Genomic DNA, 108,290 nt, shown 5'->3' on the forward strand with positions numbered 1-108,290 from the left:
TGGGAAAGGAGAGAGGGTGGGAGGAGAAGGAGGGAGGAGGTGCTGGCAGGGGGCCCGGGGCTGCCTGTGCTGGGCCCGCTCCTGGGGAAGGTGGTGCCAGTCTCGGCGGTACCAGCTGCTCCAGCGGGCGCTCCGGGGCTGTCCCAGTGCCATCAGCCTCTGGGTGGCCCCTGTGTGCTGTCTATCCCTGGGTGGCCATCGCTCCCAATGCCGTCCATCCCTGGGTGCCCACCAGTCCTAGCACAGTCTTCTGCCATCCCAAGGGCTCCCTGGTGGCCACCGTGGGAGAGCAGCCCCTGACTCCCCCATCTCACTCTGCACAGCAACGCTGCCCTTTGTGAGGACTCCCAAGCCAGGCTGGGATTCAGAAAGGGGCAGAAAGCTGTGCTGTGCCAGGCTGGGATGCAGGGGGGTGTGTGGGCACACTGCCTTGCGCTGCCCATCGTGCCTGCTCTGGGAACAGCAGCTGCAGGGAGAGGGCAGCATCCCGGGCAGGAGGCCAAGCCCGCAGAGAGGGGCTCCCAGGAGGCTTTTCCCATCGGAAACACGGAACTATGAATCACCCCGCTCCTGAAATAGATTTCTTTTAGTTAAAATATAAAATTTAAAAGACATTTTAAAAAAATAATTTAAAGACTTGTGTTTTAATCCCTGCTGTGCTCCTGTCTCCTGCTCATGGCTCAGATCTAAACGGGGGGCAGCACCACTTCACTGTGCTCAAATCTTCACCAATTTTTGCCCCTCAGCAGACTCTCATCCTGGCGAGGATGAGGAGGAGGAGAAGGCTTGGTGGCACAGCCGAGCTGCCAGTGCCTCGGAGTATTTGTGAGGAAAACACGCAAAATTTCGGCCAATTTCCCAGCAGAGCCTGGTCCCAGTCCAGCGCGTGGGGAGAATTTGCTGCCATTTATAGGGAATTTTACAGAAGGCTGTTTGCTCACGGCTGGGCTGGGAGCAGTCAGGGGGAGCCTCAAGAACAGGGGTGCAGATCCTTGGAAAAGGGTGAAGGGCAGGAAAACCCTGGGCGGCGCAGGACCCGCTCGGGGCGATGGCACCGGGAGCTGCCGCCTCCCCGCTGATGCTCCGGGGGGTTGCGGCAAACCGGGGGCTTTTCCCTCCTCGGGCGTTGGTTCCCTGCCCGTGACCCAGCGAGGGCCGGGCCCAGCCGGGGCGGCGGCGCGGGGCTGTGCCCTTCTCCGGGCACCGGGCAGCTCTGCCCTTCTCCGGGCACCGGGGCACCGGGGCGGGGCCGGCTTCAGCGCCGCTACGCGTGACGCACATCCGCTCGGTAAGGGGACGTGTCGGTGCGGACCGCGGTGGGAGCCGCCGCCATGGAGGAGCCCGCGGCGCACAACGGCAGCGCCGCCGGGGCCGCGCCCGGGGCCGGGACCCCCGCCCGCCCGCCCGCCACCCCCGAGGGCATGGCGCTGGCCTACGGCAGCCTCGTCCTCATGGCGCTGCTGCCCATCTTCTTCGGGGCGCTGCGCTCCGTCAGCTGCGCCAAGAGCAAGGTACCCCCGCGGCTCGGGGCAGCCGGGCCTATGGGCCGAGCCCCTCCCCAAGGGTCCCCTCCGGGCGCCCCGGTCACTGCCCCGTTCAGCTGTCCCGGACCGGCAGCTGCATGTGCCCGGCTCCGGCCCTGGTTCTGGAGACGCAGGGAGCTCCGGGGAGAGAGTTGGCTTCCCCCGGGGCTTCTCCAGCCACTCCTCAGCGCCCCGATAAATTCACGTGCTGCAAAACACAAGCGTCCCTTGTCCCTCCTCAGGAGGAGCTGTGCGGGGGGACTCGAGTATGGCTGTGCCCCGCGGCCCTGGGGCTGGTCCCGGGGTGCCCTCCTGCCTGTACACCCTGTTCTGTCCCGGTATTCCTCTCGCCGTTCTCTGCATTTCATACCAGGGACTTCTATGCCAACAGTTGGGCTGCTGTAGCTCAGGAGGAAGGACTGGTTTACACGGTCTGATCTATTACTATTTTTAAAATCTCCTTGTGTGCCCTTAAGCCTCATATCAGAGGTTTCAGGTGATCTTGGGGGGCTTCTGGCAGCCCAGGCAGTGGGGGGCTCTGAGCAAAGCCCAGCCGTGGTTCAGGGTGGGGGCTCTCATCCCTCACTCTGCAGGGAGCAGCAGGAATTTGGGCACAGCGTGACAATTGCCGTGGCCAGGATAAGCTGCACGAGGGCTTTTGAGGTGCCCTGGATCTGTGCTGGCCGCAGGTGTCTGCCTGAGTGAGATTAGATCTGTGAGCAGCAGCCAGCTGGGCTTGGAGCGGGCAGGGAACAGGCAGAAAACAGGCACCCCTCTGCCTCCTCTGAAAGCTGAAGGTCTCCCATGGGAAATGGCTTGAAAGGGGCTGGTTGACATGGTGCAAAGATGGCTTGGAAGGGGATTATAAATTTGGGGCTTTTGAGCACGAGAAGTGTCCCAAGAGCAAGGTGAGGATGAGAAGGTGGCTGGAGAGAGCCTCGTGCACGGGGTGATCACAGATGGTGGCACAGATGGGGCTGGCTGGGCGTGAGCGGTGAGGGAGCCCAGCTTCCCTCTGGGCAGAGGAGAATAGAACAACGCTAGAACAGGATTTTTTTCCTTCTCCAGGAGGAGAAAAGCAGTAAAATTTGGCTGCCCTGGGAAGGACAAGTGCAAGGTTTGTGTTTTCCAGCTCAGGCTCTGCCTCTGACACAGCCTCACCTCCGGATATAGCAGGGGCCAGTGGGTGTTTTGTCCCTCCCAAGATCACTATGGAGTGTTGTGTCTGTTCCCCCCTGCTCAGGTGTGAAACTAGGGCAGGGCTGATCCATTCCTGTTCTGTCCTTCTCTCCCCAGAACTCCTCGGAGATGCCAGAGACCATTACCAGCCGAGACGCTGCTCGCTTTCCCATCGTTGCCAGTTGCACCCTCCTGGGGCTCTACCTCTTCTTTAAAGTGAGTGAAGGGCACTGGAGCTGGGGCAGGACATCCTCCTGCCTGGCAGGAGCTCCCATAATGGGGTGACTCTGGTTTTGGCCCTTAGTGTTGGGACAGAAGGTGTGAGGCTGCACAGATCGAGCTCTTCGGTGTCACCGTGCCGAGGACGTCAGTTCTTGCCTGAATTGTCACAGCTTGGGGGAAATCAGAGCCTGTTTGTGCACAGGTTGTTTCTGGAGAGCTGCCGAGGAGCAAATAGCCCTGAGCTCTTCCTGCCTCTGTGGGCCAAGCTGACAGGGCACAGGCTGGAGCCAGAGGGTGCCAGGGTCTCTGAGGGGCAGATGCTGCTGGCTCTGTGTTGTGTTCCATGCTGTGCTCCTGGAGCCATCTCAGCTGCAGGCATGGGGGAGCCCCTGTGTGATCAGGTGAAGACTTAAAGATGTTCAGAGCAGTCAGATGACCTGAAAAAATGGATGGGAGCTCTCAGCAGCTTGTGCTTTTGGTGGTGTGGAGAAGATGTCTTGGCCTCAAGCACCTTGGGCTGCCCATGCAGGTCTGGCACATGGCTGAGCTCCCAGAGGGGTCTGGGGAGCTGCAGCACAGAGTGGTCCTGTGGGCATGGCAGCTTCCAAGCTGCGCTGTTTTGAGATCCCTGCAAGGTGCCAAGGTGCTCCTGCCTGGCCAGGAGGTGAGCGTTAAGGTGCAGAGGGTTTAGGTGCAGTTCAGTCCCTTCTCTGTCAGTAGCTGTGTGCCATGTGCTCTCCAATTCCAGCATCCCCCTTCTAGGAGGGCACAGAGGACCCCAGGATCCCTCCACACTGGTTTATAGGGGTGTGATTCAGCAGGGGAGTGTGTCACTTGGAGGGCAGGAGTTTTAGTAATGCCCTGTTTGATTAGGGCAGGGGATGCTGCTGCTCCCCTGGCCCTGGGCAGCCCCTGGGAGCAGTGCCTCTCTCCCTGCTCTGCAGGGGAAGCTCTGGCCTCCTTTCTGCAGCACTGGAGTTATTTTTTGACCTGAGCAGCTCACAGATGCGCTACAGCTCAGGGGCCCATTGTGCTTGTTCTTTGAGCACATGGCTATTTCCAACATAGTCTCCTTCAGCATGCAGGAATTTGGGTTAATCTAGCTATTCTTCTTATTTCCCTGGAGGAGCACTGACACAGCAGCTGCCAACAGGAGCATGAGGATGGGAGGATGCTGTGGTTACTAACCCCTCTGTGGTTTTGTCTTGCAGATATTCTCTCAAGAGTACATCAATCTTCTGCTTTCCATGTATTTCTTTGTGCTGGGGATCCTGGCCCTGTCCCACACTATCAGGTACAGCACAAGGATGGGTGTGACTGGGGCAGGGCTACCTAAAGCTTCATTTTATTGGGAGAGTTTTAGAGCACCGCTGCCCTGCAGCAGAGCCAGGTCTTTGGGGTATTTGCCCAACCTATTAGGGAGCTGTCCCTTGGTGGTGGGAGCCAAAGCCCTGCGGGTCCTGGGAAGCCAGCATCCCATACACCAGCACTGGAACAAGGCAAACTCACCCTGAGGAACTTCTCTGGCTCAGAATCACAGAATCAGAATATCCTGAGTTGCAAGGGATCCACAAGGATCAAGTCCAACTTCTGACCCTCCACAGGACAACTCCAAAAATCCCACCATGTTCCTGAGAATGTTTTCCAAACAGTTCTTGAAATCTGGCAGGCTCAGGGCCATGACCACTTCCCTGAGGAGTCTGTAACAGTGCCCAGCCACCTTCTGGGTGAAGAGCCTTTTCTTTATATCCAGCTTAAACCCCTCTTGGCACAGTCCTTGCTGCCCTGCCGAGAGGAAAGCACAGCAGCACCCTTACTGGGATGGGTGACCCAGGCAGCTGGAGCTCCTGGTAGTGTCCCTGGCCTCTCATGGCCATGTGTGGTACGAGATGTTGAAAGCTCAGACTGTTTCAGTAACTGAAAAAGTTGAACTGGTTTCCTGTTTGGTGAGCTCTGTGGCGTTGGGGACCAGATGCTTTCCCTAGACTGGTGCTGGGCAAGGGCTTTGCTCTGCTCTTGGCTCTGCAGCAGAGCCAGGCAGTGGTGGCACAGCCACTGCTGGGTACCCAGAGGGTTGCTGGGGGGCATAGGGCATTTGCTGGGGTCTGGGGTGGCTCCTCCTTTATTGTGGGCAATGCTCTGTTTTCTTGCCTGGAGGATTTGGGGGACTGTCACGTGTTGCCAGATCAGATCTCTGTGCAGGATGAGTTGCTGTGGCTCCTGGCAGTCCCTGATGGAGCAGATGGTGTTTCCCCTCTTGGGAGGGGGTGTGGGGCCCCTCAACCACAGAGGTGCTGGGCAGCTTGTGGGGTTTCTGTCGAACTGCCCTTCTCTACACCTCTCGTTTCAGCCCCATGATGAACAGATTCTTCCCTGCAAATTTCCCCAACAAACAGTACCAGCTCCTCTTCACCCAGGGCTCCGGGGAGAGCAAGGAGGGTACGTTGGCTTTCCTGTCTTTCAGGGGAGCCTGAATGTTTTCTGCCTTTACTGTTCCTTTTTTTTTTTTTTTTTTCCTTTTTTGGTCTTATTACTCTCAGCCCATTGAAACAACCTTCTCAAAGGCTCGCCTCTTGCTCCCCACTGGGCTTCCATAGCCACTGTGAGCCCCACGTGTCCCTGCAGAGCTGGGCTGGCACTCTGTGCTGCCTCTGCCTGGCAGGGAGAGCCCAGAAACACCTCCCAGAGTGCTGTGGGGATGGAGCTGTGGCTGTCGTTAAATGCACAGCTTTTATTTAAGCCCCTTGGAAAGCATAGGCCTGACTGTTTGTGCTGCCTTATCTGGGCCAGATCTTTACACTGGCAGAAGATGCTTTGATAAGTATCCTGCCCTGTAGTAGCTTTACTGATAAGGGAGTATTTCTGGTGATACCATCAGGAGTTAACTGGCACAGGAAGAAGGAGAAGATTTGTCTCTCCCTGCCTTAGGCAGTGCCTGAATCCAATTTCCTTATTGACAGCAGGAACGTGGATGGTGTCCATGTGCAGAGTCTGGCTGAAGGAGAAGGTCTGAGCTTTGCAGAGCCCCCTGCTCATTCCCAGGCAGTTCACACATGTGTACCACGGGTACAGTCCCCTTGTTTGGGACAGAGCACTGAGCTCTGGGCTCCCCAGCTGTGGAATCACTCATCTCAGCCCTGTGTGGGAAGGGGAGCTCCCAGCCTGCCCCAAGTCTGACTTCTCTGTTTTCTTGCAGAAATAGTGAATTATGAGTTTGACACCAAGGATCTCGTGTGCCTGGCCTTGAGCAGTGTTGTGGGGGTCTGGTACCTGCTGAGGAAGGTAAGTGAGGCACAGCTGGGGGCTGGGCTGGATCAGACACTGACTCATTTCCATGCAGGGTGGGGGTTCCATGTACAGCAGGACCCAGATCTCCTTTTCCTCTCCTTCTCAGCACTGGATTGCCAACAATCTCTTCGGGCTGGCATTCTCCCTCAATGGGGTGGAGCTGCTGCACCTGAACAACGTCAGCACTGGCTGCATCTTGCTTGGGGGCCTCTTCATCTACGATGTGTTCTGGGTAAGCAGGAGCATTCTGCAGGCCACTGGTGGAAGTGTGTGCCTGGCATTCTGCCTTTCTGGAGGCACCACGCTGGCTGGACACACACTTGGAGTCACAATTTTTGGTTTCTCAGCCCAGAGGGTGTGGCAGGGTTGATGACAGAATCCACAGAGGCAGAATGTGGCTCATCAAGTGTGTTTTCTTTTATTCTCTCACTCAGAGAGCCCAGGGCTGGCAGGGACCTCATCAGAGCTATTGTGGGGTACTCAGTGTGTGTCATATCTGGTCCTGTATTCCCAACTATGGTCTCCCCAAGGCCTGACAGCTGTTGGGTGGGTTGGAGGCTGCTCTGGGGCATGCTCAGCCTGCCTGTATGAGCTGTGCCTTGGCTCTGTCATCTGCTGGTTTCCTTAGTGTCCTTCTGTTCTCTTGCACAGAGGACCAGACCCTGGAATACCTCCAGTCCCTTCTCCTCAGCCAGTGCTGCACCCTAACTTTTTCATTTTGAGGTTTTCCTTATTTCTTGCAGTGCATTTGAGCTGCTTTTGTAGAGGAAAGGGGGTGGGGAAGGCAGGAATGCAGTCGTGTGCTCTGCTCCATGCATGAGAGAATGCTTCTCCTTGTAATGTCTGTGTTCCCCAGCCCTTCCTGCTGCCTCCACCTTCTGAATCACCATGTTTCCAAATGTCTGAGAGCCTTGTATACACTGAGGTCTGTCCAGCAGCTCTGCAGCTGCCTGTGTAATCCCTCCATATTTATGCCTGGCTACTGTGGGTTGTTTTGTCCTTGACTGGTGGTGCCTCTGTTTCCCAGGCTCGTTAACAGTCTGGGCTCTGTGGTTTTTTAGCCTGTGGGCCACTTCCTGTGCAGCTCTCAGCTGGAGAGGCTCAGCCTTCTGCCTTAGTACACCTGGTGCCCCAGGCCCTGCTTAGTGTGTGAGTGTCTTCCCAGTGCTTTGGGGACACTGAGTGCACCCCTCTGCTCTCCACTTGCTGGCTGTGTCTCACCTTGGCTTCCCCATGGATCAGAGTAGTGCTGGAGACTTAGGGAAGGGCTGCCTTGAAGTGGAGGCCCTGGTACTGTGCCCCTCTGCAGGAGCTGGTCACTTGGATCTTGGCATGGATTCAATCATAGTGGCAATCCCAGGAGGGTTTCAAGGAGGAATGAGATCTCAATGGGTTGATGCTGTTGCCCCCACATAACTGGGGGATACACATGATGCTTTTCCCTGATCCCAGTGTCGAGTCCTGTCACTCCATGGCAGTGCTCAGAACTTGCTGCACCTTATGGGAGTTAATCTGATTCTTTAAGATTTCCCTTTAATCCAAAGCCCCAGGATTTTGCTCACCCAGTGCTAACCAGCACCTGTTTTTGTGCCTGCTGGACTGGAGGCTTAGAGATGGCAAGGTGCAGAGATCAGAGTGGCTGCCCTCAGTGTTTACAGTCCACCCCCAAATGCTGCCAGTATTTACAGCAGACAGGGCCATGCAAGTAAATGACCTCAGAGCAAACTGCAGCTCATCTGACACTTGCCCCTGTCCCAGCTGGCAGCTCCTGCCCTCCAATTGGATGTTACATGGAGCTGACTGATTAAAGCTGAACTGAAGAGGTGCAGGGCTGGTGGTGGGCAGCAGCTCTGCCATGTGAGTGCTGTCCCCATGCTGCTCTGAGAGCAGGACAGCCGTGAAGCAGCCACCTCCCCCAGACTATGGGCTTGCTTGCAGGGCTCCTGTGCCCACATTTTGGCAGGTCAGTGGCTATTTTCTGCCACTCCTGGCCCTGGGGTGAGGCTGTGAGCTGAGCATTGTGTGTGTGTGTTCCTGTGCAGCTGTGGTCACCTTGGTCTCCTTCTGCTCTAGGTCTTTGGCACCAACGTGATGGTGACAGTTGCCAAATCGTTTGAGGCCCCAATAAAACGTGAGTAGATCTTCTCTGTGTGCTGGGGTCCTTTTTGCTGCAAGCCCTGCCCCATGCACCCTCCACCTCTGGGGACAGTTCAGGCTGGGATGTGTGCAGGAACATTCCCTGCTAGTGACCCCTCCTCCCTGTCACTGGTCAGCCTCAAGCCAGGGCAGGTCTCTGGAAAGGGATGGTTTGCAGTGCCCTGCTCTGTCTGGGTCACTCTGTATCTTTGGAGTGTGCAATTCCAACCTACTTACAGAAACAGTCCATACCAAATTAAAAAAAAAAAAAAAAAAACAACAAAACAAAAAACAGAAAAACCCCACAGAGCCCCAAAACAGCAGAAGGGCTGAACTGGTGCTGTTGTGGTGAATGCCGTAGTTTGGTTCCTGGTTTCTTGTTCTGGAATTGTCCCAGAAAGAGCAAGGAAAGCTACAGGGAAGGAGGGTGCTGAGGGCAGGGACAGGTCCCTTGCCCTGCTCTGGTCCCTGTTTGCCAGGCCCGGTGGGGCTGGGGTCTGCTCAGTGGGGACAGTCCCCTCACTGTTCCTCACTCTGCTCCTGCAGTGGTTTTCCCTCAGGACCTGCTGGAGAAGGGGCTGGACGCCGACAACTTCGCCATGCTGGGACTGGGAGACATTGTCATTCCGGGTGAGGACAGGAGAGGGGGAGGACGGGTCTGGGGTCTCCTTTCAGGGGGCTGCGGGGAGCCGAGCAGTGCCTGGCTGTGCCCTCGGCCGGGCGCGGTGTCCCGGTGTGTCAGGAGTGTCCCCGCAGGTCCCGGAGTGTCCCGGTGTGTCGGGAGTGTCCCCGCAGGTCCCGGAGTGTCCCGGTGTGCTGGCCGTGTCCCCGCAGGTCCGGGCGCTGTCCCGGTGCCGCGTGCCACGAGAGGGCACTGTCACCCCGAGCACGGCACCGCGCGCCGCGGCTCCTGCCCTGCCTCCCTCAGCCCGCCCTGCCCCTCCAGCCCCTCGCCGTCCCTTCCCTGCCCCTCCAGCCCCTCGCCGTCCCTTCCCTGCCCCTCCGGCCCCTCGCCGTCCCTTCCCTGCCCCTCCGGCCCCTCGCCGTCCCTTCCCTGCCCCTCTGGCCCCTCGCCGTCCCTGCCCTGCTCCTCTGTCCCTCCTGTGCCACTTGCAGCCCCTCACTGTTTCCTTCTCCCTGCAGGGATCTTCATTGCCTTGCTGCTGCGGTTTGATATCAGGTGAGCAGGCAGCAGGGAAGGGTCTCTGGCAGGTTGGATCTTGCAGCATATTTGAGCTGCTTTTGTCGAGGAAAAAAGGGAAGGGGAAGCCAGGAGTGCAGTCGTGTGCTCCCTTCTGGAGTTGGGTGTGGAGACACACCAGGGGTGTAAGGAAAAGCTCTTGGAAGAGGGAGCTGGCTCTGTGGGTATGTCCTGAGCACTGGGGTTAGTGGTTGAGTTCAAGCATAGGGATGGGGACCAGGACAGCAGCACACAGCAGCCCCCCAGAGCCTCAGCAGCTCCCTGGAACCAAGGAGTGCAGGGCAGTGACAGTGTGGGAAAGAACCAGGAGTGCTGGCACCTGGGAATGCTTATGTGGATGCAGATGGCTGCCTGGCAGTGCTGGCTGCCTCCAGGTCCCACTGATGTTGGAGGAAGCAGCTCCTTCCCACGCAGGGAAGCTGCACCTCCAGCTGGGCTGCAGCAGTTGCCCCACACTGAAAGGCTCTGGGGAGCAGGGTGCTCTGTGACCGTGGTGGTGTGGCCCCACTCCTGCTGCTCTTGCACAGACCAGAGGGTCTGTGCCAGCTCTTCCAGGTGTTACCACCCACATCCTGCCTGCACCTGCTGAGAATCCCAGTTCCTGCAGCCTGCCCCATGATAAAATAGTAACTGCTGAGAGCCAGGGACAGGCTTCACCAAGACAATGGGACCTGCTCCCTGGGTCCTAGCCCTAATTCCTCCCTTCCCAGTTGCCATCCAGCAACAATCACTTGCCTTCTTCCCTTCCCCAGCCCCTCACCTGGGTATTACTGCCTTCAGTCCCAGGGGCTGCACAGGCAGAGCATTGCTCTGCACACTCCATTGTGGTGGGAGATGCCCAGGAGCACCAGGCCAATTGCATTTTGGCCACTGACATTCCAGACCAGAGGTCATTGAGCTCTTCCCTTTCCCTACAGCCTGAAGAAGAACACGCACACGTATTTCTACACCAGCTTTGTGGCCTACATCTTTGGGCTGGGCCTCACCATATTCATCATGCACATCTTCAAGCATGCCCAGGTGAGCTCCACCCTGCTGCCTCCTGTGGATGCACATCCAAGTGGGTCAGGCCAGCTTGGCCACAAAGTTCCTACATCCTGCCAGAAAAAAGTGGATTTATTTCTTCTCTTGGCTTTGATTTTCTAGTGCTTGTCTGTACCTTTCCCTTCCCAAAGCTCCTGTGCCCAGCTGGGACAGAGCCTGCTTGGGGCAAGGCTCCTTGTTTCCAACAGCAGCCCCTCAGCCAGGGGCCCTGTGTTTTTTGGCTCTTTAGCAAAGCTGCCCTGAGCACCAGGGCTGTGCTGCAGGGGGCTCTGGGAGCCCATACACTGTGGTCTGCACAGGGGCTCTCAGTGTGTTCATGGCCCACTGGGACCTCACAGTGAAGATTTTCACAGAATCCCGGAATGGTTTGGAAAGGGACCTCAGAGACCATCTTGTTTCAACTCCCCTGCCATGGGCAGAGACACCAACCACTAGACCAATCTGCTTCACGCCCTGTTCCAGCCTGGCCTTGAACAATTCCAGGCACTGAACATCCACAGCTTCTCTGGGCAGCTTGTGCCAGGATCTCACCACCCTCACGGGAAAGAATTTCCTCCTAGTATCCAATCCAGCTTCATGCTGCTGCAGCTCTAACTTAGCTCTTGGAGCTGCTTTTTGGGGTGTTAGCTCCCTGTGTAGCCGAAGGGATGCAGGATTGTGGGTGCAGAGGGGACAAGGCCATGAGCTCACCTTGCACTCTTCCCTCAGGGTGATTTGTGGTTTGGTTTAACAATTGTTTTCCTTCCCCACAGCCTGCGCTGCTCTACCTGGTCCCTGCCTGCATTGGATTCCCGCTTCTGGTGGCCTTGGCAAAGGGAGAAGTAACTGAAATGTTCAGGTGAGCCTCAGCTGCCCTTGGAGCTGTTTTGCCGGCGGGCGGGAGCCCGTGAAGCGTGCAGATGTTCCCACGGCCGGGCACAGCTGGAGGGACGGGTTCATGTGGGCACGCTCTGGGTGTGCCCCGGCTCGTGCGTGGGTGGAGGGAACTGAGCTGTGTTGGGACACGCCGGGCCTGGCTGCAGCCCCTCCCAGGAGCTGTGCTCTGCTACCAGCAGGCAGCACCTGGGATTGCCTTACGCCCCAGTGACAGACTCTTCCCATGAGCTGGCAGGCAGGGGAGGGTGGGACTGCACACCTGGTGTGGAGATACTTGGTCATTGTGTCCCAGGGGCTGTGGGTGGGGAGATACGGAGCCAGAGCAGGCTGTGAGAGCAGCCAAGGCTGGTTGGAGCACATCCCAACCTCCCCAACTGGGCACAGTCTCCTGGTTTGTAGTATTCTCCCTGCCCCAGAGATTGTGGGTACAGAGGAGGGGGGACTGGGCTGTTGTGCTCAGCTGTTCTTGGAGCCTGCCCAGGCTGTCAGTGGGCAGCTCTGGCCTCCTGCCTGGGAGCTGTTTCTCTGTCATGCTGGAGACTTGGTGGTGGCTCAGCACAGTAATGATGGTTGATGCAGAGGAGGGAGGGGAACATCCTAAAGCAGGGCAGTGTACCCTCCAGCCTCCCCAGTGCCCCAGTCTGGGGAGTGTTCCTGAGCTCCCAGCCTCCTCAGAGGGAAACTGGAAGCCAGCTGTCCTCCCTCCCCTCCCCTCCCCTGGGAGATGCAGGTATGCATGTTCCCAGCGGCTCTCAGCTGGGCCGTCCCCAGCCCTGCCGCACCTGCCCCTCCTTTGATGTTTGCTTCTGACAATCGCTGCTGCAGGCACTGAGTGTCCTGGGATCGTCCTTCCTGTGCACCTGGGATCCTGCAGCCGCTTTCCCCAGTGCTGTGACTCACCAGCTGACAGCAGCAGCAGCTCCTGCCAGGAAACTGGGGAGAGATGAACTGTGAGGCTGGGCCCACTGGGCAGCAAGGAGCGCAGGGAGCCTGGCAGCCAGGGGCCAGTGCCCTCCCAGAGCAGTAGCACAAGCTGCTCCAGCAGCAAAGTGTTGCCAGGGCAAGAGCAGGATGCTGGAGGGTTGCAAACTTGATGGCCCCAGGGGGCCAGACCTCCCTTGAAGTGGCTCCAGTTGCAGGCAGAGGAAGTGGGATTCGGAGAGACCAATGCCTGGAGGGCAGTGGCTCCCACCGCAGGAATCCCACCAGGTGTAGGTTGCTCTGCTGTGGTGCTTTGGTGTGCCCTGATCCTCCTTGGAGCTGTCAGTTCCTCTGGCCTCTGCCTGCACATGGTGTCTCACAGCAGTGAGGGTCTGCAGGCAGGGTGGGAGTGAGCAGGTCTGTGCTGCAGGCCCAGGGAAGGGGTGCTGGTGGAGCAGAGGTCGGTGACATTGGGATCAGTTCCATGGCTCTCAGCCTTGCCAAACCTCCCTAGGCTGGGCAGGAAGCTCCCTCAGCAGTAGAAACCCATCCTGCTCCCCACATCTGCTGTGGGAACGCTGTCCTCGAGTGGCAGGACGGGGTCTGCTGCATCTCTCTGTCACCTGCCCAGTCACTGGGCTGCTCCCCTGCCACCTCCCCACTGCCCAGGCTTGCTCTCCCTAGGTTCTGGCTGCCTGGCTCTGCTCATGCCAGTGGGAGCTGTCTTATCCCTGAGTTTCAGTGCTCACTTTTCCATGCTGCAGCCCTGTCCTGGAGTCTGCAGGCAAGGAGAGGCCAGGGGGTGCCAGCAGGTGAAGGGGGATGCCAGGCTTCCTGCACAGGGCGGTGCATTCTCGGCGCTCTCACTCCAAAACTCTTCTGCTTTTTCTCTCTCCTCCCCTCCCCTCCTTTCTGTCCTTGTCTTTTCCCTTCCTGCTTCCTCTCTCTCCTGCAGCTATGAATCCTCTGCTGAAATCTTGCCTCACACACCAAGACTTACCCACTTCCCCACGGTGTCTGGCTCACCGGCCAGCCTGGCTGATTCCATGCAGCAGAAACTGTCCTGTCCCCGCCGACGCCGGCAGCAGAGCCCCAGTGCCATGTAGCACTGCCACCAGGGCCCCTTATCTGTCGCTCTGGCCAGGTAGGGACAGTCCTGGCTCTCCCTGGCCCAAGCTCTCCCTATTCCCAGCTCCCCTCACTCTGTGGGCAGAGGCTGGAGCTGTTGCTGTGCTGCTGTGGGCCGGCTTCTCTCCCATTCTGAGAGAGAACACTGGGAAGGGCAAAAAGATTTGACATCCCAGACTTTGTCCTTTCTGCTTGGAGCAGCATTCCCATCTCCTCAGCCAGAGCCCTGGGGCCACTGCTGGAGGGGGTTTGCAGCCAGAAGAGTGAGACCCTGGGAGGGAACGCTGCTGTTGGTCTTGCTGCAGTTCCCCTGTTAACCGGCCCCGCTGGCACCAGTGCTCAGCCAAGGAAAGCATGTGCTATCCAGGATATCCAGTAGTGCTCTTGGGAGCAAGGACAGATCCCTGGGCACAGAGCTGGCCCCTGGCTGGGTCCACCCTACCCTTGGAGGTGTCTTGGGGGGATGCAGCCCTCATCTCCCTGCCTGGGCTCTGCCCCATGGGGCTTCCTGTGCTGGGTGCTGATGGCTGGAGCCCACCTTGTCCTCAACAGCAGCAGGGCAGAAGCTGAGGCCACAGGCTGGGCTGTCCCCATGTGGCACAGGGCTCTGTCCCCAGGGAAGAGCTGGCCCCACTCATGTCCCTCTTGTCCCCAGCTACGAGGAGAGCTCAACCCCCAAGGAGGCAGCAGGAGCTTCCAAAGAAGAGCCAACAGACGCCTCCAAGAAGGAGAAGTGACCTTGCCTGTGGGCTGTGCCTGGTGCTGCTGGGCTGGGGCCCTTCAAGACCCTTTGCAAGTGACAGACGACGAAACAATTGTGCAAGAGCATCGTGTTGTGTGTGTCGGAGCAGCCACCCAGGTGGGGTATCGATGTATGCCGGTTTTTAAATTTTGTATTGTGCATTTGCTTTCTCTCATATTAAACCATATTGAAGGAAGGAGTGCTGGTGTGGCCGTGCCCCTGCTCAGCCAGCACTGGGATTGGCATCAGTTTACCTGCCTTCTCCCACTGGAGCTGGTGGCTATTGTCTGGCTGTTTCCAAGTGACCAAGTGACCGTCCCCTTCCCCCTCCCACTTCTCTGGCACCAGGCCTTCCCCCAGCCTGGCGCCTGCTCTGCAATACCCAGATTTAGGGCTGGAGCCACTGAGCCCTGTGTGGGTTTGAGCTGGGATCTGGCCCCAGAGAAGGGTGGCTCATCAGGGATTGGGATGCAGGAGCCCCACAGGATGGGAATGTGCTCTCCCTCAGCTGCTGGGGTGCTCAGTGAGCTGAAGCTAATGCCCCATAGCCTGGAGGAGCAGAAATGGGAGAGGTAAGAGTGGGTAACCTCAAACCCAGCCCTGGAGCAGGGTGAAGACAGTATGGATTGTCCCCCAGCCTTGCAGGGAGCCAGGCACAATCCTGCACCCTTTAGGGCTGGGATGGGCAGAGAATGCTGGTGCAGGCATGGGGGCTGGAGGGGCTGCAGGCAGGGGCAGCTCCAGCATCCACCGCAGCTTCCACTGGGACCAGCTGCCCTGTGTCCTGCAGCACTGGCAGTGTCCTCCCTACCCCTCCTGGAGGGCCACATGTGGAGGATCGTGCATCCCTTCGGCCATGCCCACTGCCAGAATAAATAGAAAGTGTTTGCTGGCTTGGCAGCTCCTCCACAAAAGCCGTATTGAACCATTATTCCCTGCGCCGGCTGCGAGCACTAAAAGTGGCGCCTCGCGTTCTGCCATCTAATGACCCTTCGCAGGCTCCTACAGATGTTTTCTATGACTTACAGCTCCTTTTCCAACAGCCCTGTCCGCAAAAACAAGAGGGGCCACTTTAATTCCAATTAAATACCTCCAGCTAAGCAAACAGTGTGCAGCAGGGTCTGGGTACAGCACGGCCGCCAGGCCCAGCCCACCGAGTCACTGAGTCTAGACTCCAGATGTGATTTCACCAGCCTCCAGTGTTCCATGGAGAAGGACTTGGGCTCTGCCGTGGGGTGCAGGACCCTTCCCTCAGTCAGGACCCCACTCCCCCGCCTGGTGTGTCCCTTGGTGTGCGGCTGGCACTGTGTCCTCCCTGGCTGTGAGTGGTAGGAGCTGCATCCCCGTGCAGCCTCCAGAGGCCCCAAGAGGGCAGGAGCAGCCTGGGGGGTGCACAGGGTACCCCTGGTGCCACCATCACCCTCCTGCCCTGCAGAGCTCCCAGCAGCTCCTGCCTGCTGTAGGTGTGGTGGAAGCATGGCCGAGAGCTTTCCCAGGGCTGCAGGGAGCGGAAGGGCTGGGAAGGGGAGAGCAGGGTCACCCCTCACCCTGCCTGGCCGATGAGCCGGGGCCGGCCGGGAGGAAGGAAATGTGCTGGGCCCTGCAAGGAGCCGCTGCTGGAGCCGGCACTCGGCGCTCCTGGGTTCCCTCACCCGCTGCACCTGGGCCTGTGGCACCTCCGGTCCTGGCAGGGCTGAGGCCACTCGGCTCCGCTGTGTCTGCGCCGCTGCTGGGCCAGGTCCCCTCTCGGCAGGGTCCCTCCGGCCCGGTGGGGGCTGCGGAAACGGGGATGTGCCGGCTCCAGCAGGAAACCTTTGTCCACTCAACTGCGCCCAGCTCGGGCAGGGGCCAGTGCTGCCTGTTCTGCTGCCAGCACATGTGGGGTTTGGGATGATCATCGCCCACCCACTCACCCATGGCACCTCATGGCAGGGTTGTAGATGCCCCTTAGCCAGGGGAGCTCATGGGCTCACACCCCTTGTGCCAAGCTCCCACCAGGAATTGCAGTGGGGTGGGATGAGCTGAGCTGGAGGTGCACAGGGTGCAAACACCAGGCAAGGGGAGGGTGGTTTCATGTTTTGGGAGTGCTGGTGCCTGGTGTGAGGGGGGACACATCAGGGCTGCTCGTCTTTAGAGCGCTGTGGAGCCTCCCCACCTCAGCAGGGTTTCAGCTGAGTGATGATGGGTGATGGGTGCTGCAGTTGTACCTCATGCTCTACCATGCAGGGTGGGAGGTGCTTTGCTGTGATGGTGGGTGCTGGTGGTGAGAGCTGGGGTCCCATGGAGTGGTGGGGTCTGGTGGTGGGAGCTGGGGTCCCATGGAGTGGTGGGTGCTGGAGGTGAGCTCCGGGGTCCCCTGGAGTGGTGGGTGCTGGAGGTGAGCTCTGGGGTCCTGTGGAGTGGTGGGTGCTGGTGGTGGGAGCTGGGGTCCTGTGTGATGATGGCTACTGACAGTGGCGCCCGGCCGGCGGCTGCGAGCAGGGAGAGGAAGCAGCCCAAGGCAGCCCCAGTCCCGGTCGGCCGGCGAGGAGGGGCAGGAAGCTGGAATAAATCCCAGGAAGGGCTGCCTGGCTCCAGCTGGTCTGGGCTGCGGCGGATGGAAGCTGGGAACGGGAAGGGAGAAGGCGGGAGGGGAATGCGCAGGGGCTTTCTCAGGCCTCGGCCCCGCTCCAGCTGTGCCGGCGGCCCCGGCACATCTGCAACCCTGGCTCAGCAGTGTCGTGCGGACGTGGGGGGGTGGAAGCTCTGTGTAGCCTCAGGGGTGACCTGCGGATGGCACCGGGAGAGGGGATCTGGCTGGAGCCCAACCCAGCCAGTTTGGGAGCCCTGGTCACTGCTGGGGCCCAGCCTGACCTGCGGTGTCCGTGCTGCCTTCCAGCCCTGCGTGCCGGAGTGTGGGGCTGGGTGCTGCCGCTTCTGGGGTGCCGCCTGTCCCCCATTCCCCCTCACAGCAGCACAGGCAGCCCCCCGGCCCCTCGGCGGCCTGGCCGGCCGTGCCCTGTGTGGTCCCGGCGGGGCGGGGGCGGCCGGGGGCTTTGATGTGCTCGGCTGCCGGGCAACCCCTGCTCAGCGCAAAGCAGCCGCCCCCCGGCTGCCCCCCCGGCCGGGCTGAGCCCCGCCAGCACCATATGGCCGAGGCTGCTGTTACCGCGCCGTGAGCCCCGTTCCCAGAATTGAGATGGAAATGAAGCTCTGTGTTCTGCCGGACAACACTGCTGCGCCGGCCGGCTCGCCGTGCCAGGCCGGGACCCCGCGGCCAGCTGTGGCCAAGGCAGCGTCCCGGTGCCACGCTGGCAGCCCCGAGCCCCGCACCCCATCCCCAGCACCCCAACACGCACAGGGATGGGGTGAGGGTGTCCCGCTCTCGGGGCATCCAGTGGGCTGGAGCAGCTGGAGTGGCTGTGCCAGGCTGGCTGTGCCCTGTGTGCCGTGACACCCACCACGACCACGAAATGTGTCCCCGTCCTTGTCCCCCGCGCCGCTCGGGGTGGCCGGTGGCAGGGGCGCGGGGTCCGGCTCGTCCTGGCATTGTTGGCGGCGCAGCTGGCGGTGGCGGCGGCCGGCCGGCGGCCCTGAAAGACATTCCTGTGCACAATGTCCCCGGCCTCCCGCCGCGGCCCGGCCACTGCCGCCAGATGGGGGCTAATTAGCAGCTTTGAGAGCCGCGGTGGGAACCGGGCAGCACCGGGCCCTCCGCCGAGCCCTGAATGGAGGGGGCGACCCCAGCGCCGTGCCCACCCTGGGAACCGCCACCGCACCAGGCTGGGGACACAGGGAGGAGGGACAGAGGGAGGGACAGGGGGATCCAGCTCCCCCCAGCCAGGCTGGCAGGGCTGGAGTTCATGCATGCTCTCCAGGATTGCTGCCCGCCCCAAAAGAGGAAGAAGAGGGGAGGCCTTCAGCTCCCGAATGCCTGGGGACGTGCGGCAGGGTCTGGCCCTCCCAGCCCAACCCCATAAAGGGCTGGGAGAGCTGTGCTGGGATTTGGGCACACATATTGGTGTGCAAGGCAGGGTGTACGTGTGCATGAGCGTGCATGTGTGTACACGTGTGTGTGTGTACCTGTATGTGCGTCCATCCGCGTGTGCCTCTGTTGTGTGCAGGTACTTGTGGCTGTGTTTGGTCTGCACAGGGTTGTGTATGCGTGTGAACGCTCCTGTGCACATATTTGGGTATGTCCCACACATATCTGTGTGTGCAAGCACGTGTGTGTCCACACCTTTGTGTGCACACGCACACCCACCCTGCGTGTCGGTGTGAGCACACACCCGGGAGTGTCTGAGGCTCGGCTTTCCCTCCCTTTCCACACCGTTCCGTGCTGCTCGGGGTGTGCCGGGGTCTCGCTCGGGGGCCCTCCCCGGGCGCTGCCTGCCCTTCCCGCAGGTGCGGGGTAATTAGCAGGAACGCTAATTACAGCCCGGACCAGAAACCCTTCGGGGCAAGGACCGGCTGCCTCGCACAGTAGCGGGACCTCAACGGGTTTCTCCCGCGGCAGAACCGTGCTCGCAGCCCCGCGCTGCCCCACGCACCCAGCGCTCGAACCTCTGCCCGCCCCTCGGGTGGTCCCGGACCTGACGCCCCCCGCCCCAGGGGCCGCCACCGAGCAGCTCTGCGGAGGTTTGAGCCCCGGGAGAGAGGGGGAACGGGGAACTCCGAACTTGGGCCGGGGGGCGCGGAGCTGTCCCCTGTGGGGATGCCCGTATGCCTGTGCCACCGTGGGGCCCCGGTGTCCTCGTGGGGGTGCAGATGTCCCCCGGGGGTCCCTGTGATTCCTGTAAGGTCCCGGTGGCCGTATCCACGAGAGCATGCCGGTGCCGGTGTCTCCGTGGGGTGCCGGTGTCCCGGTGGGGATGGCGCTGTCTCCGTGGGGGTCCCGGTGCCCCCCGTAGGGGCTGCAGGTGTGTGGCCCCGCCCCGCCCCCGTCGCCATGGGCACCGCCCGCCCGGCGCCGCGCTGACAGCGCGCGGCGTTTTATGAATGGGTGACGTCACGAGCCTGGCGTCTCACGGTCTGAGCCGCCGCGGGGCGGGGGGGCCGCGGGGAGAGCGGGGGGGCCGAGCCCGGAGGGGCACCGGGGGCCTGGAGGGGACACGGAGCGAGCGGGGAGCCCGACACCAGGAGCCCGCGGGGCGAGCACCCGCCCTAAGTGCGGGCACGGTGGGGGCTCCGCACCGCTGTAGCCGCCGCACCGCCGGCGTCCCTGCCCCGCAGCCCGAGCCCGTCCCGGCACTCCCTCCGCCATTGCCCCTTTAAGACGCTGCCCTTTGGGGCGCATGAATGGAGTGGGCGGGGCTCTGTCCTCCTTTTCCGCGCTGCCATTGGCCGAGGGGTCCCCGCGGCCCCGCCCACCCACCGGCGGTGCTCTATAAGAGCGCGGCGGGGCGCGAGCTCCCTGTCCGCCCGCCGCGTCCCCGTCCTGCCCGCCGTGCTCGCCGCCTCTCGCCATGAAGGTCGCCGCTGTCGCTTCTTCGCCGCTGCCCGCGGGCGCCGGTGGCCCGCTGAAGGCCGTGCGGCCCGGGGAGACCGCTCGCTGCGGGCCGGTCCCGGGGGTGTCGCCGGTGGCGGCGGAGCAGGCGGCCGCCGCGCTGCTGTACGATATGAAGGGCTGCTACTCGCGGCTACGGGCGCTGGTGCCGACGCTGCCGCGGCACCGGCGGGTCTCCAAGGTGGAGCTGCTGCAGCACGTTATCGACTACATCTGGGACCTGCAGCTGGAGCTGCAGTGCGGCCCCCCTCGCCCCGCCGCTGCTGGGGACTCCCCCGAGGTGAGTGCGGACCCCGCGGCACCGGCTCAGAGCCGCGCTCCTCACGGGCAGCACCGGCGTTCCTTGGACTCTCCTTCCCCCGATCCGCGCCCTCTCCTTCCCGGGGATGTCTCTTCCTCCTGCCCCTTTCCATCTCCGGCACCTCTGGCAAGTATTGACCGCCCGCTTCGTGTCCCTTTCCGCAGGCTCCGTGCATTCCCGCTGCCGATCGGATCCTCTGCCGCTGAGACCGCTCTGGACCTTCCACGGACATCGTTCCCGGGATCCCGGTCCCACCACGGACATCATCCCCGGGATCCCGGTCCCACCACGGACATCGTTCCCGGGACCCCGTCCCCGAGCACCGCGGCTCACCCGCATCCCTGGTTCCCCAACCCCGCAGCCTGGGCAGGGGGTGCTGTGGGCCGGATCCTTCCTTCTCAGATTGCTGAGAGCATTCCCCGTATTGTATATTACAATGATTCTGGAGAATATTGTTCTACAATAGCTGGAGTTTTGTTATTAAACAAGCCCTGATGACCACACGTGCGTTTTCTTCCTGCCGCCTCCCCAGGGTTTTGGGCGTGTTTTGCTCCGGGGATTTGTGCCCCATTTAACAGGGGGCAACTTATGCAGACCACTGTGGGCTGGGTGGGTATGTTGGGGGTACAGGGTCTGGGACCCTGTGGTGGTGCTGGGGAAGGGATTTCTCATGGGCTGGTCTCAATTTCCTGTGTCCCAGCACTGCCCACACAGAGCCTCTCCCAGTGATTCCTGAGGGGTTTCATTCCCTAGGCTCAGTGGGGTGTTGAGGGTCAGACACAGGAGGAAAGATGGTTGGCACCCTATATTCTGTGGTGGGATAATGCAGCAGCCCTGGGATGCATCTTCCCGTGATTAGGCACCTAATGGGATGATGACACAGAGGGGACAGTGCTGTGAGCCAGCTGTGGGGTTCTGTGCCCCATGGGAGTGTGGTTTCCCCATTTCCCTGGACAGTGGTGTGTTCACAGCCTGGAATTCCCTTCCCTCCCCTTCCCAGCTGGGCCACCTGCACCCAGCAGCCTTTCCAGGGCTCCCACGATTGTTGCTGTGTCAGGACTGGGGGATTGCAGGGCTGATGATGCAGGGATTGTTCCCTTCACAGGGGAGAGCAGATACGAATCCTGGGGTGCTTCTCTCTGTGGCCTCGCCCCGTGGTTCCTGCTCTTCCTGGTGCAAACCCTGCCTGTGGGGACACACAACGCTCGGGACAAGGAAATTGCATCAGGGCTTGTGCAACCCCGAGGGCTGGGGGTGCCCCGGGCAGCTGCCGACCTGAGCTTCCCTGTGACTCACAAACACCCCGGGGATCTCACAGCCTCCTGTCCTGGATCTGTTCAGACCTCCCTATGGGCCTGGCAGGGACAATCGGGGTGCCTGGAGGGGCTCTTGTTGCTCCGGTGGGACCCTTTAGGCTCTCCCCCTCCCCAGGGTCCTGCAACCAGGGGATTTGGGGCTGGAAGGGGCTGAACAGCCCCAGGCACAGCCGTGTGCGTGTGTGAGGCTGTGCACACCTCTGTGTGTGTCTGTGTGCTCACAGCTGTGTGTCCACGCGTGTCCACTCGTGCTTTCCCAGCCCAGCAGGGCCTGTGCAGGGGACAGGTGACCTGGGCTATCCAGACACTGCCTCGCTGTCCACTCGTGTCCGGCTGTGACAAAGCAGCGGGGGACACGCAGGGGGGCCGGGGGCTCTGGGTGATGAACTTGTCCATCCTTGGATGGGTCCCCTCCATCACCCCCCGGCTCCTCCTCATCGTCCCCCCGGTGTCTCCTACGCCGCCCGCCCTCCTCCCAGCTCCGAGCGCGGCGGGACGGGCCGGTGGGTCCCTCTCCCGGTGCCCGCTCGCAGTGCACGGCTCGGGCCGCCCGCCTGGAGCAGCCTGGAAGGTCCCGGGACAGGAGAACCGGGGCTGGGGGCTCTGCTCGGGCCGGGGGCGGCGCGGGAGGCGCTGGGGCTGTTCCCGTGCCGTGTTCGCGGGTGCCGTCCTTGCCTGTTCATTGCTGCTGATGTGGAAGCTCCCGCCGGAGCGGTGGGGAGACGGGCTCCGCGTGTGTCCGTGTGTGTCCCCGGGTCTCTGCCTGACCCCTGTGTGCCCCACAACGGAGCCCTCGCCATGCAGCCCTGCCCGCCATCCATCCCCTGCTCAGGGGACGCGGGGTGGCACCCCCGGGTACCTGGGCACCCCCGGGTACCTGGCACGGGAAGGGGCTGCGGGGCCAGCCCGGGCTGGCAGCGGGGCTGGCAGGGCCGAGCCCCTGCACGTGTCGGGATGCCGGATGCGGCAGCTCCAGGATGCACCGGAGAGCCCGAGGGAGCGCCCAGCCCGCGGGCACCTGCGCCCCAACCGGTCCCTCGGTGTTTTCGTGGGACCTGATTCATCCCGGAAGGGATTAGGGACGGGGGAAATGGGTGACGTTGTGGTGTGACCAGGACCCGGGATGGACATTGGCGTCAGAGCTGGTCCCTGCTCTTCACTGCCACGTACAGTCCTGGGACACGCAGGAGCCGGGACCCATGGCAGGAGCTGCGGGACCCATGGCAGGAGCTGCGGTGTGGGGCACGGCACCCACCGGGCACGGTGAGAGCTGCTGAAGGGCAGGGGCACCCTGGGATGGAGGGGCTTTGGTAGGCATTGGGCTGGGGTCACTGCTGGGGGCTCTGGTCGCTGCTGCAGCCGTGGCTGGTGGCACTGGGCATCCCAGGCCAGGGGGCAGCTGGTTTCAAGACCTCCATAAGGTGCATTATGTGGGCTGTGGTCCCTCTGGTGAGGCTGCCCCTCTATGTGGGCTCTATGTGCCCCTGTGGTGCTGAGATGAGGCCCTGGCCCTACTAGAGGTACCTCTGTGTCTGCCAGGCTGGATCCAGGAGGGCAGCTGGAGCCCTGGCACTGGAGGGGCTCATCCATAGCCCAGGGCACTGGAGGGGCTCACCCCAGCTAGGGGACGGTCTCTAGGGTTTGACACTGTGGGTGGCTCCTTCCCCACCACTGGGGTTTTTTGGAGGGGATTGCACAGTTCTGCTCTCACTCTGACTGTCCCAACTTTTCCATCACTTCCTTGGGGGCTGCTTCTATACACCCCAATCCCCACTGACATGCTGGTAACCCTACACAGGGTTCCCAGAGCCCTTCCCAAGGTGGGAACAGCTGCTGGCCCCTGGTGCAAATGGGCTGAGCCCCCTGGACCAGCTCATTGCGTCCCTGTCCCCCACTGCTCCGTCGCTCCCAGGCAGGGCACAGCTGAAGCCCTATGTGGCCTTGCCCCAGCCGGGTCTCTGTGTGTCCCCACATGTCCCGTGTCCCTGTGGGGAGCCCCAGCTGGTGTCCCTGGCTCCTGTGTACCCCCAGGGTGGGGCTGGCAGGGCTGCTGTGGGACCCTGCATTGCCCTGCTCCCACGATGGGGCTTCCCCTTTCAGTCACGGTTGGGCAAGGCTGGGCTTTCGGTGGCTGGAGCACTGCGGTGTCCCCATGTGTGCTGATGTCACCCGGGGCTCCCTGTCCCCAGTATAAGTCCTGGCTGTGCTGGTGCACAGGGAAGGGGTCTCTACACCTGCTGTGTGTCCCCCAGCCATGTCCTCTGCTCCAGCCTCCAGGTCCCAGCCTCGAGGTGCTGTATGGCTCTGCCTCTTGCTCCTGCTGCCCACCTGTGTCTCTGCCACCACCACCAGCCCTGGCATCAAGGTCTGGCTGACCCAGAGGACGCTGGAGTTTGGTGAGTCTGTGCTCCTGAGTAGGGAGGGATGGGGGGGACAGTGGGGGATGATGCCCAGACTGCCAAGGATGGGGAATGAAGGGAACCAATGGGCACCCCCAGGAATGATGGCAAGTCTGACAGGAATGGGGGATGGAAGGACCATCCTGGCCCTGGATGCTCACTCTGCTGACACCCCAGGTACCCCAGCCCCTTCCTTGTGTCACCCCAAATTCCCACTTTGCCCCAGGCCGGCGCTTTGGGCTGGAGCTGCTCCAGTCGATGCTGCAGAAGGAGCACGAGCTGAACCTGACGGGCTCCTACAACACCCTCCTGGGAACTCTCACCTACGCTGTGCCACGGTAGGAGCCACCCGTGGGCTCCCTGTCCCTGTCCCCATCCCTGTCTGTGCCACAGCCACAAGCACAGCTCGCCTGTGTTGTGCAGGATTCGCATCCACGAGCTGCAGATGAACGAATCCACGCTGGACTTTGCCGAGGACGTGGGGCTGAGGCTGACGGTGCAGCGCGCCCGGGTGCAGCTCAGCGCCGACTGGGCAGCGCAGCTGGGAGCCGTGTGAGTGCCCATGGGGACAGGGACAGCACCCGGGTGGCGCAGTGTCCCCGCTGTCCCCGCGCTCACCCGCTCTGTCCCCAGCCAGGACAGCGGCTCTGTGGAGCTGGGCATGCAGGACGTGGCCGTGGCCGCGGTGCTGGGTGTGAGCGAGGACGGCAGTGGCCACCCCACGGTTTGGAGCGCCGGCTGTGACACCCACGGCACCGACCTGCACATGGAGTTCCACCGTGGATACAGGTGATGCCAGGCCCCTGCTCTGTGCAGGACTCCTGGTGCCCAGGCAGGGTGGTGGGCTGGGGGAGGCTGGGTGGGGGCCCTGAGGTGATCTGAGCACCCCACTGTGCCCTACAGCTGGCTCTACAACCTGCTGGCACCTCTGCTCCAGAGAACCCTGCGGCAGCAGCTGAACAAGCAGGTGGGTGCTCAGCCCCTGTGCTCTGGGGTGTCCCTGTCCCCCCCAGCCCAGTGAGAGGCTTGGAGACCCTCATCCCTGACACCCTGCTCTGCTTCCAGCTCTGCCTCGTGCTCCAGAGAGGCATTGACAGGCTGGACACTGCCCTGAAGCGCATGAAAGGTGGGTGAGGGGACCCCAGGGTGGTCCTGGGGGGCTGTGGACAGGGCTGGTGCCCAGCAGGGTCTGCAGGACCCCCCTGTGGGGCTGGATCCTGCCAGAGCCAGGCTGTGGGAGGGGGCTAGGGGTCTGACTCCTCACATCCACTTCGGTGTCCCTGCAGTGTCCACCCAGCTGGACACCATTGCTGCCATCGACCACTCCCTCCTGGCACCGCCAGCCTTCACAGAGGAGTATGGGGACATTGCCCTCAAGGTAATGCCATCCTGGGCATCCCTGGGCCACATTTGCGAAGAGGGGAGCCTGGCTGATCCTCAGATCCATCTGTGTGTCTGTGCAGGGAGAGATCTTCAGGGTGGGCACGTACCACCAGAGACCCTCAGCGCTGCCTGTGGCGCTGCCTGTGGCACTGCCCATGGCACTGCCTGTGGCTTTGCCCACGGCCCTGCCCACCACACCGCCCATGGCACACGAGCCCACGCTGCTGCTGGCTGTCACCGAGTTCGTCGCCAACTCGGCCGCCTTCACCTACTTCACAGCCGGGGCCCTGCGCAGGCTCATCTCCAGTGACATGGTAGGGGTGGCTGCAGAGCAGAGCTGTCCCCACCGGGCTGTCCCCATGCCCACCCCTGCTCAGCCCCAGCCCCTGATCCCTCCCTGCCTTCCAGGTCCCCCGGCGGTTCCCGCTCCAGCTGAGCACCAAGAGCATGGGGATCTTCTCCCCTCAGGTGAGTGGCATGGGACACAGGGACAAGGGGACACAGGCAGGACATGGAGTAGGACAGGATGCAGGTGGGATGGGACATGGGACACAAGATGGGATTGCAGGAGGAACAGAAGATGTGATTGAATGCTGGAGAGTGGGAATGAAATGATGAAGGAAGGACAGGAAAGGGATGGGATGCAGGAGGGAAAGGTTGCAGGTGGGATGGAACATGGGATGGCACAGAGGTCAAATGGGATGCACGAGGGACAGGACAGGGAATGGGGTGCAGTGGAAACGGCAGGTGTTGCAGGCAGTATGGGATACAGGCAGAAGGGAACACCCCGGGACAAGGAAATGGGCAGGGCAGTGATGGGCACACAGGACCTGCTGGGGGCATGGCCAGCATGGCTCTGTGCCACCCCTGCCCTGTCCCTCCCAGCTGCAGGAGCTCTATCCTGACCAGCCCATGGAGCTGCACCTCTGGGCCCGCCAGCAGCCCCTGCTCTCCTGCCATCCTGATGCCCTGCACGGGACCCTGCTCAGCTCTGCCGAGGCCTTCGTGGTGCTGCCCAACGCCACCCGTGCCCCTGCCTTCCTGCTGAACATCGTGAGTGGCTGCTGCTGCCACGGCTCGGGGAGCCAGGGGACCCCAAAGGGCCTGGCTGGGGCTGGTGTGCCTGTGCTCCTGGCTGGGGCCAGCTGGATGGCACTGGGGGATACTGGGGCCAGCTGGGGGATACTGGGGGCAGCTGGCACTGCCCTGGTCTCTCCAATGCCTCTCCCTGCTGCAGGATGCCAACGTGACGGGGAAGCCGACAATCACCAGGAACAGACTCGGGGGCACTGTGAGACTGACAGGGTGAGTGCCTGACCCTGAGCTGGGTCTGAGCTCCCCTAGGACATACCTGGAGAGCTCCCCCACTCTCCACCTCTGTCCATTTGCCTCCCTGAGACCTGAATTACCTGCTCAGACCCCATCCTGCCCCCAGTTCATATCTGTGCCAGCTGCCCTGGCAGCAGGTGCTCAGCTGGACCTGCTCTGCTGGGTCCTGGTCCCACCATGGAGCTCAGCCTGTCCCTACCCTGGCACGGGACAGTTCCCATCCCTGTGCCGGGCCCTGACCCCGTTCTTGTCCTACAGGCTCCACATAACACAAGTGGCATCAAACGTGGGCCCAGTGGAGGTGAGTGGCTGTGCCAGGGAAGCCAAGGGGAGCCCTGGGGGGGAACTGGGGGGCTGTGGACCCCATGCATGGCAAGTCTGGCAGGGGGCTGAGCCCTGCCTGCAGCATGGACCCTCTGCCTGTGCTGAGCCGGGCTCAGGGCCTGCCTCTCCCACAGGTGAAGCGTCTGGAGACCCTGCTGAAGTTCAGTCTGTGGCTTTTTGGGGTTCCCCGGGCAAACAGTAAGTGCTGTCCCCGTGCTGTCCCCCCATCCTCCCACAGCTGCACCAGGGCCATCCCCTGCTACGACTTTGTCTCCCCACAGAGTGGCTCCAGGCTGGCATCGCCCTGCCCCTCCCGCATGGCCTCAGCCTGCTCAGACCCCGGCTCTCACTGCACCAGGTGGGTGTCACCACTGTCCCCTTACCCAGGGGTCCCCCATGTTCCCCATATCCCCCATGTCCCCCATATCCCCTTTCTCACCCTGACTCCCTACAGGGCTTCGTGCTCATCGCCACGGACCTGCAGTACGAGCCGTGAGACACCTGCCTCGTGGGAACCCGCCAGTTCTGTCCCCATCACTATCCCGGGTGTCACCGTGCCCCCGTGGCTGGCAAAGCGCCCAACCTCGGGAGCCACAGCCCCCATGCTCGGCAGGGATTAAAGGGGAGGTAGCTCAGCCCTGTGTGCTGTAGGTGTCTCGGGGAGCCCCCTCACCCTGTCTGCCGGGCACGGTCCCATTCCCGATCCACCACCGGGCGTCGCCGTGTCCTCTGCTGCGAGAGGCTCTGCCTGTGCCCTGGTGGGCTCCGTGCCCTCTGGGGGGCTCTGGACGGTGGGGACGGGGCTCTTGGTTCCCTCCGATCCCCGCGGCTCTGTCGGTCCCGGGGGTCCCTGCGCTGCCGCTCCCCGCAGCCGCTGCGGCCGCAGCTCTCCCGCTGCCCACGGGATGGTGCTCGTGTCCGCGGGCTCCCGCCGCTCCCGCCGCCCCACGGAGCCCGCCGGGGCCCGGGGCCGCCACCCGCTCCGGGGGTCCCCGGAAAGGACAGGGGAGGGGGGCTGCGGAACGCTGAGCTGGGCGCGTGGGAGGGATGTGGGGTGGCTCGGCGTTCCCCATGCTCGTGACATCCCAAAAAAGCCGAGTGTTTGTGTGGTCCAAACCGTGCTGGAATGAGCCTTGCACAAAGGGAAGGTGCTCCTTTGAATGGTAGCCCCGGGAATACGGGGGGCTGGGGGTTCCAGTGAGGTTGTGAGTCCCCTGCCCTCCTCATGGGTGCTGAGCCCCTGTCCCCAAAACCAGCACCCCCTGCCTTGGGCTCTCCTCTCCCCACCACCCCTTAGTGCCACCCCACCCCACCACCATCCCTCTGGACCACAGCAAACTGCCCTTGGAGCACCCCAACCCTTCCTTGGGCAGAGAGAGGACCTCATTCCCATCCATCCATCCCTCCCTCCCTCCCTCTCTCCCTCCCTCCATCCCACTGAAGCCAACTCCTTTGGCTCACTCAAATTCCCAATGACTGCAAAGACCACAGCAACAGCAGCAGCTCGAATGACAAATTTATTTGTGGATTCACCTCCACCTGCAAACCGAAGCGTTCAATGGGCTAATGCTAATCCTCGTGCTCCCCACGTGGGACCAGAGTGGCTCCGACATGAGGAGCGCGAGGCCGTGCTCAGTGGCCAAGTGAGCCCCTCTGGAACCTCCGGTCCTCCCCTCACCTCCGTCCCTCCCAGCTTGGCCTCTGCAGGGAGCACGGTCCCACACATAAATACGGACAGACAAGATAACAAAAATAGCATTAATAGTATTCACAAATGAATTAAAAACTACTTGTATATGTACAGCAGAGCGCGGGCAGTATGTACATGGACAAGCTGTGGACAGCTGTGTCTGCCCGCGGTGGGCTTCGAAGGATGGGGGCGTTTATTGTGGAAGCTAATTTCAGCTCAAAGGCCAGAGGTTCCCTGCTCCAGCAGCAGCAGGAGCAGCGTGGGAATGAGGGGGAGGGAAGGCAGACACCTCAGTCACTGCATGCAGCCATCACAGCCACGCATGGGCACTGCCTGCACTACGGGACTGGGAACGCGGGGAACAGCAGTGGAGAGGCCAACAGCTCCTTTGTCCCCAAAGAGGCTCCCCAGAGGTGGAGATGGCTCTCAGCCAGTGCCAGCCCTCACTTCCATCTCCCCTGGGCTTGCTTCCCTGCTCATCTCGTGAATCAGCTGCTCCCTGGGCTTTGCCACCCCTGTGAAGGTGCTTCCCCTGACCCTTCCAATCGCCAGCTCAGGATCCTGGACACCACAGCCCCAGCTCTCTGCAAAGCCCTTTATGCCAGGGACAAGCACTCTCCCCCTCTCCTGCCTCCTTCCTCTGCCAACCCAGAGGAACAGGCTGGGAAGGGATGAGCACTGTCCCACAGCCATCTACATTTGGAGTGAGGAGGAGGAGGAAGAGGACAAAGAACCCTTCAAATCATGCACAGCCCTGGGCCTGGCACACCATCCTCACATGGGACAGGCCGCAGCTCCCAGAAACTGCAAATGCGGGGAGAAAGGAATTCTGACCAAGGGCAGAGCCCCTCACCTCTGGCCTCTGCCTCCTCCTCTTCCTCTCCCTGCCACAGGGATGAGCTCTGACTGGAGAAGCAAGGACAGGATAGGGATGCTGCAGGGAAGTTCCTGCCTCTCCCTGGTGCCTGCGTGTGCCAGAGACGGAGGCACGGAGCCTGACCCTTGCTCTGGCTGGGGAACTTTTATATTAGTGACACATCTACACACACGCACGCACTCACACATGCAAAAATAAGTCTGTTTATTCTCTTCCAAATTATTTGGAGAACCCTGCAGGGCTGGGACACCTTCTAGCCTGTGCCCCCCCGCCAGCTGCCTGGATCTCCCCAGCGCTGGGAGCTGGTGGCTGAAGTGCTGCATTGGCCTCAGCGCCTTTTAAAACACAACGGAACAGTAAATAAGACGGGCTACAATAAAAGGAGCTGGCGGCACGAGGGAGAGAACTCCGTGGAGCAGGGTGCTCGGCCGGGATGGAGGGGCTGCCCCGGTGCCGGTGCTCGGGGGCGGAGTGTAGTGGATGTGGCGGTGGAGGCGCAGCCGTCCCGGCCACGGAGGCTCGGCGGCGGCCGCTCACTTGCGGCTCAGCAGGGATCCCAGCAGAAGCACTCCAGCCACTGTCGCCCCCGTCAGGAGCCATTTGTTGAAGGTCTCCTGGCCTTTCCTCATCTCGGCAGCAGCATCGTTCCCATAGAGGTCCACAAAGCGCTCCTGTGGAAAGAGGAGAGTGGTGAGCACGGGGGTGTGAGTGGAGCAGAGGGAAGGGCTGGCAGGAAAGCGGTGGTGGGGACTGGGCAGATGACAGATGCCTTGTGCTTCCTCGCTCTGAATCATGCACACAGGGCAAGGGGACAAGCACAGTCATGAGAGAAGAGGATGCCAGAAAGGATTTGTGAGGAGAACACCACGCGGGCAGGGCAGGGGATGCATCACGTGCCCTTGGCTCTCTAAAATTAGCATCCAAGTGTGATAGAAATCATTGCAGTGGGAACCCGCTGGGCTCCATTCCCTGGCCAAGGCCTGTGCAAGCAGCAGCAGGGCTGGTGCCCATGGCTGCGGAAGCCCACACCGTGCATCCCCCCAGTGATTTTGTGTCCACAGTGGAGCCTTCCACCTCCCACTGCCGCATCCTGGCCCTCGCAGGTTACTCCACAACACGAGCTGGATTTCACAAATCCCTGTGGCGAAGGTAGACATTGGGTCGCCAAGCTACTGCCTTCCCACGGCTTCAGGAGAGCAGGCCAAGCACGAGGCTTGGCCAGGAATGCAGTCACTCCGGCCCGGCCCGTCCGAGCCGGCTGCCTCCAGCAGCAGCAGGAGCTGGGAAGACCTCAGCCCATGGTAAGGAGGGCTCTTGGGGTCCCTGAGCCGCACACGGCAGGGCAGGCAGCAGAGAAACACGTGGCCAGGATCTCCCAGGTTTATCAGGGCTGAGCAGGAGGCTCAGAGCTGGATGGAGAGGAAGCTGTGAGCTCCAGGCTCAGGGATCACCAGCAGCTCAGCGTCAGCAGGGGCTCGATGCTGTCGCACCTTGAGCCCATCTTCCAGCAAGATGCCCGGGTTCCTGGTAAGTGAGAGCAGTTCCAGTAACCCAGCTGCTCTGGGAAAGCAGAGATAAGCCCTGCTGACGCTGTCACGCCTCGCCACAGCCGCTGCACAGGCAGGGGGAGCACTCCTGGCTGCCTGCTCTGCCAGCTCTGCCTCCCACACCTGCCCACAGCCTGTGCCCGAGGGCTGTGGGGGTTTGGTGCCCAGGTCATGGCTGGCATCCATGTGCCTCTCTTCCATGGAACATGGTGCCAATTCTCCTGGCTCCCACCAAACAGCCCCAGGATGGTCACAGCTTGCAGGGTATCTCCTCACTTGCCACATACCTAAGAGCAAGCTCAGACAGTTTTTCAAAGCAGGGTGTGCAGCAGACCTGCATGCTTACTCCCAGGGAGCTGGGCTGTGTCCCTCTTTATGGCCACAGGGATCCTCAGGCCAGGGGATCGGGTCCTTGATAAGCTGTGCACCTCAGCACCTGCCTCTGCCACCAAAGCTCTTCTCCATGTCCCACCAGACACCTCCCACAGCTGCCTTCCACACCCCATGACCATGAGGAGGTACTCACAAACCCAAATGCAGAGTGTTGGGACACAGGGACTTTGCCAAGTCACCCTGGAGCATGTCACTGTTGCCACCTCACTTAAGAGTCCCCTTGAGGGGTATGACAGTCATCCCCATGACTCCCCCACCCACACAAAGTGGCAGAATGCAGCTCACTTCCCACCATGCCTGTCAGCTAGCAGAGGATCTATGGAGGTGTTGTACTGTGTCCTGGCCCTGCAGGAATGGGCAGCATGGAGCTCACAGGCAGATGCTGTCCAGGGAGGAAGGTGAGGGCTGCTGCCTGCTGCCAGTCCACTCACCCAGAGACAGCGAGTGATGTGCTGCAGGAGAGGGACAGGAGCAGAGCCCAAACCCAAAAAGGAGATATTTTAAATTCTGGTACAGGAAATCCTTATGCTGATAGGTGGTGATGAGTATGGAGCTGTGACAGGGCATGGCAGTGGCAGCAAACTGAGAGCAGGCTGGCAGGGATGGGGGGCACAGGGAACTGGGGCAGAAAGCACCTGTCCAAAAAACACCACCCCTACAACATTTGTGTCTGGGGAGATTTAGGCTGGATATTAGAAAAAGATTCTTCACCAGGAGGCTGGCTGGGCATTGGAACTGGCTCCCCAGGGCAGTGGTGATGGCACTAAGCCTGAACCAGAGTTCAAGGAGTGTTTGGACCACACTCTCAGGCACATGGTGGGATTGCTGGGCTGTCCTGTGCAGGGCCAGGAGTTGGACTTGATGATCCTTGTGGGTCCCTTCCAAGTCAGCATATGTTTTGACCTCTCAGTGCCAGGGCCCTTGCTCCAGGGATGGTCCTTCCCTTGGACACACATCCCAGCTCACAGCACCTGAGGCTGCAGAATGCTCAGCTGGAGGAAGGTGCCTGCATCCCCCAGATCTGATTTCCTTTGGGGATTCATTGGGACCTGCCCCACTGAGAGTCCCACACATCTCCACAGCAGGGATGTCCCCACTGTGCCCAGCAAGGCTGCAGGGCTGGACAGGGCCACACATCCACCCAGCCTCTCCGTGGGGCAGGCACCAGGAGAGGCCCATCCCGCAGGGCAGGGAGCCAAGGAGGGCTGGCAGCCGCCTCTCCACGCTGCTTTTTCCATGGCATGTGGTGCCTTTGGGGAAAGGCAGTTCCAAGAAGCCCTTGCTTCCAAGAAAAGGAAGTGTTTGCTGAAGGAGAGATAAATGGCGCAGAGTGAGCGCGGAGCTATCGGGCGCTACAGGCGGAGAGCAGCGCAGCCAGAGCCCAGCACAGGCAGGGAGGGACCTGAGCCCCTCTGCTACCCTTGGGAAGGGAGCAGCAGCTGCTGGAGCCACAGCTGGGGGCTGCAGGGGACCCGAGGACAGTGCCTTGCCCTTCCCCAGGGAAACTACCCTAGGAGCTGGGATAGCTCAGCCTCTGCACAACTTTGATCCCAGACGTGTCCCCTGGGAACCAGATCCCAGACCAGAGGGAGTGGGAAAACAGGCAGAGAACGTCCTCCCTGCCCATGCTGGGGCTGGGTTGAAGGTTAGGGAAAGGCAGCTTGCTCTGTTCCCACACCATCCCGGCCCCTCTGCACCTGAAGCCCAGCACTGCCAGGACTGAGCCCGACCTCTCTGGCCTGGTGTTTGGATCTCAGGCTTGCCCGGACACGTCCAGATATTTCTGGCCTCCCCCAGTCACCTTTATCTGAGAGGAAATATTTGGAATTCCTGAGCTGATCACAAGGACTGTGGTAGCAACAGCACGTCAGTGTCCCACTCTGTGGGCCTGTTCCAGCCGAGAGCACAGGCTGTTCCATCAGAATGGCGTCACATCCCCTTCCCACCCCGGGTCACTGACACGGCCCAGAGGAGGATGCTCCAGAGCAGGCAATGAGTAAGCAGAGATCTTATTCCTGTGCAAGAGGCAATCCCCTGCCTTTGTCTCTCCTCTCCAGAACTGGAGAAGGAATGCTCATTTTCTTGCTGGAGGAGCTGGGGCAGGGCATGCTTCCCTCCTGCTGCACATGCTGCTTGCAGGAGGCAGAGAACCTGGAGAGTCAGGCTCCACCACCCCCCAGAGCTGGGGCAGGGAGGTTCCGCAGTGCCAAAAGTTCTCTGGACACTCACAGAGCCCCAAACTGCAACCCAGCACTGTGGGGGATGCAGCAACCATTTAAACACTGCCCAGTGCCCACACACAACCCTGCGGCAAAAAGGCAAGAGGAGCAGGTCTGACCTGAAGTACTCTGTCTCTAGTGGGAGAGCAGCCCAAAGAAGCATGACTTCTGACTGAGACACTACTCACATCCTAGCCTGGGAAGGAGAACACCAAAATTTGAGGCTCTCATTGTTTGGTTGGTTTCATTCACAGGGCTGCCCGTGCAGGAGGGGGAACAGTTGCTGGATCCCATTCAGGGCGAGCAGAGCAGAGCAGGTTCCTCTTTCAAGATAAGCCCCAGCACTTGGGGAAAGAGGATTCGGTGACACTGAGCCATGAAGGCAGGTGAAGGAAGCAGATGTGGGCAATAAACTCCCATCTGGCCTCTGGTGAGGCAGGAGAGCAGAGAGGGGAGGGCTCTGGCAGTTTGGGGCTCAAAGCTTGCCCTGCACAAGGGGTGAGGAGTATGGAGGTCACTGAGATACCAGGACAAAGCTCTGAAAATCAGCAGAGACGATCCAGGCTCTACTGAGAGTATGCAGGTGAACTTGGTCCAACTTTGACATGGAGACTTGGACTCCAGCAGGAGCTTTGGAGCTTCCCCAGGGCTCCAACACCCAGCCAGCCCAGTGAGACACCCCCAGCACCCACCTCAGCATGCACAGCAGCCTTTCCAACCCAAGGACCCTGATGCGTTTTAGCAAAAATGATCTGGTTCCCCAGAACGCCCCCATGGGACAAGTCAGCATTGCTCCCAGATGGATCAACAGAGCTATGGGGAGGTTAAGTGCCTTTCCCAGAGCTGTGTGCGAGCCAGCAGCATGAGCCACAGCATCTGACTCCCAACCCAGGCATTCTCATCACGAGGCAATGTTTCCCTTGAAAACAAGGCTGTTTCTGTTTTACCTTCACCAAAAGTACAGCTGTGTTCCTGCTCAGAGGTCTAACAGCAACCACCGGCCGGGAGCAGAGTCATCTGGATGACCAGACATTTGTTAATGAGATGCTGGGAACAGTTTTGTGCTGAGCAGCAAGACAAGGAGGGAAAAAGAAAGGCAGCAGCTCAGCACAGACCACAACAAAGCCCTGCATCGACAGCAACCTGCTCCCAGAGCCCCTTTGGGCTGCCAGCTCACCACATGGGGCTGGCATATGTGAACCTGGAGGTGAAGCACAGGGGAGAAAAGGCAGCTGAGAGCTTTAAGAATAAAAGAAAACATAAGTATTCCCAAAGGCTGCCACTGGGATCCTGTAAACACAGCTCTGTGGGTCCCTTTGTGATATGAATGGAAGAGACATCCTAGAGGTTCTCCCTCTGCCATGCTCCCCCTGATGCTGTATCCACATGTGGCCCCCAGCACTCCCAGCCCTGAAAGGAGGGCAGCAGGGACAGAGTGTGACTGCAGAGGTCACAGGACTGCCTGCAGTGCTGGGCAGTGGAGGTCAAAGTGAGCACCTGACTCAGGAGCATAGCAAGGGATCCTGCCATCCAAGGCAGGTCTGACCTTCCCCATAGAAACACACAATTCCCTATAGATCCTGGAATGGTTAGAGAGGACCTTAAAGATCACCTAATTCCAGTCCCCCTTCTATGGGTAAAGAAGATCTGCAGCTTCACCCCACTGGTCCCCACCAGCAACCCCAAGCAGGCTCAGAATGGGGTGGGGAAGGGGCTCTGGGACACAGAGAGAGGAAGGGGCTCTGGGGACAGCAGCTGCAGGTGCAAATACTCCAGAGACTCAGCTCTAACTGTTATGCAAATGGTGACCTCCAGGGAAGCAGCTGCTGATCTCCATGACAATGGCAGGGAATGCCACCCACCCACTGCCCCTCCTGCCTTTCCTGCCCTTGGAGCTGGTGCTGGGGTGTTGAGGATCCTGGGGTGCTGGCCCTCCCCAAATTCCAGGGCATTCATTGAAACCTGAGACTGGGAAGGAGGCAGGCATAAATTCAAAAGAGGCAATTAAATAAGAACACCCCCTCTTCTTTCTCTCCTCACTCGGGCTTTGCTGTGGGACCGTAGCTTGGGGGTCCAGCAGGGAAGCTGTCCCTTGGGCCAAAGCCCAACAGACCTGCAGGGCTCCAGCCTAGCCCAGGCCAGAGCCAGCTCTTTTCTAACCAGAAACAAACCCTCACTAGCACATTCCAGCCCTAATCCTTGCCTCGGCAACCTTCTGTCAAACTGGTTTCATCACCGGCTCCAGGGAACCTGCAATAACCCCACACCATTCAGCACAATTTCAGCGTTTTCCAAATACATGAAAGAGGCTACGGTGACAGCTGTAACCCCCGTCCCTGCCCCGGGAGACTGCTGTGCACAGCACGAGATGGAGAGCAGGGAATTGCGCTCTCCGTTCCAGAAATCTGCTGAAACATTCATGTGTATTGAAGCCGGAGACGATGTGAATGACTAATCCATTTGCATCCATCTTTCATCAGTGTTCCTCCCAGAGCTAACCAGGCTGAGGGCTCCCGAAGGTGCCACAGCCCTGCCCAGCACCGGGCTGCTCTGGGAGGGCAGGCAGGGATGGCAGGAGACACGGCTCTGCTACAAAGGCACAGCGAAGAACACATTGGCTGAGCCGGATCCACTCAAGAGATTAGCACCTGCTGGGAATGGGATTGTTTTCCAAAGGGCATTAAGTGGAATAGTCCGAGGAAAGACGGTCTCTCTGATGCTTGTCCCCACCGGACAGATGGTGTCTGAGCCCCGCAGCAGAGCAGCCTTTGTGCGAGGGGCACGCTCGGGGGGCAGGGAGGGCTCCTGCTCTCATGTCCTGGTTATCTGCCACGGAGCAGAGGGACAGCACCACCTCAGCAGGGCCACTGGCACCCAGGGAACAGAGCTCAATTTTCACCTTGTCACTGCTCTTCCTGGACGTCAGAGCTCCTGTGCAATCGTGCCCTTGTGTAACCGTGGGGAAACCTGTGCCGGGGAGACGAGCCATGCTCACGTGTGCCCGGCTGCCGAGCCACGTTCCCTCTGCCAGGGGGTGAGTGGGCGATGCTGACAGCTCTTTCTGGCCCTCACCCGCACCGAGAGCCTCACCAAAGCCACCCCACAGGGAACGATGGTGTTACCAGGGCTCAAGGGAGCCAGCTGGGTGCAGGGACGGTCCCCAGAGGAGACAGATCCTGGGGGGGAGCTGCCTGATTCTCCTGCCTCAGCCACTCGTCCACCAGCATCCTGGAGGAGCGACAGCCAAGCTTCACCACTTCCCACTTCAGCCCCAGCACCTCACGAGGCTGCTGTAATTCTTACATGCCACTTGAATGAAAAAGGGGAAAGGGTGGAGGTGCAGGAAGAGGAGGAAGATGTGCTCATTCTGTTTTCACTTCCTGTTAGTTCCATGAAATCTGAAATTATTCAAGCCACAAAGTCCCTTTTAGCAAAATCCTTGCTGACTTGAGGGCAGGAAGCACAGTAGGCAGCTGATGCAGCAAACGCGAGAGAGAGCAGTGCAGCATGAGAAGGAGACTTTGTGCTCTGCCCTGGGCTCCTCCATGCATGTTGTTGCATGAAATAATCACTGGCTGGTGCACTGGAAGCTTCTAAATGAGGTCAGTTGCTCTATTAAAAGACATTAGCTCTCCAGCAAGTTTAATACACTGGTGAGCCATATGAGTATAGAATGAAGGCACTTGCAACACTCCATGATGGCTGATTTACAGGTAGCAACACCTTATTTTCTCCATATATAAGTCATATGTCACCCAGGCACTACCCAGGGCCACACACATACCCAGCACCCACATCCCAGCCCAAACCCTGAGCCAGCTCACCACAAGTCACACACACAGAGTAATGCCACGTACTGCCACCAGACGTGCTCCCTGCACAACACAGGCAGTGTCCCCAGCCCTCCACAGCTTCCATGGTGGCACAAACCAGAGACATGGGCAAATGGCACTGGTACTGTTCAGAGAAGCAATGCAGACATTTCCTGCTCCACCTGATCATGGCACTAGGTGCATTCAAACTAAACCAGCTCCATGCCAGACTAGACCTCTTCTCTGAGCTTCACCAACAGCCCTTCATCCTCCAGCATAGAAAACCCTTCCACGCTCCTTCAGGAGGCAGCCAGCTCCAGCAGCTCCCTTTAGAATCCCACCCCAGGAACCAGGGCACTGCATGGCTCTGCCCACAGGCCCCTTGCACAGTCCCGCTGTGAACAGCTCTAGCTCCTGCTCCAAGCCCTGCCTGCTGCCAGCTTGCCACGTTTTGGAGTATTTGATTTCACTCTTAAGAGCACCTGCCTGGCAGCAGTACAGGCAGGGAGAACCTGCCTGCTCTTTGTTCTTGGCCAGGCAAAGGCACCTGCCTCGGTTTCCCTCTGAGCTCAGGTGCAGGGTTGTGAGCTGGGGAACTCTGGGTCCATCCTAGATCAGGAACAGGGGCTGAAAGGCTGAGCCCAGCTCTGCTCCCACCGGAGGCTCCTCATCTCCAGGGCTCATCTCCCCAAGCAGGATACTGATGCCAGGAGCTAGCTACTAATTGGATCTACTTAAATCAGCAGCTACGTCTGCAGACACAGCTGAAACACAAGCTTGAGCAGGAAGGAGGATAATGCAATAAATTCAAACAGCTTTCCCCAAGGGAATCGCACAACCCCCTGAAACTTCCCTCTTTGCAGATACAGCCCATTACCCTTCCCTAGGCCTGCTGTGCCAGTGTAGAAGCAAGCAGCAGTCGAAAAAGTAACCAGCCCAAAGCCCCCTGAAACACCAAACTCCCCCAGCTTCCTGCTCCCAGCAGCAGAGGGAAGGCAGACCAGTTACAGCACAACACTCAAACAGTCCCTGTGGCCACGGGAGCCTCTCTGGTTAACGCTCCGAATCCCGCTCCTCCCTCCCTCCCTTGCTACCCCGGAGGCAGGCAGCAGCGCTGAGTGCACTGGGTTTCCCATTAAAGAGATCCTGAGAGACAGCACTGGGCTGGTACACGTGAGCACGTGTCCGAGACAAGGCACGGGCGGCTGGAGGGATGCACGGAGCTGCAGCGGGCGTTCTCGCCTGCAGGCAGTCCTTCCCAGCACTGCTCAGCCCTCAGATTCTTTTTTTTTTTTGCTAACTAAATTAAACATGAGGATAAAATAAGCAAAATACCTAAAAATAAAAAAATAAACCGAGCATTTCTACAGCACAACTAGGTCACAGCTCCCCAGCATGCGAGTTGTGGCAGCCACGGCTCAGCCCCTTGAGCCTCCCGGGTTCAAAACTGACATCTCTCTTAAAAGGCTGCTCCCGAAACCCACACCTGCTCTCCGGTGAGCCCAGCTGGAGCCATCTGCTAACGGCTCAGCCCTCAGTACCCTCGTTCCGCTGGGCTGTTGTGCTGTGGCAGAGTAACCCTCCTCCCCACCTGACCAGGATGGGTGCCAGCCGTGCCCTGAGCCTGCCCCGCTGCCCCCCTCCATGGCTGCGCTGTGGGAGAAGCTCTCCCACGCCTCTGGAATGCATGTTCCTTAACTTGAGCTCTTGGCATCTCAGGAATGAATAGGAGCGGGACTTCAAAGAGATCTCGCACCAAGAACTCATCCCGCACATCCTTCCAGGTGAGGAGCAGGGAGGATGAAATTTCCCTGTCCAAGGTCAGGGCAATAAAGCAAGGAATGCCCTGGCACCGAGGGACTCTGCTTCCCTTTCATGTCTCCACTCTGTGCGTTAATCTTTAGTGGCTCAGAACAATAGTGTTTAAGGGCAACATCCCTCCCTTGTGGGAGGGTGGAGCAGGAGAGCAGAGGGTGGAGGAGAGTGGCTGCTCTCCTGCCACGGCAAGGCAGAGCCACCCTCGGTGAATACCTTCTCTCTGAATCAGCAGGTAGGTCAACATCCTGGCTGCTCTGGGGTCCCCAGAGGGGACAGAGCAGCTGCCCCCAGTCCCCTTCTGCTCCCACAGCAGAAGCCACCATTAATCCCTCGCCTCTTGGTTCAGCAGGTCTGCAACACTTCTACAACTGATATCCATCCCTTACCTTCCCCCAGCTCCTCCTGGGAATACTCTGGCTTTCCAGCTAGTGGGGAAAGAGCTGCTAGAGAAATACTCCTTGTAATGTCAGGATGGGACTGTGCTTACAGCCATCAGCCTGGTAAGAACCAAAGGAAACCAAACCTTCTCAGCTTCAGCAAAGGTCTCAGAGCACCACATCACCATTCAGCTGCACCCAGTGTGTGCTGCAGGCGTGTTGCTGCTCCCGGGGGGAAACCATGTACACAAACCACACCAGAGCTCCATGGAAATCAGGCACAGCAGCCCAGACACACACAGAAAGCTGCAGCTTCCACTTGGAAAAGAGAGCTCCCACCCACCCTTTCTGCTGTGCTGGGACACCCCACTGCTGCTGAAGCAGAGAGAGACCCTGGGCAGCACTCCAGGGACACGGCTCCAGCGTCAGAGAGGAGCAGGATGAGCAGGCGGAATGGCATTACTGAGAGCAGCTGTGAACACAGAGCAGCAAGAAACAGTTTGTTAATTATTTCACAGGTCTTTTTTTAAATGACACTCAGCTCTTCGGATTAAAGAGCCTCGGAGTGCTTTAGGAATCAGAGTTGCCAGTGGCTCCCCTGGGAGTGAAGGAAATGCTATCCCTTTCGCTCAAAGACCCCGGGGTTAAGTGGGCTGCTCTGAGGCACGGCCAGCCACGGGCAGGAGTTTGGCTTTCCAGGCGCCTGCTGTAATCACAGATCTAAGGAACGTAATCAAACTGCACCACACACCGAGAGGCAGCAAGGAAAACAGGCAGGGCCCCAAAGAAGGAGAACGAGGAAAGGGGGTAAAGAGCAAAGCTCTGGAATCAGCCTCTGCACTGCTCTTGGTCTAGCGGCAGGAATGCTGCTGTGGGCCGGGCAGGAAGCTGCAGTGGAAGTCATTCCAATGGCATTTCCTGGAGAGCACTGCAGAAAAGCCTCCCAGGTCGAAGGCTGGGTGAGGAGCTGCCAGGGATCTGCACACTGAGCCCGATCTCCAGCTGTCAGTGAGGATACAGCTACCTGGGCTGGCTGCTCCAGGCAGGACAGCCTGAGTCAGAACACTGCTGGCACCTCCCACAGCCAGGGAGGAACACCCAGGACAGTGAAGGGACATGGGGAACCCCACTGGCAGGAGGACAGCACTTTTTTCACCCCATGCAGGTGATGACAATGGGGCCATCGTCTCAGCTGCAAGGGATCAAGGCTGTAAAATAATTACTGAGGACAAAGTGCAAAGCAACAGCACAGCTGAGCACCACAGACCAGGCTGCTCAAAGCCCCATCCAACCTGACTGTGAACACTTCGAGGGATGGGGCAGCCACGGCTTCTCTGGGCAACCTGTGCCAGTGTCTCATAAACCTCACAGGGCAAAGAACCCTCCTAATATCCAATCTAACTCTGCCCTCTGTCAGTGGGGAGGAATTCCCCCTTGTCCTGCCACTCCATGCCCTTGTCCAAAGTCCCCCTCCACCTCTGCTGGAGCCTCTTTGGGCACTGGCAAGGAGCCCTCTCTTCTCCAGGCTGAACAACCCCAATTCTCTCAGCCTGAAATGAAGCCATAGGATTAATCTTCAAGACAGCAAAGTGTGGCCTTGCCTAAGCTCAGTAATTTCCAGTGAGTCAGTTCTGCTGCACGTTGACCACCACATGGAACAAATGGCTGTGATCTCAAACAGGATTAGAAGTGCTGGGGCATCCCCAGAACCCAACCTGTAACACTCAGAAGGGCAGAACTCCGGCAAACCACACTCCCAGGAAATGTGGTAGTGGCAGGGACAGCTTGTGCAGCATACCTGGGACACAAGGCCAAAAAGCACTTTCAAAGAGCTGAGAATCAAAGTCTAACTCTCAACCTGAAACCATCGAGGAGCCTGGAGCCAGCACAGGATGAAATCCCAGCTGTGAGCTGTCATATGACCCAGGCTGAGTCATTTCCTATCATTCAGAAAAAAAAAATTGAAAAGATAAAAATGAGCTTGCTATATTGACACGTTCAAAGGGTTTTCCCCAAAGAAAATCACAAGCTTTTAGTCCTCTGCAGGGTGACACAACACATGTCCCAGCACACCAAGTCCTGTGTGGTCAGGGTCAACTGAGAGCCCAGGAAACACTGAGCCATTGCAGGAAGTAGTTAATTCTCCATCAGCCTAGCACAGTTTGTTGGGATTCATGTATCACAGACTGGTGCTAAAGATGCTATTTGCTTTCAGGTCTAGCCTGATGCAGCCCCTTCATGTGGGTCCCCACCATACGCCCCACAAAACTCTTGACTCTATATCCACAGATCTAACTCCAAGCTCATCCAGAAAACCATCTTTAAATCCTACTCTGAATGTGGATTTAGCCTTGAAGGGAAAGCTGTCATGCACTGGAGGGTCACAGCCAGGAAGGAACTACTGCTCACTTTCCTTTCTCAAACAGATTAGGCACGGTCAGTACATCTCTGCCTGCCAGGCTCTCTCCTGTTCACCCTGTGCTTCCCCCTCCTTCCCTCCCACTCACCAGATTTCTCTCTCCACAATTCCCAATCCCTGCTGGCACCACCATTTCAACTTCACAGCTAGTGGGACCTGGTCCTGGTCAAAGCAACTGGCCCAGGAAAGCCTCCTTTTTGGATCTGATGGCTTGCCAAGGCAGCAGCTCTCTTCTGGCTGGTTATTAAATGTTCCCCTTGGGTTGCTCTTGTTTGTTTGTTTTCCCAGTGCCAGATTGCAGAGCAGAGGGCAAACCAAGGCAGAGCCAGTAAATGTGACAAAACACTTCTATGTTAATGTTATGGAGCAAGATTTACTATTTCCCCTTGCCTCAAAACTTGATTTCTCAAGAGAACTGCTGGAGCCCAGCACACAGCAGCCTCCAAAGGCACCTGCACCCCATGGCCCTCCTATGCTGCCTTTGTTCCACTGGTGGGGAATGAAACAGAGCTTCCCACACAACTGGGCTGTGCAGCACTTGCTATGGAGCCATGCTCCTTCCCTCTTTTAGAGGGGCTTTCCAGGAAGAGAAGTGCTGCAGTGCTCCAAAACACAAACCACCTGGGCCCTGCCAAGCAGGCCTGCCAGAACTTGCATCTCTCTCACCAGGACCTGCCTGCTGCACCTCTCGGGAGTGCTTTGTTTGAATGGGACAGGCTCTAACAGCTCCAGTGCACCAAACAGACTCCCTGTGCAAACAGGGCAGCAGGAGAGGGATGGCTCCATCACAGCCAGGGCAGGGTGGCACTCCTCTTGCAGGGAGAGCTGGCAGAGGGCCAGTGGCTTTCTCCCTGCAGCTGGAATGGCGAGAGCGAAGGAAAGCAAAGCGCACTCAGGAGCTCTTATGGCCTCTGTCCCTTGGTGTGGAGTGGCATGGCTTCCTACAGGAAGGAACATGATGAAAGCTCAGAGTGGAAGAAAGCTACAGCCAAGATGTCAAATGAGCACTCAGGGTTTGCAACAGGCTGGCAGCAGCAACACTGCCCAGTGCTGGTTTTTGGTGGTTGGTGGTGTGGACTCCCCACACTCCGGCCTTCACCACCCTGCCTGGCTTCCATTCAGCTCCCAGCTTAGCCCAGGCAGCGGCACAGCCTGGGCAGGGAAGTTAAAAGCCCGGTTCAAGGTTAGAACAAGAGAGCAAGGCAGTCCCCTGAGTGGGAAACGGCATTTTTCAAAGAGAGAGCTGGTGGGCAGGTCAGATAGAGAGGAGTCCTGACCCTTCCGCAATCTGTTGAACAAATATTTGTTCCAAACAATTAATTTAGAGACAGACACAAAAAAATTGAAGAGTCTGAATCGTGTGGGTTGGGGGTGGGGAACAGAGGGAGGAGGTGTTTGATTCCCCACAAGCAGGGACCAGTGATTTTCCACCAGTGATTTAATCTAAATCCCCCAGAGAGTTCATTTACAAAAAATCAGATTGCATTATCGCCTAGGTCTCCAGGATACAGCCCAATCCGTCACTAACAGCAACAGCCACACTAGCTTGGAAACCCCAGTTTGATCACTTAATTCCAAAACTAATCTGTGGTCTAAAAGCCAAAAGCAGAGGGAGGGGGAAGGAACTCTGTATTTGGCCAGGGTTATCTGCAGGATGAGAGAGCTAATGGGCCACATACAGCCAGATGAAATGGCCAGCAGATCCCAGGCCATTAATCGAAACCAAGCTCCTCTCCTTGCCTGAGCAGCCCCACCCAGGCAGTGCCCCAGGGCAGTCACATTCCTGGAATTTTTTCACCCTTCCTGAACCAGCTCCCTCTCCCTGGGTACACCAGCTCTCCTTCTTCTCCGGGGTCCCCAGCACTGCTGGCCAGGCACGGGGAGCTGGGGAGAACCTCTTCTCTGCAAGGAGAGTGCAGAGCACAACGTTGGGCTCAAAGGCTCCTGTCCCCTTCCCGAAATGCTGGGCTCTGCCAATGGATTGCGAGCTGAAGGGGGCTGAGAGGCCCCAGCTCCCAGCAAGGAGGCAATTCCCCACTGTTCAGATGCCAATGCCTGACAGCATGAACTCTTTCCAGTGGGAACCGGTAAAGGTTACAGCAGCAGGGAATCACTAAGATGCAGAAGCCAAATGAAAACTCAGACATCTGTAGGTCATATACCTCCCGCCGGCAGTCCCAGGCTGCACCGCACAGCCGGACCCGGCATTTCAAGAATGCTTCCTGAAGAAATGCTTATTCATGTTAATACCTCACCACTGAGAGCTCCCAGGGTTTGCTGCTGGGGCAGCTGGGAGCACTGCTCCCTGCCAAGGGAAAAGCAGCTGCAGGCTTAGCAGCTCCCCAGCACAGAGGTTGCCTCCACCTCGGCCCTGGCTCCCACCACACCAGCTCAGAGAGTCCCAGAAGCCCACCCACCCACCGAGATCTGCTGTGGGATTCACTTCACCATGAACAAGGCAAAAGCTGTTTCCAGAATGAAGAAGTAGCTGCTACCTCTGCCAACCACCAGCCAGCCCACCACAACACTGCTTCAGAGAGGAGGAAGCTCCACTGCCTGCTATTAATGACACTGGGAATATACCCCAGAGCCAGGGCTCTCCTTGAAGAACAAGCTTGGATGACATTAGATTTCCAAAGGCTCTTGGAAAAACAGGTCTTTTACATAACATCCAGGGAGGAGAAAAAGCAGGGATGGAGAAAAAGCGCGGTGGGCTGACCCTCTTGGGAGAGTGTTTAGAGCACAGAAGGCAAGACCACACACCCTTTATCCTCCCTGCAAGGGGTAGGACAAGCTCTAGCACAAACATTGCAGGGAGCTGCCGGTTTGACCAGCCCCACTGCCAGCCTGGAGCGAGGGAGGGCACGGGCAGCCACCCCCAGCACACAAAGGTGTTCTTACCCATCCGCCATTCTCCTGGATCCAGGGGTCTAAGTGGTCGGTCAAGTACGTGGTCATCCAAGACACGATGCGTTTCACCAATACCCTCATCTCCTTAACAACGCTCTCCACGCACAGGGCTCCTCCGAAGGAGAAGAAAGCCACGATGCGGCCCCAGTTCACTCCATCGCGGAACAGTTCGTTCACTACCTGCTCAAAGCTCTGATACGCCGTGCTGGGGGTGATGTGGAGCTGGGAGGTGAGGTCGCTGAACGCCCGCCGGTACCTCAGCTCGAACTCATCCCCCGCCTCTCTCAGCGCCTGCCTCACGTCGGCCGCTCGACGGATCTCGCGCACTTCGAGGCTGCTCTGGTGCACGGTGGCTCCGTTCACTATGTGGCTGGTGGCTGCGTGCCAGGAGGGGCTCCCGTTGAGGACCCCGTCCATCTCGTCCTCCTCCCCTGCAAAGTCAGTCCTGTTCTCATCCTCCTCCTCCAGCTGACTCCAGCTGTATCCTTTCTGTGAGAGCTTGTAGGAAACAAAGTCAATCACTAACTCCCGGTTACTGCTGTACATTTTCACACCTGGGACGCCCTCAATGAGTCCATGGTCCGGAGCACAAGCAGATCAGCACTTAGCAGGTCCCGACCCTGCTCCTCTTCCTCGCGACCGATGGAAGCATCTGACCTTAGCACAGAGAAGGAGACAGGCACCGAAACGGTTAATGCCACAGCTCTTAGATGCACCCGCGCCATTACCACCGATAGCTTATCGTTATACTGAGATCACCCCGCAGCTCTACGCCGAGGCTCAGGGCCACCAGATTGAAGCCACAACACCCCCTCCCCCGGCAAGCAGCCCCGAGCCCCGGGGAGCCCCAGGCTCGTTCCGAGCAGACCCCAGATCTCACCGGCTGCGGGTTGCGCCTGGCAGGCCGGCTGCGGGCCGGGGCGGAGGCGGTTCTTGCTCTGCTGGAGCTTCGGGTCGGCCCGGAACGCGACAGCACCGCCCCCGCCTCGCCCCGCCCGTTAAAGGGCCCGGCGCCTCCGCCCCCTCCGCCGGCGTTACCCAACGGCTGCGGCGGCAGCGGGCGGGCAGCGCTACCGAGGGATCACGGCAGCCCCACGGCGGCCCGGTTTGCCGGTAACCGCAGCCCCCGCCGCCCCGAAGCTCCTCACTCCCCGCAGGAGGAGAGGATAAACCGCTGAAACCGGCGAGCGCTCCTCACCGCGGGAGCCGCCGCACGGCCCGGCGTCCTTACGGCAGCGATTCCAGTCACGGTTAGCGGCGCGCTGCCGCTGCGGCCAGGACGGTGACACGCCGGGCAGCGGCAGGCGGGAGCACTGCAGGGGATAGCCGGTCCTCCCGGCCACCGGACTGCCTCCCTCCAATCACCGGACCGCCTCCCCCAGAGCCCCGAACCCGCCCCCCCCGGCACCGGATCGCCCCCCCCAGGTCCCCGGACGGCCCCACCGGTCGCCGTACCTGGGGGGCGGGGCCGCGCACGAGGGCCGACACGGCGCCCGCGCAGCCGACACGCCAGCCAATCAGCGACCAGGAGGGGCGGGGCCCGGCTCCGGTTTCTCCCTTTGGCTGAGCCGCGCGTCACTCAAGGTTTACCCTACCCCGCCCCTCACCTCAGCGCCTGACTGAGGGTCGGCGTCCTTCCCGGCTCTGCCGCGCGGGCCCAGCTGGCAGCGAGGCCGGAGGTCGCCGGGAGCCCCGCCGGGCCTCGGCCCGCTCAGCAGTCCCGGGATTCCTTCCACATCGCCCGCCGAGCGGCCGGGGGGGTGCGGTAGAGTGGGAGGGGGCAGCAAGGGGGCGGCGCGCATGCGCACGGCGCCTCGAGGCTGGGCGAGGAGCGTCGGTCGGACTGCGCGGGGGTACGGAGCGCACGCGCCGAGCCGAATGGGCCGCTGCGCAGGCGCGAAGGTGCCGGGAGGAGGGCGGAGCTCTGGCGCCCCCTGCCGGCCATGGCGGGGTCAGCTCGGGCCTCCGCTCTCACCGCGCCCTGTGGGCACGGTCCTGCCGCTGACACGGCCGCAAACCCCTCACAGCAGTCCCGGACTAACGCGGGGTGTTTTGTGTCTCAACAGTGCGCAGGGAGCCCGTGGCGGGGTTGTGAGGGGAGGTTTATGCGGGTAGTGCCGGAGCAGTGAAAGCAACTGTGGCAGCCGGGTCCTGCCCCGCCGTTAACAGTTGGCTGCCCATCCCTGTGCAAGGCCGCGGGGAAGATTATGCAGTACTTGGGGTCGATAACACCCTGCACAAAGGGCACTTTCTCCTCACAGCATTGAGAAACCAAGACGGTCTTACCAGGCGGTGAAAGCCGCCTTCCCCGGGCCCAGCAGTCAGAAGTGCTGATCTGCTGAGGAGCAGCGGGTGGAAGCCGGGCAGCGAACACTGACAGATGCGCAGTACCAGAGCCCAGCTCCGGTAGGCTCCTGACCGGCCCCACGACCGCACCGGCTGACACGGGCTCCGGAGACCCGCCCACCACCCGCTGATAGGCCGCCTATTCAAAGAATCGCCTTTTCTGATTGGTCTAGTCTGTCTCGCAGTGCTTTATGGGAGTTGTGGTTCGGCTATCTCCCAGTCTTTGTGGCTCTGCGCAAGCACGTACTACATTTCCCGTCAGGCTTTGCGGGGAGAGCGCAACTGCGTCACTCGGGGTCTGGTTATCCGGGTCCTCGAGCGGTTCAGCCAATTAGCGCGCCTCAAAGGGCGTGTGCCAGGCGCTGATTGGTGGGTTCGGACTGCCGAGCCCTGTTTGAAATCCGTTAACGGCGGCGGCAGAGGCGCCGCGCGAAGTGGCGGTGGCGCTGCTGAGGTAAGTGCGGGGCCACCGGCTGGATAGCCCGGCCTCGCCCCTCTTTCCCCGACCCACAGCCCTTCCCTTTATCTGGTCGTTCGCTCCACTCCGGCCGTGGCGACGCGGCCGTTCCCCGGGCCTACTCCGAGCCCAGGTATTGGTAACAGGGCCGAGGGCTCGGCTGAGAAACGGAGGCGGAAGGCGGCTCCGGTTGCTCAACCCGCGGCCGGAGCCGCTATTATGGCGCCTGGCGGGCGGGCTCGTAACGGAGCCCCGGGGGCTGATTGTGAGCCCCTCATTCCCCGGGGAAGCCGAGCCCGGAGCCCGCGGCCGGTAACGGGAGGAGCCGCGCTGGTGGGGTTGGGGGGGTTCCCGGTACTGGCGGGCCAGGCGTGTGCCTTACGGTGGGGTGGGGGCCTCGGCAGTGAAATAAAGCTCTAAGTCTTTAAACAATCACGAAATCTGATGGAACAGTGTATTTCACGACAGAATGTTCTCTAACTTCTTCTCAGCCCAAATCCTGCTTCCCATGAAAAGGGGGGAAGCGAACCAGGCAAAACCCGGCCCAAGTAACAGAGAAAGTAATAAGGGCTCTATTTTTATGCGGTTTTTTTTTTAAACTAGAGGACCTTCAACTTAATGTAACAATTAGTTGAGGCTGTGCTAGCTAAAAATAATTATGTTTTCCTTGAACATCTATTCTTAGAATGTCCCATCTTCATGTCTCCTGAAACTTGTGGGATCTTTTTTAGGGAGAGATGTCAGGGCTGTTTATTTTTGGGAGTGGGGGCGGGTCTGGGCCGTTAGCTGAGCAAAGGCTGTGCCGGAGCTTTACCCCTGCCCTGGCTGCTGGTCCGGGTGGTCTGCGGAGCTTTCTGCGGGCTCAGCTCTCACCTTGGGCTTGTTAAAGGCTTTGTATCCCAGTTTGAGCACGAAATGATGCAACAGCAGCGTTTTGGGGGATGGTGAATCCGTTGTTGATTCTGTGCTGCAGAAAAGCCCAGTTGAGCTTTGAGAGAGGAGGGAGAAGCTGTAGGTCCAGAGCGTGTTGGAAGTGTTCACTTAACCCTGCTCAGGGAAATGCGAGGATGAAGGGTGACTGTCTGAGGCTGTCAGTGTCATGCAGAGGGAGTTCAGGTGTTGGCTTTGTGGTGGGATGGTTCTCACCAGGCTGTTGTGACAGGACTGTAACTTCAAAGATGTTCTAACTTACATTTTAACTCCTGAAAAGCATCCAGGCCCTTTGGATTACTATCCCAATAAAAAGAACAGAAAACTCTGTGTTGTAGGACAATGAAGAAGCTGCCAGGCTGAATTAAAGCTGCCTGGTTAGTGTAGCATCCTGTGGTTAAGCAGCAGCTGGTGTTGAAGCCCACCCAGCAGAAGGCCCTGGAATTGCTGGAGCACGTTCCCATGCAGCTGCCTCAGCCTTGGGGAAGCTTCTCTTGCTTATTCCTGGTTGCCTGTCTTGGGTTCTGAGGCATGTGGATCAGCTGGCTTTGTGTTTATCTGCTGGTGTAACCTAGGATAGCCTCTTGTGTGTCTGTTGTTGTTAATTTGGCTTCCTGATCCTGGTAGGATTTGCCATAAGTAACATTTGTAACTTGTGAGGCTCTGGTGGTGTGTTGTGATAAGGCATCATCTCCAGTTCAGCAGGACCTTATCTACACTGCAAGGTGGCAAGAAAGGGCAGATATCTCTGCCTTCCTCAGGATCCAGGCTGGTTTGGGTTGGAAGGGACCTTAAAGCTCATCTTGTTCCAAGCCCCAATCACCATTCTGGGCAGAGACACCTTCCACTGGAGCTGTCCTGTCCAACCTGGCCTTCAGCACTTCCAGGGATGGGGCAGCCACAGCTTCTCTGGACAATCCTTGCCAGAGCCTTACCACCCTTACAGGGAAGACTTTCTACCTACCTAATATCCAGTCTAAATCTCTCCTCTTTTAGTTTGAAGCCACTCCCACACTTGTCCTGTCACAACCTTTCTGTGTCCCTATCCTGTTCTTGTGCCTCTCTCACTCTCCTCCATTCTCTTTCCCTCTGTCCTTGATTTCTCATCTTGGAATGCTGCATCCTATCTCCAACACCATGGCCTAAATGGCTGGGAGGATTCTTTGTCCAGGCAAATTGTGCTGTTGGCACAAAACTCACAACTACATTGAGACAAAGACACTGAACACATCTGTGATGGAATTGTGTCAGTATTTTAAAGCTAATTTGGATTAGAGAGAGGTGTGAAGTTATTCCAAAATACCTATTGCACTTGCTGTTGGATCAGTCTTATTCTGGGATAGGAATGCTTGTTCCAACTTAGTGTAATCCTTTTTCAAAGCTAACTAATCTAAACCATGCCAAGGCACTCTTCTGGAACGTGCCAAAGTGCAGTTACTCAAAAGAAACCTGATGTCCAGAGGAACCCACTGCCTGTTCCTCCCCATGTATACATCTGTGCTGCTCTGGAGGCACAGTGAGACAGCACACCTAGAAAGCAAATGAAGGTTTTAATTAAGTTAAGAATTGGGAGTCTTTTTGCAGGAGAGATGATCAGATCCTCCTTTGCTGCCTGGGCAGCTCTGCAGACCTGCTGAAAGCTGATCCTGCAGAACGGGGGTGAGGGTTCCCCTGGCTGGCTGCACACACCCGTGTCGACACGGGAGGTGATGGATGTGGGGCAGAGCAGGGTCAGGCCTTAAATCCACGCCGAGCTGTGTAGGATTACAGCCTGTAGTCACGCCTGGGAAATGCACACACTGCCTGCTAATTAGGGAGCGTCCCTATTAATGAGGGAAAATCTCCACGCCTCCCTTCCGGTGGGTGAATGCTGCGGTGGAGAGAAAGAATTTTGGATTGAGATAAATGTGGCTGTGCTGTCAGAATCACGATGGGCTGTTTTAAAATGCCTGCAGGGAGTGGGCTGTGCTTGGCAGAGCCTGGTGGGTTTGCAGATGCCTCGTGGTGGGCACAGGAGTGATAAATCACCAGGGCACTCCTGGCTGATCCCTGTCCCAGCCTGAGTCAGTGGGTGGAGGAGCAGGATGCCTCTCAGGGAGCTGTTGCTTCACCAGCAGTCCTGGTCCAGGCAGCACTTGGAGGATATGGAGGGATTTGAGAAGCAGATGCCATGAGTTCATCTGACTGAAATGGACTTTCTGGAGCTCAGTCACAATAACTTTTATCTCCCCGTTGTCTCTTTCAAGAAACAGAGTATGAAACTGGGGCAGTGGTACAATCCTTTTCCTGATTATTCTCTTCTGTCTGGGATAGAGGGGAGAGAGAAGGGGTCAGCAATGAGGTCGATGATGAGGGTGGTGACACTGTGGAATATGGGCTCTACTCAGTAAAAAGCTGTGAACTGCAGCAATGTAGCAGTGAAACATGATGCCCAGAGCTCTGACTCTGACTGGAGAGGGTGAGGGGAGAATGCAGATGACGCATTTGATTTTTAAAAAAGTCTAAAGTGTTGACAGAAATTCTATCTTGATTAAGGGCAGTAGGAAAGCATTTGATTCCAGCCGTGTCTCGAGCTCAGTTACAGTTGGTTTTGGCTCTAATTCTTCTGTTTGCCTTCTTTGGGCCCTACCATGACATCTTCCCAGCCATGTAGCTGGTGCTTCTCTAATGGCATTCTTGCCTTTAACTATCACAGCTCTGCTCTGGGGAGCTGGAGGCTTCTCAGTGCACCCATCCTCGGGAGCCAGTGTTTGTGACCAGCATGGTACCCCCTAAACACTGCTCTGCTTTACTCTTGACCATTTTCTTATTTATTGAGGAACATCTGGGTTTTGAACCATGTGTGGTCTGCCTAGACAGGTGGTTAAAGGCTGAGGCTCTGTGGGTTAGGAATATGCTGCTTTGGAATTGCTTGGATTCATAAAAGCAAAGTTCAGGTGATTTCCTTGGGGAGTGTTTTATAACATCCTCGTGGGCTTTGCCTCACAGCTGTTCAAGGCATCACAAAAGCACCTTTGCAAGAAGGTTTTGTATAATTTCAGGGTTTATAACTTTGTCACTGGCTTTATTCCTGTTCCGTTGAGTTTAATATCACCTGTTGACACAGGGACTCCTCTTGCTGTCAGTGCTTCGTTAATTAACTGCAGGGACTGTTTGACATGGGTCACAGTGCTCAGTTTGTTTATAGCCTGGCCAGCCTTGGGCTAGTGCTAAGGAATGCAAGAGGGCCTGACACTGCCCTCCTTCTGACTGTTTGCCCAGTTACAGTGTTCTACAGAGCCCTCTTCCTGCTTTGAAAATCAATTTATTATACAGAAGAACACCTTTGTGTCATTAGTTCTTTTTTGTAGCCCTTTAGAGGGAGAGGCTGTGCATTGCAGTGTATCTCATCAGGTTTGTAAATCTTGTTAGAGAAAGAACTCTTCTTAGTGTGTGGTGAGGGAAGGAAGTGGAAATCAAACACTCTCTGGAAAAGCTTTATACTTCTTAAAAAATACAATTCTGGCACCCACAGGTACAGAAAAAATCCAGTCAAAACTTGATCTTTCTGATAGTTTTGAACCTGCAAATGTCAACAGTGATGAGATATCCTTAGCTTTGCAGATCAGCAGTAGGATAAAGCTCTGCAGTGCTCATGAGGAGTTCTGCCCAAAGGTGTGAAGTGCAAGAAGGGAGGATGTCCCAAAGGCTGTCCCAATGCCTGTCCCTAGAAATTCTGCAGAGGATGATGCCACTGATTCCCTGTTGTTATCTAAAGGGCTGTAGCAGTGCAGACAGAGGACTCTTGGGGACAGTGTGACTGTGAAGATGTCTAAGCCAGAATCCCGTTATTCTTTTGATGTCCCAAACATCTGCATCGATTTTGCAACTCTGAATGAGGACGATGTGCACAATGCAGATTCCTGGTTTGGTAAGTTGCTTCTAGCTCCTTGAGGTGTTCCTTGTTGGGTGACACCTTGGTGTGATCCTTGTTTTGGGCCTGGCTTCTGTGCCAATTAATCATGATGTTAAAGGTATGGGGTTTCTTTTGTTCTGTTTTTTTGTATTTAAAATTTGGCATTTGTAACTCGCCTTTGTTTACCTCATAATGATATTCTGGGGTATTGTTAACAATTCCTAACACTGTGTATAGTGAAAGTCTTTCTCTCCTTACAGATGAAAAAGCCAATCTGGAGAATGTCCCTCCTGCAGAAAATGTGGCAAAGGTCTCACACTGCAGCCCTGCTTTGTCAAAGCCTGATGTCGTTCTGTCTTCTGTCCCTTCACAAAAAGTAGCAAAGAGTAAGCTGGCATGGTGTGGCAGGGAGGGAATAAATAAATTTTACCTGCTTTTCACTGACAAAATGGGAAGGTCTCTGTCTGGCTTTTGTGGGGCCATCTTCATAAACTCTTATCTGGAAGGTCTCCTGTGATTTTACTTGTTGTTGTTCTGTATATGTGTGTATAGATGAGCTGACTCTTGCCCCTTTCTCAGGTGAAAACGATGGTGAAGCAGAATGTGCCCAGGGCAATGCAATCCCTCAGAATATCATCGGGTCCCTGGCAACCTGGAGAGCTGCTGCCCCTGCAGAGGCCCCTCAGAGGTGAAATCTTTGTGTTCAGTTTGTACAATGATTGATGATGGTGTAACTAAGCAGGTCCTTGCTCTCAGGATCTGCAGTTCTAAGCTGTTCTTGGGGAATCCTGTGGGGCTAGAGTTCTCCAACATGGAGATGGTGCATTGGGACATCTGATCTGCTGGCTAAGCTGGAGGGGCAGTCTCCAGGGTGGAAATGTAATGCAGTATCTCACATACTTGTCAAATGAGACTCGGCAGCACCAGGAGCTTCTGGAATGTGAGGATATCTGAAACTGAGGTGGCTTATAAAGTTTCTTTGTTTATATCTGCCTGACTTGGGCAGAGCTCATTCTTGATATGAATGCAAGGAGCTCTGCATGCTCATATATAGCAAGGAATATTTAGTTTATGGATTGTTAAACTTTAATAAATCATGCTGCGTCTGGATTGTTATGTCAAACCCAATTTGTGTGGTGGAGTTAGGGGATTCACTGACATAAATGTGTTATCCAGGTCAGGTGTGTCCTCAGATTTCTGGGAAAACTGACCTCTGCTTTCTGTTCTACCCTAGACCAGGCAGGAGACTGGCTCCAAAGCAGGGGAAGACCCAGCAGCGCAAGCAGCCAGGCAGAATCAAAGCAGAGAAAATTGATAATGCCCTGGAAAATAAGGAAGATGTTCCACCCATGAAGAAAATGAGGCTGTATGTCATCCAAGTCCTTCTCTTTAGGGCTGGGAAAAGGGCTACAGCTGTTCCTTTGGAAAGGGTTTCCACCTGTGTGGGACAGTTCTTACAGGAAGGTTAGGGGGTAGTGGCAGCAACGATTGCTGATACTGGTTTCATGAACAAGAAATGGCTGTAAATGCTGAAGGAATTGCTCTGTTTGGAGGTGGAGATATGAATTAAATAAGCATGGGCTTCTTCACCTTCTTACTCAGTGTCTGTCAGCTTTAAATTTGTTTGAACTTATCCATCCAGAAGTCATCAGGCAGTCATTAGCTATGAAAGAGTCACAGCCAAAATATTTCTCAAATTAACTTAAGCACTAAAGTACCATATGGTGATAAGCTTAAGGTAAAGGAAATTGAAGTGTGATCTTTGAAACACTGCTGTATCTCAATGATCTACAGTGTAACTCCCTTCTCCAGAAACGGTCCAAAAACTCAGTAATTCATCTTCCCTTCTACAGCCTTAGAGTACCAGAGAAAGCTGGATGGTCAATACCTGGGCCTGGGGTGAGGTAAGGCCAGCCTGGCATACCTTAGACCTCACCAGGTGTTGGGAAGTTATGCATGGTGGTGACAGCTGCAGGTAGTAACTTATTTAGAACGCAGTTAATTCAAGGTGTTTGCCCTAACAACTTTTTCTTTTAGTTCTGGTAGCAGAGAGAAGGTGACAGAAATGTCCACAAAGAAGGAGCCCCTGCAGGATTCTGAGCTCTCTCCAGGGAGAGGGAAAAGCAAACAGACCATGCCCTCCACGCCAACAATGTTGAAGTACGTGGCTTTCTTGTGACTTGTGTGCTAATCACAGTTGATTTAGGTGACAGTCCTGGCTGTGTGTTTTCAGCTTCAACTTAACATGTGATGGTATCACATTTAGTAAACACTGGGTCAAGGCAACAGTATTAGGATTAAATGTGCTTCACAGCTGAATCTCTGCACAGGAAAGCTTTTGCTTTTCTTTTGAGGAAAAAGTTGTTCTTCCTAATAGGTCAAGAATGCACACAGCAAAGGGATGTGCAGAATAGCAGCTAGCTGTGAGATTTCTTGAACAAACAAAACCCAAGCAGATCTCTTTTTATAAGTGGTGATGCTCCTGCAATGAGGCTGGACATAAACATGTTCCTTGCACAAACATCATGCTAATAACCAGGGAAGCAGAAAGGCATATCTTAGTTTTTAATGTGCTTATGCAGGAGGACCAAACCTTCTAGCAAGACAAAGAGTACAGAGGAGCAGGAGCTGGAAAAGATGCAGCAGTTGCAGCAGGAGGTTGTGGAGCTGCGGAAGAGGAATGAGGAGTCTCTGAAAGCAGCTATTGCTGGAGCAGGTGGGCTCTGCCTGAATTGCTGAATGGAGCTGCATTGGGCTCAGCTGGAGAGTGGTGCACAGAGCTGTGCAAGTATCTTTGAAAACAAGCACTTCAGACTTTGCAATAAATGTTAGGAGCCATTTAATGTACATCAGGCCCTAAACTGCCTGGAAACAGGTGGGTTTGGGTTATGCCATATTTTGAAATGTTAAAGATGAGTTCTCTAAAAATTTACCTAGTTGTTAGAAATCAAATGCTTTTTTTATTTCCATAAATTGTACCCCACAGCAAAAGTCTTCCAGTCCTTACATGTTTTTTTTCTCTAGGACAACCTGTGAAGAAACCTGTTGGTCAAGTAACAAAGCCAATTAATTTTCACTTCTGCACGGAGACTAGAATTAAACAGAATGCAGAAAGCCAGCCTGGGAATGAGTACAAGGAGCTGGATTTTGCAGCAGTCCTGAGGAAGCATCCCCCTTCTCCGGTGAGAGTCACAGTGTTGCCAGCACTCAGCTCACTGGTTCTTGCCATCACCTCCCTGCTCCTTGTGCAATGCTTGGGCTGATACCCACAGAGAGGTTACCACAGGAGGCAGGTGTTGTGCAAATGTGACTGCAGACTTCCTGTGTCTCTGTTGTGCCACAAGACTCCAAAGAAGCCTTGTGGAAAAAGGAGCCCTTTAATGTCAGATCTTCCAGTCATTCCACTTTGTGCTTTAATCTGATCAGTAGAGTTTCCCAATATAACTTGTGCATTTTCAGACTCTTCACACCTGTGCTTAATGTGAGGTGTTATCTTCATTGTAGTGAGAGGAAGGGACAGATACTGTGCCTCAGTGGGGAAAGGAAATGTCATCAAAACCTCCTGGCCATACTGACTGTGGTTTTCTGTCTCCAGATGCGAATGCCAAAGGGGCACACTGTCCCCAGACCTTTCAATCTGTCCCAGGGAAACAAAAGAAAACATGAAGAAGCCACAACAGAATATGTGTCCTTTGCTGAGCAGGTAGAAGCGTTCCAAAAACGCACACCCTCTCGTTACCATTTGAGGAGCAGGAAATCTGAGGAAGGTGAGTTGTCCTGGCTGTGTCCACAGCAAGAGATGCTTTGACTACTCTGAGCAAATGGCCTGTGATTGTTGCAGGCCTTGCCATTAACTGCTGGTCTCTGTGACTTGAATTTGTAGGCTCAGTTTCAAAAAAGCCAATGAAGGCTGGGCCCACACACCCCAAAACACCAGTGCTGCGGACGAAGCAGCGCTCGAGACCTGTCACCTGCAAAACTGCTGCAGAGCTGGAAGAAGAGGAAATAGAGAAAATTCAGCAGTAAGTAGGGGTTTACCCTCATCCTCCAGGGGGATGATTGAGATTCCTTTAGGTTGTTCATAATTCTTTAGCTCTGATTGTAGGGGAGTGAAATATAAACAATTCATTTTGAAGAACGTGCTCTTAGGAGAGCTGATCTTGGGTTGAGTACAGCTTATGAGTAAAGCAAACCCAATATAGCAATGCAACCTGCATGCATTTCAAAACCTGTCTGTAGGCAAAGGTTTGGATTTCTAGGAAAATAATCCATAAGATTTTCCTTATTAATCTTGCTGTTTTGAAGGCAAAGGAAGAATTGCTAACTATAGCTGCACACTAACATACAATGTGTAACTGGTGACTGTCTCCATTGTTCCTGCATAGGTACAAATTCAAAGCACGAGAAGTCAATCACAAAATCCTTGAGGGTATGCCACTCCTGCCCAAGAAACCCCCTGTAAAGAAGCTCACCCAACCTATTGGCTTTCAGCTGGAAATAGAAAAAAGGATTCAGGAGCGTGAGAGCAAGAAGCAGCAGGAGGAAGAGCGCTTCGAATTCCATTCCAGGCCATGTCCCACAAAAATCCTGGAGGATGTTGTGGTAAGAAGTTTAATAATACCCAGGCTTGGGAATTGGTGGCAATGAGCTTCCGAATGTTTGTCGCTATGTTGCATTATGTGTTTAATGATCTCAGTAAACAGTGTCTGTCATTAGGTAAGAACTGCAGTAGGTACATCCTGTGCTGTCAGGTTGTTTCTCTGAGGCATTTTCTTGGCACTTGGCCTTGGGTAACTCCTTACTGGCTTTTCTGAACAGGGTGTTCCAGAGAAGAAGGAACTTCCTCTTACAGTGGCTAAGTCTCCAGCCTTTACCTTGAGAAGCAGGACCCGTGTGTCTGGCAGAGAGGAGAAAAAGGTAACAGTTGTGACAAGGCTGGAGCCAAGCCCAGCTCTCACTGCAGTGCCTGCTGTGCCTCTGGATGTGGGTGGGATGCTTTGGGGCTGGAAGCCCCTTCCTTCCCTCCTGTAAGCAGTTCTTCTAGTGGTTACCTTTGCCTGTGCCATTCACTTGACACAATCTGGTTATTGCTACTCATTTTACGGAAACTGAATTCTCATTAAAAATGAAATAATTTAAATGCTGGGGCACTGATGAGGGTTTCTGAGGTGTTGCTGCTATAAATGAGGAAGGTGAACTGCTTAGATTTCTCATCCTTCCCAATTCTGTCACTGAAGGCAGATATTACACATGACTTTTTTTCTCCCTGAGGTGGGGAGCAGGATTCTGAAAGCTTCACATTCTTCTTCCTTTCCTTCTTGTCAAGAGGATATTAAATAATTACAGTCTAATTTGAATGAGTACTAGAATTGAGAGTGGTTTCATAAAAGGGAGAATTGGGCCTGTGGTTCAGGATGCCAGTAAATTGGTATTTCTTGGATTCCTAATTTTTGCAGTGTCCACTGTTTGTGTGACCCTGCTGTGTTCCTTATCAAAGGAGCTCATTCAAAGCTCTCTGTGGCTTTGCTTGGCAGGAGTTGCAGCCCATACAAAAGTAAAAAATCAGACCCTAATGATAATATCCCTTTAGGAAAAAGAGGAGGTGGCTGTGATCAAAGCTAATCCTATGCCACATTATGGAGTGCCCTTCAAACCCAAAATGCCAGAGCAGAGGCACGTGGAAGTTTGCCCCTTCTCTTTCGATGCCCGGGACAGAGAGCGACAAATACAAAAAGAGAAAAAAATAGAAGAACTACAGAAGGAAGAGGTAAGAATTAAAAGCTACCTTGGATTCCACTTCTTCAGTAAAAAGAGTGTGATAGGATTTGGTGTTGTCTATTAAACCTCCGAGGAAAGGACAAGAAATATTTTGAGTTGTTTATTTCAGGTGCCAAAATTCAAAGCGCAGCCTCTGCCTTACTTTGATGAAGTTAAACTGCCAGAAAAGAAGGTCAAACCTGCAACTCAGCCTGAGCCATTCCATCTGCAGGTGGATGAACGGGGAGCTGCCAAGCTCCAGAGCTGGAAACAGCAGGTAGGATGAAAAGGGTAATGGGAATGACCAGACTTTAATCAGCTGGTGGAGTTGTGCTTGACTAGAGAAACTGTCCTCCTCGAATCAGGAGCTAAGTTGGAATTTTTCTGTACTTGGCATGAGACTTGTGCTATTGGGTTAAGGATTGGTCAATGGTTTGTTTTTATTTTTCTCACTTAGTGGTAAATTATGGGATTTACCACAATTGTATGAACAGCTGTGGGGCATTTTCTAAGCACCTGCTCTGTCAGCTGAATCTTTTTGCTGACTATCTCCAGGAATTTATTGTCACATAAACAATATACTGCTTTTCTCATGTGAAGCCTGCAGTGGACACCTGAAACTTTCTTCAGGCTGTTTTTTGGCAAAGCAACTGTCAGGCAACAAGTGACACCAATTTTTGGCTTTAATATAATTTTCTATGGAAGTTATTTGACTGAATCAGCATGGCTTTTCCAGTGTAGGGAGTGCTGGAGTCTGGGTCAGGGGGAGATGGTCTCTTTCTGCCTGGCACTTGATGTGCTCTCTTCTCTTGCAGCTTGAAGAAGACTTGAAAAGGCAGAAAGAGGCAGCGTGTTTTAAAGCTGGTCCCAACACAGTGGTGTACCAGGAGCCTTTTGTGCCCAAAAAGGAACATAGGATGCTACCAGGTAGAGTTGCAAGTACTTGTTACACTGGTTTGGCTGATAGCTCAGAACTGAGGCAATTAAGTGATGTTTTTTCTGGCTGTTGCCTCTTCTTCATCAGCACAGCCAATAGTGCCTTGCATTTAATCAACTAATTGCCTAACAGCTTGTGTCCCCTGGGAGCAGGGGGATTTCCTCTCCACCCCCCTGTCCTGCTCCAGCATGGCAGCTGTATTTAGAAGCTCTGCTGCAATTGGCAGATGATTGATGTGTGCCAGCTCAGGATAAGGGTACTGAGAATGTGAGGAGCTCCCTGCAGAGACAGCTGGCATTTCTGCAGCGCTGTCACTCTTTCCCTCCCGTTTCTAGTGAGATGAAGGCATTTACTGCTTGGGTAGGCTGAGATTTGTAGAGCATAAAACCAGCCAAAAGCTTGTTTGTACTAACAATTGTGTGCTTGCTCCCTCCCATGAGAACACCCATGACAGGGTGACGTCTGCATTAACACTGCTCACGTCTGGGAGTAAAGTTTTGTCTTTTCCTGAAGCATGGAGGTATCTCCTAACCACCCTTGCCAAAGGGAAGCTCTCCAAAGGGAGGCTTCCATTGACATTAGTGCTGCTCTGCTTTACCTGACTCTCTTTGAACCAATGTTATCTCCTCTATTTCTAAACTTAGAGAACCTTTCTGGTTCTGTAGTTCCTGAAAGCTTTGAGCTGGCAACAGAAAGAAGAGCAAGAGAACGGCAAGAATTTGAAAAGCGATTGGCAGAAGTAGAAGCCTTAAAGGAGAGTTATGAGGAGCAGATCAGGCAGGAACAAGAGGAGCTTGAAAAGGAAGAAGTTGCTAAGCTAAGACAAGAAATGGTAAGTGAGCTGTTTGTGAGCAAGGGCTATAAAGTAACCCAAAGGAATGTGAGAATATCCTTAAGGAGCTAATGTCACAGTTGAGCTGCACTAAAACTGCCTTTTCAAGGTTCCCTTTTGCAAATTGATGACTCACTAACTTCTCAACTGATTTTAAAAAAACAAACCTATAAAACCATGTAAGCAAAGAAGGCAGCTGTGCTGAGATGGCTGAATTTTGGAGCTCCACATTTGTAGCTATCAAAGCAGAATGATCTTAGTAAAACCCACAACCCCAACATGTGCTGTCCATTTTCCCACTACCTCACTCCAGTGCCCAGGGTGGTGTGGTGGTCTCAGGCAGATGCCTGCCTTCACCTCATCCACAGCTCACCTGCAAATTTCAGCTTCATCATAACTGCAACCATTTGCTTTGTTTTGCCCTTGCTTATATTTATTTTTCCACAGGTTCACAAGGCAAACCCAATACGCAAATACCGCAGCCTGGAAGTGAAGTCCAGTCATCAACCACTGACTGTGCCAAAGTCTCCCAACTTCTCAGACAGATTCCGAATCTGATGAGCATCCACATCCACGTGACAACTGCTGGGAGATCCCATCCCTCTCCACTCCCTTGGCAGGGAGAGAGGGAGCAATTGTTTTTCCATGACTGCTCAGTCTGAACTCCTATGCTTGGTTTCATTGTTGTACTGAGTAGTTAAACTCCACCTGGGCCTGTGGCATTTCAGCAGTGCCTCCTGGCCTTGCTGTGTATACAGACCCTATCTTCTCTAGAGACTAAACCAAGTTTTGATATTGCATACAGATATTTTATACCTAACTAAATAAAAATTCCAAATCTACTTGCTGTCTCTGGCTAGTGGGCTGAAGCCCTTTCCTGCAGAAGAGTTTTTGATAAAGACTGGCTACACAGTTGTGTGCATCTGGCACAACTGCCTTGTTTTTACACTAAGTGTTATTTTCAAGTGTCTTGTTTTTTAGCATTTTAGTCTGCATTTAGCTTGAATTGTGTTAAGAGAGGTTCCTTCAAGCCAGTGTAGTGCGGGTCTGACCTTCCTTGTTGATGTTTAGATGACCACAAATATAAATCTTGCCCACGCTTAAAGGTAGTTCTTTGTGTATATTAGTTATTAAACCATCTTGCTGTTTTATAGCTGAAGTCCTGTTTGGGGAGCTATTTATCTGGCAAGTGGCTTGCTGTGAGCTGCTGCCCCAGCTTCTGCCAGAACAGGTCTCTTGGCTACAGAGCCATCAACATCTCTGGCTAGTTTGGGCAGCGAGCAGAACTAAACAGCCCAAGTGCTCAGTTGTGCTGGAGGACAAAACTGCTGGCATTGTGAAGAGTGGACACATCTAGATTAAAGTTTTAATAATTATTTCTTACTTAGTGTTGTGCTCTGATTTCTTACTTCTATATTTTGCTGAAATACCATGAGCAAGGCTGCTTGCTACTGTTGTGCTGCTTAGCAGAGGGGAGGAAATGGAAATTTAGAATTAATTTATCCTAACTGGACAAACTTGGTTATTTGGTGGTTATGGAAAACATTTGCTTTCATTTCTTCTGAACTGGGCTACTGTTAAAGAAGTATTCCTAGAGTGTGTAGCTTTTTGTTCAGCGTTTTGGGTGAAAAAGAGTTCAAACGAGGTGTTAAATTCCACCTAAGGGGGTGCTTAGAAATGCTGTCTCATTCTTGCCAAAGTGCATCAAGCAATTGCTATTTTACTTCTAGATTGAAAGAGTTAACAGTGGAAGAAAGTCCTTAGAGACCTAAATTCTAAGATGAACATTTATTGGACCTGAGGGATGATGTTTCTGCAGGAATTCTCCTAAAAAGTGTGATGCTCAAGAGATGTCATTGCAGAACAGCTGGGGTCTATGGGAGTGTTTTCAAGAGCACCAGCCTCAAACTTCAGTGCTGGGATTAAAAGAGGAAAAGTCACCCACACTGAAATACAAGGATTCTTCAAAAAAAAAAATTAAAAGTTTTATGTAGTTAGAACTGAGGAGCTGGAGAATGAGAGCCTTGGGGAAGTACTAAAGGGTGAATGACTCTATGGCAGTGTGGGTTCTTGGAAATGGTAAGTTCAGACGTGGCTCCATTTTGCTCAAGTTTCAGCTTTTCCTTCCCTTCTCTTGAGGATCTTTGTGTAGCTGTGGCAGAGGTTGGCCCAAAGGTTTGATCTAATCTCCCAGTCTGCCTTCAGCCACATTTTTCTGACTTTACTGATAGCCTTGTGTCACTGAGCTGAGAGTTACAGGACAGCCAGAAAAACTGCTGTCACTACTACTGTGACAATTTGCAGGAGTGGCTGGAGCACAAGGGACATGTTAGCATCCTCTTCTTGAAAATGAAAATCCATGTGGATCTGCCCTGTCTGCCTTAACCCCATTTCTGTTGTGGTGGGGCTGTTCCCTGTGATCTGCTTACTGGCTGGGGACATCACAGAACCTCAGATGTTTTTTCCTCGAGTGCCAGCTCTGGGTAAGGCAGCTTGTGGGCAGCAGAAGCAGCAAATATTTATGATAAGTCAGGGGGAAGCTGGAATGATGATGAGCTGCTGAAGAATGTAAAGGCAAGCAGGGAGCAGCCCCTGAGCCCTGAAGGATGAAGCAGCTGGATTTCCCTGATGGCCCTATATGGCCTCTTCTGCCTTGAGGAAGGAAGGGGTTGTGTGCCTCAGCTTGGCAGGATTTTTTCCCCAATGGTACCATTTGGGTCTAATAAAAGACATTACATCTTCCCCCAGCCATGGGGTCTTGTATTCCCCATGCACTGCAAACAGGGGCAGGAGCCTCAGGCAGCTGTGCCTCCAAGGCTCTGGGGTGTTTGTATGAGCTTGGAGTCACCCACCAGGTTCTCACGGGCTGGGGTGTGGGACCTGTTCTCTTAAGTAGGAAAGAAGTGGTGACATGGTGGGAAAACTGCTCGAGTGTACAAAGTATAAAAATCATGTCCTGAAGGAGCTGGATGTTGGAGAGGATGGGATTTGGCCAATGCTTCAGCAGGAAAAGGATGGCAGGTGATTTTTTCTGCTGGGGAGAACAAATTTACAGGATGGGAGCAACAGCCTGGGATTTAACTTAAGTGCTGTTGCAACACCTCCCTTTAGAGTCAGGGTAGGTTGAGAAACTGATGTAAAATCTATGTTCTCTGTGTGGATTTTGCAAACACATTTTTGTATTCCAGTACTCAAAGGTCATCACCCTTATGTGCATGCCTTGAGAGCAAGGATTTGGAGGAGAGAGGAGATCTGGGCACAAAATCTTCCTCTGCTATTCTAGTTGGGCTGTACTCAATTTGTTATCAAAATAATTTGCTGAACATAGACTAGGGCTGGAACTTAAAGGCAGCCAATATTTTCCTGGACTTTCATGTTGATTGCAAGATCAAATTATCTGGTGAATAAATTCTTATCAAAGGGTTTGATGATGCTCTCAGATCACAGCTTTGCTTCTCCTTTCTGTCTCCACTGGGAAACCTTTGCAGTTGCTTGTGTGACCTGGCCTGAACCTGGCAAGAACTCTTGGATCTGGGCAGGTCCTGGCGCTGCTGCTGGTGGCCACATCACTCTGGATGCTCTGTTGATGATGTTGGGGTTTTTCCTTGTCTTTCCCTATCACCTTGCTGACACCTGTCATGACACGATGGTGGAAGCCCCGGTTCTGATGGAAGCAGTGAAGCCAGACAGCCCGGCTGGTTTGTGTTTCAGCAGCATGGCTGGGATTCAGGTGGGGATGTTGTTCAGCCTTCCCTGCCGCTCGATTTAGCAGGGGTGTCGGGTTTCCCGGGAATGGGCCGGCTTTGGCCCCGCTGGGCCTCCCTTCCCAGGGTAAACGTAAAGGTTAAAGTGTGCTGCCGCAGTTGTGACAACGGCGTCGCCTGGGAACGGCGTGCTTGAGGCGCTGCCAGACAGCCCCAGGACAGGCTGTTTCCCAGCTGCAGCCAATGTAGGCTCTGGCTTAAGTTCCTGAATGGGAAGGGAGAAAAAAAACCCCAAGCCCAGGCTGAGAAGCCTGGGTGGTGGCTGGTTTGCAGAGCCCCAGGGCACTGTGCTGCTCCCTGGGCATGTGGGTTTGGGCCAAGGCATCTGAAATCCTGGGGTGGAACAGATACTGTCTTTCAATTCTACAATTCCTTCTTCCCAAAGGTCTGATTTCAGCTTATTTCTCTCTGCCCACAGATGAATTTTATCTGTGATAATGCCAAACCATGGTCCGCCATTGCCTCTGGAAGCCATGGCTCCCCAGTAGCTGCACCCAGGGCTTTGCTTCCTCACCTTGTGCCAGAGATTTGTGCCCAGACCAGCCTTGCTCCCAGGGAGTGTGGAAGATTGCAGGCATCCCAGAAAGGCTGGCTGGTGTCCAACTGCTTGCTCCTGCTCTCCTTGGAGAATTTTATCCCAGTGTCCACCACACCAAGAGCTCCAAGGGGGCTGTGGGGCATGGCTCCGGCTCATGCCTGGGCATGGATGTGCTTCTTCCACCTTGCCAGGAGGGTGCAGAGCCAAAGGCTGGCGGAGTGGTGGCAGTGTGTGCCTGAAGTGACACCGGTGGCCTCCAGGTGCCTGGCAGCCCAGCTGGAGGAGAAGAGAGGCAATTCCAAACTGTGTGTTGGCGATGACAGTCGGTGGGCAGAGGCCCCGCTGGCCAGGCACAGCATCTGGCCAGTATTGCTGACTGTGGCCCTACAGAGGCCAAGGTGGGGACTCCCACTCATCACAGGGGTGGTGGCTGTGCCAGGGCTGGGCAGTGTGTGTGTCATTGTCACCAAGAACTGTGGCTGCTGGTGGTGCTCCAACCTCTGCTTGTACCCAACTGCATGAACACATCAGTGAGCTGGAGCTGTGTGCCTGCTCCTGCATTATCCCTGCTGGTGCTCATCACATGCCAACTCCTGCCTTGGGTTTCAGGAAAGGAGCTGGCTTTGCTGAAGCCACAAATCCCAGCTGTGAAGGCTGGAGTGGGACAGCTCCTCATCTGTCCAGGAGTCCCCCCTGTGTCCCACTGAGCAAGTGTTGCTCTTGCATTGAGCTGTTGATGGTGGGTGCCTCAGGCCAGCACAGGGACAGGTGGGACAGCAGCACCTCAAGGACAGGAACAGCTGTGCTCCCATCCTGGCTTTTCTCAGTTTCAATGCCACATGGGAACCCCAGGCTGTGGCACACAGGGGCTGGTGGCTCACTGGGAGCTGGGATTTGCCCATGTGGAGCAGCAGCACTGCCTGAGCAGCGTTCATCCTCCTGAGAGGTGCTGCAGGCAATTTGAGCACTGCTCTTGTGGGGCTGCTGCTGCTTTTTGGTGGCATTGATTCAGCTCCATCATGAATGGCACTGGCCAGGGCAGCCTCCCCACTTCTTTTGCTGCTGTAGCCTCCAGCCCTGCCACAGGTAAGGTTTAAACTAAGGAGAGAGCAAAGCAGGGTTTAAGCAGCCAGGTTTGGTGTCTGGCAGAACCTGAGCTCTGTGTGGGGTGGGGAGCTGGGAGGCAGGACCAGGCTGGCAGCTGGCAGAGGCTGAGGCTGGAGGAGCCCAGGGTAACCTCAGCCTCCCCAGGGGCACCTGGCCAGCCTGGGCCTGGGGAGAGTCACACTCCTCCCACAAAGGCCAGGATTCAGCCCTACACAGTGCCTGAGGTGTGTCCTGGGGTACAGCACCCCAGAAAGAGCTGGCAATGCCTGTGCAGCACCCATACACACAGCCCAACCCTGCTGGAGCCTCGAGCTCCTCTGTTTCTTTCCCTGATTCTCGAAACACTTGATTTTGCAGAAAATAAGTCTTTCAAATGGTTCCTGGGGAAAGCTGCAGCTGCTGGCCCAGCTCCCAGCTGCTGCCACCTTCATCAAGGCCCAGTGGCAGTGCCCAGAGGTGCCACATCATCCCTACAGAGCCCAGAGGGCCAGTGCCAGTGGGCAGAGCTGGCCACAGCTCACCAGCACCATCACGAGCTGCTCCTGGCCGCCATCCCCACGGGCTGGCCAGTGGCCACCTTGTGTCACCTATGGGCACCTTGGAGGGCCTTAGCCGCCTCTACCCTGTCCAGCTCACCCAGGCCACCCCATGGGATGGTTTTGGGGTGTCACTGTGCCCAGTGCCAGCCCTCCCTGTGGTGCTGTGCTGGAGCAGGAGGCGAGTCCATCCCTGTCTCCTGCCCCGTGTCTGCGTGTCCCCGGCCCACGGGGGACAGGCGAGAGTGGCGTGTCCTTTGAACGGGCTCCAGCAGGAACAGGTGCTGGGAAAGGCGCAGTGGGCCGGCTCCTGCCGCTGTAAGGGATCCTCCTCTGCCCCGCTAATCCGGCTCCGTTACAGCCGGCATAGAAGAGGCCGCTCCCCCCGGCGCTGCCACAGTGCGGATGCTGCCCCGCTGACCGCCCGGGCACCGGGACCCAGGTAACGGGGCCGGGGGGGTCTGATCTGGGGTGGGGTGATGGGGTGTCCTGCAGACAGCAGAGCCCCCAGCCATGGGAAGAACACCTCCATCCCCACGGGCTCCGTGTGCTGAGCTGTGGGATGTGGGAGCGCTCACCAGGGACTGCTCTGCCACAGCTCCTGTTCCAGCAGAGCAGCAGCAGCTTCCCCGTCACTGGGGTGGTCCCTGCTGGGTTTGTTCTGGGGCTGGGCTGTGCCGGGCTCTGCACGGCTGCACAGGGAGGTGCTTGGGACAGGGTGAGGAGACATGACCGGGCACAGGAGGGCAGAACAGCCCAGGGGATTTGGGGATCAGGGGCTGGGCTGGAGGCCAGTGCAGGTACAGGCACCAACAAGGACTGTTGGTGGAGCTGGGTACCCCTGGGCCGGGGGACGAGCAGCGCTGGCGGCTGCTGGGTGCGGGTGAGCAGATGGGTTTGCCTGCATGGCTGGAGCTCCTGTGTGCTTCAGGGGGAGCAATGGTGGGGCAGTGCCGGGAATGCTCACCTCTCCTGATCCCCACTGCCAGCCTGGGGCCGGAGCCGCTGCCTCCTGCCGTGCCACGGTGGGATGTGGCCTTAAATTGTCCCCCTGGCCGCGCCGCGCTGGCTGCTCGCACGGCGGAGGCCGCGGGCACCCGGTGACAGGTGCCGGGTCAGGCCATCGATCAGTCACCGCGGGCAGATATCGGGGCACAATGGGACCGGCTCTGCTGGCCACGTGGGGTCCCTGGCTCGGTGCCACCGGCCCGGGAGCCGCCGGCGGGGCGGCGGGGACACAGTTCCCGCTGTATGGCAGCCGCTCATCCCTGCAGCAGCAGCGCTCTGCCCGGGTCCTGCCGACCCGTCTGCAGGGTGTCGGGTCCGGCGAGCCCTCAGCTGCCGCTTTCTGTCCCGCAGGAGCCGAGCCGGGAGCACCGCAGGGCAGCCTGATCCTGCCTGGAGTGTCCCATGGAGCAGGGTGGAGACAGCGGCGGGCCTGCAGGGGCAGCACCCCCCGAACCCGAGGGCAGCGCAGCCCCCGCAGCTCCCCAGCCCCAGGCGGGGACAGCGCCAGCCGCCACCGGGACACAGGACACGGGCACGGGTGGGCCTGGGCAGGAGAAGGCTGGAGGAGGGACGTTAGAGCCGGAGCAGGAGGCACCTCTGGCTGCTCCAGAGCTCCGGGATGGACGGGGAGCAGCTCCAGGAGAGGAGGATTCGCCTGTGCTGTGTGATGGAGGACAGGCAGCATCCACCGGGGAGAAGGTGCCAGCTGCCACTGAGGCCCAGGATGCAGGGAAAGATGAGAAAGAGAAGCCTGGGAAGAAGAAAGCTCCAGCTGCTGCAGGGGAGGTCAAAGGAGGAAAGGCTTCAACTGCTGCAAAGGCTGAGAATGGAAGGAAGGATGAGCCCATGGAGGGGAAGGACCTGGCTGAAACTGAGGCACGGGATGGAGGAAAGGACAAGCCCAATAAGGAGGAAGCACCTGGTGGGTCAGGGGCTGAGAGTGCTGGAAAAGCAGAGTCCACTGAGGAGAAGGCTCTGGCTGCAGCAAACTCTGAAGAAGGGAAGGCAAAACCTGTGGAGGAAACAGCTTTGGCTGCAGCTCAGGTTCAGGATGGAGGAAAAGGAGAGCCTGCAAAGGAGAAAATCACAGGGGTTGCAAAACAGGAGGTCCCAGCCCCTGCTAAAACTATGGATGAAGGGAAGCAAGATGCAAAGGCAGAGCAAGCCCCGGCTGATACCAAGCTTGCAAAAGAGAAAACCACAGCTGCTGCAAAGGAGAAGGCCCCAAATGCTGCAAAGGCTCAGGATGGGAAGAATAAAATGGTAAAAGCAGAAAAAGCCCCAGCAGTTAAAAAGGCCCCAGATGGAAGCAAAGAGGAGCCCACAAAGGAGAAGCCTCCAGCTCCGGGGAAGGAAAAAGCCCCAAATTCAGTGAAAGAGAAAGCCCCAAATTCAGTGAAGGAGCAAGCCCCAAATTCAGTGAAGGAACAAGCCCCAGCTTCAGTGAAGAAAGCCCCAGCTCCAGTGAAGGAGAAAGCCCCAGCTCCAGTGAAGGAGAAAGCCATAATTACTGCAAAGGAGAAAGTCCCAGATGCTGCTAAAGCTCGGGATGGAGAGAAGGCAGCAGCAAAAGCAGAGAAAACACCAGCTGAAAAAATGGCTCAAAGTGAAGGCAAAAAAGAGCCTGCAAAGGAGAAGTCCCCAGCAGCTGTGAAGGTGCAGGATGGAGGGAAGAAAACTGCAAAGGTGGAAAAATCCACAGTTGCATTGAAGGCTGGGGATGAAGGGAAAGCTTCTAAAAAGGAGAAGGTCCCGGCTACCACAAAGGCTCAGGATGGAGGGAAGAAAGCTGCAGAGGTGGAGCCTCCCACACCTGGAGCAGAGGCTGGGGATGGGGCTGCAGAGCCCACGGAGGCAGCGGCCGTGGCCGTGGTGAGGGCTCAGGGTGAAGGGGAGGAAGTGTCCAAGGGGACACAGGGACAGCCCCCAACAGTCCCCGAGCCCCCACGCCCGGCTCTGCTGCAGAGCCTGAGCTGCCCAGCTGCCTGCCACAGGTACCCACACCCTGCTGGGATGGGGGGATCCCCCTCGCTGCTCCAGGGAGCCCTGGGTGCCCTCTGGGTGCTGGGCTCAGGAGCTGCTGCCTGGGCTCTGCTCACCTCCCACTCCTGCTTCCAGGGAGGAGCAGCCCTGGGCAGAGATGGAGACAATAGAAGAGGAGACCACGATGGTGGAGCCAAAAGAGAGTCTGACAGAGCCTGGCCATGGCCCACCAGCCCAGGGGGACCTGCAGCCCCTGGAGCCCCCCGGCACCCCTCAGGAGAGGACATTGCCCAGTGCCCCAGGGCAGCCCCCAGATCCTGCTGGGGTGGTGGAGCAGCCTGGACCTGGGGTGGAACCATCTTTGACAGAGGCAAAGCCACCCCCCAGCCCCTACCTCACCCCCGATTTTGGGAAGGAAGACCCTTTTGAGATACTGGGTAAGGTCATGAGGTGCCTGCCTTTTCCTTATCCCCTGGACACTCTGTGGAGTGATAGCCTGGGAACCCCTGCCCTGCCTGCTGCCCACACTGCCCTCCGTGCTGCCAGCTCCTGTCCTTGGCTTGTCACCTGCCTGGTGGCCTCCGAGCTCCCCTTTCACTGTAAACAGGGCTAAATACGTCGCGTCCCCTCCTGGCCTGCTCTGGCCACACTGTGAGGAAGAGGAGCCTGGAGAGTGACAGTCACTGTCTGGCTGGTGGCAGGGGACAGCATGTCCTCATATCCTGCACCACTGTCCTTGTGGGGATGGCAGGGCTTGGGGCAGTGGGTGCCTGTGGGGATCCCTGTGAGGCTGGGTCCTGCTCCCCCCTGGGAAAAGGAAGCTCAGGAATGTGTGCAGGGGGTGCCCTGTGAGTGGGGTCTGTCCTGGGAGGGTGAGCAGAGGGTGGTGGCGTGGAGGGGGATTGGTCTGGAGAGGGTGACAGACAGTGACATGGCCTGGAAAGGGTAAATGTGACATGGAGGTTGGTCAGGGTGGCTGTCATGGATTAAGGTGGGTGCCATGGAACAGGGTGCCATGGAGCAGGGTTGGTGCCATGCATGTGGGCAATGCTGTGGGCAATAATGACAAACCCTTCAGGGGTTGCTGCATCATCCAGTGCATCCCCAGCCAGGAGCCTCTGGCTCACAGCCCAGCACTCAGTACGTGGCCACATCCTGCACCCACAGGCTTGGCTGGGTGCCTGTCTTCACTCCTAACCGGGGTACCCAGAGTGGGGTCCCTGCACAGCAGATTCCCTGCTCAGCTCCTCCTTTGGCTTTGGCAGACGATGTCCCCCCGCCGCCAGCGCCCTTCGCCCACCGCATCGTCACCCTGCGCTCCGCCAGTGTCAGCTCCCAGTTCAGCCTCAGCTCCAAGGAGATCCTTGGCGGGTAAGGAGGGGCCCCAGTGCTTCTCCTGGCGCTGTCCCACTGTCCCTCCAGCCTTGGGCAGTGGCCTTGTGTCGGTGGGACTCCTCTGGTCACGATGGGTGGGTGCCTCGGGCAGTCAGAGCAGCACCACAGGGCGGTGTGAGGGTCCCCAGCAGCCTGGGGGCTGATGGTGGGGGCACTTCTCCCTCTCTCCCTTCCTTCTTCTCTCCACAGGGGCAAGTTTGGTGAGGTTCACACGTGCACAGAGAAGGAGACGGGGCTCAAGCTGGCAGCCAAAGTGATCCGGAAGCAGGGAGCAAAGGACAAGGTCTGAACGATGCCGGGCAGGTGGTGGCAGTGTTACATTCTGTGTGTCCCTGGTGCGGGGACAAAGCCCGTCCCAGGCTGACACCCCACACTGGGGCTCCTTCTGCAGGAGATGGTGCTGCAGGAGATCGATGTCATGAACCAGCTGAACCACCACAACCTCATCCAGCTCTACGACGCCATCGAAACCCCCCGGGAGATCATCCTCTTCATGGAATAGTGAGTGCCTGTGCCTACCCTGGGGCTGTCCAACCCCAAAATGCCACATCCCACTCTGGCTCTGCTCAGCACCCCGTGGTGGAGCTGGGCCAGAGCCCTCAGGAGGGCGAGGAGCTCTGCAGGAGGATGGATTGGGGCAGGGAGTCCCCCAAAGTGACCCCAGGGTCCATCCCCATGCAGCGTGGAGGGTGGCGAGCTCTTTGAGCGGATCATCGACGACGATTACCACCTGACCGAGGTGGACTGCATGGTGTTCGTGCGGCAGATCTGCGAGGGCATCCGCTTCATGCACCACATGGGCGTCCTCCACCTCGACCTCAAGGTGCTGGGGGTGACAGTGGCAGGGCCAAGGGGGACAGCAGGACACTGGCTGGCTGTGGGAGGGGTGCCTGTGGGTCAGCACTGCTCTGGTGTGGATCTGTGCAGTGGGGATGTCCTGTCTGGTGGTGGGGCAATGGTCACCCTGTCCCCACAGCCTGAGAACATCCTCTGTGTGGCTGCCACTGGGCACATGGTGAAGATCATCGACTTTGGGCTGGCTCGAAGGTGAGGTTTTCTTCCTCAGCTCTGTCCCTCCTCCCTCTTCTCCTTCCACCCTTCATCTCTGTGTGCCTTTGGGTACCAGGAGCCCCAGGACTTGCTCCAGGCCATTACTTTGGCCATGGCACTCCATGACTAGCTGGGGAGGGCAGCATCTGCTGAGAGAGGGGCAGGGGTTTGGGGGAGCAGCCTGTCCCCCTTGTGCTGACTTGCACCCCTTCTCGGCTGCAGGTACAATCCCAATGAGAAGCTGAAAGTGAACTTTGGCACCCCTGAATTCCTGTCCCCTGAGGTGGTCAACTACGAGCAGGTCTCCTACACCACGGACATGTGGAGCATGGGCGTCATCACCTACATGCTGTATGTCAGGGCTGGCAGGGGCTGCCAGTGCCATCTGGGGAGCTCTGGTGCTGGGGCACAGCCCCCCTGGGTGCAGGGCTGTCCCCAGACACCTGGCTGCTTGGTGGCAGGTGGGGGTCCTGGATGGGGAGATGCCTGTGTGGGCTGGGGGGCAGGAAGAGGCTCAACCTGGCTGCAGGCAGGACGGTGGCAGTACATGCCTGGAACATCCCTGGCCAGGCTGGCTCTGCTCCAGGGGGTCTGGGAGGTGCTGAAGCCTGAGAGCAGCTGACTCCTCACCTCCCTCACCCCCAGGCTCAGCGGCCTCTCCCCCTTCTTGGGTGACGATGACACCGAGACACTCAACAACGTGCTGGCTGCCAACTGGTACTTTGATGAGGAGACCTTTGAGAGTGTCTCCAATGAGGCCAAGGACTTCGTCTCCAACCTCATCATCAAGGATAAGAGGTGTGAGGCTGGCAGTGACTGTGGGGTCCTGGGATGGGCATCCCCAGAGCTTGCCCAGGTACCACACGCTGCCTCTTCACCAGGGCCAGCAGCATCTCCTGGGTTCAGCACTGAATTAACCCCATGGGGCTCTGCCCCACTCTGATTGTCCCCAAAGAGCCCTGTATCCCTGCAGGGACACCTGTCCCAGGCAGGATGTGCTGGACCCCTCAGAGTCCTGCCCAGCCCCACCAGTCCCTGGGAACATTCTCCCATCTGGTTCTCCCCTGCAGGGTTATGGGATTTGGGGGCTCTGGAGGGGCTGGAGAGGGGGTGGTTGGGGCTGAGGGGCTTGAGCAGAGTTGAAGCAGTCTCATCTCTCTCCCAGTGCCCGGATGAATGCTGACCAGTGCCTGCAGCACCCCTGGCTCAATAACCTGGCAGAAAAGGCCAAACGCTCCAACCGGCGCCTCAAGTCCCAGGTGCTGCTCAAGAAATACGTCATGAGGAGGCGCTGGAAGGTGCGGGGTCCAGCAAGGGCACGGGGGTCAGAGGCTTCTGAGGGGGCTGGGAGGGGCTGCCAGGCTCTGCCTGTCCTGGTGGGTGGCATCTGGAGCACGGAGAATAGCTTTGTCTCACTGTACTGCTGGCAGCTGGGACACGGGGCTGGGGACCCCTGAGTGTGGATGCCCCTGAGGTAACATCCCCATCAAGCACAGGTTCCTTTGTGGTGGTTATTCCTGAGCTGATCCCAAAAGCAGCTTTGAGGGGCAGGAGTAGTGTCAGGCCCCAGAGCTGGGTCTGGCTCAATCTTTGGTGCCAGAGCCCTTGCCAGAGGATGAGAACCTTTGCTCTTCCCTTTCACAGAAAAATTTCATCGGGGTGTGCGCTGCCAACCGCTTCAGGAAGATCACCAGCTCAGGGTCCCTGACAGCGCTGGGCATCTGAGCTGGGCTCCCAGGGGAGCCGAGGCCAGAAAGGAACCACTTGAGAGGGACCCCCGCTCTGAGAGGGACCCCCACCAGTCTGGAGCAGCTCTGTGGAGCTGGTCCCACTGCTCTCAGGACCACATCACTGCTCAGTCTCAGACTGTGAGGCTGCTCCGGAGTGAAGGTTTCTCATTTCAGCTCTGGCCCTGGCCTGGCTGCGTGATGCCCGACCTGCAGCATCTCTGCTCTGCTCACGCTTCCTTCTCGTGCCCTCGGAGGAGGAGCAAGGCCATTCCGGTGTGATCCCGCTGCCTCGGCCGCCTGGCGCTTGCTGCTTTGGACTCTGCCTGTAAATGCCGCAGCCCCGCCTGCCCTCGCTGCCGCTGGCCCCTGCGCTGCCCGACCTCCCTCCCCAGCTCTGTGGCTCGGCGATGATGCTGGAGGGCACCGCGGAGCCTCACCCCGGTGCTTTGGCAGCGGAGCCGGGGCTCAGGCACCTCCTCCCGGCCAGCTGGGCATGTGGGAGCGGAGCTGGCCCCGAGCTGCTGCTCGCACAGGAAGGGAGGAAGCAGCAAGCACGCTTCCAGCGGCGTCCCCAGCTGGGAGCCAACGAGGAAAGAAGGAGGCTTTGTGTTCCTGCTGCCCTCCCTGCCCTTCGGTTCTGCCAGCGGGGGAAAAACACAACCTCTGCTTCACCCGTCCGCGGCAGATCGCGATGAGCGAGGCGGGCTAATGCAGAGCAGCTGGGCCGCGCTCCCGCTCCGGCCGGCACCGCTCACCCGACCACCAACACAGCGGAACTGCTCGGCCGCCAGCTCCCCGCCCGTGCGGGGGCTCCGCGGGACCGCCGGGACTGGGAGAGGGGAGAGAGGCGCTGCTCCAGCTCCCGAACCTTGTCCCGAGCCCCGTCCCCTTTGCCTGCACCACTCCTGGCCTCCTCGTGCTGCCAGAGGATGGGCATCCCCCGGGATTTGCAGCGTCCAGAGGATGGGCAGCGTCCGGGATTTGCAGCATCCAGAGGATGGGCATCCCCTGGGATTTGCAGCGTCCAGAGGATGGGCATCCCCCGGGATTTGCAGCATCCAGAGGATGGGCATCCCCTGGGATTTGCAGCATCCAGCCTTGCCCACTGCAGGAGGGGATAGGGTCCCCCAGCTTTGGCTTTTGCCGTGGCTAAGACCCCCAAGCCAAGGCTGTGTGTTTGCTCTGGAGCTGCCTCTGCCCTTTGTGCCTGCTGGAAAAACACTGGGGAGAGACACGGGGAATCATTGCTGCTCACCCCACATGGCTGCAGCAGGGGAAGGGGCTTCAGGCTTGTCCCCAGCGGGCAGGAGCCACGGCTGGTGGGACCCTGCCCCATCACGGAGCTCTCCACAGCGCTCGCCTTCTTGTAAATAAATGTACAGGTCTGCCCAGAGCCCACAGCTGCATCTGGGGGCTGGGGAGGCTCTGCTCCCACCGGTGGGGCCTGACAGTGGCAGGATAGCTGAGATGAGGATGGGAAGCAGAATCTCATCTCCGTGGTAGAGGGAATGGGTCCGGGCTGTGCCGTGCACAGGGACCACCTGGTACGGCCTGGGCAGGGCTGTGCAGGCACAGTGCCAAGGGTTTCTACACACCCAACAGCTCTGAGCAGCCCGGGGGTATGGGGGAAGGGAGAGTGACTGCATGGATGGGTGGATGCATCAGCTGTCAGTCAGACGTGTCCTCACATCTTCAGCATCTGCCCGTATCGGGTGGGATGCCCAGGCAAGGGCGGGTGGGACCTGGTGTCGCTTTGCCCAGGGGAGCTGTGGCTGGCCCTGAAGTGGTTAAAGCTGCCACAGCCCGGACTCCGGCGGCCGCAGGCGTCCCTCCCAGCCGCTTCCTGCCGGCAGCCTTTGACCGGTTCCTGTCGGTGACCACCCCGCAGGCCTGGACGCCAGCGCAGCCCCATCTGGTTCGAGTTACGCTCCACGGCGGTGACGTCTCCTTCCTGCCTGGCCCCAGGAGCCGCGATCGCCCCGGTCCCGGCCCTGGCCCCGGCCGGCCCCAGGGGCTGCTGGGCCCTGCTGTGGGGTGGCCACGGCGCTTCCAGATGGAGCATCAGCCCCGGACACTGCTGGCACCCTGAGCTGCTGTAGGGGATCGGCTCCTGAGCACTGCCCTGTGTGTGCAGCTCTGCACAGAGGGATGCACAGACACCAGCACATCCCAGTGTGTGGGACCCCCTACCCCACAGCCCAGTTTAGGTTCTCTAGTCCCCTCCTTCCTACCGTGGGACCCTACAGAGACACACACTGGGGCTGGATGAGTGGGGCTGACCCCCATGGAAGTAGCTGTGATCCCATCCTGTGCTCCCAGCTGACAGCTCATGAGCCCCTGAAGCTGCCTGGAGTGAACAGGTCCCACTGGGGCCTAATGCTCCTGGTCCAGCCCAGGCCACCATAGCCTGGTCCATCCCTTATGTGTGGGGTCCTCATCACGCCCAGGGGTGCAGTCTGGATGTGCACACGTGTGCCCTCAGCATCCATGCATGGAGCACACACATTCCCCAGGCACCCCGTCCCTGTGGCTCCCACCCTGCCTGCAGAAACGAGAAACAAACACTCCCCAGGCAGTGCAGGGAGGGAAGGGCAGCGGGCAGAGCTCCGGCAGCGGCAGCAGCAGCAGGTTCGCCCCGTGACCGAGCGCAGCGAGTCCCGTTCGCGGCACGGCCCGGGATGGGAGCGGGCGAGCGGGCGGGGAACCGGGGCCACCCACAGCGAGCCGGGAGCGAGCCAGGGAGGAGCAGAGCCGGGAGAACAGCGGGTCCGTGACCGGCAGTCGGGGTGAGGGCGGGCAAGGGGAGCACGGGTAGAGCGCACGGCTCTGATCCTCACTCCCGGACGGTGCAGGACGCGAGTGCCCATCCCCAGCGGCTGCTGCAGCCTGGGGACAGCGGGACACACCGCATTTCTCCCAGCACAGGGAGCCCATCGGGGCACAGCGTGGGGCCCGGGCCGTGCGTTCCCAGCCGCGGCGGGCGATGGGCCCGGCCACGCTGCGTGGGAACCAGACGGCCCCGGGCACGGCTGCGGCGCTCGCTTCCTCCCGCGCCCCCGGGGACCGGCGAAGGAGGGGGCTGAGGTCAGCCGCGCTCGCCGCCCGCCGCTCCGGAGACGCCAGCATGATGTAGGCGCTCAAATATTGTTTTCCACTGGGCAGGGGAAAAAAAAGCGAGTAAAGAGAGGCCCAGGGCTGAGTGGCGGTCCCCGATGATGAAGGGCGGCCCCCCTGCCCTGCCCGGGGCTGGGACGCAGCCATGGCCCAGCAGCAGCGTCTGGGGGCTGATAAGAGAGCTGACGTGGTGCTCCCGGTCCCCGAGTGACGGCAGCGCTCCTTCGGGCCAGCACGGCCCCCGCAGGGACCCCCGAGACTGGCCAAACTGGAGTCCCCCCGGCCTCAGGGATCTGGGGGGCTTTGACACAAAATTGGTCCTCACATCAGCACGGAGAGCCCCTGCTAGCCCTGTGTCTATCCTGGGGCTGGCTGTGCCATCGGGTCTGGGTGTTGCCGCTCCTGGAGAGCTCCCTCTAACACGGATGGGGGGTGCAAGCACAGCCCCCCACTTTGCCAGCATCACTCTGGCCCCACTCCTGTGCTCAGAGATGCTGACTCAGGTGTCCCAGTGCTGTGTGGGAAGGGGCTGGTGGCCAGGCCCTATCTTAGGGCTGTGTGGGGACCCTGCCCACTGCAGTGTCCACCATTTGGGCCAGTTGGGGCACATCCCTGTGCCCAGCCCAGTGAGAGCAGCGGTGACTCAGCTGGTGCCTCTCCACTGGCAGCCACCCTGCATGATTCAGGTCACAGGAATCCACTTTCCTGGCTGTTCCCATCAGAGCTGCAGCCCCTGGCACAGCCCATCTTTGGGGCTGCCCTTCTCTCAGGGTCTGCAGGGACTGGTTGGAATTCCAGCCAAGCACTGACACAGCCACAAGCAAGGACAGGGAGGGGAGGGAGCCCTGTCCCCCCCCCATAGCAGAGTCTCCACACTGTGCCACAGCCCCTGGTGACTCCCTGCAGTCTCTCTGGGTCCATTTGCAGGGCCACACACTGAGGCTGGTGCCACTTGTGCCACGTGTGACATCCTGTGAAAAACCAGGACCTTGGAGCGGTCCCAGGCCCAGGGAGGTGGCAGTGGGGCTCCACTGGCGGATAACTTCTGCTGCAGCTCATCCCCCTGACCCCCAGGGACAAAGTTCCCTCATACTGCCATGGGATGGCACTTCAGGGGCTCCTGGCTCCACAGTGTGGCAGAACCTTGTCCCCAGCATCTCCCTGGAACACAGGACTGGGCTGTAGGTGCCCTGACCCAGGCCATGCCCTGTCCCCACATGGCCTCACCATCCAGTCAGTGATCACTGATGGAGGGACTGGTGGGGATGGCACCTGTGTTCCCCAGCCAGCACCTGAGCTGGGGCTGAGCGTCCCCAGCTTGGCCCTGCCCACTGCCCACCTCGAATGGGGCACAGAGACCACAGAGGCAGCGTCGGGGAACGTTGCTTTATTAGGAGCTGGGTTGTGCCGGGGTGGGGAGTCCCTCACTCGAAGAAGAACATGCCGGGTGTGCGGTAGAGGCAGGGAGGCAGCCCCAGGGGGTACCCATTACCCCCCTGCAGTGGGATCGTGGTCCCTGGCCCCCAGGGCTCCTTCTGCTCACCTGCCCGCGGCCCCACGGCCCCGAAGGGCGGCTGCCGGGGGGCGCTGGAGGCCGGGGGTGCCGCGGCCAGGAGATGCTCCAGCGCTGCTCCGCAGGGCCGCTCCTTGACGCAGAAGCTCAACGCCTGCACCCGGCACTGGTAGCTGCTCCCCAGCGCCTCGGGGCCCGGCCGGCTGAAGGAGCCGAACACGGGCAGGTGGGGCTGCGTGTAGCCCTCTCCCTCCAGGAAGCAGGATGGGGGCGGCTTGCCCGTGCCCAGGAGGCTGCCAGGGAACGCAGGTGGCACCTGCCCGAACGGCTGGCACGGCCCCAACCCATGGGCAGCCAGCTCCTTGCCCTCCAGCTGCTCTGGGGGGGTGTCTGGGGTGGCCGGCGAGTCCTGCGGAGGGTCCCTGTGCTGGGCGGGCAGCAGGGCGGGCAGCAGGGCAGGGTGCGGCTGCTGCTGGGCCGGGCGCTCGCTGGGCAGCGGGTACTGACCTGGCCGGGGCAGCTGCAGCGTCGCCGGGAGCCCCCCGAAGACAGTGTCCCTGGGCGGGCGGCTCTCGGGGGCCGAGAGGAGCGGCCCCTTGGGCTGTGCCGCCTCCGGCAGGTACAGGCACGGCTGCCTGGCCTTGGGCGGCTGACGGCGGGCCCAGGGCTCGGCGCACCCCGGCAGCCCGGCACCCTCCGGGAGAGCGGCAGGGCTGGGCAGGCGTCCTGCGGCCGGCGGCGAGCTGTAGCCCCCGTCTGCCTTGCCCTCCTCCGGCAGCGGGGCAGCGGGCAGCCCTTGCCCAGGCTGCCTGGGGGTCTTCCCGCGCCCCTCGTCCCCCTCAGCGCCCGGCCCATCCCGGACACCCTTCTTCCTGGTGAAGCGCCGGCGGCGCCGCAGGAAGCTGCCGTTCTCGAACATGTTGTAGCAGTCGGGGTCGAGGGTCCAGTAGTTGCCCTTTCCCGGCTTCTTGTCGTCACGGGGCACCTTGACGAAGCACTCGTTGAGGGAGAGGTTGTGGCGGATGCTGTTCTGCCAGCCCTGCTTGTTGTCGCGGTAGAAGGTGAAGCGGCCCATGATGTAGCGGTAGATGCCGCTGAGGGTGATGCGCTGCTCGGGCGCGCTCTGGATGGCCATGGTGATGAGGGCGATGTAGCTGTAGGGTGGCTTGGTGGCCTCGGCGCTGGGGAAGGGGCCGCCAGCCGGCTCAGGGGCCGGGGGGCTGCGCAGCGCCGCGTCGCCGACGGGGAGGTCCGGCTGCATCCTCCGTGCCGGCCCCGCCGCTCCGGCTCCGCCGCTGGTCCCGCTCCGCGCTGCCGCACGGCCCCGGCACGGCCCGTTAAAACCCGCGGCCGGCGAGGGGGCGGCGGGCCCCTCCTCTGAGGGGCCGCCCAGGGCGGAGCAGGACTCTGCCGTCCAGCACTGGTCCCTGCGGACAAACAGACGGATGCGCCGCCAAGACCTGCGGCCGGCAGCCAGTGGCCCCGCGGTTGGCACGGCCGCGGCCTCCCCAGGGCAGAGGCGGGCACAGCCCCCGGCTTCCCCGGCCCCTTTCCCACGGAAGGTTCCCACGAGCTGGTTCTCATCCTGCCCTGCTCACGGTGAGCAGCCGGGCTCTGGCTGGGCCTGGAGTGAGGGATGTTGGCAGGATTGAGGTGCTGCCTGCCCTCAGATGCCCCTCTGCCCCTTGCCCACCCCAGTGCCTCAGCCCCTGCCCCCAGCCCGGCCTTGTGCTGGATCCTGTGCCAGGTCTCTCTGTATTGCCAGGTCCCTGCATTGTTCCCAAAACTCTGGGCACAGCACAGGCCCCAGGAGCCCCATCACACCGTTCATCAGTGTAAACTGAGACACAGGTGGTGACTGCCTTTGGGACAGCCCTCTGTGTTGCCAGGTCAGCAGAGCAGCTAACAGGCGTCTTGCTGCCGCCTTCACCCCTGCCAGGAGGTTGGGACAGGGGGCAGGACAGGTCTGGAACCAGTGCTAGGGCAGGGAGTTGTCTCATGCTGTGGCTGAGCTGGCTTTGCCCATCTGAGGCTGTCTGGACTCAGCTTCCCCAGCCACCCATGCTCTGCTTGGACCAGCACCAGCCCCCCACCCCAGAGCCAGCCCCCAACACCCATACGAAAACACAACCTTTATTTCTAAGGTTTGCAACAGCGAGTCCTGGCAGTGCAAGGTGCAAGGACAGAGCCAGGTCTGCCCTGGCTTGCTGAATAGGCACACAACAAACCCCACCTGGGAGACTCCTGGGGAATAAATACAGCAATCACAGGGGCAGCAGCACCTGCCCACCCAGCTAACATCTGTCCTTGTTTGGTCCTGCACGCTGAGCACCCTGAGCACTCTGCCTTAGGACATGCAGCTGGAATGGAGCCATGGGGCTCAGAGCCTCCCACTCTGAGACTTTATGGCAACTGGGCTCTCCTCTCCCACCCAGCTCAGGGCTGGCAGAGCTGTTTGAGGACGTGGAGAACGTGGCTGGAGGTGCCAGGGGCACAGGGCTGCGGGGAATTGCAGAGCAGGGTTGGCCTCAAGCGCTGGGCGTGATGGAAGAGCTCCCGAGCGAACACCGGCTCCACCTGCAGAGGCACAGAACGACAGAGGATGGGCACAGGTCCGTGTCCCTGCCTGGCAATGGTCCCTGGGCCTGGCTCAGGGGTCACCAGCCCCAGTGGGAACTCACGTGAGCCATGATGAGCTTCTGGAAGGGGTGCCCAGCCCTGGTGGGGTATTCCTCCCCGAAGCACAGGTAGATCTGGTACTGAGGCAGGAGCTGCCCGTTGCTCAGGTACTCCCGCACCTCTGCAAGACACCAACCCTGTCAGGGGTCACCAGGCCCTCACAGCCCCCATCAGCCACAGCAGGGCAGGACCTGCCCTTCTCCCCAAGGGATCGGGGTGTCCCAGGCACTTACGCTGGATGTACTGCTGCGTGTCCAGCAGCTTGTAAGTTCTCTCCCTCTCCAGCTTGTTGGGCCAGTTCCTGTGCGGGGCCAGGGGCCCGTTCCAGTACACCCTGCCCTGGCACTGGCGCTTCATGAAGACCCCCTCAGGTGCCACCCAGAGCAGCACCCCGCGCTCCAGGTGGGGCAGGAGCCTCTCCAGCACGTTGGTCATGCAGGCCACGCGGCCGTGGCCGCTGAGCACCTGCGGGGGGGGGAACTGGATCTGCTCCATGCAGGAGGGGCCGTAGAGGCGCTCGCTGTCGGCGGGCACGGCGCTGGTGGTGATGCGGCAGCCCTCGGCCGTGCGCGTGGTCACCTCCTTCACCAGCACGTCGCAGTAGTACAGGCGGATGTGCAGCCAGCAGTCTGGGGCAAAGGGAGGGTGAGCTCATGGGCAGTCTGGGCTGGTGGGGTCACCCACGGCATTGCCTGCAGCATGGCACCTACCTGAATTGTTGACATCCTCCACAGGGAGGTAGGATTGGGGTCCGGGAAGAAGCTGGCCATGGGTTGGGTTCCAGCCATAGAAGACTCCCCTGACAAGGCACCCTGGACCAGGGCAGAGATGAGGTGGTAAAAGGACATGGACAGTTACCCCAAGGGCTCCCAGGCACTCTACTGGCCCAAGCCCCTGGGCCCACACTTCCCACTGTGTTTGCTCATTATTGGGCCTCATGATATCCCCTAAGGGAATGGCTTTGCTGGGGTAGGGTGGGAGCCCTCAGCTCCTACCTCAATCTCCACAGGTGTTCCCTGCACGAGCGACAGGAGAGCAGGATCCTGGCAGAAGCCCTCCCTGCCCCCAGCCCCATCCCACCGAGAGGGACCCTCCTCACCTCGCTCGGTGGGGTGGCCAGAGAGCCAGGGCTGTGGAGAGACATGGGCACTCTCCAGCATGTCCTTCTGGCTTTCCTCCTTCTTCGGACTCCCTGCAGTGCTGCCCTGGGGGTAGGAGCAGCTTTGGTGAGGGCTGAGCTGGCACTGGGGGATCCTGAGCCAGCTCCTTCCTCTACCATGGACCCCATAAGCCAGCAGATCCCCCCGCTGGGTCTGGCAGTGCGGGGCACAGGGGGCCCTCTCTGAAGCCCCCGTGGGACAAATGCAGGCAGTGTGCAGGCAGGGGAGCAGCTGATGGGTGAGGCGGGGATTTGAGGGTCCCACCTTCGCCCCTGCCTGGATGGCACAGGGCAGGCTCACCTGCTGGTCCTCACTGCCTGGGGACTGTGTGTCACTGTCCTCTGCAGAGAGCAAGAAAGAACGGGTGAACCCCTGGCAAACGGCAGCAACAGCCCCAGGGAAGACAGCTGGCTGTCAAAGGAGTGGGGAGGAAGGGTAATGGCTGTGGGGCACGGGGCTTGTACAGGCAGGGTTCAGGTATGTTCAGCTATCAACCCCACATCAGGCACAGGAGGAGGGACGGCAGGGACGTACCTGCATCACAGGCTCTGTCAGTCACGATCTGGTACACCTTGTAAGGCTCGGAGATGTCCAGCTGGCTCCGCTCGGGCACCTCCTGGAAGTCGGTGCTCTTGTTGAGGGCGCAGCGCAGCCGCGTCTTCCAGGTGGAGGGGTCGGCCTTGTCCGTCCCTTCGTGGTACTTCCCCTTGTAGATGGCCCAAGCCTGAGGCACAGAGGGACAGAGGGTGCCCTGTGCTGTGGGGGTGCCACAACCTGACCCCAGCTCGGCTGTCCAAGGGGGTCCAGCGGGGTGGGGGAGCCGGGGCTGTGTCTCCTGGGGGACTGCAGGGAGCTGGGTGCTGCGGGGGCGCCGGGGGAGCACACCGAGAGCCCCGGGAGGGTGCAGGGAGCTGGGCGGTGCGTGCCAGGGGTGTGCATGGAGCCAAATCCCAGCGCTGCGCACAGAGCCAGGTCACGGAGAGCCCTGGAGGTGCACATGGAGCTCGGCTGCACAGGTGAGCGGGGTGAGCGGTGCCGGGGAGCCCCGGGCAATGGGGAGCCCCGGGAGCGCATACGGAGCCCGGGGGCCATTCCCAGGGCCCGACGGGGACCGCGGGGAGCCCGGGGTACCTTGAAGAGCGCAGCATCCTCCTGCTGCCGGTAATCCTGCTTGGCCGCGTGCTTCCAGGGGATGCGGAAGAGCGTTTTCTGCCGGTTCTCCCAGCGCAGCCCCGGGTACCGGCCGCTGTCGATCTGCGCGATCAGCCACTCCTTCAGCCGCATGGGCGCCCCCGGCTCCGCCATCGCGGCCCGGCGGCGAAACCGAAAGCGGCTCCGGCTTTCACTTTCCCTTTCCCGGCACACGCCGGAGGTTCTGGCTGCCCCAAGGACGGGGGGGACGGTTCTTAATTTTTTTTTTTCCTCTGCTCCACTTTTCCCCGCACAGCAGCGTCAGATATCCGTGTTCAGGAACAAGCGATGTCGTAACTGACGGTTACAGCAATGGGAAGAGCTGGAGCTCGTTCCTCCGGGTGGGACCCCCAAAAAAGGCATCCCCGAGGTTTCAGATCATCACATTGTGTGCACCCATGTACACCAGTGGTGATTTTAGCCTCTTCCCGTTGTTCACTGGCTCCTGCAGAGGCTCTGGGTGATTGACCCCCACCCCGGGAAGTGCCCTTTGTTAGGCAGAGGGTGGGCGCCCATTCGCGGCTCTTGCCTGGGGCTCCAGCCTCTTCCTGCCGTTCAGAACACAATGTGCAGCTCGCACTGGTAATTTACATACCGAGATACCTGCGCTAGGTGTATTTCTCAACACACGCACCCTGCACTCGCGGGGGGGGGGAGGGCAGGTACATTGCATCCACGGGAGAGGAACTAAGGCATCAGATGCTTCCCCTAAAACTGTCAGGTCTCCCACACTCTGCCCGAAGGGGACAAGGGACTCTACTCCCTTTACTTCGTGCGTTGGGGACCCAGCCGGGCACATCCCAGCTCCAGGGGCTGCGTCCTCCCATGGAACCAGCTGCTCACTCCATGGGTGTGGGGAGCTGCAGGGAGCTGCAGCAAGAGCACGGGGTTTCCAGGGTGGTGTGAACGGTCACATGTCCCCATCTCTCAAATCTCTCCTCTGCTCTACTGCTCACATCTGCCTCGTGGGTCTCTGAATGCCAAGTCGAACGGGAAACGGGTGGGAAAGGTGGATGAGCTGTGCCAAGGGCTGCAGGGACCGGGGTGGGACAGACACATCCTGCACCAGCTCCCATGGGCCCCCAGCAGGGCACGGGCTGAGTCACTGGGCCACCCTGAGGTGACACTGGTGCTGGTTCCTCTATCACTGCTGCAGAGCTTCATGTCGCTGTGCGGGGAAACCCTGCTCCTCTGCCCGGCTGCTGCCCCCCAAGTCTCCTTTTGCAGTCACCCAGGTCTCCTTTCCTGCTCTGAGTCAGAGAAAGTCACCTCCGGCCGAGAGGAGGAGTGAAGTTCCTGAGAGCTGCTGGGGCTGCTAAGTCTCCAAATGAATAATCCGTGGCAGAGAGCCCAGTGCTGGGCTTTCCCAGAGGATGTGAGGACAGGGCACAGCCACGTGGCGCAGAGGGCGCATGGGGCCACATGGGGTGTGCGAGCGAGCCCCACTGGCAGGCTTTTCTCTCCTTACTGAGCCTGCCCGGGACCCCTTTGTTGCAATGCGAAGCCCAGGCACCACCTGCGCCCTCCCTCCGGGCGAGCTGTGGGGCCACGTTCTGGGAAAAGGGCCTGGGAACTGAGGGACAGAGAATCCACATCTCCCCTTTGTGCCTTGGGAAGCAGCGCTGCGGCAAGGAGTCACTGCACGGCCTCCCAGCGGCTTGGCTGATTACATCCAAGGCCGGCAGATAATCGCAGCCGCCGGCTCGTTTGTCAGCCCAGCCCGCCGGGATCAGTTTTATCGGCGGGGATTTCATGTGCTGTGGCAGCCGCCCGCTGACGCAGGACCCGCGGGATCCAATTACCCGGGCATCAGCGGGGAGCTCAGGAGCCACATTCCCCACTGTGTATTCCTCACCCAGCTTCTCCCTTCCTGGGGAAGGTGAAGCTGCTTAACCCTTACACTTTTCATGCCAAAATGAGCTTCAAAAGGCAGTCAAACATTAACTCGTAGCTAACCCTGCCCTTGCCCGGGTTTTTCCAAGCTGTGTAAATCAGATCTGCCAAAATAAATACATTCTGCTGTGCTGTGGAGCTGGGCTGGAGAGCCCTGTGGGGTTTACTGTGGGAACAGGGGAATCTCTGGGTGCAAACACCTTGGCATAAGGTGTCCCAGTGTGAGAGGGTGCAGCTGTGTATGGGGCACACATCCATCCCAGATGTGCATGGGGCACACATCCATCCCAGAGGTGCGATCCTGGGCTGCAGGGCTTCCACCCTGCTGGGGGATGAAGAGGCCAAAGGGTGCTGGGGAGCCTGGCCTGGGGCCTAGGGAGGGTAGAGGAGCCTGGGAGGAACTGGAAGGAGAGTGGGACCCCATGGCAGATGGTGCAGGAGCAGTGAAGGATGATGAACCCCTGGTAGAGCTCCCAGTCTGCCTGGGTGACCCCAAGGCAGCACCCAGCCCAGCAGGCAGATGCTGGCAGCAGGAAGGAACCTTGTTATTGAGGCTCTGTCTCCTGGGGGATCCCTTCTCCCTAGAAGAGGAGGGGCAGGATGAGGGGTATCCCAGAAACATGCTGTGAGTCCCAACAGGGACAATGCTGATGACCCAGCTGGGCATCCTCACAATTTTTCCCACCTGGGACTCTGCTCCAGGAAAAGTTGTAAATGTGAGAGGTTTGGGGCCTGTGATACTCAGCTGGTGCCAGGCTCCCAGCACCTGGAGGAGCCTGCAGAGTCCTGGACCTTGTGCTCCTGGATCCAGTGAGTGGAGAGGCTAAAGTGAAACAGGCTCCAGGTGAGCTCCCACCTGTTGCTCCCAGCCTCTCCTGGAGCAGAGCTTGTCCCCTGAGAGCCCTGCCCTGCCACTCACATTTCTGGCCTCCCTTGTCACCTTCCCACAAGGCAGCATGATGAGCCCTGTCCCGGCATGCTGGTGTCCCCAGCCCACTCCAGAGAGTGTCCAGCAGCACAGCAGCAGCTCCAGACAGTCCCATGCTGGGACCTTCCCCCTTGGCATCCCTGTTTCAACCTGGCCATCACAGAAGAGTCAGACCACAGAGAAGGGTATTTATTACTGGGGAACATATAAAGTCTTTAAGCAAAATGGCTTAAGGCTCTGCTCTAGTGAGGTCTGGCCAGGTTAAATGCTTGGTTCCCACCTGTTACAGATTGTGCCCTGGGATAGGTGGGAATGGGGTGCAATGGATTCCTAAAGCTACAGTGCTTGCTCAGGGCTTGTGCTTGGCCAGTCTGGAGCTGGACCCTTGCCTGGAAGCCTGTGTGGTGGCATTACCTGCTGGCACACTGGTGTGTCCCTACTCTGCAGCCACCAGGACGCTGGGAGCTTGTGCTGCTGGTGGGAAAACTGCTCTGAGGGGAGCACCGGCTCTCCTGTGCACCCTGAGGCCATGCAGTGGGTACCCAAGTGCTAAAGCTGTTGCTGGTAACACCTGGGCACTGGCCTGTGGCAGAAGAGACCCCCTCTGTGTTCTGCCCCAAACAGGAGCCTGCAGTGACCCAGGGACAGAGATCTGTGTCCCCAGCACACTGGATGTGAAGAAGATGAGCCCAGCATGTGCTGCAAAGCCCAACAGCGTCCATGAAACCTGCCCAGAGAGAGGGTGGCATGTTCCCACCCCAGAAGAGAAGAAGGAGCTGGGCTTTGTGCAGGTTCCGGCCCAGTGCTCCCTGTCCCACTGTGTTGCATCTCCTTCATCTCTCCCAGGCTGGTGGGTGATGCTCACTGCTCTCCCCTGGCCTGGGTCACTTCAGACAAGCCGGGATGCAGGAGAACGTCCTCTTCACCCGCAGCAGGAAGGGACTTGTGCTCCTCATGTCTCTGGCTCTTGGGACCAGTCCTTGCACAGCTCCCTCTGTTCTGGACGTTCCTTCTCTCCCTGCTGGCAGCAAGGCCTTTATTTCTTCCTCATCATTGAAAGGGGACATCCCATACTTCTGCTTCAGATGCCTGCGGACCTGGAGAAGGAGCAAGAAGTAAAATATAATGCTGGTTTACAAGGGCAAGTCCAGCAAGGGGAGCAGGGAAGAAACCAAGTCCCCTGAGGACTTGTCCTTGCTCTGAGGCCCACGGCAGGCTCAGCCACGGAGCAGGGCACAGGTGGCAGAGGTGAGTCCCACCTTGCGGGCTGCGCTGCCGCTGAACTCGGCCAGCTGCTGCCTGAAGCCGGGGTTGGGGTTGGCCACGGGCCGGATGGTTCGGATGGCATCCAGCACCTCCTGGCAGCTCAGCTCCGTCACAACCATCACGTAGGCAACCACCACCGTGGTGCTGCGGGAGATGCCAGCCAGGCTGACAAGGGAAAGTGCAGAAGGGCTGGCGTTAGTGGCACACCCTGACCCCATGCTTGCCTCCTCCTCCACCCCTGCGCCTCAGATATTTCAGTTCCTCTTCTCCAAGGACTTGCTCTCCCGGAGGGCTGAGACCTTCCAAGGTCCTGGCCATGAGTGCCTATAAATACCCACTCCTCTACAGGGAATGGGAGCAGCAGCCACTGCCTGGCTGCCTGCCCCAAACCCCGCTCATCCCATGCACTCAGCTGCAGCAAAAAGCTGCCCTGGCTCCAGGACTGCCTGGATCCTGCTGGGTTTGAGTCACAAGCCACAGCCAAGGGTGGATCCTGGGTGGGTCCATTGGCACAGAGCCCTCTGGCACAGGCTGGCTCTGATCTGAAGTGAGGGGCTGGGGGCTGTATCTGCTGAGCTGGGGGACACAGCAGCAGGCACAGGGGAAGCATTACCAGTGGACGAGGCAGTTCCCTCCATGCAGGCGACACTGATGGATAAAACTGATGCATTCCTTGAAGTGCCTCTTGCTAGCAGGAAAAATAAACCAGACAGAATGAGAACTTCAGGGGTGGAACAGCATTTTTAGCTGCAGGCAGAACAGCCCTGTATGCTTGAGTTGTTTTAGGGGATCTGCCAGCCACTGCTGAGACCTGAACTGTTTATTCCCAGGGAAAGGTGGATTTGCCAGCTCATTCTGTGCTGGGGACACAGAAGGGGACACTGTGCTGGGGATGCACGGGGCTGCCCTGTGACTTGTGTGACTCATGCTGGGGCAATGGGATGCTGGCTGCTTGAATCTCCAGCCACGCCTGTGCTCTTGGCTGGCTCCATGCCCTTTATGTGCTCTCCCCTCTCCAGACACTTCCTGGGGGGATACTTGCTGCCCCTCTCCATGGGAGCTGCAGAGTGGCTGCCCCTCACCTCACCCCAGGGCTCACACCCTCACAGCAGCCACTGAACTGGGATGCTGTTGGGGTCAAGGGAAGCTCCCCTGCACTGTGGCATCACATCTCTAGCCTGTGGGTCATTGTGCTTGAGGAGCTGGAGGGAGTTGGAGCACATGGAGGGCTTGAGAAGCTGTGAGCCCTCATCCCTGGCCACCCTCCCACCTCCCTGCATGTCCCCACCATGCCCAGGGTACTCACATGTTGGCTTCAGGGGTGTCAGGCAGGGGGATGCGGAGGTAGGTGATGTCCTGGAAGCCAGAACAGGAAGAGGAGAAGCTCAGGTACTGCAGCCAGGGTGTCACACATGGTCAGAGCAGGGCTGGCAGTGCCTGTGCTCCTCCCACAGCTGCCTACAGGGTTTTGCTTCCCCCACACTGCACCCCCCTGCATGGGGATGGGGCCACACTCTCCCTGGGGTGAAGGGCAGAGCAAGGGGACACCAGCAGCTCGTGGGAGAGGATGGGAAACAAGAGGAGTCTGGAGAGCTGGAAACTGTTTCCCGTCAGTGTTCAAGGTCGGGTTATAGTCACAAGACAGCCAATTTCCCATGCTGGGGGATGCCCAGCCCCTCTGGGGTCAGGGACCAGGGAGAGGTGTATGTGCCATGGGATTCTCAGAGGGGGAAGGAAGATGCAGCATGGAAGGAGCTGCAGGAACACAGGGTGACATCTGGTGCAGGACCCTACCTTCAGCAAGGGCTGGGGGGATTCATGGATTGAAACAATGTGGGTGATCTTGTTCCTGCTTAGCTGCTCCAGGTCTTTGGCATCTGAAGGATAAAACCAGACACCAACATGTATTCATTTCCCACCCTTCTCTTCCCACAGTGCTCCCACCCTGCCTCTACAGCCAGCCAGCACACCGAGCCTTGCTCCAGCAGATCAACTGCATCCCACCCCCACAGGCAGCAGTGCAGACATGGGCAAACATGGGAACCTGGAATGCCAATCCCATGATCCCAAAGCAGAGGCCTCTCCCTGATCCCTTCTCCTTGCTGTTCATGCTGGTTGAACCATTCCCACCTGCACAGACACACCCTGGGTCAGCAGGTAGTGTCCCTCCTGCCCGTACTTGTCCCCACTTTGGGAGGGGATGTGCCCTGCCCACACCTCCTTGATCAGACACACACACACAGCACTGGGACTTGCTGCAGCCTGAGAGAACTGCTTTATCTTGTGAACTATGGGAGTGGAGCTGCAGCAATTTATTTCATCTCTGATTTTCTGTAGAAACACCTAAGCAGTGATTTGCTGCTCTCTGGTCTGTTCTCTCTGCAGCTGCATGGACAGAAATGGGGTGTCCTTGGCTGTTTGAGGCAATCCCTGCCTCTCACCAATGCCTCAGCATTCTGGATGTGATGCTGGCCTCGAGTCCAGCACAGCAGTTGTTGCACAGGGAGGGGAGCGTGCTTGTCTTGCTGAGCAGCTTCCAAGTGTCTCCCTTTCATGCCACAACCAGCAGATGCACCAAGCATGGCCAGAGAGGAGGGGAAACATTTCCCCATCTCATTCTTTTGGGTTTCTAAACTTTCACGTGCTTTAAAACCTTGGCTCAGGGATCCAGCCCAGGAAGTGCTAACGGCATGATGTGAATTTTAATAGGAGTGAGTCTCAAGGGAGATGCTCTGCAGGGAAGCTGCTCTGTGTGAGGAGGGAGATGGGGACTCACACACCTGCCACCTTCCCATCCGCCTCAGCAGGCAGCGAGAGCGACTGGTGACACTGGAATCGAGGCATACCAGGGCTGGAAAAGCTTCCAGTTGGAGGAGATGCCTCTGTGAGCTCAATGTTGCAGGCCTAGAATCTTGTCACCCTGGATTGCCTGGCAGAGTGATGAGGAGTGCTTGGATGGCATCAGGCCCAGCCCCAGAGCAGAGGCTGCTCACAGGAACCCCCCTGATGGCAGCTGGGTGTCCTTGTCCCTCTGCTCCCAGCAAGCCACAGCCCTCCCAGCCCAACCCAAAGTGCTCCAAGGGGCAAAGGGAGAACACGGCTGCCACTCCAGTGAAATTTCCTTAGTAATTCACACCACTGGTTTTAAACTTGTGCAGCACTTACAGCAGGAATCCAGCTGGCAAAGGAGCCATCAGGGAGTCGGGAGCATTATAAATGCTGGTTTGTCATGGCAGATGCCAACACTTGGCCATTAACTGTCCCCTGACAATGAAAATTCCTTAAAATAGTGACTTGGTGTGAAAAGGGGTGACTGTGACTCTGCCTCTAGGAAATTCTCTCCTGAGCGTGGGCATTCCTCTCTGGCCTCTTCTACAGCAGCAAAACTGGGGAGCATTACCCAAAAGTGCCCCAGTCCTGTCCCCTTGCACCCATGTGGCGCCACCAGCTCCTCTGCCCCTGGCAGGGGATCCATATTTCCTCCTTGGCTTCTTTCCCCCATGCATCCCAAGAGCTCAGGGCAGCTGTTAAATAAGGAAAACATGCAGAGGCAGGGGTCTCTGCCTTGCCTTTCCCACAGTGTCTTCACTCCCACTACTGCCAACCCAAACTGGGTGACAGAGCAGAGCAGGCCGTGGGTGCAGGCAGAGCAGGGGGTGCAGGCAGGATGTCAGGCAGCATCTGCAGGCAGGGAGACACCAGCTCAAGCAAGCCCCACTCCCCAGCTGGAGAACACCTCTGCAGCAGCTGGGTTCCACTCACCAACGAAGTTCCCAAGGTAGAGGCCAGGAAGGATCTGTGGGACAGAAGGGGAAGTGGCAATGTGAGCAGTGACCTTGTGCTGCGGTGCCCACTGTGCTGGGAAGCACTCACCTTGGCTGGAGGAGCCAAAGTTCTGGCATTGACATGACCATCCAGCCCTGGAGCAGGAATGCTGCTGGGGCAGCTGGAGCTGTGCATTCCCAGGGCTGCCACTGCCCTGGCATCCAGGATGTGGCCCTGGCACCTTCAACCACCTGGCACTGCACTCTCATGGGTGCTGGCAGCCAGACACAGCTTTTTTATTGCTCCTCTTGTTTATCATCAATTAGTCCTCCGCTGGGGTTTACTACCTGAGCTCAGCAAGTTGCATACACCTTTGTACAGCCTTGGACTATACCCATGACCTGTGCAAGCCCTGCTGCTCGAGGGATGGGAAAGCAACAGGCACAGAGAAGCTTGTAGGGGATGTAGCTGTCCCCCTCCCAGCCCTGAGCTGTGCTCCCCTCACTCTGCATTGCAGGAAGCCCATTTCTCACAGCTCAGGCACAGATTGCTCTGGACACCATGCTTTCAGTTCATTTCCCCTGGGCAATTCCATTTCTTGTGATGAAAAGATAATTACTTGACAAGGCCTCTGTTAACAGCACTGCAGATGCAGAAGCAGGACACCTTGCAAACCTTGTCAGCCAGAGCTATTTTATATTCCCCCTCACTCCCAAGCTGGGCAGTGAGTTCAATCCTGTATCCAGCCAGTTCTCTGCCAGTTTCTCCCTGCAGCAATATTTGGTGCTCAGGGCAGGTGGAGGTGATTTTCACCAGCACAGCTGGACTCACACTTGTCTCACAGCTCACATTTGGAAACGTTTCTCTCGATTGAACAGCTTAAAGAAGGGTTTGTTGGGTTGTTTTTATTGTGATTCCTGCGATTTTAGATCAATTTCCTATCGACGGGGTGCCTTTAACTCACAGCTGCGGCACTGAGAGGAGCGGGTGGGAGAGCGCCAGTTAGCAAGGGCAGCTCCCAAGGGCAGGACACTGAACCATGAATAAACAGCATGTGCCTGTCCCCAGCACCCTGCTGACCCGCTCCCCAGAGGAGAAAACGGGGCAGCACATAAATAAAATAGTGCCCATCCCCTCTGCCCCATGACGCCGAGCCCCACGCACAGCCCAGCCCCGCTGAGCAGGGGGTGCAGGACCACCAGGCTGGGGGTCATAGAGGGCTCACAGCGTGCGCTTGGCGCTGGTTCCTGGGGATTAAAGGTGTTGGGAAAAGTTCCCCCCTTCCTTGAAGGAACTCGCTGTGACCCCCTTCCCTCCACCTCCCCGAGCAGCTGTCAGCTGTCCCAGCGCAGTGTCCCTGCCTGTTTCACCTCCGGTGTTGCTCTGCCGGCAGATAAACAAACAAACAAACAAACAAACAAACAAAGAGCCGAGCCCTGTGCGGGACGCGGTGCCGGCAGGTGAAACGCCGCTTGGCAGCCGCCAGGTAAGGGTCTCCCACCTCCGGCACCGGCCGAGCCGCCCGGGCATGGCCGAACTGCAGAGCAGCCGCCCCAGCGCTTCCCGTTACCTGGCTCATGCCGTTCCCCATGGCCGACGGCGGGCGCCGGGGGTGGGGACGGGACGCGGCTGTCCTTGTCCCCAACGCTGCCGTCCTCCCCGTGCCCGGGCGCAGCTGCCGTCCCCGCTGCCTGGTCGGGTTTCCGTCATGAAGAGCTTGGCTCCCCCGGGGTCGCTGCTCGCTCCCAGCGCGGCCGGGCCGGGCCGGTGGCTGTGCCGGGGCAGAGGGCACCGCGGCCGCCGTTCTCCGCGGCTGCTGCCGAGGCCCTTCCCCGGCTGCTCCGGCGCTGCCGCGCACCGGCTGCTGCCTGGCCGGGAGCAGACAAAGGAGGAGAAACTCCCCCCCTGCGCCGTGGCGTGGGAGCACGGGGCCGCGCTGGCTGCTGCCTGTCGCCGCTGCCCGCGGCCGCACAAGGCTGCACTGTTGGGAGAAGAACAAAACCTTTGTCCTGCTTCATCAAGGAAGGTCTGTGCGGCCACGCGGCGAAGCGCCCGGCAGGATGCCCACCCCTGCCCACGCCGTGCCCACCCCTGCATGCACCATACCTATCCCTGCCCTGCCCGCAGCGTGCCCACCCCTGCCTGCGCCACACCGCTCCCTGCCCTGCCCGTGCCCACCTGCAGCCAGGTGCCGCAGGATCCCTGTCCTGCCCGGGGAGCTGCAGGAGTGTCCTGGGGACTTCGCAGGGCCGCAGGATGGGCAGTGCCAGCGAGGAGCAGGGCTCAGGGTTCCCCAGCAGCGCCTGTGGCCGGCTGCCCGCAGGGAGGGTCAGCGCGGGGGTCGCGGGGCCGGGACAGGCCGGGGATCAGGCCGGGGCCGCGGCGGCCGTGTGGGGGTGCGGGTGCCCAGAGCGCCCCCTGGCGCTCAGCAGCGCCGTTGCCATGGGGACGGGCGCGGGCTCCGGCGGCCTCAGGGGCGGGCGGGGAGCGGGGGTCGCGGCCCGGCTCGGAGCGGGGCCCGCAGCGTTCCCGGTGAGCTCCTGGTTCTGTATCCCAATTCCTGCACGTCCCCGGGGCAGCATGTTAAGCCCCATATGCTCTGTGTGCAGGTGAGGGCAAGGATAGTCCCCGCTCCCCAAGCTTCCCACCGTGTATGGGGAGTATGGCTGGTATCTATGGGCAGGTTTGAATGCTACAGGCATAATTAATTAATTATGGTGAAAAAGATTTCTGAGAGCATGGAGTCCAACCTAGCACTGAACACCACCTTGTCAACCAGACCAGGGCACTGGGTGCTATTCTCAGTCTTTCCTTAAACACCTCCAGGGATGGTGATTCCAGCGTCTCCCTGGGCAGCCAATTCCAATGTACAAACACCGACAGCCCTGTCCTCTCCTGGGCACTGTCTCCTGCAGCACAGTGGCTGAGCAGGATGTGATCCCACCAAGGAGCCTTAGCCCTCGCCAGGTGTGGATTTGAGCAGCCTGCTCTAGTGGAAGGTGTGCCTGCCCATGGAAAGGGGGTGGAATGGGAAGAGCTTTTAAGGTCCCTCCCAACCCAAGCCAGTCTGTGACTCTGTGGAGGGAGGTTGACGGTGGTGTGTAACACTGGGTTGACCTGCAGTGGTTCAGCAGTGCTGTGGCTGAGCTGCTGCAGGGTTGCTGTGGGCATCTGCCTGCCCTGGAGAGAGGGATGCTGGCTGCACAGGAAAGCTACAGCAGAAATGGTGGAACATGGACTGTAAGACTTGCTCTGTCCTAGCCCCCACTGTTCATGCAGAGAGACAGAAAATTGAAATTGATCCTCTTCCTCCACAAAGAAAAAGCAGTGGTATCCATATTTATTTATTTTTCCTCTCAGAATATGTGGTGCAGTTGTTCCCCAGAAGCTTCTCAAGGGCAATTAAAGCAAGTCATACTGTGGGAGCATTTGTTATGCTGAATCTTGTATTTTTCTTTCTACCCAGCTGAGTCAGAACAGCTGCTTAGCAAAGGATCGGAAGAGTTTTCAGAAGCAGTTAGAAAGGGAAGCAGGAAAGCCTGAGGCAAGAAAACGAGCCTTTATTCTGAAGACCCTCAAAATGCCTTCAGACTACTATTTGTTTGTGGAAGAACTTTGCAAGAACCCTGGCATCACTTGGGTTATGAAACTGGTAAGTGTGTGCTCTCCCAAGGAAAGTGAGAGATGAATGGATGCCTTCGTTCTTCAGAGAGAGAGGAAAATATGCAGGAAACCCACAGGAAGAATTGGGCAGAGCAAGGTAACATGGAGCAGTGCTCCTGGCCAGGTTTCTGATCAACATGTACCACCAAAACACTGCTTCTTGTGTAAGAGTTTATTTCAGCAGCCAAAAGTCAGCTCAGTTTATTTGTAGAACCAAAGTTAACTCAGTGGTGAAGGTATAAAGTGCGGAGCTCTGTGTGGAGGAACAGACTGCTCCCAGGGGTTCTGGCTGAGTTCATGCTCTGAAACATTTCAGTTCAGCTGCAGGTGTGCAAGAAGGTGGGGGTGTGTGCAGGACAGGTGGCTAATTGGGCTTCTGGTTAACGAGCATTAGGGCAGCCCCCAAAGGTGGAACTGTGAAAACATCTGTTTGGATTTAGGGAAATCCCACGGTGTTAGATGTCAAGTCTGGTGTAAACTTACTGGGTGGAATTCCATCCTGAGACTGTGAAGAGATTACAGGAGGCTCCATTATCACAGAAGCCCAGAATGGTTTGGGTTGGGTTGGAGGGGATCTTAAAGTTCATGTCCTTCTACCCCACTGCCATGGGCAGAAACAACTTCTACTAGACCAGGTTGCTCAAAGCCCAGCCCAATCTGGCCTTAAACACTTCCAGGAAGGAAGGGATATCCATTACCAGTCTGGGGTGGATTTGGTTGGCATTAACTTTTCTCTGCCCTGCAGGTAGGGAAGGGCAGCTTTATGCTCTGAGCCATTTTTGTCCCCCCAAACCTGGAGCTGTGCTGAACAACACAGCTTCCACTTCAGCCAGTGGTCTGTGGATTGAGGAAAAATTGTGTTTCCCTTAGAAATTCTGATGATATAATGTGACACTGAGAAATGCCTTGCCTGTGCCAGAAGATCCAAGCCATTTAACATCCTAAGTGTTGTGTGGTGCATAATTAAAAACACACCCCTGCAAGTGAGCAGTCCCTCTGTTTTGTGCAGCAGGTCTGGTGAGGAGGCTGGGACAGGAGGATTTGTCTTACCCTTGTGAGAAGTGACTGGGAGGTAATTATGCAAACTAACTCGTGAATTACAACCAGGAGGATAGCAGCTAGTGATTATCTAACTCTACAAATGGGAAGTGTTAATTGGCAACAAAACCCTTATATTAAGCTGATTTTCTGCCCCACAACCTCAATTAACATGGTAAATAACCACAACACAGTAAATAAGGATATGTGAAAAGCCTGTGATTACTGAAATTATACCAACAACTTAAATAGATTGTGGCTGACCTTAAAACTTGCAGGCAAGTAAAAATAAACTCCATGTTGCTCCTTCTGTTGGTCTGTGCTCTGAAGCAGCCCCGTGTTGTGATGTCCTGGGCTGCCCATTCCCACACTCAAGAGGCAGCAGTAGGGCAGGATGTGCCCAGTGCCACATCCTGGGGCTGGAGAAAGCTGTACCTGGGCAGCAATGTGGGAGTTGTGCTCCTTGGGGGCCTTATCAGGGCCACTCTTTACCCTCGTCTATGCAATGTGCAGCCTAGGCTGATTTCAGAATTTTTCTGCTCATTTGCCACAGTTCCCCAACACCCTTTTTGTCTTTCCTGTTTAATTAAGTTCTTCTGTAACATACACAAATTTAAAATGGGACTTAAAATTCCCAACAACATATGTTGCGTTACGTGTATTTCTGGAAGCGTGTGACAGAGTTTGTTTATTTGGTGCTGTGGGAGTTCCCCATAGGCTGCCTGCTCTGCCTTTCCTCCAGGAATCCTCCAAACACAAACATGAGGGGGTTTTTGTTGAATCTCCCTGCCCCCATAACCTTAAATAAACATGCTTGCACACGAGCAGCTGATGAATCAGGTTATGCAGGTCTTCTGCAGTGAAGTTCTGGAAAACTGCAGGAAATGTTAACTAAAAGCCACTAAGTCTGCTCTCCCATCTGTAGGTTGGCAAGTCACAAGGTGGGGAATGTTCCTGAAAACTGAAATGTATAATTGATTGAAGAAGGTGAGAATGACTGTCTTTTCTTTGGGAATATCCAACAGGCATTTTGTTCTTTTGCTCTTTTTTCATCCTCTCCTTCTGCCAGTGCTTGGTCTGTTCTCTCATGCTGCCCTCCTGCCGTATTCCTTCACCATTCTCCAGGGTAACAATAAAGGTTTTTACAATGGATTTTCCCAAATGGTTGGACAGTTCCTTTGGGATCTGATTTTTTACACTTTATGTGCATATTTATATATAAACTTCCAATCTTGAGTATATCTAACACTAGGCAGCAACTGGATTTTATGATAGATAGATAGATAGATAGATAGATAGATAGATAGATAGATAGATAGATAGAATGTACACATCTTTTATAATATATTTATGCTATACATTCTTTGGGTGATCCTGCACAGGTCAGGAGTTGGACTTAGATCCTTGTAGGTCCCTTTCAACTCAGGATTTTCCAAGATTCCAGGAGGGTAAGAAAAGGACTGTGCCGTTCTACTGCTTGCTATTAGATGCATCAGATGAACCTTGTCACTTCCAACTCCTGCAAACACCTACAGGACTCGGCTGGCCCGTCACTGCTGCAGTCACCCTGTCTCTCTCCAGTCCTTTTTCATTGGAAAAGTGGTGTCATCGGATCACTGGAAATGTCAGTTTGACAAAGCAGCTCAGAACAAAGCTGAAATGTCACTCCTGGTTTTACTGTTGGTGGTTGAATTTTGGCAGCCTTTCTTCTTCCTTGGGTTCACAGAATGTAAGGACAGGGTGATTCATGGGAGAGAACTATTTGATTTTCAACCTGTCACAGTTGCTGCTGTATTGAGTTTGATAGCTTTCATTTGATTAACACATCTTCCCAAAAGTTATGCCACCTCAATTTGATGGTTTAGGAGACAGAAAAATCCATCAGTTCTCTCTGTGAAAGTTCAGCAGAGTTCACACTCACTCTAAATGATCAAAAGCCTTTCCAGAGTACAAGGTGCAGAGTACCCTACCCTTGGGGGAGGGTGTGCCAAGGTTTGCAGCCATGGTGATGTGAAGATCTTGTTCCAAGCCCCCTGCCATGGGCAGACACATCTTCCATTAAAGCAGGTAGCTCCAAACCCCATCCAACCTGGCCTTGAGCACTTCCAGGGATGGGTGTTAGCACCCACCTTTGAGTGGTAACTGAGGTTCTTGTGAATAAATCCCTTGGGGTGAATTAGAGTGAAACAACCCTGAATGACCAAGGTACATATATGAGGCAGGTTTGTTTTAAAACAGCTTAAAAGGAAGCATACAGCTGTTTTGATTATTTTATATAAAAATATAAAAGTGAAAACATAAGAGAAAGAAAAAAAAAAAGAAAGAACAATAAAAGATAGGGGAGAGGAAAAATATCACTACCCAGGTATCCAGTGATGAGATTTGATCAGTGCAGTTTCGCTGTTTGTGGTCACAGTTCTTCACCTATTAGGAGCCCACACACAACAAAGACTTCCATGGGTTAAATGCATTCAGTTTTAGGGGAAAGGCCTCAATACCTCCCTTGGGTGGGAGTTTACACTGTCACATGAAGCTGTGCCTTATAGGGAGGGCGGAAATTGGCATGACACCAAACATTAACCCACCTCTGCAGGATCTGCTTCTTATCTGCCTTTTCACTTATCTGATGCAATAACACTTTGTCAAGTGGGTTATCTGGGAAACAGTAGATGCAGGGGTCAACCAATTTATCTAAGCAAACTTTGTTTTTTCCCAAGGAGGTGTTCACAGCTTCTCTGGGCAACTTGTGCCAGTGACTCACCTTAAGGTACAGCACTAGCTCAGGGCAGTTGTTCTTTCCTTTTCCATTACTTTGTTGATTACTTCTGATTTTTACTACTTTTTGTCAGATAGCATCATGCAGTGTTGGATTTCAGCTCAGATGGCTGAAAACTGGGAAAATAGTTAGGGACAGACAGGGAAAATAATTAATTGTCACTGGGCCACAGAGGACTGTCAGAATGAGAATTGCATATTTGCTTGTTCAGTGTCTGTTTGTTTTGGATCTTTATTTCAGCCCAGATGTTCCTGTCACAAACATGGCAGCACAAAACCTGCACCTGACTGCTCCTGGCCAGGGAGGGGACATGCTGCCTGCAGGCTATTCCCTGCTGCTGGCTGTGGCATCTCTGGCAGGTGCAGGTGAGCTGCCACGTGTGCTGCAGCCACCTCAGTGTGCTGCCTCTTCTCCTGACACACAGCCAGGTGATTTCCTTGGTAGCAGCTTTAGGCATGAGGCTGGGCCAGCCTTCTGCTTTAATGTCACTTTGTGCATCTATAATGTAGTTCTTTTTTACTTTAAACTCAGTAATGTTCTGGTTAGTGCACTCCTGAGAGGTAGATGTAGCTTAGCCCTTTGTTTCTGAGGCCTCAGAGGGACAGCAAGGCTGGCATTGCTGCACACAGCTGTCACTGTTAAGCTGCCTCTCTCAAGAGGTGGCAGCTGAGGGAGAGAGAGAGGGAGGATGGAAGGAAAAAAATAGGTTGTCAGATTCCTCATGAATCTGAGAATGGTGTTTGAGCATAATGGAGGATAGTGTTGAACATCCCATTTTAAGGGCTGCTCCCTTCTATAAATCTCTCTTTTCAGTAGGGAAAGGTGAGGTTTTGCAGTACCCTGATAGCAGAAGGGGATGTCAACTGCTGCTGGGGAACTTCTGATGGAGACCTGGGTGCAGGTTTTCTTCTGTAGGTGCATAGCAGTTAACCCTGGAGAATTTAACTGCTGAGTGTGGCTGGTGGCCCCAACCTTCTGGTCCCTGGCCTTTCACTCAGAATTCTTGCTGGGCTGTGGAGATTATGATTGAAAATAAATCACATGGACTAAATGTGTGGTCTCTGTTGGGAATGACTTTGTGTAATTGTTTGGATGTCTCAGGGCTGCAGGTGGGTGATCAAGCAATTTGGACAGAGCTTGACTCCTAAGTGTGGGGCTCATTGGAGGCTCTCATTGTGGATATGGACAAGCATTTTCATCCAGTGTTCAGAAGGGGATTAGCAGTGACAAATGCTACTTTGAGCTCCTGGGCTGTGATGTCCCACCCCACCAGAATCTGAAACCCTCAATGTGTTCTTAAGCAGACAAGGGATTATAGTGTCAGGTCACCCTGGTACAGCGGTGTCTTGTGATGCTTTTACACCTTGCAGGGAGGGGTTTGCAGGCTGAATGAGCTGGTGTGGTGCAGCAAGTGAGATGTACAGCTGTGTGAACTGGTTACATGAAGGAAGCTGCCACCTGGAAGGATATAGCTGCTTTTAACCAGAGCATCAGACTTCAGCTGGGTGCAGCACCATATAACTCTCTGATCTCTAGCCCTGTTTTGTGAAACCCTGCCAACTTGGCTATTTCTGGAAGATGGTTCCCTCCAAGTACCAGCAAATCACAAGTATCAGAGCACTTGCCAGAGATGGAGGGTTATGATCATCTTTCCTGCTTAAGTGTCCCACAGCAGTGCCCCATCAGCACTGATAAACTTCCCCCAGAGTGGTTTGGCTGCCAGCAATGAACACCACCAGGTCCATGGTGCACTGAGATGCAGGCCAGGAACTGAGGCCACTTAACAACAAAAAGCCCTTTTAAAACAGAATTTTACTCTGTGGGTTTTGTTTGTTTTTTTTTAACACAGGTTTTCTCCCTAGTTAAGTGAAAAATATTTATCATGGAATTCAGCTGAAATTCTCTGAAATTTATCTGCTACATTCGCAACCCAAGTATTGCAACAGCAGGAACCTGAGAACGCAACTGACTTGTCATTACAAGAGTTGAGAGAAGCAGAAACAGCAAATAGCACTACAAAAATGACAAGCAGAAATATCATTATTATTCTTTCAGTCTTAGTCATGTAAAGACCAAGCAGAAGCATAGGCAAGGCAATTTCCCTTAGAGGTGACTTATGTTGATGGTGCTCTCCTATGAAATGTCTCTAATTTAACTCCTCCTTCTAACAAGATGTGGTCACTGGTGTTACTTGTTACAGCACTGTGTCCTGTCAGCCCAGTATTTCACATGGTGCCACTGGGGACAGTTTTATTTCAAATGAACAAATAAATTAAGCTCATTTCTGGTCTGGGATAGCTCTAATGTGCACAATCTACTATGTTCACAGCCTCAAACAAAATTACTGCTAAGGCAGCCTGCAGGTAAAGGGCCAAAGTAACTTCAGTTAGTCAGGAAAGAAATTTATTGGAATAAAAGTCCTTGATCACATCATCACAGTGCTGCTGGGCTCTGAGAGAGATATCTGAACACTCTGCTGGGAACCTGTTCCCTGCAGACACCCACATCTGTAATTAAAAAGGGTTAATGCTCATTCTGTGAATCTTCCTCAGCACTTACTGCTTCAGCATGATTTTCTTTTCACTTTTCTTTCTGGAAGCCAAAGGGATTTTTTTTTTCTTTAGTATCATCAAGAACAGGAATAGAAACTTTGCAACAAGCTCAGAATGTTCTTTGGCTCAGCACATGGGAAAGAGATTTAGGGTTGGATTTCCTATTGCTTCACACTCACTCCTGCCTGCTAGCAGGGTAATGATTTTGTGGGCAGGCATTTTTCTTAATGAGCCATTGGCAAAACTGCCTGTTTCTCCCTAATTTACTGTCATATCTCCTCAGCTGGGTTCTGGAGGTAAACACTTCACCTTCCCTCACTGCCAGCTGCCAGCCTGACTTTGAACTCGAGTTCATCTTCTGAAAGACTCACTTTGCATTGTGAACAGGGAGAGCAGGGGGTAAAGATGTTTATCACTTTCTGAGGGGTTTTATTACACTCTTTGGGATGGATGGTCTGGTTCCATGATTTTCTTGGCAACTGATCATAATCCTCTAACCTTCATTGTGACTAAATGACGAATATCCAGAAGCAGAGCAAAGTAAGGAGGCAGGTTGCCCCTTCAGAGTGGGAAAACAAGGCAGCACAGGGCTGCCAAGGGACTGGAGCCCGTGTTGGAGCCAGGACTTGCACAAGAGCTCTCTGTCAGAGGTCCTTGTGCACTGTGCCTCCCACTCATGCTGCTGCTGGAGCACTCTGTTCCCAGCAGCTGGTCCTGCAGCACTTTGTCATTGACTACACAACCCCAGATATTAATAGCAGAGAGATGTCCCCTGCTTTCAGCTGTTCAGCTGTGTCCCTGCTTTTCTGGGAGCTGATTCCTGCATGCAGCTGGGGTATTGTCACTGCTCAGGTACTTCAGTCCATCAGTTTGATGCCACAAACTGACAGGGAAGGAGCAGCATGGTGACCTGGGCTGGAATGACAGGCCTGTCAGCAGAGGGGGAGATCTGGGTGTTCTGTGAATGAGAACATCATGGCAAGCTCACATTTAGGTACAGAATTCATCCAGTGTGTATTGCTGGGTCCTGAAGCTGTTGGTACAGGAGGGAAATGCACATCTTCACTGGGGAACAAGAAGGGGTGTGTGAGCTCTTATGGAATTAGGAGACCAAAAGGACCAAATGTTTTCCAAAAATGACTCTCTGCAGTCACTGTGGTGACTGTTTATTGGGCACTTTCCTGAAGCTAATTGTGTGTTTTACTGATGGGAAGCAGTACTTGGATTCTCCATACTTGGAGAAGCTGACACACACTATTCCCTTTGCCATGCACACTTCAGGGTGTCCAGGATCATCTCTGGCTGTGGATTCTAACAACACATGAGCAGAGCTTCACCTGAAAGTGAAACATCACCTCATCTCTACAGGCAGGAAGAGGAAGGTGCTGTGTAACCTGTCTGTTAATGCTTTCATTGTGGCTGCTGTGTCCTAGGAAGAAACAAATGAAGCACCTTTCCGGGAATCTGGCTGCACAGCACAGTGTGGTGCTGATCCCAAGCTTGGGCTGGGAGACACCCTCATGGATGAAGTTCACTCTCCCCTCATGTTGGGCAGCAGCAGCTCCCACTTCCCTCTGGACACCACTGGCTCAGCACAAGGCACTGGCTCTCCCTGCTGAGAGTTTGGAAGCTGCAGTGGGCTGGAATGAGGCATTTTAGCTGACACAGAGATGCTTGGCTGCTCAGCTGGCCCTCTGCACTGCAGAGCTTAGTTCTGTTCCATGTAAGAAAGCAAAGGGGCTAAACACATTCTGCACAGCAAAACAAAGCTTTTAGGGCAGGCAAGCACCTGATCCTCCTCCTGCTACTACTATGGAAACATGTCAGAGCAGAAAACCTGTTGCCATGAGACTGTAAAAATAACCCTGCCATCACATTACGGAGACACGGACTGGCTGCACCACATGGCTTATGTAAGAGCAGCTCCTGCACTGGGATGTGGCACTGTGAGCTGCTCCTGCTCCCAGGAGACAGGCAGCCTTCTGAAAAAGCTGCAGGCAAGACAGCTGGGGTAGTAAGTCTGTTATTTTTAGTCTGTGTGTCTGAAATATCAGCCTGAAGTGGACAGAGACACATTTAGGGTATGTAGTGTCAGCAGGAGAATTTTAAAAGTAGGACCAAGCAATGGTAGTTGGGTCTTTTGGTTTAAAGAAATCACACTTTGGTTTTAAGGGGACAGATACAGGGTATTTTTTTGAATTCTGTGTAATTTGAAGCATGTTTAGAACTGGCCTGGGCAGGAGAAGGCCTTGCTGAGCTGGAGAGTGATCAGGGAGCCAGGGAAATGGTGATGTTGTGTTTGGTGTTGTCATGGCTGGGAAAAAGGAAAGAGAGCAAGGGACCAAGCCCAGCAGCCAGGCCCAGCTCTGTTGCTCATGCAAGATTTGGCAGAACAGGTGAGCAACCTCAGGGCTGGAGAAAGGACAACAACCATGTTTACAGTTCTGAAACTCTGCCCAGAAATATCTCTACAGAAGTTCAAAAAATTAAGGGCCTGACTGGACACAAACACCTCCTTGTATGGAGAAAAAAAATCAATCTCACTGTAATCATGTACTAATTACTTTTAAAATCTTATGCTCTTGACCAAGTTAAGCACTTGGGGGAGCACAGAAAACAATAAATTTTAAAACCTCTGCAGAAACTACTACTGGTTACATCAATTGTCCTTTTACTACAAGACAAACTCAGTGGCTGTTCCTGCTCAGCTCTCCTCAGGCTGCTTTTTTAAATATACCCAAGTTTTATCCCTTCATCCAGTCCTGAAAGCCTCATTTCTGTCGTCTCCTGCCTTCCAACAGTGGAACATGTTTTCCCAGCAAGACTAAAAGGATGCTGCCTCCTCCTGCTCCTCCCTACACATCCTTAGAGATTCCTGACGTGCCTCAGATGTACAGCTTTGCTTTGTTTGAATGCACAACTCCTCCTCTGTGCTTCAGGCATGTGGAGGATTCCCAACCCCTCCTACTCCTGTTCCCAACATGACAAAGGAGCAGCTCTGAAGCCAAACCCCACAAGAGTTCACAAAAACCCCCAACAAGGAACATACACATGGAGTTCAGGAATGTCCCACTGCTGTGATTTTAATGATCCCACTTCCACCCCAGCTGGGGGTTTTTACTCAGCACTGTCTTGAGGTCCAGCACAGAGCAGGAAAGAGTTTGTGGTCCAAAGAAACTGCAGAGTTGTAGCTGAGGAGCCAAACCATTCCCAGGGCCCTCACCTGGGTGGGCTCTGGACACACCAACGTCCTGCAAGTCCCAAGGACTGTGGCTACTGAAACATGAGCCCCCAGTGACAGCCAAGCACGCTGTGACAATGGCACGGCCACCTCAGCCCTCCAGGATGCGGTTGATGAGCTTCATCTCCTCAGCAGACATGGGGTTCAGGTTAAACCCCTTCAGCTCAGGTTTACCTAAGAAAACACATCGAAAACATCAGGATTTTGTCACCAAAGAAGTGAAGCAGCTCCTGGTAAACTCGAGAGGGGCTGTGGGGAGGGCAGGGACAGCCCTGGGAGCTGAAGTGGGGTCACCCCAGCCCAGGGTCAGAGGGGGTTCAGGTGCTGGTGGGTGACAGCTCCACACAGAGACAGACAAGGCTGCTGGGGCAGGGAGGGAACTGCAAAACTGTGGCAAAGAGGCTGCAGGAACACATGGAACTGAGGAATCTCCTGATGCACGAGTCTGCTCCCAGGCAGGTTCCAGTGGGAGAGTTTACCTTGAGCTTCATAGAGCCGGTTGACCTTCACCCGCAGCTCTTTCCGGAGCTTGTTTATCTCCTCATCCAGCTCTTCCTGGTCTGGGATAAGAGGTGGGGGTGAGGAGGGCTGCGGTGGGCTCTGGGATGAAGGCTCAACTCCCCATGGGACACAGCACAGGCACAGGGGCGTCCCACCCTGCCTCCACCACCCCCGGGGCCGAGCAGCTTCCACATGTGCTTCCCAGGGCACAGCAGGGCCAGAATCGCCCTCTCGGGAGGCTCTGGGCATCTCAAAGCCCATCCCCGGACAGAAACCCGTTAATTGAGCCAACATCTCGTTAATTATGGTGCTTATCAAAACACTGATAGCTACACGGAGCCCTCGCGGTGAGCTCACCCTGGCGCAGCATCTCCCGGGTCTTCGCCTTCGGTAGCTCGATGAACATGCCCCCGAAGCACACCATGGCCTTCTCTGGGGAGGGGAACGGAGGGGAACGGAAGGGAACGGAAAGGAACGGAAAGGAACGGAAAGGAACCGGCTGTCAGCGGAGCCGCTCCGCGACCCACGGCCACAGGGTCACGGTGGGCGAAGCCAGCCCGGCCTCACCGTCGGGCTCCGGGTCCTTCTGCAGCGCCCGCAGGGCCTCGCGGTTGCGGTTCCGCTTCACGTCCAGGTCCACGATCTGCAACGGGAGCGAGAGAGGCAGGAGCGGCCGGGACTCGGGGCTGCCGGCGGCGGGACAGAGCGGGGCGGGGGAGGCTGCCGGAGCTGGGTCGTACCTGCTGCCGTGCCGCCAGCACGTCCTCGGCCAGCTCCTCCACCTCGGCCAGGTAGCGCAGCACGAAGGCCGGGTCCCGGGCCATGGCGGGGCCGCCACCGGGGCCGCTCCGGGTCCGCCGCTGTTCGGCTCCGGGCCGCAGCCGCAGCCGCGCGGGCGGGTTCCGCGGCGGGAGGGGCCGGGCTCAGCGCGCCCTCTCGCGGCCGCCGCCGGGAGCGCCGCCCGGTAGGGGCGCCCCGGGGTGGCGGCGGCTCCGGGGCGGCGGGGACCGAGCGGGGCCGCGAACGCGGCGGGGACCGGCCAGGGCTGCCAACACGGGTGGCCAGGGGCGCCAGAGCGGCCGTGAGTGGCCGTGGGCCGGGACGGACGTGCCCGGTGCCAGCGTGGGGTCTGGTCCGGGACTGACGATCCCGGGGCTGGCTCCGGGCCGCCTCGGCACCGGCCGGCAGGAGGATGGAGGGTGCGGTGCGGCCGTGTGGCGCTGAGCCCCACAGTGGGGTCCTGGCCCCGCAGCCGGTCCCCAACACATCCTGCTCGCCTCAGCCCTGAGGGACAGAGGCTGAGCCCTGCCTTGCCTGGTCCCCTTGTGTGTGAATTATTTATGGCTTTTCACAGCACCACCGTCTGTCTCCTCTTCCTCGCTACTTCCCAGCACGGTCCCGCTGTTGGCAGCTGGGCCCTTGGAGCATCAGGTGACCTCTCTGTCATCCCAGAAAGCAATAAAGGGCACTCAAAGCGCGGGGTGATTAGCTCAGGTTTCCTTTGGTGCAGCTGGTGGCTCATCTGTAGCTCAGCGTCCAGGACCTGCCATCCCCAGGGACTGGAGCCAATTGTGGTTCCGGCAGCTCGGCTCACCCTCAGCCAGCCCCGGTGCCCCCCGGTCTGTGTGAGGCAGGAGCTGGTCCCGGGAATGCTCTGGCAGGGGACCATATCCATCTGCTGCCCTGAACGACCCTGCCTGCAGGAAGGGAAATATATTGCCCCTCAAAATGCTTTTTAACCCCTTCTTTCTGCCCCAGCCAGCCATGAGCAAGAGGGGCTGGGAAAATGGGGTGTGGGAGATGCAAGGAGACCCAGCACTGATGATGAGGACTGGCAGATCCTCACCGTGTGCACTCTGCAATGGGAAAGGGGCCCCAGGAGCCCACCCAGGGCTGGTGGGTGACAGGGGACACGGGTTCTCATGTCACATGTCTCTGCTCTGGACAGAGCCCTGAAACAGCTTCTCAAGGTCCATCTTTGCCACCCTGGCTGTGCTGCTTACCTGGTGATGGTGGGGGGACCTCTGATCTGTTTTAGATCAGTGCTTTGAGAAGAGAGAGCTCCAAACCTGCCTGAAGCAGCAAACAGGGGCTGGGGAGAGGAGGAGCCCCAGCACTTGGCCACCCTGGCACATGCACTTCATTAAATTTGATAAGGAGCTCCCCAAAGGTGGTGACCCCAGTGCTGCAGCTCCTCTGGGCTGCCAGAAATGAGGACCACAGGGGACAGGGATGGAGGGAGCGAGGCAGCAGCTGGCTGGTGGTCACCACACTTCTGTGGGCAAATAATCCCTTAAGGGAGATTACCCAGATCGGAAGATTACTGGCTCTAATCCCATAAGGTCATTTGTTTCAGTTAACTGAGATCCCTGTCTGTGGCAGCATCAAATGAAGTGCAGCAGCTTCAGGGAGCAGTGGGAGCCAGTCCTGGGGCACACACGGGCACTCCAGGCTGGGAATGATCCACACTCGGGTTAGATTTCTTCCTGACATCAACCAGAAAATGTACTGGGATTGGGGCTGGATGCCAGTGCTGGGAAATGCTCATTTGTCAGTGGGAGCAGCTGGCTGGAGATCTGAAAAAGCAGGAAGGAGGGAGGAGGGAGGGAAGGAGGGCTTTCAGAATCTGGGCAGGAGGAATGGGGATGGGGATGGGGATGGGGAGGGCATGGGGATGGGATGGGATGGGATGGGATGAGATGTGGCATGAGAACAGGGATGGGAGCAGGCTGGCTGTGTCCTGGCAGCAGTGGAAGGCAGCAGTGACTCTGGGCTTGCCAATGACAGTGCAGTGCAGGCAGGGTTTTGCCAGGAATGTTGGGCTGCATGGAAGGGGGGGGCTGCTCTCCCTGGGAAGGTGGGGCCCAGCTCAGCACAGCTGAGGGATCACCAAGCCATGGGCATCTGGAAAACATTCTCAGGGCAGTGAGAAGTGGCTGGTGCTGCTCTCTGTGGCCTGTCCCCAGCCACAAATCATCATGGATTTCTCCTCCTGGAGCCAGCGCCAGGGGCAGACATTCTGCCTGGAAGCTGGACTCAGACTGGAACCAGAGTCCATTTGGACCAGTTCCCCTGAGAACTGGGCAGTCAGAGGAAGCAGCCACATGCCTGCTGCCGGGAGCTGCTTTGCTTTGCTGTGTGTTTTGTGGAAAGAGCAGGTTTGGTTTCATCATGTTCCTTTTTCTTCCTTGCAGCCCTTTTCTGTATGCAGCCAGAAACCCTCCCTGCCTGCTGGCAGCTGCACAGGAAGCTTCAGGGATGTTTATAAGGTTTTTTTCTCTCTTCTCCTTTCATGTGGCTGCTGGGGCCTGTTGTTAAGATAAATCAGACTTCAAACCACGGTGTCCATGTTCTCAGGCTGTGGATCTTTAACTGCTGCTTCAGAGGGGGTGTTTCAGGGTCAGGGAAGAAAGGTGGTCTGTCTCTCCCTGATTTCCAAGTGCCCTCTCCCTGGCACTGTGCCCACCGTCATGGCAACGTGGTCTGTGCTCCATCACCCAGCCAAGTCAGAGAGCCCCCAGGGACCAAGCCCAAAGAGGTCTGGAGTGGCCAAATGTTGGCAGGGGCTCTGGCCAGTGGACCCCAGCCTTGGAAGGGGCCCTGCCCTGCCTGGTTGTTGATGAAAGGCTGCTCTCTTCCGGCTTTGGGATGCTGGGAGCATCCCCTCCCCCAGGCAGGCATTTGTGGAGGGGATCTGTCAGGAGCATCTCAAGGTGAGGTGTTTCATTATCGATGCTAATACATTCAGCGCGGGGAGAGCCTTGCCGAGGGCCCGGCCACTCCCTTGTGCTGAGTAACATCTTCACCCCCTGGATTCCATCCAGGAATCCAGGCTTACCCCACCCTCGGGTTGTGCTGATCCCTCTGGCCACCCTGCAAGGCGGGA

General features: G+C 57.2%; 10 protein-coding genes across 17 annotated transcripts; 6 read left to right on the forward strand and 4 right to left on the reverse strand.

Annotated features, from left to right (window-relative positions):
* The first annotated feature begins 1,298 nt into the window (after nt 1-1,298).
* HM13 (histocompatibility minor 13) lies at nt 1,299-14,456 on the forward strand. Of its 2 annotated transcripts, XM_059480678.1 has the most exons (13): nt 1,299-1,511; nt 2,820-2,918; nt 4,136-4,218; nt 5,275-5,363; nt 6,121-6,206; nt 6,319-6,444; nt 8,286-8,343; nt 8,895-8,978; nt 9,492-9,528; nt 10,467-10,569; nt 11,346-11,431; nt 13,346-13,534; nt 14,174-14,456. In XM_059480678.1, the coding sequence occupies exons 1-12, from the start codon at nt 1,332-1,334 to the stop codon at nt 13,494-13,496; spliced, it is 1,182 nt and encodes a 393-aa protein (XP_059336661.1). In that variant the 5' UTR covers nt 1,299-1,331; the 3' UTR covers nt 13,497-13,534; nt 14,174-14,456. The 2 variants fall into 2 exon arrangements, with proteins under 2 accessions (XP_059336661.1, XP_059336662.1); XM_059480679.1 differs by lacking the exon at nt 13,346-13,534.
* A 5,215-nt stretch (nt 14,457-19,671) lies between these two features.
* On the forward strand, nt 19,672-20,547 carry ID1 (inhibitor of DNA binding 1). Its single transcript, XM_059480886.1, has 2 exons — nt 19,672-20,025; nt 20,211-20,547. Exons 1-2 carry the CDS (start codon nt 19,705-19,707, stop codon nt 20,250-20,252), a joined length of 363 nt encoding a protein of 120 aa, XP_059336869.1. The 5' UTR covers nt 19,672-19,704; the 3' UTR covers nt 20,253-20,547.
* Nucleotides 20,548-22,561: 2,014 nt separating this feature from the next.
* LOC132078805 (bactericidal permeability-increasing protein-like) lies at nt 22,562-27,425 on the forward strand. The gene is made up of 16 exons (XM_059481133.1): nt 22,562-22,625; nt 23,633-23,758; nt 23,988-24,099; nt 24,185-24,313; nt 24,395-24,550; nt 24,665-24,728; nt 24,827-24,887; nt 25,048-25,139; nt 25,225-25,458; nt 25,553-25,612; nt 26,030-26,197; nt 26,382-26,449; nt 26,732-26,774; nt 26,932-26,995; nt 27,079-27,155; nt 27,252-27,425. Exons 1-16 carry the CDS (start codon nt 22,562-22,564, stop codon nt 27,291-27,293), a joined length of 1,560 nt encoding a protein of 519 aa, XP_059337116.1. The 3' UTR covers nt 27,294-27,425.
* An 876-nt stretch (nt 27,426-28,301) lies between these two features.
* On the reverse strand, nt 28,302-46,612 carry BCL2L1 (BCL2 like 1). Of its 4 annotated transcripts, none has more exons than XM_059480550.1 (3): nt 46,467-46,612; nt 44,851-45,516; nt 28,302-30,035 (listed from the first exon to the last, which is right to left on the reverse strand). In XM_059480550.1, exons 2-3 carry the CDS (start codon nt 45,403-45,405, stop codon nt 29,898-29,900), a joined length of 693 nt encoding a protein of 230 aa, XP_059336533.1. In that variant the 5' UTR covers nt 45,406-45,516; nt 46,467-46,612; the 3' UTR covers nt 28,302-29,897. The 4 variants fall into 4 exon arrangements, with proteins under 4 accessions (XP_059336533.1, XP_059336532.1, XP_059336530.1 ...); XM_059480549.1 differs by lacking the exon at nt 46,467-46,612 and adding an exon at nt 46,058-46,224; XM_059480547.1 differs by lacking the exon at nt 46,467-46,612 and adding an exon at nt 45,740-45,982.
* On the forward strand, nt 45,554-46,426 carry LOC132078796 (basic proline-rich protein-like). The gene is made up of 4 exons (XM_059481125.1): nt 45,554-45,710; nt 45,763-45,972; nt 46,017-46,109; nt 46,242-46,426. Exons 1-4 carry the CDS (start codon nt 45,554-45,556, stop codon nt 46,424-46,426), a joined length of 645 nt encoding a protein of 214 aa, XP_059337108.1.
* A 272-nt stretch (nt 46,613-46,884) lies between the features above and the next one.
* TPX2 (TPX2 microtubule nucleation factor) lies at nt 46,885-61,396 on the forward strand. Of its 4 annotated transcripts, none has more exons than XM_059481094.1 (18): nt 46,885-47,659; nt 52,350-52,502; nt 52,748-52,873; nt 53,067-53,175; nt 53,722-53,853; nt 54,341-54,391; nt 54,525-54,647; nt 55,070-55,203; nt 55,512-55,669; nt 56,083-56,254; nt 56,371-56,509; nt 56,873-57,089; nt 57,306-57,404; nt 58,078-58,254; nt 58,375-58,521; nt 59,060-59,171; nt 59,826-60,013; nt 60,461-61,396. In XM_059481094.1, exons 2-18 carry the CDS (start codon nt 52,400-52,402, stop codon nt 60,569-60,571), a joined length of 2,298 nt encoding a protein of 765 aa, XP_059337077.1. In that variant the 5' UTR covers nt 46,885-47,659; nt 52,350-52,399; the 3' UTR covers nt 60,572-61,396. The 4 variants fall into 4 exon arrangements, with proteins under 4 accessions (XP_059337077.1, XP_059337079.1, XP_059337080.1 ...); XM_059481096.1 differs by having other exon boundaries at nt 59,847-60,013; XM_059481097.1 differs by lacking the exon at nt 54,341-54,391.
* A 5,932-nt stretch (nt 61,397-67,328) lies between these two features.
* MYLK2 (myosin light chain kinase 2) lies at nt 67,329-74,515 on the forward strand. Its single transcript, XM_059481142.1, has 11 exons — nt 67,329-68,960; nt 69,085-69,386; nt 70,215-70,320; nt 70,534-70,627; nt 70,736-70,845; nt 71,026-71,167; nt 71,321-71,391; nt 71,617-71,745; nt 72,040-72,192; nt 72,560-72,692; nt 73,039-74,515. Exons 1-11 carry the CDS (start codon nt 67,369-67,371, stop codon nt 73,117-73,119), a joined length of 2,913 nt encoding a protein of 970 aa, XP_059337125.1. The 5' UTR covers nt 67,329-67,368; the 3' UTR covers nt 73,120-74,515.
* A 3,113-nt stretch (nt 74,516-77,628) lies between these two features.
* FOXS1 (forkhead box S1) lies at nt 77,629-79,082 on the reverse strand. Its single transcript, XM_059480950.1, has one exon. It carries the CDS (start codon nt 79,010-79,012, stop codon nt 77,663-77,665), a length of 1,350 nt encoding a protein of 449 aa, XP_059336933.1. The 5' UTR covers nt 79,013-79,082; the 3' UTR covers nt 77,629-77,662.
* A 786-nt stretch (nt 79,083-79,868) lies between these two features.
* On the reverse strand, nt 79,869-92,984 carry DUSP15 (dual specificity phosphatase 15). The gene is made up of 20 exons (XM_059481126.1): nt 92,812-92,984; nt 92,204-92,614; nt 90,631-90,664; nt 88,663-88,745; nt 88,175-88,224; nt 87,482-87,556; nt 86,862-87,033; nt 86,491-86,699; nt 85,441-85,497; nt 84,452-84,554; nt 83,551-83,651; nt 83,416-83,468; nt 82,722-82,969; nt 82,125-82,314; nt 81,891-81,931; nt 81,530-81,635; nt 81,141-81,242; nt 80,664-81,059; nt 80,433-80,551; nt 79,869-80,328 (listed from the first exon to the last, which is right to left on the reverse strand). The coding sequence occupies exons 2-20, from the start codon at nt 92,222-92,224 to the stop codon at nt 80,188-80,190; spliced, it is 2,301 nt and encodes a 766-aa protein (XP_059337109.1). The 5' UTR covers nt 92,225-92,614; nt 92,812-92,984; the 3' UTR covers nt 79,869-80,187.
* Nucleotides 92,985-103,719: 10,735 nt separating this feature from the next.
* Nucleotides 103,720-105,273, reverse strand: PDRG1 (p53 and DNA damage regulated 1). Its single transcript, XM_059480882.1, has 5 exons — nt 105,145-105,273; nt 104,972-105,047; nt 104,762-104,836; nt 104,383-104,463; nt 103,720-104,077 (listed from the first exon to the last, which is right to left on the reverse strand). Exons 1-5 carry the CDS (start codon nt 105,226-105,228, stop codon nt 103,995-103,997), a joined length of 399 nt encoding a protein of 132 aa, XP_059336865.1. The 5' UTR covers nt 105,229-105,273; the 3' UTR covers nt 103,720-103,994.
* Between the last annotated feature and the right edge of the window lie 3,017 nt (nt 105,274-108,290).

The sequence above is a fragment of the Ammospiza nelsoni genome, chromosome 12 (genome assembly GCF_027579445.1).
Source record: "Ammospiza nelsoni isolate bAmmNel1 chromosome 12, bAmmNel1.pri, whole genome shotgun sequence".
Lineage (NCBI taxonomy): Eukaryota > Metazoa > Chordata > Aves > Passeriformes > Passerellidae > Ammospiza > Ammospiza nelsoni.

What these genes read in the sequence shown, in the direction of transcription:
- HM13 (XM_059480678.1), top strand. Translation starts at nt 1,332, where the DNA reads ATGGAGGAGCCCGCGGCGCACAACGGCAGCGCCGCCGGGGCCGCGCCC. An exon ending in GTTTGAGGCCCCAATAAAAC is followed by an intron (nt 8,344 to 8,894) that starts GTGAGTAGATCT and finishes CTGCTCCTGCAG; the next exon opens with TGGTTTTCCCTCAGGACCTG. An exon ending in GAAGTAACTGAAATGTTCAG is followed by an intron (nt 11,432 to 13,345) that starts GTGAGCCTCAGC and finishes TCTCTCCTGCAG; the next exon opens with CTATGAATCCTCTGCTGAAA.
- ID1 (XM_059480886.1), top strand. Translation starts at nt 19,705, where the DNA reads ATGAAGGTCGCCGCTGTCGCTTCTTCGCCGCTGCCCGCGGGCGCCGGT. An exon ending in CTGCTGGGGACTCCCCCGAG is followed by an intron (nt 20,026 to 20,210) that starts GTGAGTGCGGAC and finishes CCCTTTCCGCAG; the next exon opens with GCTCCGTGCATTCCCGCTGC.
- LOC132078805 (XM_059481133.1), top strand. Translation starts at nt 22,562, where the DNA reads ATGGCAGGAGCTGCGGGACCCATGGCAGGAGCTGCGGTGTGGGGCACG. An exon ending in CACGGCACCCACCGGGCACG is followed by an intron (nt 22,626 to 23,632) that starts GTGAGAGCTGCT and finishes CCTCTGCTCCAG; the next exon opens with CCTCCAGGTCCCAGCCTCGA. An exon ending in TGGGGTTCCCCGGGCAAACA is followed by an intron (nt 26,996 to 27,078) that starts GTAAGTGCTGTC and finishes GTCTCCCCACAG; the next exon opens with AGTGGCTCCAGGCTGGCATC.
- BCL2L1 (XM_059480550.1), bottom strand. Translation starts at nt 45,405, where the DNA reads ATGTACAGCAGTAACCGGGAGTTAGTGATTGACTTTGTTTCCTACAAG. An exon ending in TCCAGGAGAATGGCGGATGG is followed by an intron (nt 30,036 to 44,850) that starts GTAAGAACACCT and finishes CTCTTTCCACAG; the next exon opens with GAGCGCTTTGTGGACCTCTA.
- LOC132078796 (XM_059481125.1), top strand. Translation starts at nt 45,554, where the DNA reads ATGCCACAGCTCTTAGATGCACCCGCGCCATTACCACCGATAGCTTAT. An exon ending in CGAGCCCCGGGGAGCCCCAG is followed by an intron (nt 45,711 to 45,762) that starts GCTCGTTCCGAG and finishes TGCGCCTGGCAG; the next exon opens with GCCGGCTGCGGGCCGGGGCG. An exon ending in CGGCAGCGATTCCAGTCACG is followed by an intron (nt 46,110 to 46,241) that starts GTTAGCGGCGCG and finishes CGCCTCCCCCAG; the next exon opens with AGCCCCGAACCCGCCCCCCC.
- TPX2 (XM_059481094.1), top strand. Translation starts at nt 52,400, where the DNA reads ATGTCTAAGCCAGAATCCCGTTATTCTTTTGATGTCCCAAACATCTGC. An exon ending in TTCACAAAAAGTAGCAAAGA is followed by an intron (nt 52,874 to 53,066) that starts GTAAGCTGGCAT and finishes CCCCTTTCTCAG; the next exon opens with GTGAAAACGATGGTGAAGCA. An exon ending in GAAATAGAGAAAATTCAGCA is followed by an intron (nt 56,510 to 56,872) that starts GTAAGTAGGGGT and finishes GTTCCTGCATAG; the next exon opens with GTACAAATTCAAAGCACGAG.
- MYLK2 (XM_059481142.1), top strand. Translation starts at nt 67,369, where the DNA reads ATGGAGCAGGGTGGAGACAGCGGCGGGCCTGCAGGGGCAGCACCCCCC. An exon ending in TCCAAGGAGATCCTTGGCGG is followed by an intron (nt 70,321 to 70,533) that starts GTAAGGAGGGGC and finishes TTCTCTCCACAG; the next exon opens with GGGCAAGTTTGGTGAGGTTC. An exon ending in TCCTCCACCTCGACCTCAAG is followed by an intron (nt 71,168 to 71,320) that starts GTGCTGGGGGTG and finishes CTGTCCCCACAG; the next exon opens with CCTGAGAACATCCTCTGTGT.
- FOXS1 (XM_059480950.1), bottom strand. Translation starts at nt 79,012, where the DNA reads ATGCAGCCGGACCTCCCCGTCGGCGACGCGGCGCTGCGCAGCCCCCCG.
- DUSP15 (XM_059481126.1), bottom strand. Translation starts at nt 92,224, where the DNA reads ATGGGGAACGGCATGAGCCAG. An exon ending in CCCCCCAGCCCTTGCTGAAG is followed by an intron (nt 88,225 to 88,662) that starts GTAGGGTCCTGC and finishes TCTGGCTTCCAG; the next exon opens with GACATCACCTACCTCCGCAT. An exon ending in TGGCCACCCCACCGAGCGAG is followed by an intron (nt 81,243 to 81,529) that starts GTGAGGAGGGTC and finishes GCCCTGGTCCAG; the next exon opens with GGTGCCTTGTCAGGGGAGTC.
- PDRG1 (XM_059480882.1), bottom strand. Translation starts at nt 105,228, where the DNA reads ATGGCCCGGGACCCGGCCTTCGTGCTGCGCTACCTGGCCGAGGTGGAG. An exon ending in TGCTGGCGGCACGGCAGCAG is followed by an intron (nt 105,048 to 105,144) that starts GTACGACCCAGC and finishes CTCCCGTTGCAG; the next exon opens with ATCGTGGACCTGGACGTGAA. An exon ending in GAAGGACCCGGAGCCCGACG is followed by an intron (nt 104,837 to 104,971) that starts GTGAGGCCGGGC and finishes TCCCCTCCCCAG; the next exon opens with AGAAGGCCATGGTGTGCTTC.